The sequence below is a fragment of the Elephas maximus genome, chromosome 3, assembly GCF_024166365.1.
Source record: "Elephas maximus indicus isolate mEleMax1 chromosome 3, mEleMax1 primary haplotype, whole genome shotgun sequence".
Classification (NCBI taxonomy): Eukaryota; Metazoa; Chordata; class Mammalia; order Proboscidea; family Elephantidae; genus Elephas; species Elephas maximus.
The window spans coordinates 117,396,277-117,520,427 of NC_064821.1; the positions used below are offsets into that span (position 1 = coordinate 117,396,277).

General features: G+C 38.8%; 1 protein-coding gene across 1 annotated transcript; it reads right to left on the bottom strand.

Moving 5' to 3' along the window:
• Positions 1-3,243: 3,243 nt before the first annotated feature.
• PTGER3 (prostaglandin E receptor 3) lies at positions 3,244-119,999 on the bottom strand. Its single transcript, XM_049875551.1, has 7 exons — positions 119,861-119,999; positions 119,679-119,751; positions 97,324-97,561; positions 96,109-97,218; positions 63,384-63,563; positions 8,849-8,940; positions 3,244-4,059 (listed from the first exon to the last, which is right to left on the bottom strand). The coding sequence occupies exons 1-7, from the start codon at positions 119,997-119,999 to the stop codon at positions 3,942-3,944; spliced, it is 1,950 nt and encodes a 649-aa protein (XP_049731508.1). The 3' UTR covers positions 3,244-3,941.
• Between the last annotated feature and the right edge of the window lie 4,152 nt (positions 120,000-124,151).

Consider the following 124,151-nt stretch of genomic DNA (forward strand, 5'->3'; position numbering starts at 1 on the left):
AAAGATGGAGGGACAGATCCGAGTAATACTTGTAGAATTAACAGAACTTAAAAGATGGCTAGACGTACAGAAAGAACTCAGTCTTTTTTATTTTTTCTTTTTTGTCCAAATGCTTTGTAAGAATATATTTCCTACCTTTTCCGCATACCCTCTATATTCTCTTAGTGTCATACTTACTTAACATGGCGTGAATATCTATTTCTTATTCTTTAGCAATAGCAGCAGCAGCATCCCCTGTTCCCGCCCCAACCACCACAACAAAAATCTGCAAGTTATATACGGAGCACTATTTCTAAGTGATACTTTGTCTAGTCTAATACCAAATCTATTTCCCACTCCATTTTATTCTTACATTTTTATTAGTGGACTTCATTTGACTTTATCCAGTATTTTTAATGGTACTATGTCTTTTAGCACGTATATTCTACCACCTTCCTGTGCCGTATTAACTCAGTGCTTGTTATATAAGTCTTCATGTTTTCTATGTACACATGCAATTTTTATTTTTGATTATTTCCTCAAAGTAACACAGCACGAATACTTCTCGTCTAATTCCAAGGCATTTAAAGGGACTTAGCATTTTAGTTGTAAGTTATACTAATAAACAATTTGATTAAAAGCCGTTGCTACCAATCACCAACTTTCATTTTCATTAAGAAACCAAGGCTCTGGTGTGCTTATTTCCTAAGAGAAAGCACTCTACTTTGCTGAAAGAAGTAATAAATGCATATTTTCTACTGTCCTCACGTGTTCACTGTCCTCCAGCAGTTTATTCCACAGCCAAAATACCTGCAATATCTTCATTTGCCTCTAGGTGTAGAGTTAAAATCCAGCTTCTACGGCAAGGTAGGAAGTAACATAGCTAGCTAAAAGATAAATTGCTTTATATACCCAACCCAGTGCCATCGAGTCAACTCCGACTCATAGAGACCCTATAGGACAGAGTAGAATTGCTTTATATACAGGCTTATATTTATCACGTTGATTTTCTTTTCTAACAGCCGTCATTCCATATTCAACAAATATTTACAAAAGTTTTCTGTAAGAAGTCTGAAGACTCCCTTCTACTGCTGTTATTTAAAGACAGACAAAATGGCACAATATCAAAGTGGAAATGTAAATAGAAAATCAACATCAGTATCAACAAAATGCCACCCTTGCCCATAATACGTTACCACCAAGTTGTCTTCAGCATCAGTTACACATATTGCAGTCTGGCCACATAGACTGTCCATCACATTTTTAATGAGCAATCTCTCCATATGCCTGGCACTATGTTACGCTTTGTACATACAATAGATATATAAAACACAGGCCCCACCCAAAAGAACCTTACAATGCAGTTGAGTATTCAAACAAAAAAACTACAAAAACTCTTAAAAATATATATTGTACAAAATATTTTTATATAAAAAGGCATTTCAGGTCATAAAAACAAAGCCTTGGAACATGAATGAAACAGAGAATACTTATATCCATGGAATGAGCCTAGAGATATTTTGAACAAACTTCAGTAAAAGCCTGGATTAATGAAAAATGTGAACACAAATATTTTTGAAGAGAGGAATTAAACACTTAAGTATTCATAGTAACTAAGAGTACATCAAGCAAGAGATACTTTATATTGATCCTTAAGGTACCTGCATAATTTCAACTATCTTAACAACAGGTTTCTTTTAAATGTGCTGCCAACAACTAAGGATACTGGAGGACAAAAACTGTTCTTTTAAGTAGTTTATATGGTTCTCTTGTAATAACCCTTGAATTACTATTAATTTAATTTTTTATAGTTGTTTTTGTAGACCGCATAAAGTCAAACCAATTCAACTCTTTCTGAATGTTCATATATTTCATGAACCAAAGTAAACTATAAGACACATATACCAAAAAAAAAAAAAAAAAAACAAACCCACTGCCATCGAGTCAATTCCGAGTCATAGCGACCCTATAGGACAGAGTAGAACCGCACCATAGAGTTTCCAAGAAGCGCCTGGCAGATTTGAACTGCCAACCTCTTGGTTAGCAGCCATAGCACTTTACTACTATGCCACCAGGGTTTCCAAAGACACATATACATGTACACACAAAAGATATTGACTCTAATTTTCTCCTCCCTCCCTGGGAGAATTTGGATAAATATAGCTTCTGATAGAAGCCCAATCTTCTAAATCTAATATTCCCTGTTTCCTTACTTAGCCACAGTCTAAGATCTCAACATGTCTCTTCACATTACCCTTAAGGAAGACAGAAGAAGAATTCATGCCTTTGAGTTGTGGTGTTGACGAAGAATATTGAATATACCATGGACTGCCAGAAGAATGGCCAAATCTGTCTTGGAATAGTACAGCCAGAATGTTCCTTAGAAACAAGGATGACAAGACTTTGCCTCACATACTTTGAACATGTTATCAGGAGGGACCAGTTCCTGGAGTAGGACATTAAGTAAAGTAGAGGGTCAGCAACAAAAAGGAAGACCCTCAACAAGATGGATGGACCCAGTGGCTGCAACAATGGGCTCAAGCATAACAACGACAGTGAGGATGGTGCAGGACTGGGTGCTGCTTCATTCTGTTATGTATAGTGTCTCTATGAGTCAGAACTGACTTGATGGTACCTACTGACTTGACGGCACCTAACAACAATAACAACCGTCTCTTGGGAGAAGCACAGCTGTTCTTGTTCTGTTCTCTGTTGCTGTTGTTATTGTGTTTTGTTTAGTTTCACATTGGGTTGCAGGGGTGCTGAATGAAAGCACTGGCACTGCTACAGGGTGAAGGTGAGAGTACTCAAGAGCTCATTTCTCCCAGTGCAAAAATTATAGGTCTAAAAATTATGGATAATATGTATAATCAGGAGCCAGGTCTATACAGCCCATTTATGAAGAGTATTAATATCACATATTAGTATTGCATTGGTACGCTATGGAGCTGTACAGTAGTAACTATAATTATAATAAAGCTGTGGATCAAGCACTATTTCTCCATACACGTAACATTTTTTGACCGAGTTTCTAAAGAATTTATTTTGTTCTGAGGTTTAGTTCTATCCTTATCATAGCCTCGTTATCATCTCCTCATATAATGATAAGAAAATGTTTACTGAAGATAAAAAAGAAAATGAAGATTAAGGTACTTACTAACAACCAGTAAGTCTGTAACAGAATCATGATTCAGAATGTCTGAGTCCATATATAACTTTTTATTTGGTATGAAATGGATACATTTCTTTGGATTAAAAGCCCCTACAACAGATTTCAAACTAATTGAACAAAGACCATTCCTAACTGTATGACAAATACCTTTGCCAAATATTCATTATTTTTCAAACACTTTCTTTTACATTTTCACATGAAGAGGTTTAATCAACATGTCTACTAAACTATATATGATTATTCTGCCTGATGTGTTGTTGTTAGGTGCCATTGAGTCGGTTCCGACTCATAGTGACCCTACAAACAACAGAACAAAACACTGCCGGGACCTGCACCATCCTCACAATCATTGTTATGCTTGAGCCCATTGTTGCATGCACTGTATCAGTCCATCTCCTTGAGGGTTTTCCTTTCTTTCACTGACCCTCTACTTTACCAAGCATGATGTCCTTCTCCAGGGACTGGTCCCTCCTGATAACATGTCTAAAGTATATGAGAGGAAGACTCCCCATCCTTGCCTCTAAGGAGCATTCTGGCTGTACTTCTTTCAAGGCAGGTTTGTTCATTCTTTTGGCAGTCCATAGTATATTCAATAGTCTTCATCAACACCATAATCCAAAAATGTCAATTCTCCTTCTGTCTTCCCTGTTCGTTGTCCAGCTTTCACATGTGTATAAGGCGATTGAAAACACCATGGCTTGGGTCAGGCACACCTTAGTCTTTAAAGCACATCTTTGCTTTTTAACACTTTAAAGAGGTCTTTTGCAGCAGATTTTCCCAATGCAATATGTCATTTGATTTCTTGACTGCTGCTTCCATGGGCATTGATTGTAGATCCAAGTAAAATGAAATCCTTGACAACTTCAATCTTTTCTCCATTTATCACGATGTCGCTTACTGGTCCCTGCCTGGATGTAGACATTTTAAATTAGGAAAGTTTTAACATGAAATTTCCCAAGCTAAATAACAACATGGAATCAAAAGACTTTCTATCACATTTATTTAAGTTTAAAACTGCTAATCTTATATATAAATATTACCTATGATGAATATCTATTGAGTAACAAGTATTTTTCTAGGTGTGAAGCCCTGCATTAAGTGCTAAGGGACCTATGAAGAAAAAGATCCTGTCCACCCGGCTTAGAATTTTGTCAAGGGAAAAAGACATACAGAATACAAATGTTTAAGGGACAACACAATGTATTAGTTATCAAAATGAGCACTACATAACTTCAGTGTTGGGGAAAGGCGTGAGAAGAGATCAAAGATAAATTGTTCAGGGTCTGAGGACAAGGTGAGATTTGAACTACCACTTGTAGGAGATGGGTAGGTTTTGCGTGGCAAAGATACTTATAAGGTGTTATTAACAAGAAGAATAGCATCCGAAAGTTTGGAGTTGAATCTGTCAAGGCTGCACAAAAAATTAATCGCAGAATGCTTATTGAGTGTCTATTACTCTCGCTTTATATACGTTACCACAATAACCCTACAGGGTAAGCATCATTATCTCCAGTTTATAAGTTAGTTAATTAGAGACTCAATGAGATTGATTAAAGTTCTCAAGGTCAACAGAGCTGATGAGCAGCAGAGCTAGGATTTAAATCCAAGTTGTACTGATTCCAAAGGCCATGCTTCTCTTACAACATCGCTCTGTCTTATAAATGGAATCTCATTATAGCAAGTCTTACCTCCCACTATGATGTAGGAAGAACTATAAATCTGGAACTGAAACACTTGAATTAAATCTGAATTCTTACTTACACTGGCCAAGTAACATTGGACAAGTTTTCTGTAACCTTTACCTACTTTTATAAAAATAAAATAATAAATAATTGATAGCTAGACAACCAGATAGATGGATGATGGCTAGATAGAGGCAACAAGAGAATGGACATCCCTGGAACAGTGGCAAATACTGTGTGTTCAATAAAATATGTTGAATTGAAATCTGGATAAATAAGTTTTTTACAGCATCAGCTTTATGCTAGTTACTTTGAGGACCATTTTAAATACAGGCTCAGAAAGTAATAGTAACTAATTTGGAATGCACAACTAATTTACATCTGGTTCAACTATTTCAATAGACTTAACTACTGGTTTAATCTAGTCAGTGGAAATGATAACGAAGTCACAGTAATAGGCTCCTACGGCAAAACTACAGATACCCTGTTTTATCTCTTTCCAAAATGTACAAGTAGGATGACAACGTGATCCTTAGTACAGTGCCTAAGAGAATACACTCAATAAATACGGGTTAAATTGAGGGGAAAGGGGAATGGATGGAGAGAGGACAGGAGGGAAAGAAAGACAAGAGGGGGGAAGGTTGGTTGAAGGTATAAGGAGGTAAGGGCATAGTAGCTAGAGACATTAGATGACTCATTATTTTAAAGGCGTCCACAGAAGTTTTTATTTCAATACGGACAAAAATTCTTATTTTTCATAAAAACACAACAAAATCTAATATTCGATACCCACGTCACAGCCATTTTGCCTTTTTGAAAGCTGCCCGAGAAGGTATTTTAAGAAATTCTGAATTGATAGTAGTGAATCCAAGGGCTGTGCCTAGATTCTTTATTGCTCTAACTGGACAGTTAATCATGTAGCCTCATTATTGTTTTTATGACACTTCCAGGGTGTCCTTAGCTACATCTTCTTTCAGTCTTCAAAGGTAAAGAAATAACAATTATGCAGATTCCTACTAAATGACACACAGCCGGAATTAAGACTTAGGGACTTTTAGTTTTCAGCTTAGCCCAGTGGGACACAATATCTCCAAAGCATTAAAAAAAATTAGTCACATATATATTACAAATATCCTTTGTCTTGGTGCCTTCCTGCCTTAATTTCTGTCTCATTAAGTTCAGATTCTGTTAATTGATTTCTTGCTCTCAATTTGTTGACTTTTCATTGCCAAAAAGATACTGGTTGTTCAAACTCATATTGTAAAATTAAAAGTACCATAAAATGTAAAGATGTTTACATTGACTGTGATTCAGGCGAAGATGTGAAAGTGAGGGACAAACATCTGGGACACAAGGTTTTTGTTTTGTTTCACATTTTCCACCACAAGTCATTTATGAAATCCTGTCTAACTTCTTAAATACATATTCTAAGCCCACTAGAACAAGTCAATTTAATACTCAGAGGCGTGGATTATAATTGTAAGCCTGGTGTCAGTAGGTATTGCTGGCAAGAAAAAAAATAAGATGAAAATGAAAAAACAATCCAGATCAAAATATAAAAATCCTCCTTCTCTGGTGGGAAGAAATACACAAGCTCAGGGAGGCAGGAAATGCAATTAAAAGTCCAACTCCGTTCTTTCTTTATCTGTTAGAATAGAGAAATAAAGATGTAATAAGCATGGATAGTTTTTATTATTACTATTATTTCATGTATGGTGTGAAGAATAAATATATATGCCTCAGACATTCAAACCATTCTTGTTTGAAGTAATTACATGTGTGCTTTACAAATCAAAGCAATTTAAAAACTCTGGATTTTGGATCACTTAATTAAGCCCCTGGATCATTTAATTACACTAAGTATATACTTTTTTAAAAGTAATTTCTTTAGTTTCAGGGTTTGTAATCCAGGAGAATTATCAGATCAGAAAGCTATATCAGTTGTAGGCACATTGAGTGGTCAAATGTTCTCTCCATAAAAACAAGTCCTGATCAATATATAACTATAGCCTAAAAAGAAATATAGAAGAGTAAAAATTGAAATAGCAACAAAATACAATTTTTCTCTTATCAAATCAGGAACATTTTGTTTTGTTTTGTTTAAAGATAATATATAGTGTTGGTTAGGGTGAAACAAAGCAGACACCCTCACAAATTGCAGATAAAATTTTAAATTGGCAGAATTCTTTTAGAAAACAGTCTGATTATATTCATTTAAAGAACATTAAAAAAAAGTACATATGTTTTTAAACTCTATTTATAGTTTTAAAAAATTACAAATATGAAAAAAAGAAAACAGCTGTACATTTCAGTCCTTGGGTAGTGGTATAGCACTATTCACTATGGTGCCAAATTTAAATACAGATTATGGTTAAGTAAACTGTGGTGTATCTTTTTGATAGACTAATACATAAATATTCAAATCACATTTAATTTTGAGAAATGTTTATTTTATGTTAAGTAAAATAAAAAATAAGATTCAAAATGCCTATATAATATTATTAATACAAGTATGTAAAACAGAAATCAATAAAACATTGCAGGGGAAGAACAGAAAGAAATAGACCAAAATGGCGATGGGGTTTTCCTGAGTGTTGGAACTAAAGGTAAGCTGTTTGTTTTTTTCTAATTTTCTTTATTTTGAAAAATTTCTATAGCTATCATCTCTTATTTTTATAATGGGGAAAAGCATAACAAGCTTCACTTTCAAAAATAAAAGAAGGAATCATAGTGAGCCTACCAGTGACAAGTTGGGAACCAGGTATCTCCTTCCTTTCCCCATCATTTGTTTCCAGGAGAGTCTATTTATAGCCCAGCAATACCTGGAATGTATGTATTAAATGCAAATATTGGGGGGAAGGACATAGACTGTAAAGGTGAGCTGAGTATAAATCATCAGTCTTGTGATTTTTAAAGTGTTTTCAAGGTTGAATCTGCTTGTTCTTTTCTTTAGGCATAGCCACACACTACATCTATATTGAAAAACACTTTCAGATCTTCCCCTGAAAACAGAGATGGTTATCTTTACCTCAACCGTGGGAGAATGGGTGACCAAAGAAATCGAACTGCTTGAATGTCCACATTCATAATAACAACTTGTTATTGTCCCCTACATTACCCAAGGAATGAAATATAATAAGAATGCTGACTTTCCATTAAAATGAAAAGTTCATCTATTTGAAAAAAAAAAAAAGTATGCTGTCTTTGAGAAAATAAGCTTTTCACATTCTCTCTTAAAAAGAAATAGATGCACAGTGTAATGCCCAGGAGGCTTTTCATTCAATTAACTCTACAGTCATTTGCAGAAATACTGAGGTGTTCGAGGGAGGAAACTGAAGCTCCAAATTGAATATGATCAATTATGAATCACATTCGATGTTGTATGCTGCTTTCCAGAGTGTTCATTGAAATACACATAAAATAGATCTCCTCAAAACAGCAGCCGAGATCACACTAATCATATGGTGAATACACAGAATTCTGATATTTAGTGAATACAGAAGTAGTTTAGCCCTAAAATGATCCCAGAGAGTGTTCCTACGGTGAATAACCTGACATGCAGTTTCTTTCACAGCATGAGAATCAATCAATCCCAACAGCAGACTAGAGTCAGTTTCAGAAAGAAAATTTAACTGATGTTTAAAAAAACAACAGCTCCTGTAAAGAATCTCTTCATGTTGTTTGCCTTCTAGTCAATTCCCACTCATGGTGACCCTCTAGGACACAGTAGAACTGCCCCATAGGGTTTCCTAGGCTGTAATCTTTAGGGAAACTTCTCTTGCTCAGAGCAGCTGAGTGCCTTTGAAGGCCAACCTTTCTGTTAGCAGACTAGCGCTTTTCCTATTGCACCACCAGGGCGCCTTTTAAAGAATCTAGCCTTCCTTGATCAGATGTTTGTGTCTACTTTGCATTTTAATTCTTAGAGATATTTGCCTTGGTAGCATGAATAACAGATCCGAACAGAGAGGTGGGAAAAGGATGTGGTGGAAATCTAGGCAGCTTTTTTAAGTCTCACCTTTCCAAATGATCACTGCACATCAAAGTTGAGGAACACTGGTGGGGCAAGGAGGTGGAGCTGGATACATAGTTGTTTGTGTGGTACCTGATCTGTGAACAGACAGAAGGTTTCAGTGGAAAGTTATTGCTTATGACTCCTTATATCAGATGACACTTCCTTGAATGTTTTAAAAGAAAACCATAACCCAAATCCAAGCATCAACTCACATTTAATAGGATCAAGTAAATGAAAGATGTTTTAGATACTATCTTTCCAAGGCTATCTCGTTCCTGTCCCCATGCTTTGGTTCCCACCCTTCTTGCCTCTTAAAATTCTACACAAACATTACTTGAAAGCAGACACCATGTCTGATATAATTTCTAAATCCCTAGAGCAATTATCACAACACATAACCCACTGCCTTCGAGTTGATTCTGACTCATAGTGACCCCAGAGGACAGAGTAGAACTGCTACATAGGGTTTCCAAGGAGTGCCTGGTGGTTTTGAACTGCTGACCTTTTGGTTAGCACTCGTAGCTCTTAATCACTATGCTACCAGGGTTTCCTTCACAACACATAAGTGCTGAATAAAAATTCATTGATTTCAAATGATTGGTGTAGGCAAATCTAACTCTGTTGCTCTCCATTTTATCATTTTTCAATGACTTCCCATTGCTCTTATGGTGAAGGCCAGACTTCTTAACATGGTCTCAAAGACCCTGTTTGATCTATTCTCTGGCTACAACTCCATCTTCACTGCAAACCTTTTGCCCTTTTGATTTTTTGTGCTTGGGTCACACAGGCCATCTTTGAACATCCTGAACAATGCCATCTTCCTTCCTGCCTCAGGGCCCTTGCACTTGCAGTTTCCTCTTCCTAGAGTGCTTTTCAGTCCCCTCATCACCTAAGTCCTAAACATCTTTCAGGTCTCAACTTGGACGAACATTTCCTTAGACAATATCCTGCTACTGAGAACTGGCCCCACAGTATGGCACCTACTATTTCTCTTCTCAGGTATTCATTGTTGTTTGTAACTAATAATTATTTATGTTATTATTGGATTAATATTCATCATTATCTCTAGGATACAAATTTCATGAGAGCAGGAACCAGGCTTGGGCTTGTTTGCTCGAATCTCCAGCAGCTACCACAGTGCCTGGCAATGTGTGCATGCCATGAATGAATGACACTGTGTAATTAAACCTGAGGCCCACCTCTCAATAAAAACCAAAAACCAAACCCATTGCTGTCAAGTTGATTCCAAATCATAGTGATCCTACAGGATTTCCAAATCATAGCCTAAATCCATTGGATGCAACTGAAACACTTAAGAAAATATTTTGTCACAGCTGAAAAATATTTTTTAAACATTTCTCATTAACTCTTTACAAGAAAAACAGAATGAAATGAAGTCCTTATGAGAAATTGTTACAAGAAAAAGCAGAAATAAAACTCAGTGTTTCTTTGGTCAGTCTTTTTCATACTTGTTTTTCTTATACTTTTTTATACTGGTATAGTTTTATACTGGGGTCCTTTTTTCTCAAAAAATTTAGTTCAGATGATCTTAAACACCATGCCCATCTCAAGAGGAATGGTATTACATAAAATGTCTAGACAGAAGTTCTTGGCTCTGTTAAGCAAATGGATGATTTCAGTTTCAGGAAGGCAGTGTTATTTGAAGTACCTGAAATGACACGTCAGTGCAACAAAAATTGTACTTTGACCAATATCTATTCCAGAGCAAAAGGAAGAGTTTAGTTGTTGTCTTAGCTTTCTAGTGCTGCTACAACACAGTGAATGGCTTCCACAAGTGGATGGCTATAACAAACAGAAACATATTCTCTCACAGTTAAGGAGGTTAGAAGTCTGAATTCAGGGTGCCAGCTCCAAGAGAAGGAAAGCTTTCTGTCTGTGTTGGATTTGGGGGAAGGCCCTTGTCATCAATCCTCTCCTGGTCTAGGAGCTTGTCAGCACAGAGACCCCAGGTCCAAAGGACACACTCCACTCCCAGTGCTTCTTTCATGGTGGCGTGAGGTCCCTCTCCTCTCTGCTCTCCTCTCTATTTTTTATCTCAGAAAAGATTAACTCAAAATATAACATAATCCTGTAGATTATGTCCTGCTTTATTAACATAAGTGCCTCTAATCCTGTCTCATTACCATTATAGAGGTTAGGATTTACAACACATAGGATTATCTGATCGTGAAATGGAGGACAATTACACGATACTGGGAATCATGGCCTAGCCAAGATGGTACACATTTTGGGGGGACATAATTCAATCCGTAACAGTGGCACTTTTAATACAGATAGTATGACTCTGGAAGAGGAGTCGGGTTTGGAGAGGGAAAGAAAACAGGTTTTCCTATTTATTCTGTGAGACTTTTACAGATCTCTTTACAGTCCTGTATGAGAAGACACTTCTTATTTTCAAAGAACAACCTAATTCGGACTGATTCCTACTCAAGCTGACCACAGATTTCTTTTCTTTCTATTATATTCACTTAAATTCTTGTTTAGTGATTTGCTTTAGTAAGTAATAAATGCACTTGGGTTTTCTTTATTTGTTGGATTAACATTAGTAGTAGATATAACGGTAGGAATTTGGATATCATATCCCTGTTCAATGTCAAATAGCAGAAAAACCCAAACCCACTGCTGTCGAGTCGATTCCGACTCATAGCGACCCTATAGGACAGAGTAGAACTGTCCCATAGAGCTTCCAAGGAGCACCTGGTGGACTTGAACTCCTGACCTTTTGGTTAGCAGCCGTAGCACTTAACCACTTTGCCACCACGGTTTCCATAGCAGAAAAAGAAGGAACTAAAAAAAAAAAAAAAAAATGAGGCATTTCTTCAGTCAAGAGCTGGGAGTTCTGGAGCATGATATGCTTCCCTATTCACTGTCTAAACTTGCTCCTTTTCTGGCCCTTTTCATTTAAGGATACTCTTCATCATTCACTCCTTTCTCATCAGGAGCCCTTGCTTCACTCTCACACCTAATTTCTACAATTTACTCTGGCCCTGCAATCAGTGGATCATCAATTTTATGTTGTCAGTTTTCTTTCATATGTGACTTTTTTATTTGACACCTCCACTCCAATCTTTGTGCCGTTATTCAGAGCCTCACTCTCATTCTTCTTGGCTATTGTATCACCTTGAACTATATGAAATAGTTGTTCGTTTTTTAGGTCAACTGTCAACTGTCTTAGCCATCTAGCGCTGCTATAAGAGAAATACCACAAATGGATGGCTTTAACAAAGAGAAATTTATTCTCTCACAGTCTGGGAGGCTAGAAGTCCAAACTCATGGTGACAGCTCCAGGGGAAGATTTGTCTCTCTGTTGGCTCTGGGGGAAGGTCCTTGTCATCAATCTTCCTAGGTCAAGGAGCTTCTCAGTGCAGGTACTCCCAGTCCAAAGGGAGCGCTATTCTCCTGGCTCTTGTTTCTTGGTGGTATGAGGTCCCCACGTATCTCTGCTGGTTTCTTTCATATCTCAAAAGAGATTGATTTAAGACTCAACCTAATCTTGTAGATTGAGTCCTACCTCATTAACATAACTGCTGCTAATCCCACTTCATTAACATCACAGAGGTAAGATTTACAGCATATAGGAAAATCACATCAGAAGACAAAATGGTGGGCAATTACACAATACTTGACAGATATATTGGGGGGACACAGTTCAATCCATGATATCAACTATGGTTGGATAAAAGAAATTATTTATGGTTTAATCTAATACTAGCCTTGTGACTAATTAATGCTTCTGACCCAAGTCTTTCTTCTCTTTAACCCCTCCTCCATATGGTTTCTAAATCAAGCCTTAGCAAACCCTAAATATCTTTAAATGTTCTCCATTGCTTACAGGATGAATTCTAAAGCACCTAAGACTCGCCACTAAGTAGCTCCAGCCTAAAACTCCAGGTTTATTTCCCACCTGTCTTCTTTATGCAAACGTATTGCTCCAATTCACTAAACTGCTCGAGCACTTCCTGAAATATTCTGAGGTTCTTTTATCTAATTACTGTGGCATGTTTTATTTCCTCTCTCTAAAATGCCTCTCTCCAGAATTAATTCTACTACTCCTCCAAGACTCAGCCTTTCCATTTGTTTGGAAAAGTACCGTTCTTTCTTTTATATTTCCATAGCACTTTTTTTTTTTTTTTTATACATAACTCAAGATGTCTCCATCTCATTATATTGTGTTTATTAGTCTATGTGTCAGTTTCTCACACTCTGGTTCATACTTGCAGCTCCATAAATGTCTATTAAATAAAATAGAATTCTAGGCAAATGATTAGTTCTTCCTCAATTGCCAACATCATGAGGCCGAGGATTGATCAACTCTTTTACCATACATGAGAATCCACTAGATAAAACTCACTTTATCAGAAGTTGAAGGCAGGCTAAACATTTTTAAAATTTCCATTGGCTCCAGAAGTGTAAAGTCTCTATATGCCCCACATAACATCTTGAACATATTTACATTTCACCTAACTACTACATGTCTGTCTTTTCCACTAGCCTGGAAAAAAAGCACTTAGGCATTCAGTGAACTTCTGTTATATGAATTCATGAATAGTAAATAGCATCTGTCTTAGGTCAAACACTCCCAGAACCAGACTCTGAGTCAAGGATTTGTAAGTGATTTGTTAAAGAAGTATTCCCAGGAGAAACCAGGAAGGGAGTGGGAAACTAGGATGGGGAAAGAAAAGAAGCCACGCGGGGGTGAAATTTCAGGTAAAGTTCAGTTTCAGCCTGATCCTTTGGGGAACTCTGTAGTGTAAATTTTACCTCCGAGTTTGTCCCACCTCTAAACAAGGTAACTGGGATTTTCTACTCCCACACCCATTAGTCGTTGCTGCTTTTAGGGGGAGATAAAACCCCTAGGCCCTTCCAGCTCTACTCAAAGTTGGGCCTCTGATGGTCACAGGTATGAGAAGTTAGCAGCAAAACAAGCAGAAGCTGGGAAGAGGACAAAGAGCTGGCATATGGGATCTGCAGAGCTCCAATAATGGCGAATTAAGCTTAGCTGGTGGTGGAGGCTGCCCACCTATGTGGACTGGGGAGCTCTGGGAAGGAACTCTGCTGAAAAATATCTTCTCCACTCCTACCATTGAAATTCTTCTAGCTAGGGACAAAACCTCTTAAATCAATATTGAGAGGCAAAATTACAAAAGGGAATGGCCCTGAGTAGAAGGAAGAAAAGGCAGAAACATTTAACAGAACCTACCACGTGTCAGGTGATGCCAGTCTACTTTATATTGAATTCCATTTAGTATTTAACCCCTCCAATACCCTGATTTTCATTCACACCAAAATCTGGGACTTTGCTAAGAGTGCAGAATGGGCAGGCATTAAGGAGGCTGTTGAATAGGCCCATCTTAAATACCTTAGCTCTTGCTACCATGATGATCTTTCTTTATGCTGCCTAAGATCTTCCTGCCCCAAATAAGTCCTCTTCCTTTCGTTTCAACTAAGTTTGTAGTTCTGCTGCGTTCTTCCCAAAGTGCCAAATAATATATGATATCTAATCTGCTAGAAAGCTGCTCTGCTCTCTGGATATGAGAGCTGAAAGCTTTCAGTTGAAGCTGCTTTATTTACTAAGCCACATTCTTAGTAAAGCTCATATTACAGGGTATTTTTAAAGAATCCAGTTAACACAGCAAAGACCCTGTATGTGTGCACACGTGTGTGTACTGTTGTTTTATTGATCTTCCAATTTGAGTTTGACTTGTGGACAAAATCATTTTCCTATGACAATTCTGGTAAAAAGATTTACATGTGAGTGGGCACTCCACTGGCACCTGAACAAAGCCCACTTATTTGGCCTACTGCCAGGGTTTGTTTGTGGGCCCTGCCCTGTGGCAGTTGGTGGTTTGGCTGAGTATGCCTGACGCCTGTGTTCCCAGATCCATTCTGTCACTGTCTGCTGAGCACTGTGATAGTCTAACAGCCAAGGGGCTTTCTAGAATGACCCAGCCACACTGCAGAGCTATCCCTACTCTTTAGCTTGTCATTAGTGAGTCCTCTGCTCACCCCACATCAGCTCACTAATTTCTCCCCATCTACTGCCTGATTCTGAACAGCCAGAGTATAGCAGCCTATGCTGCTGTCTCCAGAATTTCAATGCCTGATTTGTAACATATTATAAAGGCTAGCCAGATTGCTCAAGGTCAGAGAGAAAATGTTCCTCAAATTTCTTTTCTGGCATTATCTCTAATTACCTAGGTCCTTGTACCAGGTCATCCTGCTCACACAGCTACACCCTCCTTCTTCTCTCTTTTCGTTGACTCCGTTTCGTTCACCTCCAAATATGCATACGTAGGCTTTCCTATCTTGGGAAATAAAATACACAAAAACACCTGTGCGTGACTGCTTGCCCCTTCCACTTCCTGTAAGTGTGGCTCAATTTTTCAATACCACCAGCTTCTCTAAGTGATATGCCTGTGACTCCTATTTCCTCCTTTCTTCAACTCCCTCCTAAACAGTAGTCTGAAATTATAAAGTGCTTTCCCTCTGTCACGCACTGTTCTAAACTCTTTACAAATTTTAATTCATGTAAACTGAGGCAGAGAGGTTAAATGAATTGCCCAGAATCACCCTCAGGGAAGTGGCAGAGCTTGAATTCAAATGCAGGTGGTCTGTTTCCAGAAATCGTGTGCTAACCCTCCTCTATACTGCCTCGTTGCCTCTTAAAAAAAAAACTTAGCATCCCTATAATTTGGATTTCATACCCATGCTAGTGAAATTAGCCTCTTACAAATTTTTGGTATTTACCATAATCTCTGGAAATCCTAAGGGGCAATTAGTTCAACTCTGTCTTATAGGGTCTCTATGAGTTGGAATCAACTCTATGACACCCAACAGCTGCAATCAATATTATAACACCTGGGCTAGGTGCACCTTTATTGCATATTAAGATCCAGTATTTACAAACATGTCCGTCTCTTTTTACACAAGTATAATAAAACCTCACTGATTTGGAATCAACAAATCATTGTAATGAGGGCTGAACTAAATTTTGTATTTTCATAATCGATAAAAAGGGAGTTAAAAGGTCAAATTAAAAAGTAGAACACGTAAAATTGCAAGGGCACAATACGACCTAATCAATACCACTTGTCACATTAAAAAAAAAAAAGGTGTGGATAACCAAACAGAGTGAAAAACTGTACCATGTGAACTGGTCAGTTGTACTACTCAATGAGATACACAGGGGCAGAGAGTTCCACATTTTCGTTCATTGGTGTACCCCCAGTGACTAGACAAGAGCCTGCCACAAGGCAGCTTAGTTACTGTCTGGTTTTTAAATGAACTTTTTCTTTCCAGGTGTTTTTAAATACAGTACCTATATGTGGATAGATATTTCCATTTCATAAGTGAAAAATACTAAATCTCAGTGAGCTTCAGTAACGTGCTCAAGTCTAGAACTAGGACTGGAAACCAGGCCTCTGGGCTCCTAACTTGTTAACTGTGAAAAATATTGCTTCCTGATTTAAAAAAAAAAAAAATGAATTAGTTAATTATTATACAAAATAAATATGAATTTGTTAATTACTCTGTACAAAAGATAAAAATAGATACGCAACCTTCGGCAAAATCCTAAACTAATACAGACACCTGCGGCGTTATCTACTGTCATTATTTACTTGCTGGGACTTTTGAAGTGAGGCGTCATTTCTACTCTCGGTCCTGCTGTTTCCCACCAACTACAACAAAAAGTGCTTTCCCCTTCTTGCTCTCCAAAGTTCTCTTTCCCCTTTTTGCTCTCCTCTCAGAGTTCAAGCTGCATAGAGAAACAAGAGAGAAAGACCAGTCCTGTACTTGCTCTACGCACTTCCCATGAACGCTCTTTCATTAGAGAAATAGAACCTTTTATTAAAGGCTGTAATATTTTACGAACTTCTCCTGAATATATGTTCATCTTTTGGGATTTTCAGAGTCTCGTTGTCCAAAAAGATTAAACTGTAACTAAGCTGTGTGATATAAAAGGAAGACCAAAGTAGAACTGATGCCTTTGAATTGTGGTGTTGGGGAAGAATATTGAATATACTATGGACTGCCAGAAGAATGAACAAATTTGTCTTGGAAAAAGTACAGTCCTAATGCTCCTTAGAGACAAGAATGGCGAAACTAAGTCTTACATACTTTGGACATGTTATCAGAAGGGATCAGTCCCTGGAGAAGGACATGATTCTTGGTAAAGTAGAGAGTCATCGAAAACGAGGAAGACCATCAACAAGATGGATTGACACAGTGGCTAGCTACGACGATAGGCTCAAGCATAACAAGAATTGTGAGCATGGCGCAGGACCGGGCAGTGTTTTGTTCTGTCATACAAGGGTTGCTTTGAGTCGAAACCAATTCAACTGTACCTAACAACAAGGTTGGGTGATATCCAATACTTCTGTTTGCCTCTTGGTCTTTTAAAGGGGGCCTGTCTTTTCCCTGTTTTAAAACATTAAAATATACTCTAAAGAGAAATAGAACTTAAAAACATTTACCCTGGTTTCCTCACAGAAGCCTTAAGAACTCAGAGAAAGAGGAAATAAAAGTGATTTAGCATGGTCTGAGGGTTCACAGGAATTATAGGATGTGGAAAGAACTAGTAAGGGGAGGGGGAACACTTGAACAAAGACAGGCTTGAATGACTAAGAGTCAAAGAGAGCAAATATATGCCCAGAACAGGGGTTGCACTTTAAAACCGTTGGGGAAATGGAACCACTACCACACTTAAATAAGCCTAAGCCTTTGACACGATTTTTTAGTATTACGAACCTATGATCAGTAGCCAAAAACTTAATGCAGGAAAACAGGTCAAATGTTAAAAGTTCTACTTATCCTTCAAAGTCCAGTCCTAAAAAAAAAAAGAGAATAGACCTTATCTGAGGAGCCTCCCAGATTCCCCAGGCAGAAATAGTTGCTATAGCCTCTGTCACCCATGAAATATTGTCTACATCTCTACTCTAGCACCTGTTGCATAGCTTGAATATCTGCTCTCACATCTGGACCCCCATAAACCTCTGAGCCACTTGCATATCACGTCTGTGCCTTAGTTATCCCCAATGCCTGGCACATAGTAGGTGTTAACCACTGGAAGGAAAGAAGAGATGGAGAAGGAAAAATAATAAGCTGTTTCAAAGAAATATATTTCTATAATCATTTATTATAGCTGGAAGTATACACATATACATATAATATGATCATAACTCAAGATGCAATGGAACACATCTTATCTGATAAAATGTCACCTCTTCAATGCCTAAAGCTGCCGATACATGTGAAATTCAATGTATGCCTTATCTGATCAAACACCCAAATAGAAAAAGGTTTGAACAGACGCAGAAAAATGGTATTGTTTAAAGAAGGCTTTAGGTACTTGATCCCTGACTCACCCTTAAAATCAAAAACCAAACCTATTGCCATCGAGCTGATTTGACTTATAGTGACCCCTTAGGACAGAGTAGAACTGCCCCATAGACTCACTCTTAGGAAAAATATTAACCACACCAGTCACAAGGAGAGTAGGTGGTGACTACCACGTAGTGTTTTAGAGACATCAAGAGAAGACTAGAGGCAGAAAAATCACTCAGGTGACTATAGGAGGTTGCGGCTACATGGTGACTAGATAATAAATGAGTGAACAAAAACAGATGCAGAGGGGATAGGGAAGAAAGGATATCCCAGGCACGTTAAAAACCAAGAATCATTTAGACTTGGTGATTAAATTGAAATAGGGATTCTGAAATAAATATTCAAACGAAACAAGTATTTATTCATGGCTCCTTACTAGAGATATCCAAAATTCATTCACCAGCTCCTCATGCTGTGCTTCACAGGAGTGTGGGTGTCTGAATCAGCTGAGACCTCCTGCTGGAGGAGCAGGCATAGTGTTGCCAGATAAAATACAGGATACCCAGTTATATTTGAATTCCAGATATACATTTGGGACATACTTATACTAAACAATATGAGGTCATGAAGATGCTGTCATCACAAGTGTTGGTAAACCTGAAGTTTTTGTTGCTCTGGTGAAAGAAATATTTCAGGGAAAGCCTGGAAAAACATTACTCATTCCTTATGTTCTTCAATTTAGGCTCTGGAAAAACAACTGTAATTCTCAAAACAGAACAGTGGATGTACAAAGACATGCTTTCTGGTTAAAATATATATATTGCCAATATATATATATATGGCATCTAAATTTTTTTTTAATCATTATTTTCACTGCCTAAAAATCTTGGAGTAAAAGAAACTCTTTGGCATCATTTTCAAAAACAGTCTAGTTCACTAGCCTTCCTTTCTATACACTGCTGTTTGCAATCTTTAACAGATAACACTGCCATTTGCTTATTAACTTTGGATGTTCACCTCATCCCAGAAATTTTATTTTCATGTTACAGAGTTAAGAGGGAAAAAAAGTTTTCCCTTCAAAATTTTGACACACATTAAGTAAATGAAAAGCCAGTGTTTCTCAATACTCTAAACATCCAGCCAGTCTTTTAGGTGGGTATTCAGAGGCAGGTGCATTTTGATTGTATAACGCTTCTCTGTGAAGAAGAATATAACAGTTTCTCCCACAACATCTGATAAAACATTTAGATACTATACTTTTGAAAAGCCAATTAGTCATTTCTTTACTGATAAGAAGTTTTTAGTTTCCTCTCCAACTAGTTGTTTTCCAACAGGAGGGTATGTATTACTTGGTGCATTTGAACATTTATTTCAAAATCCTATTCCAATGAATCAATCACCAAATCCAAGTGATTCTTGGTTTTTAATGTGCCTAAGGAATCCCTGCTTCCCTATGTCCTCAGCATCCCTCCTTTATGATCCATTCACCATGCTACCATAACCCCCTTTAGTCCCCTGAGTTCTCTATTGCTATAATCCAACCCTTAAAAAAAAAAAAAAAATCCCACATTCAGCCTTATGGTGTAGAAGACAGTGGCCTCTAAAAGAGACTAAATGATTAGAATCCTGGTTCCACTAGTTATTAGCTGAGTGACCTTGAGCAAGTTACTTGATCATTCTTTTCCTCTGTTTCCTCCTCGGGAAAATGGAGATAGTGTTAGTACCTGCCTCATAAGATTATCTGTAGGACTTAAGAGTACATTTGAAATGCTTAGGACAGAACCTGATACCATGACTCAAAGCAGGCTCTCAGGAAGTATTAGCTATTATTACTGCTGTTCAAAACACACTATTTCTGATGCTATCCCCACCTACAGGCCCTTCTAAGGGAAATTGTCCTGTCCACAACCCAACCACTGCTGAAGGGGCAGCCATAGTCCAGCACGTTTTGTACCAAGATTCTGTACATATCAAGCATAGTTGATGGGATACAGTGTGTAAACTCAAGCAGTAGACTAGTGTATGACCTTTTGGGGCAAGGAACAACAAGCTTGCCAGGCACATTTCCTCTCTTAAGAATCTGAAGATGGAAACGTTCAGAAAATGAGGAAGTTAGCAAAAGCACCGGAGCCATGAGGGACCTGATAGAGTACGTTAACAAAAATTATAATGTAAAAAAATTATATAGACTGTAGAGGGAAAGAATAGGCAGTTGGTAATGGAAACAGGTAGAAAGTAGCTAAATCCAATAATGGTGGAGGACTAGCGTGAAATTCCATGTATTCCTGTCGATGATTCTATGAATCCTGATCTACCCACCACCTTCAGCCGATGTAGTCCAGACCCACTATGGTTCCTGATCTCAAATTACCGTAAAATTCCATCTTCCTTAACATTCCACATATATCACTGCAATAAACCTCACGGGCTTGAGCTAACCTGAGGGCTGCTCTATTCCTTATACCCCAAACAACCCAAATAACTAAACAATGGTGGGTTGGGAATCTGATCTTTACTTTAGCAGTGATACCCAGCGTTCATTGATCAACTCACTGCCCTCCAAGGCATCCTATGCACTGTCCATGCAGTTTTCCTCAGCCTGAATGTGTTGCCATTTCTTTTGGCATATGCACAGCCTAATTTTCTTTCAAGGGCTAATTCAAATTCTGTTTTCTCCATGAATACTTGGGTACTATACCAGAAAGAGGTAGTTCCAGGTTTTGTGGGACCTCAAGCAAATGCAACTTTCTTTAATAAAATGAATGTACAATTTTGAATATAAAACTAGGCACAGAGCCTAGGAAAAGGCCTGTGCAAGCGAGGGGCTCTGAAGCTTGAACTTCAATAGCTTTACTGTAAATCTGCCTCTGATGCCAGCTAGGAGGAAGTTCTCTTCCTTGAAATTATGCTCCTGGTATACTTACAACAGGGTATACAATCATGCAGACCTGCTAGATAAGTTGTCACAGCCTGACACCTGCTGCCTCCCACTTAAGGAGCATCATTTGTGATTGGGCTGCCATGTTGCTTCCTTCTGGGGCCTTGGGCAGAAATCTTTGGTGATGAACAGATTTACATTTGGATAGAACTGTGGTATGTTTCAATGTTCCCACTCATTGAGTATCTAGCATATGCTGCCTAGTGCTGTTAGCTAAGCTATTCACCACACAGCTGTTTTTAAAGAAAATCTTGTCATTACACACAAACATATGCAAAAATATCCACATACCTGCTTTGTAAATTGTCTGTTATTGTCCTATTATCTTCAGAATAAAGACCAAAAATTCATTTTACAGCACACAAAGCTCCTGTCCACCTCTCCAACTTCATTCCTCTCTCCCCCTCTGTCTTAGTTATCTAGTGCTGCCGCGTATCACAGAAATACCACAAGTGGATGACTTTAACAAATAGATATTTATTCCCTCACAGTTTTGGAAGCTAGAAGTCCAAATTCAGAGTGCCAGCTCCAGTAAAGGCTTTCTCTCTCTGTCATCCCTGGGGAAAGGTCCTTGTCATCAATCTTTCCCGGTTGAGAAGTTTCTCAGCATAGGCACCCAGGATCCAAAGGACACACTATTCTTCTGGCTCTTGTTTCTTGGTGGTATGAGGTCCTCCTGTCTCTCTGCTCATTTCCCTCTTTTATTTGTCAAAAGAGATTAGTTTAAAACACAACCTAATCTTGTAGATTGAGTCCTGCCTCATTAACGTAACTGCCTCTAAATCTGCTTCATTAACATCATAGAGGTAGGATCCACAACACATCAGATGGCAAAATGGTGGACAATCACACAAAACCAGGAATCATGGCCTAACCATGTTGACACATATTTTGGGGGGACACAATTCAATCCATGACACCCTATGCTTCAGCAGGACCTGTTTTGCTGTTGTTCCTTAAATGCTGTGCCTCCTCACACCTCAGGGATTTTGCGCATGCTGTTCCCTATACCTGAAATGCTTTCCCTACCCCCTACCCCCACCCTCCAGCTACGTCTTCCTCCAGAGGCACTTGTTTTGGTACTGGCCCTCACAAGATGAGGTACCACTCTTATATGCTCCCACGTAATTCCAGGCCTCACCTTACTCATGAGCAGGACACAACAGACAGGAGTGTTGTAACTGAGGCTACTTCTACAGTACAAAGGTGGCACATAATTCATATTTGGGAAACTGTTCAGGAAAATACCTTAATGGGCATCTGGGTTTTGTAAAGGTGGAGCTCAGACCCAGGTGGGAAATAGTGAGGACAGAGGCACCGAGCTGCTCTGTGGGACACTGTGAAGAACTCCCTGCATGGTGGAAAGGGGGGTGATCATAGGAGGTAAAGGTTTAACTGATTTTCTGGCTTTTATTTTTGATGAGAGCTGGCTGCGAGCTAGAGCAGGCTCTGGGATTTAGGGTTCAGAGACTTAGAAAGAGAAGGTACCCTGATCTGAAGGTGACTATTCCAGGAACGCAGCAGCACAGCTAAGAACGGTGGCATCCATTTGTGGACACCTATGAAAGGGAACTGTGAATGGACATTGGGAATAGTTGCCCACAGTTTTAGATGCCACTCTGTTTTTTCACTTCCACATTTCCCACACACCCCTGTCTCAGGAAAAGCTCTCAGTAAAGACTGTTATAAAGAGGAGCTGTATGAGACCAGTGGAATTGCAAAACCACAATCCAGTGTGAGACCTGCCGAGGGTCACCCAGAACATGAAGGACTTCCGGTGGTCATCAGACAATTCAGGAGGGACTGCATCCCTTGAAGTTAACAAAATGTGTTTTAGTCCTTTTATTTCTTATAAAAGGGAAGGAACTCTTGTAGCTAGATTTGGGACATTTGCATACAGCCAGAGTCGCTTACTGAATATCTGTATCACCTGATAAGAAGCTCAATGGAGGCAGAGTCCCTATCTATCTTGTTTCTGCTCTAGGTCTGCATATTGCAGTACATGGCACAGACTACAAGCTCAATAAATATTTATTGAATGAATAAATGATCTCAACAAGACTCTAAGCTGTTTGAAATCAGGGACTATGTTGTAAATATTCTGCAACTCCAAAGAGCACATGATGCCTGATACAGAGCAGCCTTAGTTCTATTTTTTGGCTGATTTATGACGCATCTTATATGTGGAAGGGAGAGTTTTTTCCTTTAAGCTTGGAGATAACCATGCACAACTGGTGAAATTCACATCCTATCTCATCTTTTATGTACTCTCCAGCTCTGTAAAGGTAAACCATGGAAAAGGAAGAACAATTCATTGGTACTAATAATACGGTATTCCAGAGATGTAACCCTTTGCAGCACCATCCTTGCCACTTCCGGAGTCACTTAATATGCTTAGTTTGTTCCACAACTAGATGCCTGGAGTTTCCTGTGTTCAGAGCAGGAGAAAGCAGTCACACTCCTGGGGGTAGACTTTAACCTGAGGTGGGTTCCTGAAAGATTCAGAACCTAGGAATTTATTGTCATGGAGACCCTGAGCTGGCCAGAGCTGGCTAGTGTACGTTACTGTTGGGATGAGTACTGGAAACGGTTGTGACTACATACACAGAAGTGAGTGGCTTAGCTATTGCAGCTGTCTGTTATGTTGGTAACTGATTTCAATAATAGCATTAGGATTTAATTAACAAAAGTATTGAAATTATTCAAAATTACTCTGCCAATAAAAGGATAAAGGTTGGTTAGGAACTAACCTCCTAGTTTTCAATTTAAGGGGAAAAAATAAAAATGTATGAATAAAGTTGTACAGTTCAGAAATATAGGGAAGGTGTTCTGGTAGTACAATAACAGTAGCCTTTAAATCATTAAACACCTCCTAATGTATTTTCTTGGTAAGTTTTCTCTCCCCATTCCCACTCCCCACCTGCTTCCCCTCCCCTCCCCCATGGCTCCCTCCTTCCATTACCATGGCCCCAGGGAAACAGGAAGTGAATGCCAATTCCAGAAGGAGGAAGAAATGGTATGGAGGCGCTTTTGCGGACAAAAGCCCTTCTAGTGCTGGCAGGAGGGGGTGATATAAGAAAAGGAACAAGAAAGGACGTCCTCCTTACTTCTCCACCACAATTGCTTCAGTAAGAAACCTCGAGAAGGTAGCAAAATAATATTGTTGTTGTTAAGTGCCGTTGAGTCTGTTTCGACTCACAGTGACCCTATAGGACATAGTGGAACTGCCGCACAGGGTTTCCAAGGAGTGGCTAGTAGATTTGAACTGCTGACCTTTTGTTTAGCAGCCTAACTCTTAACTACTACCACCAGGGCTCCGAGCAAAATAATAGAAAGAAGGAATGGCCACAAGTCGTTGAGGACACAACCTCATATTGTGTCCACACACTCATGTGGAGAAGGGGAATAGTGGAGAGAGGGCCAGTGACGATTCCAGAGTCTACCTCAGCCTCCGTGTGGTAGAGAAGGCTCTGGAGTCCCCCTGAGGTTTATGGAAGAGGGTGCAAAACTGAACACCAGAGAGACATGGATCTATTGCATTTAGGGGCAGGGTGACCCCGGGCAGAGGCAGCAGTTCCTCTCAAGTATACAGCCCAAGGCAGTGTCTGAGGGAAGGAAGTGACTGAACCTGGAGTATCTACCAAGCCAGGGAGACCACAAATGGGGCCAAGTGAGCAAAGCAGGACCAAAAGGTCCAAAAAGTGCTAAGGAAACAGTTCACAGCTTTCACTAGCTCTAAAATCAGTGGCTTTCCAGCAACCGGGAAAGAAGAGTCAATTCTAGAGAAGCCAGGGAGGACTCAAAGGGCAGCGCCAGGATCCACATGTGGTCAAGCTGTCTTTCCCCACCTACCTCCATCATCATTGGAATACATAAGCTTTCTTCTTCATGTAGGTGCCATCTTGGTGAGGAAAAGCCGAGAGTGGAGAAAACAATGAAAGAAAGAACATTTGCCCCCAAGAGACTGAGTTAAACTGAGAAAACAAAACAAAAAAATAAAAACAAAAACAGGTGGACCTAATACTTTTAACTTCAAGTTTAAGTCTCTTCTACTCATTCACCTCCCAGCCCCTGCTCTGGCCAACAGAGAATAGGATTTGTAAGGAAGTGTAGTTCTGTATAGAAAAATTTTAAACATACATTTAATACCTAAGTTGCAGGCCATACAATTTTTACCCTGGCCATTAGCAAAAGTAGAGAGTCTAAGAGCCAAGCAGATGCCCAATGGCCCTAAATAAATGAGCTTTTTGTTTTCAAATTTGACACATTATAAAGGTGACCGGGAAGGAATCTGAAACAGCGCCCAAGATGACTAATAAAAGATTATTCTAATTACAAAGAAATGAGTAGTATATGTCTAAAGGAAAATTAAGTCTCATAATAGGTATAGGTTGTGTTCTGTTGTACAACTGATGATCAGAGAGAGTTAATCAAGGTTCTCATTGAAATTTAACTTCCAGCTTTTAAAAAGGAAATCACAGGAAACATAGTTTAGATAAAATGAAATAATCAAATGCTTTCTTATAGTATATTACCAAATAGATAGTTGAGAAGAACTAAAGACTATGCTAAATATAGTAACTGCCCTATGTAATGAATTTCACAATAAATCAATCCTTTTTCTCCAGGTCAGAGCTGACTTGGCTGCTCTCTATGCATCTCAGTGCTCTGGAGGATTTCTTAGTCTCTGAAGCTGCAGGTGTGGTCGCTGTCTGGGGCGAAACACCAACGTAGCTGTAAACTGACAGAATTCTCTGTTGGTCCCTTTCTGTGCATAACAATAACCCACAACTGTCCAATATAATTAAATTAAATCAGAGCCCATATAACACTGTCAGGAGACTGGTGACTGGATACTAGCAGAAGCTATCGAGGGTCTTTTATATACTGGGCGAACAAGTTTAGCTGAGTACCTGTACATGTCGGCTCATCTCCAACTCATAGTGACCCTACAGGACAGAGTAGGACTGCCCCATAGGGTTTCTGAGGAGCAGCTGGTGGATTCAAACTGCTGACTTTTTGATTAGCAGCTGATAGCAGCCAAGCTCTTAACCACTGCACCACCAGGGCTCCATTTAACAGTTGTGATAAGTCTCAATCCTCAATGCCTTCGCGTTTGTCTAAGTGATTAGAGCATCCGAAGAAAAATGACTAAAGCCCACTAGTTACATTTTGACCATTTGATGCACCTAGATCTTATATGAAAGTAGTTATAATGCAGGTTGTTTAAACTTTAATTACACAAAATAATATAGCAAAGCATTTATTATTTAGTTTCTCTTGTTCTTAGTAATATAAAAAAAACTACTGTAATCCTTGGGCAGAACCTTTATTGATTCTCTGATATAAAATAACTCATGCACAGGAAAGACATTTGAAAAAGTCATGCAATACAGGTACATTATTTAATGTAATAAAAAAGTAAAATAAAAAATTGCATGACTTTTAAAAAGACCATTCTTAGATGTGACAGAGATTGCCAGTTGCCTTTCAGTGTCCATTCTCCCCTTTTTTTAACAGAACCCTGATTATCAGCTGGGCACCACCTAAAATAATACATTTCCAGTCTCTTTCCCAGCTAGATGAAACTTGCCCAGAAACCAACTTAGTTTTGGCTGATGATACGTAAGCAGAAGTGATCTATGAGATTTTGGGGGCGTCTTCTTAAGAGGAAAAGGTACAGCTTTCTTTCCTCCTTCCTCCTTTTTCTTCCTGAAAGGCAAACTGATGGCTGGAGCTCAAGAAGCCACCTTAGACCACGAGGCAGTGCACTAAGAATGACAGCTAGAAATCACTTTACTCTCTGATAATCACAAAGCAGCAGACCAGCCCTGGACTACTTATCCAGAATTTATGTAAGTAGGAGAGAAATATCCTTCCATGTTCTGTTAGTCATTGTTTTCTTGGAATTTTCTGCAGTCTGTCAAAAGCTAGCACACTGATCAAGCCATCCCATCAGCCAAAAAAACACTGGGCCGTTGTCAAGAGAAAACCTGTAATAATGCCAAGAGAAGCCATTCTAATAAAAGGAAACAAATAATGTTTTCATCATTTCTAGCCAAAAATGAAGTCAATTACCTAAAGCATAACTACCAAGGCTCAGGAGTTGCATAATGAAACTGTTTTTTGGGCCCTAACATGTTTCATGCCCAGAAGTTCAACAATGGTTTCAAATTGTTTGCATGTAATTTTCCCAAAATTTGCACAATGTTTCTGCATTTTCAAAGAGGAGCGGTGGCATAGCGCCATACCACCGTGGTATTACAAATCTGTTCCCTATTCCCACTGGGTTTACAACACAGATGGTGGCACCGTAAAAGAACTTGGAATTTGAAAACAGAAAAAGCAGAGCTTGAATCCTAACTCACTATAATCCTAGACAAGCTTGCTTAAATTTCCTAAATCTCACTTTCCTTATCTATAGTATGGGGGTAATGATAATATCTGCCACATTTTCCTCATATGGAAGTTGGAATAATCAAATGAAGTGACTGTATGTCAGTGTCATCGTTGCTACTAAAATAATTTTGGTGTTCGCTTATATTTCACTGAGAGAGACACTTATATTTCATGAGGTTGCAACTTTCTGGGATAATTATCTTTGAAAAATGGCCCTCTTTTCCTGTGTTAGCCTACTTTCTCTACCTTTTCACTTTCGGGCGCTATAGGAAATTTTGTTTTTGTGATGTCTGAGCTCTTGTGAGCTACACGTATGCAAATATTTAGGCTAAAAAAGTATGTTTGGGTATGGGTATTTGGTTAACTTGCAGCTACTTCTTTTGAAACCACCAAATAAATAGCATTGAACAGACACTAAAAAATAAAAACTATATTTATTAGTTAATTATAGAAGACTGTAAGGTTAGGATATGTCCCTTATTAATTTCAATTGAAACCTGTATGCAACAAATTCCCTTTAACACAGAATCAAGCATCCAGACATTTCACATAAGAAGAATTTATTGTTGCAGCATTGAACAGTAATCAAAGCTCATAAAAATTACTCTGAACATGCAAGCGCATTGAAGTACCTTCTGAATTATCAAATAAATACTACCTGTCAATGGAACCAAAATATTTAACTAGCTGAAGTGAATTGTTCCACAATCACATTTATAACATGGAGGTTAATAGCAATAAAGCACTAGATTATCTAAGAGCTGTCTACTTCAGACAGAATGAAAATGTTGTAATCCCATTTCACTGATAGTCAAAGTGAGATTGAATTTCTTGCACAAAAGAAAACTGGCTGTTTGAACTTTATTTTTAGAAACTTCCTTCTGAATTGTGGCTCACTTCATTGGATCACTTCCAATTTGGATCTGGATGACGTGGAGCTGCCATTTCATTAATAGTGAAAGACATCTTAGCCCACATCTATCTGTTTATCTATAGGCAGTCCCCGGGTTACAAGCAGGTACATAAGGTTCTTATCTAGCATCAGTTAGTCATACGTTTTTCTTGGTATATAGTATATATCTTACATTTCTCAGCATATGAAACACTTAAGAAACACTTCCAAATATACTGAGACATCTTAAACATAATAATACAGTACATAATAATAATTATAGCTTTCATCAGGGCAGAGCCTTTCATATGCTCCATTATTCTCTTTATTCTTTAAAATTGTTCGGATCATTAAGCCTAACACTTTTCCAATGACTGATGGTGTTTCATCTCTTTCTAATCTCTTTATTACTTCTACTTTATTTTCAATTTTGATCATTTTCCTTTTCTTTACAAGGGTACATAAGTGGAAAATTTAAGCCGAATACAAAGTTATACACTCAACACAGTGTTAATGACAATGTGCTCTGACCTAAAATGGCGGACCACATTCTCCTTCTTTGAGTGCACAACCAAGGAAGTCACACAATATTTTTATGGGCATCGCAAAGTAGTGCATGTGTTCGTTATTACAAACCATTGTATTTAACTCAAATTTTTAATATAATAGGCTTTATGGCAGTCAGTTCTTAAGTACAAATTGTCCGTAAGTCGACATTCTTAATTCAGGGACTTTATCTATCTACCTCTCTCTCTCTCTCTCTCCCCGCACACGCATACACACACCATTAGAACACCCCCATCTCCAAAATGATCTAGAAAGCTGAGACACTGTCCAAGGACATGAGTTCAGGGCTTGGCCCAGGCTTCACAATTCAGAGGTGACTGCACAAGGAAACACGTAGGGGAGGGGGGAAGTAGCTGATCCTTCAGCCAATCTTAAAAAGAGATCTGTGTCTGGATATTACACTTTCATATCACTGCTCTCCTTCCAAAAACCCCACCCACCACCCACCCACCCACAGCTCACCATCTGCAAGGCTGACTGGGTGGGACACTCCTACCCCACCTCCAAACTCTCAGTCTCCCCTTATAAACTTACTTTTTTAATTTATTTTTACTGCTACTTTTGATATATGGGCCCAAAAGTTAAGGAGTAGAGAACATATATGGAATGAGAAGGGAGAAGAGAAAGTATACAGGAGTAAGCAAACAGAGACCCTGACTTTGGCACTTATGGAAACTGCATGGAAATTCATTCAAATCCTCAGTCTCTGATGTGGGCTCAGAAGAGAATTTGGAAGGGAGGCCACATTTCTTTCAGGCTTCTGTCTTGTCTCACAGGCACCCTCTCTCCAGACTTGCCTCCCTTTCAGCCCTCATGCCTTCCCCAGGTTTCCCTAAAGAATTCCTGCCTCTACTCAAAATTACTGGGTTTTGGACTCATCATTAAAGCTTAACTGCTCTATGTCCCATTTGTTCAAGGCCCTATTAATGCCTGGAGCTAATGGAGAAAAATTATTTCTGAGATATTAGAGTGTGACAATAGCTCACTGTGTTAGTTTACCTAGGTAACACATTTACTTTTTAAGAAGGGCCTTCCATGTCCTTACATAAAGGAATGGCAACTCTAGGTTTTTTACCGCTAACTGAGAGGTTGGTGGCTCAAACCCACCCAGCAGTACCGTGGAAGAAAGGCCTTGGTGACTTACTTCCTTAAAGATTACAGCCAAGAAAACCCTATGTAGCAGTTCTATTCTGTAACATATGGGTCATCACAAGTTGGAATTGACTTGAAGGCAACTAACAACAACATGGTAGGTCATATGGGGTCAAGAAAGCTTGCTAGAACCTCTTTAATAATAAAGTTTTTATATAGTTTTTACTAAATGTCAAGAACTTTTGTAAGTGATTTCCATGTTTTAATTCATTTGGTGCTCGTAACAATCCCAGAGGAAGGTACTACTAATTATCTTAACTTTACAGATGATGATACTGCGACACAGAGAGGCTAAGTACTTTACCCAAAGTCACACAGCTAATACATAAATGAACTCAAATTGGAACTCAAGTATGGCTCCAGAATCTCTGCTCTTAACCATCTTGATGGTTGTCAAAAACACCATGTAGATTGAAATTAGCCTGGGAGTCAGAAGACATGGGTATTCGTGCTGGCTTTTCCTTTATGGAGCTACAAACAAGCCACTTAACCTCTCTAGGTCTCAAACTAAATTTGTGGTTTACATCCTTGTTTTTTTTTTTTTGAAACAAAGCCAATTATTTTAATAGAATCCTAACAGAAGCCTGATATACACCACAAATAAAAGAGATCTTAGTCCCTGCTTGCTTATAATTATCCAAAATCCAACCCATCACCCTTGCCCCCATTTCTAGCCTACACTAGCATCTATCTATCTATCTATCTATCTATCTATCTATCTATCTATCTATCTATCTATCTATCTATCTATCTATCTATCTATCTATCTATCTATCTATCTATCTATCATCTATCTATCTATCTATCTATCTATCTATCTATCTATCTATCTATCTATCTATCTATCATCTATCATCTATCATCTATCTATCTATCTAATCTATCATCTGTCTATCTATCATCTATCTATCTATCATCTATCTATCTATCTATCATCTATCTATCATCTATCTGTCTATCCATCCACCCATCCATCCTATTGGTTCTGCTTCTCTGGAGAAAAAAAAAAAAAAGATGCCTGATAAATAAAGAAGCAGAACAATTTCTTTAGATGAAATCTTAAGTATAAGCCTGATATACACAACAGATGAAAAAGAGATCTTGAGCCTAGCTTGCTTATACTTGGCCATGAGCTGTTCAAAATCCAACCCATTATTCTTCCCCACATTTCCACCTTACATACATACACTCTAACACACACACACATACATACACGCACACTCAAAAACGTATACACTCACACACACCAGCACACACGCACTGTCATGTACATACACAAACACACATACACACACACACACACACACATACTCTCACACAGGGCGATTCCTACAGATAGCTCTCTCGAATCCAGTAGAAACTCACTTAGAGATCTCTACTGCCTCTTCTAGCTCTACAAGTCTATGTAACCAATTTTATGGACACCCAGTACCAAGACCTCAGAGTATGCTCTACTTCCTAAGATAGGTTCAAGTGGAAACTTGGCCCAGGATTAGATTCAGAAAAGAGACAGCACTTGAGTGAGCAAGGAAACTTACTTTGTTATTTCATTTGATTTCCTTTAGGGCTCAAGCAGATAAGGAAATACTAACTTAAAGTCTCATCCCCAGAGAAGGAAGGATGAGAAATGCAGTTTCTAAGTATTTACCAGGGTGACTGCATCTTGGAAGGGTTTGATGAATGATTATTAAGGATGAATTTAATACTCCAGCAAAAATATGTCTGAGACCCTTGACATAAATCACTCCCGTACTACCTTTTGAGATTAATTCCACCAGATACTTGAAAATAAATTACATTAACCTTATTTTCCCTCCTACTTCAATAAAAACATATAGAAGAGGTCTCTCAATGTTAAATTCCTGCCATTTATAACCCTGCACATGGATATTAGATCTGCATATGCTTACCTTCTTCCTACCCTCAGATATTCCTCAAAGAGCCTCAACCTACCTTCCCTACATAGTGGAACACATTCGTCTTTAATTTCTCTAAGTTCCAGTCTCATTTTCCTACATTCGTTATGTATTCATCCAAAAAGCAGAATGTATTTCAGATGATGGCCCTGTTGAAGGGAGAGTCCCTAGGGAAATCAAGATCCATGAGTCTTTGGTTTGCTTTTTAAAGGATACTAGTTATGTATTCACCCAAAAAGCAGAATGTATTTCAGATGATGTCCCTGTTGAAGGGAGAGTCCCTAGGGAAATCAAGATCCATGAGTCTTTGGTTTGCTTTTTAAAGGATACTAGTTTTGTTTTTTTTTTTTTTTAGTGCATACACAGTGGTGGGGACTCGTGATACCTAGAGAATTACAGAACTCCTGGTTCTATACTTACTTTCTTAGAAATTCACTAAGTACTTAAAAGTGGACAGAAATCTACATTTTGTACAGTTAGGACTAAACCCATTGACATATGTTCCATAAAATACTAAAATAGCTGCTGTTGAGTCAATTCCAACTTGTGGTGGCCCCTTTAACTGCACTCCATAGGGTTTTCAATGGTTGTGATTTTACAGAGGAGTCTCTGGGTGGCACAAATGGTTGAGAATGGGCTACTATCCAGAAGGTCGAAGGTTCTAATCGACCAAGCAGTGCCTCAGAAGAAAGACCTGGCAATCTACTTCTGAAAGGTCAAAATCACTGAAAATCCTCTATAGGTAGTCCCCACTTTTGACAGGATTCCATTCCAATGACTACTTTGTTGTAAGTCAGTTCTAACATAAGTCAAATATCTTTTTTTTTTTTTTAGTTTTCATTATTGTGTTTTATTATCAGTGCCTTTACAGATCCAATTCTTATTTCTTTGTGGATTGGAAACATTACATCAGAGAATGATAACATCAGCTAATTACATGCTGCAACATTGTTCGTAGTACCTATTACTAACAATAAAGTGTACAAAAAACACGGATGGTCGTAAGTGCAGTTCATCATAAATTGAATATATCGTAAGTCGGCAACTACCTGTACCTAGTTCTACTCTAAAACACATGGGGTCACCATAAGTTGGAATCGACTCTATGGCATCTGGTTGGGTTTTTTATATTTCAGAAGCAGATCACCAAGCCTTTCTTCCAAAGCTCTTCTGGATGGATTCAAACCACCAGCCACCCTTTTGGTTAGTAGCCAAGTGCTTAACCATTTGCACCACCCAGGGACTCCTTGACATGTGTTTGGGCTTTCCCTTTGCTGCAGCACATTAACAAACATGAGGTGTATTTTAACAGCATTAGTGGAAGTGAGGTATATGGTCTCTGTTTGAAGGGTTCGCCGTGTCAGGGAAACTTTCAAGAATGATTTATGGAGGCTGTACAAGTGTGTTTTATGGGGTGTTCAGTCTTTCAGATACATTGCATGCATGCTTTCTTCTGCCAGAGCAATTTGTATCCCTGTTGTGGCGCAGCATAGAAATAGATGAACAGGAGAAGCTGAATGCACACTGGCTGAGTGAGTGAATGAAGGAATGAGTGAGTGATAACTAGAATTGATGGGGAAACCACAGCCTAGTTCTATGAGCCCTTGACAGGAAGCAGAAAAGTGTTTCCAAGTGTTAACAGATTAAAGCCTTGGAGCAGTGCTGATACTTCTCAGTTCAACTTCCTTGCATGTAAAAAAGGAGGTGGTCAGAATTTCTTTCTCTAGAATGCCTCTCCCTTCTTGGAAGGGAAGTGTGTTTTTTTTTCCCCCCAGCCACTCTTTATCAGCCTGACTCCACAGTTGTGTTGGTGAGTGGAGATGGGAGCATGAAGCTCAGCCTATTTAGACCATGAAGCCAAAGGCTGCTGTGCTGCCCACGCCATCCTGCTAACCACGGCTGCCCTTCCCTCTTGCTGCCTAGACAACTACTTTCAGCCTGCCCATTCCCCTGCAACATAAACATTGTTTTCCCTTCACAATACTTCAGAAACTTAACAGCTCAGTGCTACACTCATTGAGATTAATAGTCAACTTAACAATCTGTCCAATGGTGGCACCAAGCGACCTTTACTGGGAAGGGATGAGAGACACTCTTGTTAACACGGATACCAAAAATTTAGACATCATTATGTCTAATTTCAGCCCTAATTGTAGTTAACAGAAATTAGTTGTATATCTAGCGTTGTGATCCATTACCTGTCTATCGGATTGTCATGCTGCTGTGGTGGCTTGAGTGTTTCTGTGATGCTGGAAGCTATATGTCTTAATTTCTTAGTGGTGCTATAACAGCAGGAAACCCTGGTGGTGTAGTGGTTAAGTGCTACAGCTGCCAACCAAAAGGGTGGCAGTTCAAATCCACCAGGCGCTTCTTGGAAACTCTATGGGGCAGTTCTACTCTGTCCTACAGGGTCGCTATGAGTCGGAATCAACTCGACAGCACTGGGTGGGTTCTGGGGCTACAACCGCAAGTTGTTAAAGCCATCCATCCACTGCCCTAGAGTTGATTCTGACTCATAGCAACCCTATAGGACAGAGTAGAGCTGCCTCCATAGAGTTTCCAAGGAGCACCTCATGGATTTGAACTGCTGACCTTTTGGTTAGTAACTGTGGCTCTTAACCACTACGCCACCAGGGTTTCCATTATAGCCACAAGTGAGTTTATTTTCTCACAGTTTAGGAGGCTAGAAGACTGAATTCAGGGCAGCAGCTCTAGGGGAAGGCTTTGTCTGCTCTGGAGGAAAATCCTTCTCAGCTTCTCTAGTACTCTTTTTGGCATTCCTTGGAGATCTCCACATACTATCTATCTTTCCCCCATTCATGCTTACTTACTTCTGTGCCTAAACTGCTCCTTTTCTATCTCAGGAGTGATTGGTTTAAGATGCATCCTACACTGGTATGACCTAATTAACATAACAAAGAAACCTATTCTCAAATGGAATTCTATCCACAAGTATAGGGATTAGGATTTACAACACATATTTTTAGGGAACACAATTTAATCCATAACACTATGCCACCACTATTTCAAATACCATCAAGTTTACCCATGGTGGACAGGTTTCAGCAAACTTTTCAGCATAAGACAAACTAGGAAGAAAGACTTGGTAATCTACTTCTGAAAATTAGCCAGTGAAAACCTATGGATCACAAGAGAACGTTGTCTGACTTGTTTGCTTTGGATACATCATCAGAAGGGAATAATTGCTGGAGGAGGACATAGAGTTTGGTAAAGTGGAGGGCCAGCGAGAGCAAGGGAGACCCTCGGCGAGATGGATTGGCACAGTAGCCTCAACAATGAATTCAAACATGCCAGCAATTGTGAGGATGACACAGAACTGGATAGCATTTCATTCTGTAATACACAGGATCACCATAAGTGGGAGTTGACTCGGCAGCAGCTATCTATTTATCTATTTCAGTGCCTACTATGTGCCTACACTTCAATGTCTTCAACAGCTTGCAGATTGGTGGCCTGGGAAAAAGAGGAAATGGAGGTGTCTGGGACACTAAGATTAAAAAGATATGGTCACTCATTCAAGAAGGAGAGATAGACATACACACAGCCCTGACTATAATACAAGTCAAGCGCTGAGGAGTAATCACAGAGGTATAAATAAGGTATTATGGAGGCAGAAAAGAGGGAATAGTTAATTCTACATCCAACCTTAGCAAGAAATTCTTAGAGTAAGTGTCATTTGAGCTAGGCCTTAATGAATTTGTAGAATTTATTCAATTAACATTCAAGCAAAAGGAACAGAATTATGAAAGTGTATAACGTGTTTAGGAAAAAGAATTCCCACAAAGCTGTAATCAGTGTTGCCAGATAAACCTGGAATGGCAGGTTGAGATCATCTTATTGAGAGCTTTGAAAAATTAAAGCATTTGGCTTTTATACTATGGGCACTGGAGAAACACCAAAGATTTTTGAGGTCACTGTTACTATCTTCACTCCCCAAATGAGAAAACCAAGGCTTAGAAGGAATAAGAAATTCACCCTAAGGCCAATATGTAGTTGTTGTTAGCTGCTGTTGAGTCAACTCGGTCTCATGGCAACCCCATGTACAACAGAATCAAACATTCGGATGGTCCTACGTCATCCTCACAATCACCAGCACGCTCAAGTCCATTGTTGCCATTATTGTGCCAATCCAACTCACTGAGCATCTCCCTCACCCTTGCTGGCCCTCTTCTTCACCAAACATGATGTCCTCCTCCAGTGATTGATCCCTCCTGCTGATGTATCTCAATGTTCTGTTGTGATCCATAAGGTTTTCACTGGCTAATTTTCAGAAGTAGATTACCACGCCTTTCTTTCTAGTCTGTCTTAATCTGAAAGGTCCACTGAAACCTGCCCACCATGGGTGACCCTGCTGGCATTTGAAATATCAGGGCCATAGTTCCCAGCATTACAGTAACATGCAAGCTACCACAGTAAAACGAACTGACAGATGGGTGGTGAAAGAACAGTATATAGGTGATATTTTAAACTGAAGTCTAGCTCTAGAGTCCAAACATTCTACGTGGTCTTAATCTTAGTTTTTTCATCTATAAAATGGGGATAATAACAATACATCCCTATCTAGATAGAATTTTGAACAATAAAATTACAGCTGCTAATCTGGAAACTATAAAAGAGTTGTCCAAGTGTTAATTATTAGTAGTAGTATTTTATTATTATCACAATACAATTAATATTACTCTTGGAGGAAACAAATGTATTTTTGTAAGGACAAGTAGCTTTATTTACTATTAATACTGGCTACAAATAACTGAGCTCTTATTACATTTTCTACACGTATTATTTCATTTCATTTCACCACTCTGTGAGATAGGTATTATTACCTCCAGTTTATGGATGAGTGAACAGAGGCTGGGAGAGCATAAAAAGTTGTCTACTCAAATAGGTGGTAAGTCAAGAACCAGGCTTCAAATCTACGTCTTTAACTTCCTGAACGTCATAATGCTACCTACTGCCTTCCTGTTGATGGTGTTATAAGTCTTTCAGGTTGTTGTGGCACCCTGAAATGATATCTTCAGGAAATAATTAATGATGCTAGAAAATTCAACAGTTCCAGCAAGGATGTCAGTACCTGATTCTGTGCTTTAAAAGAGAAAGAATCGTTTCTAACCCTGTTGAAGATTATGTTGAATAAATAAGTAGTATATTTCCTTTGAATATTGAATATACCCTGGATTGCCAAAAAAACAAACAAATCTGTCTTGGAAGACGTACAGCCAGAATGCTCCTTAGCCCTTCCAAGACTCATTTATGTTCTGCTTTGAAATTTCTGTTGATACCAGATGTTTTCACTGATGGAAGACATGTTGATTAAAGACCAATTCAGAATTTTTGTTAGGATTTATGAATTTTGAAACCTATTAGCTGGAATCACATATGTCCCACAAGACCCTAGGTATCATAACCTTGCTGATATGAGTCATTGATAAAATCTGTTTTTAATTTTATTTCTTGAAAATTTGCAAAACTTGAAGGCACCCGGCAATGACTGCATATACATGTTATTCTGGTCTCCTTTTTCTTAGCCTTTTTATTTTTCATGAAACTTTTCAAAACATGGTACAATGCATTCTTCCTTACTGTAAAAGCAGTACATACATCCCAAATAAATAAAGCCAAGGGATGTTTTATCTCAAGAAAATTACCACTACAGTGCATTCTTCATTACTGTAAAAGCAATACTGACAGACCAAATAAATAAAACCAAAGGAATTGTATCTTAGGAAAATCACCACATTATAAAAACAGCAGTGCTAATAGCTAAGAAGCAGAAACAGCTGTCCTGGAATACTGCCGAAAACAAGCAAAAGAAAAAAACTCTCTCTGCTATGTAATGGTTTTGGTTCCTTATCGTTACTTCAAACTTTCAAAACCTCCCTAAACATTTATTGGATCATTTGTTTTTCTATTTTAAAGATTATTGCTCTTTTTCCTTGGTCCTGAAACTGTTTTGAAAAACACCAAATAATGTGGGCAGCTCCTGTCTGGAGGAGAGATGAGAAGGCAGAGGGAGTCAGGAGCTGGCTGAACGGACACAGGAAATACAGGGCAGAGTGGAGGAGTGTGCTGTCTCATTAGGGGGAGAACAGCCAGCAGTACAGAGCGAGCTGTGTATAAGTTTTTGTATGAGAGATTGACTTGATTTGTAAACTTTTGCTTAAAGCACAATAAAAAAAATTAAAAAAAAAAAAAAACACCAAATAGGTTTGGTATCTTGTTAAAGAAAAAAAATACTGGTGAATATTATTCATGCTGAGTTTATTCAACTGTATGTTTTAAATATATTAAAAATGACCGAAGCAGACAATAAGCTGAGCCTGACCAAATTCATATTATTAGTAGCCCTTCATATTCAGTGAGCACAGTCAGATAATCTGGTTTGTAAAATCATTCATATTAATGCTCACCAGATACCGTCATTTAACCACAGGAAAATAATTACTGAGGTTCATTTTTTAATAAAATTTTAGCTGTTTTTATGAGTAGAGTTTTCAAAAAAAAATATGTATACTGATAAAAGACCTAGTAAAGCTCACAGTGAGATTAGGTCCAACAACAGTGCATTTAGTGTCACGTAAACAGAGATTTCTAAGCTCAACAGCTAAATTCAGACAAATATTTCTCTTTCACACAGTTTTGAATATTGTAGCCACTTTATGACTGGTTTGATGCATAAGATCATAGGCTTTCAGGGGTGGAAGAAGCCTTAAAAAATATTTGATATTTATACATTCTCCTTCTGTAGCAAACCCCCTTGTTGTTGTTACGTGCCATCTACTAAGTTTGGACTCATAGCAGCCCTATATACAACAGAAAGAAACACTGCCCAGTCCTGTGCCATTCTCACAACCACAAACCCTCTAAAACCACCAAACCAAACCCACTGCCATCTTATAGTGATCCCATAGGGATTCTAAGTATGCAAATCTTTACAGAAGCAGACTGCCACATCTTTCTCCCAAGAAGATGCTGGTGGTTTTGAACAGTTAGCAGTCGAACTCTTTAACCACTGGGCCTCCAAGACTCCACACAAACCCTCTAGTTGTTACCTAATATTTGCTTGAACACTTGCAGTGACAGAAAAACTCATTATTTCCTAAGACAGCTCCTTCCACCTTAGGACACCTTGGTTTGGCTCCTCTTTACATTGAGTCAAAATCTGTCCCTCTGTAGCATTCCCATAAGCCTTAGTCCAGCCTTCAGAGCATATGGAATGCATTTTTATTTCATGTGATACTTCTTCAAATGCTTGAGAGGTGTTGAAAGTCCCCTTACTTAAGTCTTTACTCTTTAGGCAAATACTTCAGCTTCTATAATTTCTCTTTAGATTACCTGATTCCAAATGCTCCCACCACACCAGTCACTCTGCTCTGAAAGACGTTGTATTTGCTTTCTATTTCTCTTCCAGATTATACATGTCCTCCCACGGAAAATTTGAAAGCACTTACTTGGCCAATCAACTTGAGCCTCAAGAGTCATCTAGGACTAAGTCAACCTTTTGAGTGAGTAGTTTGGTAATATGTATTAAAATGAAAAGAAATATGTATAACCAGCAATTGTACTTTTGAGTAATTTACACGAAGAAGTAATCAAAAGTTACACAGTTATATTTACAAGGATGTTCACTGCAGCTCCGTTTGCAAAGCACTAGAATCAACTGTACACAAATTATAATTGCTCTCAACACGTATCTCAACTTCAAAAAGTAGCATTTCCTACATCCTACCCAGGCGTACTAAATCAGAAATTCAGAAGTTGGGTCCAGGCATTTTTACTTTTAGAAAACCTCATTGTGGTTCTCAGATGCACTCAGCGGTGATGAAAGATTAGCAAAGATAGATATCTGAAAGGATATTAATCAAAACATTAACAGGGGTTAACTTTTGGTGGTAGAGAATAGGGATTTTTTCTTGGTCTTTGTACTCTTTTGCATGGCTTGAATGTTACATATGAATACACGCACTAATTGAAAAGAAAGAAGAAAGTAAAGCTTTTTACACTTTGGAAAAAAAATTTAAGTCCTAAATCTAATAAAGGATAACTGAAATTTTACATTGAGGAATCATAGAATTTTAAATCTGGAATCTGAGTGTTTATAAGCCTGTCTCGCGAGGATCTAGACCAACATGACAGCAGGTCAATAAAGACACATCATAACTAAACCAAATCAATCATACGATAATCAGTAATCAAATCTTTCAAAATTCAGCACTAACTAGTCACAAGAGCAAAAAGATGGAAACAAGCTAATGCCCAGCAACAAATGAATGGATAAAAAAATTATGGTACATATGCACAATGGATTACTATGCAAAAATAAAGAACAATGATGAACCCTCAAAACATCTCACAACATGGATGAATCTGCAGGGCATTATGTTGAGTGAAATAAGTCAGTCACAAAAGGACAAATATTGTATGTAGTTGTTGTTATTAGGTGCCCTCGAATCAGTTCCTATTCATAGTGACCCTGTATACAACAGAATGCAACACTGTCCAGGCCTGTGCCATCCTCGCAAATAGTGTTATGCTTAAGCCCATTGTTGCAGTCACTGTGTCAATTCATCTCATTGAGGGTCTTCTTCTTTTTTGCTGACCTTCTGCTTTACCAAGCATGATGTCTTCCTCAAGGGACTGGTGCCTCCTGATAAAAAAAAAAAAATTTTTTTTTTTTTTTTTTTTACTGATACTATGTCCAAAATATGTGAGATGTAGTCTTGCCAACCTTGCTTCTAAGGAGCATTCTAGTTGTACTTCTTCCAAGACAGATTTATTCATTCTTCTAGCAGCCCATGGAGTATTCAGTATTCTTCGTCAACACCACAATTCAACGGCATCATTTCTTTTTCAGTCTTCCTTGTTCATCGTACAGCTTTTGCATTCATAAGAGGCTATCGAAAACACCGTGTTTTGGGTCAGGCACACCTTAGTCTTCAAGGTGACATCTTTGCTTTTTAACACTTTAAAGAGGTCTTCTGCAGCAGATTTGCCCAATGCAATGTGTCTTTTGAATTCTTGACTATTGCTTCCATGGGTGTTCATTGTGGATCCAAGTAAAATGAAATCCTCAATAACTTCAGTCTTTTCTCTGTTTATCATGATGTTGTTCATTGGTCCAGTTGCAAAGATTTATGTTTTCTTTATGTTGAGGTGTAATCCATACTGAAGGCTGTGGTCTTTGATCTTCATCAGTAAGTGCTTTAAGTCCTCTTCACTTTCAGCAAGCAACGTTGTGTCATCTGCATATCACAGGATGTTAATGAGTCTTCCTCTAATCTTGATGCCCTGTTCTTTTTCATATAGTCCAGCTTCTCAGATTATTTGCTCAGCACACAGATTGAATAACTACGGTGAAAGGACAACCCTGCAACACACCTTTCCTGACTTTAAACCATGCAGTGTTCCCTTGTTCTATGTGAACGACTGCTTCTTGATCTATGTACAGTTTCCTCATGAGCACAATTAAGTATTCTGGAACTCCCATTATTGGCAATGTTAACCATAATTTGTTATCACGCACACAGTAGAATACTTTTGCACAGTCAATAAAACACATGTAAACATCTTTATTTTCAACTAGGATCTCTGCTTTCAACTAGGATCTGACAGCAGCAATGATATCCCTTGTTCCAAGTCCTCTTCTGGATCCAGCTTGAATTTCTGGCAGTTACCTACTGATATACTGCTACAGCCATGTTTTCATGCAAAATTTTACTTGCATGTGGTATTAATAGTATTGTTTAATAATTTCTGCATTCGGTTGGATCACCATTCTATGGAATAGGCATAAATATGGATCTCTTCGGTTGGCCAGATAGCTGTCTTCCAAATTTCTTGGCATAGATGAGTGGGCACTTCCAGCACTGCATCCTTTTGTTGAAACATCTTAATTGGTATTCTATCAATTCCTGGAGCCTTGTTTTTCACCAATGCCTTCAGTACAGCTTGGACTTCTTCCTTCAGTACCATCAGTTCCTGATCATATGTTACCTCCTGAAATGGTTGAATATTGACCAATTTTTTTTGGTATAGTGACTCTGTGTATTCCTTCCATCTTCTTTGGATGCTTCCTGCATAGTTTAATATTTTCTCCATAGAAACCTTCAATATTGCAACTCGAGGCTTGAATTTTTTCTTTAGTTCTTTCAGCTTGAGAAATGCCGAGCATGTTCTTCCCTTTTGGTTTTCTATCTCCAGGTCTTTGCACATGTCATTATAATATTTTACTTTGTCTTCTTGAGCCACCCTTTGTAAGCTTCTGTTCAGCTCAATATTGTATGAGACCACTATTATAAGAACTCAAGAAAAGGTTTAAACACAGAAAAAAGCCTTCTTTGATGGTTACAGGTCAGGGAGAGAAAATCACTAACTAGATAGTATACAAGGGTCAACTTCGGTGAAGGGAAGGACAACACGCAACACAGGGAAGTCAGTACAACTGGACCAATGAAAAAGGAAAGAAGTTTCCTAGACACATCCAATCACTTTGGCGGACACAGTAGCTGGGACTGAAGCTAGGGGATCATAGTTTCAGGGGACATCTAGGTCAACTGGCATAACATAGTTCATAAAAAACAGTTCTACATCCCGCTTTGGTGAGTAGCGTCTGGAGTCTTAAAAGTTCCGAGTGGCCATCTAAGATACATCTGTTGGTCCCATCTGACTTGGGGCAAAGGAGAATGAAGAAAACCAAAGACACAAGGAAAATACTTGCCCAAAAGACTAAAGGACCAAATAAACCAGAGACTCAACCAGCCTGAGACCAGAACTAGATGGCGCCCAGGTACTACCAATGGATACCTTGACAGGGAACAAAACAGAGAGTCCTGGACAGAGCAGGAGAAAAATGTAGAACAGAATTCAAATTCATGTAAAAGAAAAAAAGCAGACTTAATGGTCTGACAGGGACTGGAGGAACCCTGAAACTATGGCCGCCGGATGCTCTGTTAACTCAGAACTGAAACCATTCCCAAAGCCCACTCTTCAAACAAAGATTAGATAGGCCTATAAAACAAAAAAAAAAATACACGTAAGGAACATGCTTCTTAGTTCAATAAGATATAAAAGATCAAATAGGCAGCTCCTGTCCAGAAGCAGGATGAGAAGGCAGGAAGGGACAGGAACTGAATGAATGGACACAGGGAACCCAGAGTGGAAAGGGAGAGTGTGCTGTCACATTGTGAGGACTTCAACCAATGTCACAAAACAATGTGTATAAATTTTTGAATGAGAAATTAATGTGAGCTGTAAACTTTCACCTAAAACACAGTTAAAAAAAAAAAATCCGGCACAGGTAGTCTGATTCTCATTTCTTCCTTGGCTATATATTCATCAGCAGAGAAGTAACGTTTCCCTGAAAGATCAAGTTGTTTTGCAGTGAATCCAACTACATAAGAAAGATCATTTCTATCTTAATTGAAACTGATTTAATGCCTTTATTTGTTTTTCCCAAATGCATCACAGTGCAAATATTCTCTGATAGTTGTTTGCTAATGACTTTATCCCCCATGCATCTGTCAGCTTGTCGTACTGTGGGGGCTTGTGTGTTGCTGTGATTCTGGAAGTTATGCCACCGGTATTCAAATACCAGCAGGGTCACCCATGGCTGACAGGTTTTGAACTAAGCTTCCAGACTAAGACTAGGAAGAAGGACCCAGCAGTCTACTTCTAGAAAGAATTAGCCAGTGAAAACCTTATGAATAGCAGCAGAACATTGTCTGATATAGTGCCGGAAGATGAGCCCCTCAGGTGGGAAGGCACTCAAAATACCACTGCAGAAGAGCTGCTTCCTCAAAGTAGAGTCAAATTTAATGACATGGATGGAGGCAAACTTTAAGGAGCTTCATATGCTGATGTGGCATGACTCAAAATGGGAAGAAACAGCTGTAAACATCCATTAATAATAAGAGCTTGGAATGTATGACGTATGAATCTAGGACAATTGGAAATCATCAAGAATGAAATGGAATGCATAAACATCAATATTCCAGGCATTAGTGAGCTCAAAAGGACTGGTATTGGCCATTTTGAATCAGACAATCATATATTCTACTATGACGGGAATGATAACTTGAAGAGGAATGGTGTTGCATTCATTGCCAAAAAGAACATTTCAAGATCTATCCTGAAGTACAACACTGTCAGTGATAATATCCATACACCTACAAAGAAGACCAGTTTAATACAGTTATTCTTCAAACCAACCACTAAGGCCAAACATGAAGAAACTGAAGATTTTTATCAGCTTGTGCAGTCTGAAATTGATCGAACATGTGATCAGGATGCATTGATAATTACTGGTTATTGGGATGCAAAAGTTGGAAACAAAGAAGAAGGATCAATAGTTGGAAAATATGGCCTTAGTGATAGAAGCAATGCCAGAGATCAAATGATAGAATTTTGCAAGACTAACAACTTCTTCATTGCAAATACATTTTTTCACCAACATAAATGGCAGCTATACACATGAGCCTCACCAGATAGAACACACAGGAATCAAATCAACTACATCTGTGGAAAGAGACAATGGAAAAGCTCAATACCATCAGTCAGAACAAGGCCAGGGGCTAACTGTGGAATAGGCCATCAATTGTCCCTATGCAAGTTCAAGCTGAGGGCTGTGGGGACCATGGTCTTGGGGAACATCTAGCTCAATTGACATAACACAGTTTATAAAGGAAATGTTCTCCATTCTACTTTGGAGAGTAGTGTCTGGGGTCTTAAAAGCCTGTGAGCAGCCATTTATGATACTCCACTGGTCTCACCCTTCAGGAGCAAGGGAAAGTGAAGAAAACTAAAGATACAAGGGAAAGATTAGTCCACAGGACCAATAGACCACAGCCTCCACCAGACTGAGTCTGGTACAATGAGATGGTGCCCAGCTACTACCAATGACTGGCTCTGACAAGGATCACAATAGATGGTCCTGGACCAAATTGGAGAAAAATGTAGAACAAAAGTCTAACTCAACAAGAAAGACCAGACTTGTTGCCTGACAGAGACTGGAGAAACCCTGATATTATGGGCCCTGACAGCCTTTCAGCTGAGTAATGAAGTCACTCCTGAGGTTCACCCTTCAGCCAAAGATTGGACAGGTGCATAAAACAAGACTAAAGGGGCACACCAGCCCAGGAGCAAGGACTAGAAGGCAGTAGGGAACAAGAAAGCTGGTAATAGGGAACCCAAAGTTGAGAAGGGAGAGTGTTGACATGTTGTGGGGTTGTTAACTGATGTCATAAAACAATATGTGTACTAACTGTTTAATAAGAAACTAGTTCATTCTGTAAACCTTCATCTAAAGTAAAATTAAAAAAAAAATGTGGCTACGCTTTTGGTAACAAAAAAGAAGAAATCAAAAGATGAATTGCATTGGGCAAATCAGCTGAAAGAGATCTCTTTAAAGTGTTCAGAAAAAAACAAAGATGTCACCTTAAGGACCAAGGTGCACCTGACCCAAGCCATTGTGTTTTCAAACACCTCATATGCATGTAAAAGCTGGACAATGAATAAGGAAAACTAAAGAAGAGTTGATGCCTTTGAATTGTGGTGTTGGGGAAGAATATTGAATATACCACGGACTGCCAGAAGAACGAACAAATCTGTCTCGGAAGAAGTACAACCACAATGTTCCTTAGAAGCAAGGATGGCAAGACTATATCTCACATACTTTGGACACATTATCAGGAAGGATCAGTCCCTGCAGAAGTACATCATGCTTGGTAATGTAGAGGGTCAGCGAAAAAGAGGAAGACCCTCAATGAGATGGATTGACACAGTGGCTACAACAATGGGCTCAAGCATAGCGATAGTTGTGAGGATGGCGCAGGACTGCACAGTGTTTTGTTTTGTTGTGCACAGTGTCGCTATGAGTGGGAGCTAACTCGACAGCACCCAACAACAACAACAATGACTTTATAGCTAAAGAAAAAAAAAATGACCTTAGGATCCCAGAAATAATTATTGTCCCATATGGAGATTTTTAAATCTATGAGAATTTTGCACAGGAGGTGATGATGAGGATGGTAATGATGACAACAATGATGATGGAGAAGAACCATGTTAAGAGCCCGGCATGTATACCAAGTGCTTTGCATACATTATTTCTTCTAATATTTACAGCCATTTTTTTAGTAAGCTAGAAATTAGTTTCTCAATAGTCCTTTAAAGACTAGAAAATTGAAGAAGTAGGCGTATGTTAAACCCAAAGACAAAAACGTATCACCTCAAATCAATTCCTACTCATACTGACTCTTTAGGACAGAGTAGAACTGCTCTAAGGGGTTTCCAAGGCTGAAAATCTTTATGGGAGCAGACTGCCACATCTTTCTCCCATAGAGTGGCTACTGGGTTAGAATCAGTTAGCAACCAGGCGCTTAACCACTGCACCACCACAGCCCCTTGGGCATATGTTACACTGGTCTATATTAGATAGTGGTGAGAAAACATTAACCAATTTGATGAGATTTTATTTGTTGCTTTTCAGACAAGATCTGCTATCTTGAGATTCACCTCTCTGCCTATGTGCCTTATAATTTATTAATCCAGGTTCTGCTTGTGTAAGTTGTTACAGGGACTTTTCAGACTTCCTCTTCTATGTTAGGGGAAACATTTCCTTGTCTTAGACAAAGACATAGGCTTAATCCAGAAAGAAAACTTCATTAAATTTCATCATTTTACTGATTCCTATTTTTCTCCTTTCTGTGGAGTTGATCCACATACTTAGCTTCTTATTCTAAGTCTTCAGAAGTCTAGATAAAATTTGTATGCTTATGAAGATACTCAGCTCAGTTGGAAACGGCCAATTTAAGTCTTCTGAGCATGATATTAATATTAGTAATAATAATTTATAATAACATAATTATTATTATTGAGTGCTTATTATGTGCCAGGTAATAAGTAACCATTTTGCATGCATTATTTCACTGACTGCTCACAATAAATTTGTGAATTCAACATCATGACAAATGGAGAAAATATTGAAGTTGTACAGGATTTCATTTTACTTGGATCCACAATTGATGTTCATGGAAGCAGCAGCCAAGAAATCAAATGATGTTTTGCATTGGGCAAATCTGCTGCAAAAAAAACTCTTTAAAGTATTAGAAAGCAAAGATGTCACCTTGAGAACTAAAGTGTGCCTGACCCAAGCCATGGTATTTTCTGTAGTCTCCTATGCATGTGAATTCTGGACAACGAATAAGGAAGACAGAAGAATTGATGCACTTAAATTTGGGTGTTGGCAAAGAATATTGAATATACCATGAACTGCCAGAAGAACAAACAAATCTGTTTTGGACGAAGTACAGCCAGAACGCTCCTTAGAAGTGAGGATGGCAAGACTTTGTCTCATACACTTTGAACATGTTATCGGGAGGACAAGTCCCTGGAGAAGGACATCATGCTTGGTAAAGTAGAGGGTCAGTGAAAAAGAGGAAGAACCTCAATGAGATGGATTGACACAGTGGCTACAACAATATGCTCAACATAGCAACAATTGTGAGGATGGTGCAGGACCTAGCAGTGTTTCATTCTGTTGTACGTGGGTTGCTATGAGTCGGAACCAACTTGATGACATCTAACAACATTATTATCTTCATGTGTAGCTAAAAGTAGTGAGGCTTAGAAAGGTTAACTTTACTAAGATCGTCCAACTAATAAATTAACAGGTCTAGAATTTGACAAAATATAGTCTGATTTTGGATCCCATGTTCTCAAACACAATGCTGTATGATTGGGTCTCCCAAAATAATATTAAGGAATGAATACAGGGGTTGAGGTATCTTTCCTGCATTACCAATATGGCTTACAGATTCCTCAATTTCTACTGCTGTTGCTGCTACTATTTGCACCACTAATACAACAACAGTAAAAATGACCCCGTCCATATTCTTTGTACCCATCACTGTTCCAGAAGATTTCAATATGTTATCTTATTTAATCCTCATAGCTACCTTATAAATGCAAAAATCCCAATTCCTTATATAAGGGTAAAAAATATTAGAGAGTTTAAGGGGCCTCTTTCACATTCCACAGCTATTAGTCCAAAGTATGATCCTAGATCTGATTCCAAAACACATACTCTCATACCCACAAAGGGGAAATGGGTGATCTGACCATGACACTTCTCACTGGAAAGAATATCCTACTAATCTAGTTAGCCTCCTAGTTGTCTCTTCCTTCTCTCCAAAGATATCCCTTCCTTCTTTCCAAATGGTTGTGTTTGGCAAATGAGAAAGATCCCCAATGGTTGAGTGGGACCATTCTTCATTTAATAAAATGGAGAGCCATGCTTCCCATTAAGAAACTTCAAGCAATATAATCATTCATTGTTATTTTAACTTTTTTTCTGAACCCATTTTCTTATTAAAACCTGCTCTCATAAAAGAAGGCCTATAAATTATTACATTAGTTCTACAAATTATGTTATTATTATTAACAAATAATTATGAAGCTCTCCAGGCTTCATTTCTAACTCAAATTAAATAGATGTTGGCAGGCAGAAGGAAATTTATCCTTCAACTATTTGTCCTAAGCAGTAATTTATTTGATTTGGATTAACTGGATTAATAATGAAATAAAATAAAAAAGAGCTACATGTAATTGAATTAAACCCACTCTGAATAAATGCAGAGTAAGCCCTGAGATGCCTAAGAATTAGATTGTTACATTTACATACATTGAGATAGTCAAAAGATAATGTGCAAAACTAGACCAAAAAAAAAAAAAATCCCCCAAAACCGTTGCTGTCAAGTTAATTACAGCGCATTGACCCTGTAGGAGGGAGTAGAACTGCCCCCATAGGATTTTCAAGGAGCGGCTGGTGGATTCAAACTGCCAAGCTTTTGGTTAGCAGCCAGATGCTTAACCACTGTGGCACCAGGGCTCCAAAAAACACTAGACCAAGATTTACAAATATTTAAAATTTATATAACTAAGGAATTATACGTGAGTGGGTTGTCTTTTGAACACATTTAGGGATAACTATAGAATTCAAGCTTTAGAGATGCTGAGATTTTCTTCCCTTACACAAAATGTTCTAATCAGTTTGACCAGTTCTGTGTAAATCAGAGAGCAGCCTAGTGGAAGAGAAACGTGGCAAATGAATAAATGTCAGATATACCAAATAGATTTTGCCTTCTATCAACAAGGGGAGGAAGACTCAAAAACAAGGAGTTTTTTGTATATTTGACATTTTCTCTTTCTCAAAGATTAAATATGCTTTATTCAAAAATCACATTGTATTCTGCAGGAAGAAGCTAAAGCAAATTTCAAAAGTAACCAAGAGAGACAATCAACAGAATGATTTCACTGCTGACAAAGGGTCTGCTCCCCTCTCTGCTGTCCTGACTTTTATAAATTAGGAAGCAAGAGTATGTTTTGCTTTCAGGTTCCAGGTGAGCCTGCTCCCCAGTTACTTTATAAGCAGGAGAAGAACTAAAAAAGAAAAAACAAAACAACAACAAAAACCAAAGAGGGCTAAAAGCGATGTAATCCTTAGTAACCCAAATCATGATCAACTCAAGTTTTCAGCAAAACCCACAGGCCTGGGCAGGAAGTGGAGGCGCAGCCTTTCTGTACAACAGCTTGCTTCTAGGCAGTAGATAATTCTCTCCACCGCAAAAGTGGTCCTGAAAGGGCCTGAATGTCTGCAGTAATGTGCACGTGCCCACTTTGGACATGTGGACTTTTTTTTGTTGACAATCTTGTTTGCTGAACCTAATCAGTACTGTTTGAAAAGCTGACTCTACACTGTTGCCCAAGATTGTTTCAGGCGGCTTCAAAGTGCCCAGGTATCCTTCTTCCATGTGACTTTGGAGGAGTCCTCAAAGATAAACTTGAAGCTACAGAAAATAATCACAGTAGTAACTCGTTGCTCAGGGATTACATGATGAACCCTAGCTTTGCTTCCACTAATTCTGTGGACTTGGCCAAGCAATTTACCCTTCATGAGCCTTAGTCTCCGCATCTGGAAAATGGTGATGTTGGTGTGGGAAATTAATAACATATGTAAAGTACAGGTGCTCATAAAGTGATTTCTGCCAATATTGTTATTGTTCATGTTTAAAATCATTCTCTTTCCATTTCTAAAGATTTTGGTTCCTTACATTCTTTTCTATTAAGTAGCCTATTATAAAGCAGTTATGTTCAAAGTAAGGAGCCCTGGCGGCACGATGGGTAAGCACTCAGCTGATAACTACAATGTCGGCAGTTCAAACCCATCAGCTGCTCCATGGGAGAAAGATGTGGCTGTCTGTTCCCATAAAGAGTGCAGCCTTGGAAACCCTATGGGACTGTTTTACTCTGTTCTCTAAACAGATTGACTCGACAGCAATGGGTTTATGTTCAAAGTGAGTGAATAAATCAAGAAAAGAAAGACATGGGATCTAGAATACAGGGTTTGGAATAAAAGAAAGAGACAAAGGAATCCTAGGGATGAACAGCAAAGAGAAACTCAGGAACATGTTGGACTCCAAATGGGGGAAAGACTGTCAGACAGGTTTGGCATATGGTAAACTGTTAAGAGAAGACTACTGGAGAAATGTGGGAAGATGTAGCTTGTTACAAAGAGAGCTAAGCAAATTTAAAACTTTGTAAGTTCTTAACTCCAGAAAAAAGAGAAAGGTATCCAAGAAAGGAAATATAATCACAATACACGACTGATTCAACAATGAAAGACATTAGCATAGTCATAAAAGTACAACCACTGAATATTGATTTAATACAATTTTTGCTGTATCTATAATGAGAGAATGGGTGAGGAGAGAACTAAATTTAGCAAAAATAGGAAATCAATGTCTAAAGCTGACAAAGCAAGAGCTAATAGTATAACCATGTTACAAATATAGTGGTATGGGCTAAAGGAAATGTCAAAAAAAAAAAAAAAGAAGCTGGAAAGCAGGATATTGGGGGAGGATTAGAATGAGGACTGTGGGTTTCAGGGTAAGCCGTTTAGCACCATTTAACTTTTTAAAAGACATTCATATTATATTCTGATAAAACATACAACTTAAGAAAGAAACATTTAAGAAACAATGGACATCACACACATACACATCAAGAAGCTCAAGTATATGAAAATCTATATGACCTATGTTATATCTTTGTGACAGTATTTCCCGAGAGAAAAAAGAAAGGACCCATCATCTGACAACAAAAGCATAGAATTGGTAGTTGGGATGCGAATAAAGAAGGAGACAGAAATGCTATAAATGGAAGACATGGCTGGTGCATTCAAGGACCTTGTAGTTTGTTGAGAAAAGAGAATAATCTTATAAGGAAGGATGGGCACCAAAAATTCTTTTCAGAGAAAAAAAGAATAGAAACTTTTTTATGGGCCTTGCTATCTATGTCTCCTAGAGGTTTCCTATGAGCTATTTTCCAAGCCTCAGAAGGAAGAAAAAAAAAAAAAGTATCTATGTTTAGCTGACAAGAGGAGCTGCATGACATTCAAGAGAGAAAGGGCAGTCATGTTTTTTCAGTTAGAAGATATCACATAGACAGACCAAACCTGTTGCTGCCAAGTCAATTCTGACTCATAGTGACCCTATAGGACAGAGTAGAGCTGCCCCACAGGGTTTCCAAGGAGCAGCTGATGGATTTGAACTGCCATCCTTTTGGGCTTAGCAGTCAACCTCTTAGCCACTGCGTCACCAGGGCTCTGTAGATAGATCAGCACCATATTTTACAGATGAAACGACTAAACCTGAAAGAAGCTATGTGTCTTTCCCAAGTTCGCACATCCCCTCTGCGACCAGAACCAGTCTTCTAAAACCACTTGTCTGTTCTGGTGAGTGTGCAATTGCCCAATTCTAAATTAAGAAGGCTGTGCTAAACTTGTTTGAGATGAGAACAATGATAATTTTCTAATGTTCCGTCGGCGAAATGAGGATAATAAAATAATATTAACTACTACTATCATGTTTTCAAAGTGTTTTTAATCTTCATTATCTCATTTAATCCTAAATATCCTGGGCTGATGAGAAAATACAGATTCATAGCGATTTACTGAATTGTCAAGAGCAAATAATTGGATGCAGTAGGTGTTCTGACTCTTCTTCAATGCTGACATTTTTTTCCCATTCATTATGACCCACAAAACCTTAGAGAGCATTTTTGTGAAATGATTTTTTTTAATTCTTTAAAATAAATTAAATTTACGGTTCCTTGTTGTTGCTGTGTGCTGTCGCGTCAATACTGACTCATAGTGACAGGGTAGCCTTGTCCCCACAAGGTTTCATAGGTTGTAATCTTTATAGGAGCAGATCACCAGGTTTTTCTCCCAACCAGCAGCTGGCGGGTTTGAACCACCAACATTTCAGTTAGCAGCTGAGTGCTTAACCACTGTGCCACCAGGGCTCCTTACACTTCCTTAGTAGTGGTCAAAACATGTGAGTTCTTTCAGCTTTGAATTACATGAATCTTCTAAGTGGATAGTAACAAGAATAGCCAAAGCTGCCACGGTGGGAGAAAACCTGGGATAAGGAGAAGAGGCATGCATATCTAACCAGGGCTGCAGAGCAATTAAAGCAGTGGTTTCTTTTCAGCGCTTGGCAATATATCAATATTGTTCCTCCAAAACTTTTCAAGCAGAAACTAATTTTGTCATCACAATTTGTAGAATAAATATGCTAGGCAAAAGATGGAAATGGCCAAGGAATGTTGGAAATAAATAACCAATTGTGATTGCTTTTTCTCTTAAAACAGCGTTTTGTGGATCTTCTAAGGAGAAAATGCCAAACCACTGACTCATGAAAATTAGCTTGCAATTTCATGCACACGCATCCAGAATGTAGGATGCTTTGCTATCAAAGAGCTGCTTCAAACTGACAGATAACTTCACTGCTCTAAGATCTCATTTCCATCCTCCTCAAAAAGGCAAGAGACATGCAAAGATAAATGTGGTTAATTGTTCTCCCTCTGGAGAAATACAAACTATAAACATCAATACTGCATTCTACTAACAGCTTTAAAGCAGCATTAAATTTACACTTGTCTGTAAGGGTAAGCCTTGCATTCCCACCAGAAGGTTCAATCAATAAGGTTATTCCTGCTCCTTGCACTCTAAATAGCAGTGTGAAGTATATGTATTTGGGTAAATATATGTGTCTCCAAACACATACACCCACAAATATATATATATGCATATATATGTATGTATATGTATATACATGTATATACATAAATATGTCGATATATGTTAGTAACATGAAGTTACATTCTAACTATTTTGATAATTTGCATTTTTTCAAGTGGAGCCTTTTTGTTGTTGTTGGTGGTGGTGGTGACTTTTGAGTAACTACATTTTAAATCTCATTTGCTGGGCCAGCACAAGCCAAACTAAAACAGTTTCGTTGTTGTTATAAGGCAAATGTCTCATTGGATAACTTGTCATTTAAAAAAAAAAAAAAAGAAAGGTCCTTTCATTTGTCAGCCTCTTTTTGTGCAGGTAAATTACATTGTTCCTCTTCTGGTTTGGATTGTGTTCTTTCCCCCATGTGATGGCATTTTTTTTTTTTTTTTTTATGATTGCAGTTTCCTTTAATAATTCTATCCCCGATGATGCGGATTTACTATTATGGGCAAGTAGTGAGATGTCAAGGAATTTTGGCATTCACAGGGAAGTAATTACACTGACTTAATTCCTATTTTAGGTTTTAGCTTTCTAACCAAACATGGAAAATCATGAGGTTCCTTAGATCATAAAGAATCTCTCACAGCTGGAATTTTTAACCTATGTCCATAAATTTCAAAGGAGTCTTGAGATAGACTTCAGGAAGCCTGTATAATCTCTGACACTGTATAAAAATTCTTGGTGTATTTTTGGGGGAGGGGATCCTTTGTTTTCATCAGTTTCTCAGAGGGGTCTCTGAGCCCAAAATGATTAAGAACTAGTCTTCTACAGGGTACTTTCTAGTTGAATTTAACTTGAAAAAATCCTTAATCAGATGATTTCAGAATTGTTTTTTCCCAACGTTATTTTCAAAAATAAGATTCAAGCAAGCCCATATATGTTCAAAGCCTTCTTTCAAAACTTCGCATAAGAATATTAGGCATAAAGGCTGATTATCTACAGGCATTTCTTACCTGGTCTCAGTAATTTATGGTAGACTAATGAATACTCTTGTTCTAACTTTATTTTTTGGTCAGATTTGGGTTTTAAGTTTTTAAAAAGGCAAATCCAACTTCCCGTTTCATGCAAACAAGAGGCTTAAGTGTCAATTATAGAGATCATGACTTGAACTCTGTTATCCAAATGTATGGTAGGAGGCTGACATGAACATAATAAGGCACAGGCTAGTAGACATATGCCCAGTATTTAACTGCCCTTTGATAAAAATCATCTTCAGAATAAATATATCTGCTACAGCACTGATAAACAGACCAAATACGCAAAGGGTCCGTTAAAGAAACTTCAGTAAGTTACTTGTCTCCCACTAAGGCACCTGTCTGGAAATGAGAACTTAAGAGGAATTACAACACATTTCTTAAAGGTCCTGGGAGAAAAAGACTCACTCTCTTTAGATGTCCCTTTGAGAGACATACAACCCTAGGGCCTCTTATCAAAAACAAAATAGGGATTGGAGGCATCAATAGAAAGATGATACTTTCTAAGAAATTGTACCTCCTCATCTGAGAATAGGTTTATGTGATTATGGAAGTCGATCAGGGCCAGTGGTGTTTTAGGCATTGTTGTAGTGGTAGCACCACATTTTTGTGCAGTCAGACACAAACTGGAATTCTGGTGCCAACTGCCTTGTAGAATGCCAGAGTGGCGTGCCTGTTAAGACCAAGGTCCTGCAGATGGTATTGCCCTGCTGGCGTGCCTGTTAAGACCAAGGTCCCGCAGATGGTATTGCCCTGCAAACTCTCTGGCATGTAGCACTCTCTTAGTGTCCATGTTTCCTGCTCTAAGGCAGCAATTCCCAATTGGGGGCAATTACCCTCCCCCGTGGTATATTTTTCAATATCTGGTGACCTTTTTGGTTGTCACAATTAGGAAGGTGCTACTGGCACCAGTGAGTAGAGGCCAGGAATGCTGCTAAACATCCTATAATATACAGAACAGCTCCCCTGTCCTGCCCAATACGTCAATAGTGCCAAGGCTTAGAAGCCCTGTCCTAAGCCATGCCACTTTTATCCACCCTGGGATGTTTTAGAGATATGCTCCATCCAGGCCCACACTCCTCACAGGGCTGCTAGAAATTAGTTTTCAATCTACCTTGGAAATTGTAATGCTTTGGGCAGAGTGAAGTGAAAAAGATATTCTAAAATGCCTTCTTTTTCTCCAAAATGCAGACTGAATGTTACCTCCTACAGGGAGCTATTTCCCATCTGTCTTATTTATCTAGTGCTGCTATAACAGAAGTACCACAAGTGGGTGGCCTTAATAAACAGAAATGTATTTTTTCACAGTTTAGGAGGCTAGAAGTCTGAATTCAGGGTGCCAGCTCTAAGGGAAGGCTTTCTCTCTCTGTTGGCTCTGGAGGAAGGTTCTAGTCTCGTTGAGCTTCTGCTCTGGGGCCATCTTCATGTGGCTTGGCATCTCTCTTCCCCTCATCACTGCTTGCTTCTCTCTCCTTTTATCTCTTGTAAGAGATTCACTTCAAAGGTACCCTACACTAATCCTACCTCGTTAACATAACAGAAAACTCATTCTCAAAAGGGATTATAGCCACAGGCATAGAGGTTAGGATTTACAATACATATTTTGGGGGGAAGCAATTCAATTGACAATACCATTTTAGCCTCACACTCCCCCCATGTGCTTTCATAGTACCATATGATTAATTTAGCACTGATTTAAGAAAAAAAAAATTGCTTATTCTGCCGTTAAATTATAAACTCCTTGAAAGTTGGGAGTTTTTATTCACCCTTGTGTCTTAGTAGCTAGCAGAGTGCTTGGCACATAACAGACACAATAAATATTTGTTGAAGGAAAGAAGCCTGGGGACTGGCTTGGATCCTCAGTGCCTACACTCCGGACTGGCTTTATTCAAGACTGTTATAGGCAACCACACGGTCCCAAGAATATCTGACCCCATGCCCTCCAAGGACATGAAGCTGAGGAGTGTCTCACTCTATGGCCTGTACATTCACCAGCATTGTGGTGGAAACTTATGGTCTACCAGAAGGTCACCATAATGAATTTCATCTGAAATGCTACAGAACAAAGACTGTAGGAACCATAAGATCTGATCCAGGGACCCAGAACTCCCCAGGGGTGGAGAAAGAGTCAGAGACAGAGCTTATCCTAGATGTCTTTTCTTAGGAGGAAAGAGGGCGACCTTGATGTACTACTCTTAATGAACTTGGCTTTGAAGTCTACATTCTTCAGAATTTCTCCTTTCATTGAAGAAGAAAAAGGTAGTGGGACCTGAATAAATACCTGGTAACAAAGGGTCGACAGTTCGAATCCGCGAGGCACTCCTTGGAAACCCTATGGGGTGGTTCTACTCTGTCCTATAGGGTCACTATGAGTCGGAATCGACTTGACGGCACTGGGTTTGGACAGAGTAGTGGTGCAGCCCAGCATTTGTCTTTCCCAGGAATCAGTTCACACCAATACCCAAGTACAAGTTTACTAAAGGTTCTGACTATGAAACAAGGAAAATTCTTATTTTGGCTGCCGGAAGATTACACTAGAATCCAGAAGAAAGAGTTTAGAAAAAAGTCTAGAGAAGCAATTTAGAATAATTTATGTGTTTTTACATTAAAAACAAAGAACCTGTGATTACACAGTAACATCATAAAATATCAAGTTGAAGATGGAAAAGGAACATGCCTCAGATTTACAACAAATCAACGATAATTTGTACTATTGTGATTATGGAGTATAAACAATTGTTTCAGATAGCACGATGCTGTTGCATTACACTGTGTGGTTATTTGACAAAGCACGTCAAATAAGATCTCAATTAAATACTTAATACAATTAGAAGTAAAATATTCCTGCCACGAACTGGCATCAGGAAAAAAAGACAGGGACTTTTCAGAACATTCAACTTTATTTTCCATTGACAAACACAACATAAATAACATACATTTATTAAATACACAGACTAGTTATGATTTGTATGCCATCAAAATTCTAATGTACTTTTCATAGTCTCTTTTGTACTCTGTCTCCACAATATTGAACACCAGCCTTTAAGTGCATTGGAAGATACATTTAAATATAGTTCAGATAAAAAAAAAAACTTTATATAGTGGTGACAAAAGGATACTTTGCCATTTAAGCAAGTGTTGTAGGGATGGGAGGCTGAGGAGGGGAGGTGGAGAAATTTATACTTTCTACACTAGGTTTTTACATTATAGAGAAAGATGCCAATGATTTCAGTTCTTACTTGGACAAACCATGCAGATAGTAGTACATGCATTCATTTGTTGTAAATAGTTCAAGGGAATCAATGCCTATTTTTAATTCGTTTTCTTAAGGAAATGTTCAACCCTGTGCTATTTGTACAAAACATTTGGTAAAAGGAGAAGGTAAAATATTTATTTCTTCATAAGTGTATATATGAGAGAGAGAGGAAGAGAGAGAGCGGTACAAACTGTTAAGCAGTGGACTTACTAGCCAAAAAGTTAGTGGTTTCAACCTACCCACAGGTGCCTCAGGGGACAGGCCTGGCGATCTGCTTCCAAAAGTCACAGATTTGGAAACACTAAGGAGCAGTTCTACTCTGCTCCATGGGGTCGCCATGAGTCAGAATCAATTTTGGGATGGGGAAGAGAGTTTAGCAGCCAGTAATGAGCCTGGCTACTCCTTGTTTTGTCCCATCGAGGCTCAAGTGTGCAAATATAAATGTACTCCCTTCCTGTCTTTGTTATTATGTTACAGCCTAAAAAAGATGAATTTTAACAGGTTGGAAATGCACAGGTTTTCCTCCATATCTTTGTGTTCTCCACTCCACCCCATGCCTATCCCACGTAAGTACTCTTCCAAAAGTAGAAAGAAAATTGAAGTGTACCAGTAAGTCATATGCATATTTTTTCCTACTTAATATTACAGATTTGATTTCCACAGAAACAGAAAACAGAAAACTGCATAAAGAAACTATTTTCGAACCACTACTAAAGTTTGACAATTGGCTAGCTTTGGCTAAATATCTGATTCACTTTAAATAAAAGTAGCAAAGTATTCTAAATCCAAAGCAATCAACAATGGACTTTAGAAGCTGTGCATTTGAATATAACGTTGGAGGTGGGATTAGCTCCAACACGCTTAAGAAGCATGAAAAGGTTTATGTGTTGCTGATGGTGATCTCTGTCTTTCCTAACCTTACTCCTGTCATAAAATTACTTCATCAAAAATGCACTTATTAAAAAACAAGCTTAGATCTGTCTTACATATTTTAGGGCACCGACATATTGGAAATGTTGTTTTTCTCTCTCCTCTTAAAAACAATATCAGCTTCACCAAAAACAAATATTTCTGATACCGTCTCGCTATAAGAAACTGGAGAGCCAGGTTGGGGTAAGGGGATTTTGGTGGAACAGTTTCATTCCTAAGGAATAAATATGTAACCTAGTAGACATTTGGATTGTTCATTATATGAGATGAATTGGTGAAAATTTTCTGAAAATAAAACAATTTTCATCTAAATAAAGAAAACTTGTTCATTCCCAATAAAGTAAATGATATAAATGAGAATGATATATCTGATTATGTTGTATTTATACTTTCTTAATGTACTCTTCTTATGATATCAAAATTAATAAATAGACTAAACTTGCATAGGAGCCCTGGTGGTACAGTGGTTGAAAGCTACTAACCAAAAGGTTAGCAGTTCAAATCCACTAAACTGCTCCTTGGAAACCCTATTTAGCAGTTCTACTCTGTCCTATAGGGTCTCTAAACTTGTATAAATAATTTGCCTTTATATAGAATATTCTTCACATTAGAAATTATAAAGCAGTTAATACACAAAATGCCAGTTCTTTCATTACTCAAAAGAGTAGAGAATGGGGTCAAGTGAGAAATGAAATGCTGAATGGCATGTTTTGAAGATATCTTCCCATCAGACCTGAGTTCAAGTTTGAGGTCTGGTAGATTTTCCCTGAAAACTGACCACTAATCTTTTTTTGAAAATATGGTTTAGTTCTAGACTTGTCAAAGTCTGTCATAGATGTGTATAGTCCCAGTCTTTCCCTTCCTCATTTTGGGAATGAAATCACCCTGGGCTATATATATATATATATTTTACTTTTTTCAGTTCTACTCAAGATGAACTCAGTCAAAAACAGCATTCAGGAAAGACACCTAAAAGATTTTATTTGATAACTACAGAAATTAATTCATCACAAAATTAATGCTGCTTGGTGAGGCTAATTCAGGCAAATATAAACTTTCACACGAAGTATCTGCATAAACGATGAAATTTGAATTCAAATATTTTCCCTAATTCTTTGTTTCATGCTTTATATGTCATCTTAAACTGCCAGTTTCTTTAGAATACTTACTGATGTCAGCTTCTGAACAAATGTTCATGTGAGTTCGTTGATTTTCAAATGTCGTAAATTGGCTCCATTATAATCTATGTTATGAAACATCCCAGGCATGTCACCTCTTATTTGCATTTTATTGCAACTTAAAAAAAAAAAGTCCTATGGACTCAGCCACAGCATTAAATACTCATTTAAAAAGTATTCATTGTGCAGTTCTACACATTTGTTTTGACCTCAATTTTAGCAATCACAAAATAAGCAATAAAAAAGCAGCTGTGACAATCTGGCATGGCCGATGGCCTAAATTTTTTATACAGAAAAAAATCAAACCTTTAGTGTGTTATCAGTTTAAACACTCTGCAGTCTCTCTGTGTCACTGACCTTCTAGTACTCTGTGTGTTTCAAGAGAAATTTTTGAGATAATATGAAAAATAAGGAGGCAATATATGTGCCTAACATTTTCAAATAAAAAATTTTCCTATTTTTTGTCTCTGATTTAGTCTCAATCCAAAAAAACCAGCAAATGACTCAACGTGGAGAAAGACTGAAAGCTGATCTCTAGTTTAGGATAATAAATAAATAAATAAAAAGCATTGAATAAACAAAAGGCTTGAAAATCCAATACTAGAATACTGCCCCTGATTGATCACCTTATTGAAATATCATCTTGTCGGAGGTTTTAATTTGTCTATTATTTGACCTCAGTGTAGTCACAGGTCTTTCAAAGTTGACTTTGCATGGGCTTTCACAATTCTTCTTCTGTAATGTGGTTGAAAAATATTTTATATAATAAAGAAATGTTAAGTAGAAATATATGCATGCGTTTTTACTTCATATTTGTTTAAACATGGGGTGGTTAAACGCATTTGTTTAGCATATCTTGGTATACAGCATCAGGTAAATTTGGTAAATTTTGAGATAACATATTTTGTTTCAACTTAAACTATGTATTTCAGCCCTCTACCATACTTGTTTTACTGGAAAAGTAAACTGCTCTTGCGGGATAGCATGTCATCCTTCTCTCCTGTGACACAGCATAGCCATATAAATTCATTGTTTGGGAAATCAGGATGGCTTGGTAAAATCAATGCTGGCTTATTTTAAAGACATTTTTCATGTATTTTTACATTGTACTCACTCACTTACTTCTTTCACCAGGTTTCCTAGACCACTAATTTTTTTTTTAACCAATACTATAAATTATAGGAATTGTCATACTTTATGCATGCACTTTTCCCCTGTGCAGATATATGCACGGATAAACTATGTGAGAGTGAACTTAAAGGCCAATAAACTTAAACTGGGAAGCAGACATGCACTTCTGTAATGACTGTAGGTACCCACTTTCTGACCACGGCTAAGGCCTTTACACGACCTCTCTGAAGTTAAACCTCAACTATTATCCAAAGGCTGAAATCATTTGGGATTTTTATTTATCATGTTTTCCCTGGACTAGCAAATAGCTGCCTAGATTCTAAAACTCACACCCCATTTGCATAATTTCTTCCTTTTCCACCTCCTTTTTGGTTTGTTCAAAAACTGCCACGAATCTACTCCTACCGTGTATCCCCTGGGCAGGAATTTCTTTTGTAGCTAAGGATAAGTCTCAGGCTCTTTTGTCTTTCTGTATTTCTGTGGTTTGATGAAAAGTGATATTCCTATGACAGCAATTTCCATTATCATTTGGAAATATCAGTCTCCTAAATAATTAACACACATAAAGCACTTTGTTGTCTTGACACTACCCATTTGAAGAGAAACTGTAATTAAATAAGCATAGATCATTCACTTTTTCAGCTTTATGGACTAAACGGCATGAAGCACTTCAAATGTATGGCACGTGCATCGCCGAGGCACACTCGGTTTTGGCAAAGTTTTATTTATTCATACACTAAATAAATATCTATTGAATACTTTCTATATTCCAGTTACTGTATCAAACACTAGAAGAAATAACCCAATCACACTCATGTTACTCAAACACACACCACACCAAACTTAATGAGTGTGTTCATCTGATTATAACCTAGGGTCAAAGGACCACCCAAGAGGTAAAGTCACAAATTATAAAGTCATTTAGGTGCCTTTTTTTTTTTTTTCCGAAATGGACATAACTTACATGCCAAACTCTGTTATCTGGTAAATAGTGACACGGTGAAATTCTCAGGTATTTTTGTCTCATATCCCGTAAGTGTGATCTAAGGGATATCCCAATTCTATCAGATAGAGAGGCTCTATAATGAGGTTTCAGTACAGGTTATTTATCATCTTTCCAAAACCCAGACAAGTGGAATCACAATGACTTACATAAGCACTCTCAGCAGGCTTTGTCTTCTCATTCAATTTGATATGTCATTTAAATTGATTATTTCCAATTAGCCTAGGCTGGTGCATAATATGATAGATATATTGTAGCTGTTAAAATTAGTTCTTCCCTAAATACCCACTGAGCACAAGGAAAAATTGCAGTTGCTATAATGAAGTATAAATTACAACTTACAAAAAGAAAAGCAATAAAATAAATTGCAAATTAAAATCTTCACAAGAAAATATTAGTGGATTTTGCAAAATGAATGTACCAAAGAATATGAAGAGCATTTTGTATAGGTCTAACTTGAAGGAACTTTGTGTTTGTTAGGGAGACTTTTTTTTTTAAGCACAATTTCCAAAACTTAACGTGGTTATCTACTTGTGCTACAAACATGTCACGCTTAGCTATCAAGGTTTGTAAAACAGCGGACTATAGAAAAAACATTAATAATAAATATTTAGGTAGGGTTACATAGAGGAAGGATTGTGAGAGAGTTAATATTATTCATTTTCTTGTCCTATAAACAGGCTAACTGTGGAAAGTCTTTATTAAACCTTCCAAGATATTTATTGGCGTTAGCGTCAGAGTTGGTCTTTAAAGATACAGAAGACTGGGGAATATTTTAGGTGGAAAAGTCATGGGACATAATTAGCCGAAGTGCCTATTTAGTGTTCAAATCAGCCCTTAAAGAACACTGGGAAAAATCACCTCACTGCCTCTTATAGGTCAGCTTCACGAATCTGCTTCGGGCTTGTAGGAATATAAAACATATTCAAAAGGAAGAGCATTTAGCAATGTGGATAGTCACAAATCCCACCATACTTGAAACAAAGTGGAATTGGCTCATATTCAGATAACAAGTAAACGAAATCACCAACACAACCAAAACTTAAACTTTGTAAGTTTAGGGGCTAATTGGATATATTAAGCAATGTTTAAAATCTGTACCAGTGAATATTATGAATACGTTATAAATTTGTTTTCATCCAATTTAACCTTCTTAAAATATAAGGAAAAAAGTGACACACAGAAAGTGAGAGAGAGTGAAAGAGAACACACAAGACCAAGGTCCTTAAACAAAAACGAACCACTATCCCCTTGTCTTTGATGATATGTGCAGCTAAATCCCCATTTACTCAGTATCCTGGAATATTAATTATCTCCACCTCACTCCCAGACAGACCAAGGACGTTTATTAAATCACATAAATAATCACACATTCAACTACAAATGGCAGATACCCAAAACACTAGACTGTTATTAATAAACTCTCCTTTGTTTGTGTTTCAATATTTTTGGCACATAGGGGATTGTCTATGCTTCTGAGACCATTTAGCCTTATATCAAAAATTTCACCTTGATGCATAAACAGTGGCATGCCAGAGATGCCTAAATTCACAGTCAAGTTTAGGGCTATTTGTTACTAAAAACTGTGAACATGCAAGTAGGTTAAATATTCTCTTTCATGCTTCTGTATGTATTATTTCATTGGATAATGAGATAGGTTGCCCTTTCTGTCCATCATTAGAGCAGCTGGAGACAGCATTTGCTACCTGGCAAAACTTTCGAAGGAGGATCTTTCTTAGCAGCAGATAAACCCAGGGGTCCAAGATCTGGTTCAACGAAGCCAGGCGAACAGCTATTAAGAAGAAGTTGCATTCTTTCTGCTTTTCCATCTGACTCTTGCAGTGCTCAACTGATGTCTGATTGAAGATCATTTTCAACATCATTATCTAAGAAAGAGGGACAAATAATTACTCTAAAAATGTAATTACAAGGTCATATGCATCTCATCTATGTAGTATTTTACACACACTTGGCTTTCATCAAATTGGTTGTTAGATTGAAATGATTAATTCAAGCAACATTTAGACTCATAGAACACAGCCTTGTCTTATACAAGACATTCCTACAGATTTTCCCACATTTTTGGCTATTTGGCATGATGTAGCTAAAAAGCCTATGTTCTCAGGCTCTTGCTCTGTGGAATTTAAGTAGCTTGAAAATAACACATCTCAAAATTAGCCAAAGTCATCTGTCTTCTTTCAAGAAAAGCACCAGTGGGTTGACAGATCCAATGAGAGCCAGCATTTCCAATAAAAAAAAAAAAGTAATTGGCTATGTTAGTTTGATATTAGAAAATATTTATTCTTTTAATTCCCCTTGTTTTGTGTCTTTTTCTACCGAGCTTCCTTTTGATTGTGACTGGTCTCAGTGTTGGTAAGCCAACAGGAAAAGAGAGAACAGGTGATAGGATTTCTGGTATTGCCAATGCTGCTCATGCAATCCCAATTTTATTTTTAGAATACAGATATATAATAGATAAAAAGGCAGGAAAGTAAGTAGACAGACAGACAAGAGAGAGAGGAAAAAATTACATGAAAAAGCTTATAAGGCTATATGTAGACAATAGCCTCCAGATATCTCCCTTTTGTCTTACTGAACAGAGTTGGGTCAGGTTATTCTTATACCAATCACTGGCAAAGCAGACAGGAATTTCCAAGCTTGACTTATTAGACTAGTTCATCTCCTGGGGTTTGACCTTGGTCCTTGGCTACATTACCACCTAATGTCTGGACAAAATTACTGTTCCATATAAAAAGAAAAAAGAGGGTAATGGTTAGGAAACAAGTAGAGAGCCGTATATTCTGACCCTGTAATTTCTTTCATAGGAATTTATTCCAGAATTATTTTTAAAAATGTCCTACGAGTAAATGAATGTTCAGAGAAGTATTACCTATGATAGTAAGAAACTGTAAGTGCATAAATTTCTAACATTAGGAGTGAAGCTTAATAAAACGTGACCTATTCACACAACAGTATATCTGAGTCAAGTTAAAATATGAAATGGTGCTATGCACATAAAGTTATATTTTATTATAATTATATTATAAAATACATAGACTTGTGAAACAGTGGAATTATTATTAAACAAGAATCATAAATTTAATTTTTAAAGTTTATGTACATAAACACACATTTCAAATGATCTAAGAAAGTCTTTTATTTAAAGGTAGTAGATAATTATTTCCTTCATTAATAAATACGAATTATTATACAGCAAATTAACCTAAGATAAATAAACCTACATAAATATCTTCTGATTCCCACTCACAGCCCTGAGAACTGAATATTTTTGTCCTACTGTGGTAGGCCGAATAATAACTCCTCAAAGATCCCACATTCCAATCCTTGGTATCAATATGTTATTTTACATGGCATAAAGGACTTTGTAGATGTGAATAAATTAAGGACCTTGAGATGGAGAGATTATTCCATCTGGGTTGGCCCAATCTAAACACATGAGATCTTACAGTGTAATGTCTTTCCTGGCTAAGGTCAAAGGGCAGAGTGACCACAGAAGAATGATCAAAGAGATGCAACATTGATGCCTTTGAAGACAAAGGAATGGAGCCACAACCAAGGAGTGTAGGTGGCCTCTTGAAGCTGGAAAAGGCAAGGAAACAGATTCTTCCCTAGAGCCTCCAGAAAGGAACACAGCCCAGTTGACACCTTGGTTTTAGCTCATCTGAGACCCATGTAAGATTTCTAACATACAGAACTGTAATAGAATACATTTACATTGCTTTAAGCCATCGAGTTTGTAGTAGTTTGTTACAGCAACTGTGGAAAACTAATACACCCACAAGGTGAGCTACCAACAAATGTTGAGAGTGGAGGGAGGAGAAATGCACTTGAAAACAATTCATTCTCTCACAGATAAACATCCTAGCTAACTCGCTTATATTTGTTCACTTCTTTAGAACATATTTTTTGTAATATAAATAAAGCAACAGTAAACGTCACCCTAACTCCTGTCTAAATTATCTCATTTCTGAATTTACAACATATAAAAGCAAATACTTGTTACTCTAGTGGCATTAGTTAGATTTCAATGTGTTTGACTGAAAGGTATAAAATTAATATTTCCAATTAAGTTGCCTTGTAAGGAAAACTATGTCTGTTAATTCTTTTTTCCTCTCTTAGTAAACTATTTGAAAAGTTTTGTCTAGCTTTCTCAGCCACACGCCTCATCCGATAGTTCAATATACTTGGCCGCTTAGCAGGTTCCAGAAAGTGTTCTGGGCCTGGTCTAGAGGGATCTAAAAACTTACTTAAATCACATTTTTCTTTCTTTTTATAAAACTTTTTATGATTAGGAAAATTTACTAAGTAACTTATTAAAATAGAATTGCAATTATTTTATACAGCCTTCCTTAATTTTTTTTCTTAATTATTCTAAAATTAATTGTTTTTATGAGACTAAGATAAATTTCGTATGCCTTACATTGTTTTGTACACTGTAATTTCCCATAATTTACTACTGACAATGCAATCATTATGAAATTATGAAACCAAGCGTGTAAGCAATAGTTGGCACAAGACGAGATACACTCTAGCTTTTCCCAGAAATCACGAGATGTGCAAGATAATTGGAATTAGAAACTGTGAGCATCATTTTGCCATTTCCAAATGGCATCAGGATGGAAGTAGAGATCCAAATTCCTAGTCTAATTTTGAACATAAATGCAAGTTAGCATCCATTGGTTGATTTCCCTATATTTAAGGAGCAAAACAGTAATTACAATTTTTCAATATTTTGCCAATATTTTTCAGATAGCTCAGATTTGGAAGAAAGTCATTGGTATGCATATGTAGATATGTAGACTTCTTATAGAATTAATTATTTTTATTAGTCCAATCCTACTGCTTATACAGGAGACCCTGGGTGGCACAAGTGGTGAGATGCTTGACTACTAGCCAAAAGGTTGGCGGTTTGAACCCACCTAGAGGCACCTCAGAAGACAGTCCTGGCAATCTGCTTCCTAAAGTTCACAGCCGTGAAAACCCTATAAAGCAGTTCTGCTCTGCACATACGGAGTCATCATGAGTTGGAATTGACTCAACAATGACAACTTCTTATACAGAGGAGAATGGACAAATAAAAACAGGGTACGGAGCCAGCACAGCTTGCCAGGAGTGAGCCTGTTTTTTAGCAAATGCATGTATACCTTGCACTACTGCCTCTTCTGAACAGCCTCATATAATGATCTGGTCAAGCAAGAGAGTGATGAGTCCAATTCTGGCTGATCAGAGCTGCAGCTCTTGTGCCAGCACCTTCCCCAGGCTCCATGTGACTCTCCCAGTCCTTCTTATCTCTCCCCTGGTTTTCAAGAGAAAAAAGAGCTCTTTTTGTACCCGCTGATAGCCAGGAACGAAGCTTCATCAGTGACCCCCAAAATACTCCATCCTTTGCTAGTGTCAAGTTCAATTACCTTGTTCTATCCTAAATGGAAAAAGATGCTTTGTCCCTTACCTAGAGATAAATGCACAAAGAATCAGAGAGACTTTTTAATGTTCTCCATTTGAATTTTATTTTGTTTTATTGCAGCAGGGTTTACTACTACGCATTTAAAAATCTTCAGTATGTCACGTCTTAGTTCAAAAAAGCCTTGGCTTATAGGCTACAAATGTCTACCGAGGATGATAAATGAGTAAATTCAGGAAAATTAATTTGTGGGGGAGGGGATAAAGTTAGCCAGCTGCCATTAGATTTCACTATGTGGCTTTTATTGGACTGGGTATGTGGCTTTTATAACTTTCCAGGATATTCCTCTAATAAGTATTTAAAAGGATTTTCCTCACAAGCCAATTTTTATCTATGATGCTTTGTTTTTCATAAATCTCTGTAGTTAAGATATCGTAGAATAACCTGTCCTACTGGAAATTACCCCTTTAGTTTGATAAATGTATTACATTATAACAACTGAAACCAATTTGGGCCCCTTAAGCTGCTTAATTACATAATTTAAAGCATAATTATGGGGAGAGGCGTCACTGCAGATTTCTAAAGCAAAGTAGTCTTTCTAGTCCGGTTACAACTCTATTCTCAGGTGGATACATCGTCTCAGCACCCTAGCCTACCACTTCAGAAGCTTCAGGATCCTGCCTCAACAAATCTGAGGAGTCTGCAAATAAATAGCCCACAAACATTTTTTTTTTTAATTACTAGCCTGTAACTAATGTCATAAAACAATCTGTGTATAAAAGTTTTGAATGAAAAACTAATTTGCACTGTAAACTTTCACCTAAAACACAATAAAATTTTTTTTTAAATACTGGAAGTTGTGTCATTTGACCTTTACTATTATTAATTTGGAAATCCTGGTGGCATAGTGGTTAAGAGCTATAGCTGCTAACCAAAAGGCCGGCAGTTTGAATCCACCCGCCACTCACTCCTTGGAAACCCTACAGGGCAGCTCTGCTCTGTCTTACAGGGTCACTATGAGTTGGAATTCACCCGATGGCAATGGGTTTGGTTTTGGTTTTATTATTAATTTGAATTTAAAACAATAATAACGAGGGATTAAGAATCAGAAGATCTAAATTCAACTGCTGGCTGTGCCAGCATTTACGACCTTGAGCAAGTCATTTGCTCTCTGGGCTTTATTAAATTCAAAGTAAGCCATGCGGTTAGACTGAATGGCCTGCAAATATAATTCTATAGTTAAGATTTTTCTGATGAATTCTGGGACACAGCTAGAACATAAATAAGGATTTAATTAAGAAATTAAAAGAATCATAAAGGAGCCCTGGTTGCCCAGTGGTTAAGAGCTGGCCACCAACCAAAAGGTCAGCAGTTGGAATCCACCAGCCGCTCCTTGGAAACCTTATGGGTCAGTTCTACTCTGTCCCAGAGAGGTGCTAGGGGTCAGAATTGACTCAACGGCAATAGGTTTTTTTTTTTTTTAAAGGTAAAAAGTATGGACCAAAATGCAAAATCCCTCTTGAGGAAAACACTAAATGTGTCTTTTGGGTAGGGGTGAACAGAGGAGAGAAAGAAATTACAAAGGCAGGAAGTGGGCAGTGTAAGAGGACAAGGAGTAGATTCATGAGGCTTCGAAGTGAGAGTTTTTGTGGGCAGGAGCAGCAGTTTTAGGGAAACACACTGAACAAGAGTTAAAGATCTTCCATAAATCTGACTCAGCTCTGCTTCAAGTTTGGAAACCAGTGACCTAACTTTGGATCTTAATTTCTCCCTTCTCTAAAGCATGATTAATGCATGCAAGATCCGTATCTTCTCATCTAGTAGAGGAGTTGCAAATAATAATAATGAGATATGAATTAAAATAAGAGTAATTAAAACCTTCAATTTACAGAGCATAACTCCTCCCAAGCCACAGGCATTATCGCAGTATCCCAAAACATAATGTTTTGATGTTCAGAAGCAGAAGAATGTGGGTGCTTAGGGGAATACCACAAGGAAATGAGATTATTATGTGTATTTTTCTTTCCTTAAATTTTTACCTAATAATAAGAGTGGTTTAACAAAAATTCTTAAACTAGCACTATAAAAATGTTCAGTTATTGTAAATACAGAATCATTATTTAACCACCACACAGGGTAGCTCAAAACTTAAGGAAGCCGCACTGCAGCCTTCTACCACATTATTTGCTGCATAAGAATCTCCCCTTGAAGTCTCTGTGATTTGGCACTGCATAGCTCAGTACATCTATGATGTCGAGATAAATGTTTATATTTTTATTAGAAACACCATACAATGTCAATATTCAAATTCTTAATGAAAAGAGAGAAGACACAATCTACTATATAAAGTATTCATTCCTTGGATAATAGATGATGGATTAGCTTTGTTTGACATGTATCAGAAGAGGTATCTTCATTGTTTCTTTATTTCACAGATGTCAACAGAAAATCTAGAAAATATATCTTTGTCAAGGTGTAATGAACATTAATCCCTGAAATGTTTAGATTTAAGATAGCTTCTTTCCTCCCAAAAAAATCATTTAATTTAAGCCCCAAATGCTCAATCCCATTTATCATCCACCCCAGGAACTAGAGTATTATTGACAGCTCAGAGCAGCTAAATGGTTAAGGGAAGAATCAAGAGATGTGGTCTCTTTTGTGTGCAGGGATATTCACCTCAATATCAGAGGAGAAAATTAGAAACAACCTAAATGGCCAATAAGAGGATACTATTTAGGTTATTTAGGTTAGAGAACATCCATTAATATTTATATCTGCTTTCCAATGCTACCGTTTAAAATTATATTTCTGAGAGAGATTTAATAACATACTCAGGATGTGAAAACAAGTGCTGATTACATAGTATAACCCAACTTTTTAAAAATTCTGCATGGATGTATAAAAAAATTACTAGAAGCTGTTATCTCTAGGTAGGATTTAAGGCCATTTTAATTTTCTTCTCTGTATTTTTCTTTATTTACGAATTCTCCACAGTAAGCATTTTATTTTCACACTTAGAGGAAAAAAGCATTAAATTTAGAGTAGTTGGAAGCTTAGCCATAAACAACAACCTATTAAATAATTTATTGGGTAAAACGTTAATGTCAGGATCATCCTAGAACCAGGACGAGGTCATTTTATCTTGAATTCTTAGGTAGTTGATATGCATGTGATTAACAGCTGATAGGTAAATAGTCCAGCATTGTAAAAATCAATCCAAAAAATCAACTTGAGGAACAAGTTCATAATGGCTTCCTAAAGGGAATGTGGTATTTGGTGGTAAATTGCTGGCTTCTGTGACTGACTGCACAGACAGTACAACTGTGACACAAGAGAATCCCTTGCTGTGCCACAGATAACACAGAATACAACCCACTGAATATGGTTATAACCTGATATAATCAATTCTTAATTACCCTACTTTTCTCAAATAATGTTCCCATGTAAATAACATGCCCTGAGTGCATAGGAAAATCACCTGTGAGGGGGTTGTGAGGTTCAAAAACTGTATGATGTACATTATTTGGGTAAAAATATGGTCACTTTGTAGCATGTCAAAATGAAACTGTTTTGCTGTGTGAGAACTTTACCTCTTTAAGAGATATGAGATAATAAAAAAAAAATGAAATAGACCCATCTTATGCTGATGAACAATGGGTAAATATGGGTAGATTGGGGTCTGTTTGAATTCATGGTCTCCAAGCTTATCTTGTTCCCCGGTCTGCTCTCTTTCCCTCTCTCATTCTCCACAGTGGTTAGTTCATACATTCTCTATGGTCCTAATTCACTTCATAGGGGAAATAGGAGCTGATTAGGGCATCTCTCATTTTCTTACCACCAAGCTAAGCATCTGCAGTCATCCATCTTTCCTTCCTCTTATTTAAATGGAAGACGTCTGCTGTCTCCTATTTAAAGCCAACCCTCTATCTGTGCCCCGGATTCCTATCCTTCATGAATTTCAGAGACCTTAATTTCTTAATTATCTTCTCCCTCTTTTATCTTTAACATCTCTCTCTTTTGCCTGTTTCCCAATATCATGTGAAGATGTCCAAATTTCTCCCATCTTGAAAAAGTCAAATCTCCTATAGAATTCTCATTCCTACTTCCAGATAAAGACAAATATTTCTACCAATTTACAACCAAATATTTTCCAGAGAGTTGTCTACCTTCCTTCTTTTCACATTTATTCCTCAATCCTCTAAAGCCTGACCTCACTATTCATAAATTCTCAAAGACCACCAAATTTGCTAAATACATTGGCCACTTATCAGTCCTTATATAACTTGACTTCTCTGTAACATCAGTTCAAGTTGACTGCAGATCTTTCCTGGGAACACTTTCTTCCCTAATATTTGTGTTATCAATTGTTCTGATTTTCTTACTAATTTTCCTCCAGCATCTTGGGATGTTTCTTTGTAGCCTCCTTTGTAGGCTCCTGTTCTTCTATCCATTCCAAAAATGTTAGCATTTCTCAGAGTTCCACCCTACGGGCTCTCCTCTTTTGCTATGACTTCTTCTACTCCAATGGCCTAAAAAACTATCTGTGTGCTATAGGTTAAACCTCTTCTCACAGCTCCAAACTGATCAGTTTATCTTCCTATAACATTTCTCTGTTTAGATGTCTTACAACAAACCCTACCTGGTGAAAAATGAAATTATTATCTCCCTTCCTTAAAGCTGCTTCTCCACTAATCTTCCCTATCTCGGTGAATGGTTGCCCATTCTTCCAAAACAGAAACCTAAGAGTCATCCTTAATTTGTCTTGATTCATTTCTGTGTTTGTGTGTGGGTGTATCTATGTCTCTCTCTTTCTCTCTATCCATTCCACCACATCAATTGTATTCCTTATACTCAATCATGAACTCTCTACTTAACCTTGTAATATCTTTTTTTGTTGTTTCTATTGTGCTTTAAGTGAAAGTTTACAAATCAAGTCAGTCTCTGACACAAAATTTATATACACCTTGCTATACTCTCCTAGTTGCTCTCCCCCTAATAAGGCAGCACACTCCTTCTCTCCACTCTCTATTTTCATGTTCATTCGGCCAGCTTCTGACCCCCTCTGCCCTCTCATCTCCCCTCTAGACAGGAGCTGCCCACATAGTCTCATGTGTCTACTTGATCCAAGAAGTTCACTCCTTACAAGTATCATTTTCCATCCCATAGTCCAGTTCAATCCCTGTCTGAAGAATTGGCTTTGGGAATGGTTCCTGTCTTGGGCTAATAGAAGGTATGGGGCCCATGACCTCCTGGGTCCTTCTAGTCTCAGTCAGACCGTTAAGCCTGGTCTTTTTATGGGAATTTGAGGTCTGCATTCCACTGCTCTCCTGCTCCCTCAGGGGTTCTCGTAATATCTTTTTAATTCACCACTTCCCTCACTTCCACTCCTACTGATCCTGAACCCAGGCCACCATCATCTGTTCTGTGAACTACAACAATAATCTGTTACATGATTTGTGAGTCTCCATTACTTCAATAGCTTCTCATTGCTCTGAGTATAAAGTCTAAACCCTTTAAATGGACACCCAAAGCTCATCACCACTTGGCCCTGTTGAGCTCCCTAGACTAATCTGTCACCATTCCTTACACTCACATTACATTCGAATCATATTGAACTTCTTTCTGGTCTTTGAAAGTAAAAGTCCTTTCTTGTTTCTGGACCTTCACAAATGCGGACCTTTTTTACTTGATTAATTCCTACTTGGTTTTTGTGCAGACTTGAGGCATCATTAGTGTTCACTGAGTGAAATCTTTTAGGCTTTTAACAAGGGAAACACTGAACACTGATGATTAAGACTAGAAGATTGTGAGAAGGTATCAAGGACATCATACTTAAAATGAAAGATCATTAAAAATGCAGGAAAGAAGGAAAAGACCAAAATAGATGTCAGAAGAAATTCTGCAACTTGCTCTTAAGCACTACATAGCCAAAACATGGAAAAAATGATGAAATAAAAGAGCTGAATAGAATATTTCAAAGGGTGGTTCATGAAGACAAGGAGAAGTATTATGAAGAAATGTGAAAAGACCTGGAATTAGAAAACCAAAAGAGAAGAACATGATCCACATTTCTCAAGGTAGAAGAACTGAAGAGAAAATTCAAGTCTTCAGTTGCATTACGGGGAAAAATATTGAATGATGCAGGAAGCATCTAAAGAAGATGAAAGGAACACACAGAGTCACTGTACCAAAAAGAATTGGTTGATGTTCAACCCTTTAAGGAGCTATCATATAATTAAGAAGTACTGGTACCGAAGGGAGAAATTCAAGCTGCACTGAAGGCATTGGTGAAAAACAAGGCTCTAGGACTTGATGGAATACCAACTGAGATGCTTCAATAAATAGATACAATTCTGGAAGTGCTTACTCATTTCTGTCAAGAAATATGGAAGACAGCTACTTGGCCAACTGACTGCAAGAGATCCATATTTATGCTCATTCCAAAGAAAGGTGATCATATGGGTTATGGAAATTATTGAACAATATCATTAATATCAACATGCTAGTAAAATTTTGCTGAAGATAATTCAAAAATGACTTCAGCCATACATCAACAGGGAACTGCCAGGAGGTCAAGCCAGGTTCAGAAGAGGACATGGAACGTGGGACATGACTGCTGATGTCAGGTGGATTTTGGCTGAAAGCAGAGAATACTAAAAAGATTTTTACCTGTGTTTTATAAGACTATGCAGAGACATTTGACTGTGTGGATCATAACCAATTATAGATAGCATTACAAAGAATGGGAATTCCATAACACTTAATTGCACTCATATGGAACCTGAACACGAATCAAGAGGCAGTATGTCGTTCAAACATAACAAGGGGATACTGCATGCTTCAAAATTGGTAAAGGTGTGTGTCACGGTTGTATCCTTTCACTTTACTTATTCAAAATGCATACAATAAATAAATAATCCAAGAAACCAGACAATATGAAGAAGGACATGGCACCAGGATTGGAGGAAGATTCATTACTAGCCTGTCATATGAACATGATACAACCTTGCTTGCTAAAAATGAAAATGACTCGAAGCACTTACTGATGAAGGTAAAAGACTACAGCCTTCAGTGTGGGTTATACCCACAAGTGAAGAAAATGAAAATTCTCACAATTATACCAATAAACAACATCATGATTAATGAAGAAGAAATTAAAGTTGTCAACGATTCCATTCTACTTGGATCAACAATCAACATCCATGGAAGTAGCAGTCAAGAAATCCAACAATGTATTGCATTGGGCAAATCTACTGCAAAAGACCTTGATGTTACTTCGATGACTAAGGTACACCTGGCTGAAGCCAAGGTCTTTTCAGTCACTTCATATGCATGTGAAAGATGGACAATAAAAAAGGAAAACGGAAGAACTGATGCATTTGAACTGTGCTGTTGGTGAAGAATATTGAATATACCATGGACTGCCAGAAGAATAAACAAATCAGTCTTAGAAGACATACAGCCAGAATGCCCCTTAGAAGCAAGGATGGCAAGACTTCGCTCACTTACTCTGGACACATCATCAGGAAAGATCAACTATTAGAAAGAGCGTCATGTTTGGCAAAGTAGAGAGTCAGCGAGATGGACTGACACAATAGCAGAAACAATGGATTCAAACATACCAACAGTCATGAAAATTGCACAGGATGGGAAAATATTTCATTCTGTTACAATAAGGTACATGTGAGTTAGAGCCGAGTTGACGGCAACTAACAACAACAATATAGACTCCCATATTTCTCTACTGCCTTTATCAAGACTACAACACTTTATTTTTTTCTGCTTGTTTATAATGTCAGTCTCTTTCAACACTTAGAAATTTTTATAATGGCAGGGATCACTTCTATCTTTTTAGGTATATCACTATTAGGGCCTAACATAGAACATGACACATAGTAGTTTAATAAATATTTTTTTTGAATTAACAAATGAAAAATAATAAAAGTAGAGTGTACCCCACAATTCTGGGGTAAACAGATTCTAAAGTTTTCACCTAATGGATAAATCCACCAATATTCATCCTTATTCCTGACTTTGACCTTTATTTTATTCTATTATTTATAATTAGCCAAAATGACAGCTTAAGTCCAGATGTTAATAAACCTCATCTCTTTATCACATATGATTTAAAGTAAAATGTTCTGGTGTTCAGATCAAAGCTGTAGCAGTAACTCTAAAACCAATAAGTCGAGACTATAAACCAATAGGAGAAGCAAATACTTAAAGCATCCTGACTCTATGAAAAAGGGAGAATTCCTATTGCCTCTTTATTTAATAGAATTGGTTTATGTTCAACCATTTCAGGAGTAAGCATATGATGCAGAACTGATGGTCCTGAAGAAAGATGTCCAAGCTGCACTGAAGACACTGGTGAAAAACAAGGTTCCAGGAATTGACGGACTACCAACTGAGATGTTTCAACAAACAGATGCAGCACTAGAGATGCTCACTTATCTACGCCAAGAAAATTGGAAGACAGCTACCTGGCCAACCAAATGGAAAAGATCCGTATTTGTATTCATTCCAAAGAAAGGTAATTCAACAGAATGCAGAAATTATCGAACAACATCATAACAAGAAAAAAGTTTTTTTTTTTTTTTCTTGTTATGATACACAAGTAAAATTTTGCTGAAGATCATTCAAAAGCAGTTGCAGCAGTACACTGACAGGGAATTGCCAGAAATTCCACCCGAATTCAGAAGAGGACTGGGGAATACTACAAGTATATCATTGCTGATGTCAGATGGATCATGGCTGAAAGCAGAGACTACCAGAAAGATATTTACCTGTGTTTTATTGACTATGCTAAGGCATTCAACTATGTGGATCATAACAAACTATGGTTAACATTGCAAAGAATGGGAATTCCATAACACTTACTTGTGTTCATAAGGACATGTACATAGATCAAGAGGCAGTCGTTTGAACAGAACGAGGGTATAGTGCATGGTCAAAAGTCAAGAAAGGTGTGTGTCAGTGTTGTATCCTTTCATCATACTTATTCAATCTGTATGCTGAACAAACAATCCAAGAAGAACCAGGCATCAGGGTTGGAGGAAGACTCACTAACAACCTGGGATACGTAGATGACACAACATTGCTTACTGAAAGCGAAGAGGTTTTGAAGCACTTACTGATAAAGATCAAAGACCACAGCCTTCAGTATGGATTACATCTCAACATAAAAAACCCAAAAATCCTCACAACTGGACCAATAAGCAACATCATGATAAATGGGGAAAAAAATTGAGGTTGTCAAGGATTTCATTTTACTTGGTTCCACAATGAACACCCATGGAAGCAGCAGCCAAAAAATCAAAAGATGCGTTGCATTGGGCAAATCTGCTACAAAAGACCTCTTTAAATTGTTAGAAAGCAAAGATGTCACCTTAAAGCCTAAGGTGCACCTGACCCAAGCCATGGTGTTTTCCGTCACCTCATGCATGTGAAAGCTGGACAATGAATAAGGAAGACTGAAGAAGAATTGATGCCTTTGAATTACCACGTTGGGGAAGAATACTCACTATACTATGGACTGCCAGAAGAATGAACAAACCTATCTTGGAAGAAGTACAGCCAGAATGCTCATTAGCAAGAAGGACAGTGAGACTTCGTCTCACATACTTTGGCCATGTTATCAGGAGGAATCAGTCCCTGCAGAAGGACATCATGCTTGGTAAAGTAGAAAGTCAGTGAAAAAGAGGAAGACCATCAGCGAGATGGGTTGACACAGTAGCTGCAATATAAGGCTCCAGAGTAACAACAATTGTGAGGATGGCGCAGAACCAGGCAGTGTTTCATTCTGTTGTACAGAGTCGCTCTGAGTTGGAAACAACTTGATGGTGTCTAACAACAACAATAACATTTATTTAATGACTTTTTTCAAAGTTATGCCTCAAGACAAAGACAAGATATTATGCATATCGACAGTTATTTACTTTCAAATTTATAATATATAGTAAGTCAATAGTCCTTTTATTGCTATAAAAGTGTTACATATAATTCTAGCATTCCTTGCATGTAGTATTCTTGCCCACAAATATGAGACCATGTCTTATAATAAATATTTAAAATATCCCTCAGAGTCTAAAGGATAGCACATCAATAATAAAAAAATAAATAAAAAAAAACTTGAAAAATCACCTTTTAATGTTAGGCTTCTAGTCATTATTGACATCAGGAACTTCCTAATATCAAATTAATTCATTTTCTCTTTCCCAAAACAAAACACACCCTTCATGAAATTGCCAGCTTTCTTTATAGGTAACTCATGTTCTGTTAACTGTAAATAGAGGCTAAGTAATGGTGCAATGCTAGATCCACAACTGAAGGGAGCTAGAAGTGTCATACAATGGCATCACTTTTCTTTGGCATCAAGACAGACAATTTGTGATTTCCTGGTCATGGTAGGAAACACAATCTTCAATGCCTCAATATTTCTAAAGAGAGCTGTGTTCACTGGGTTTAACCTGACCCTTTACCACTTGGGTTTTGTGAAGGGGGAAAGTTGTAACCAAACATTTCTAGTGACTCTCCTTTTGGGTATACCAAATAACATTGAAGACAATGATTCCTTCAACTTACTCATCCCACTGGTTTACTGGGTTAACAGGTATGAAGATACACGGCAAACTGTACTCGTAGTCTCTGACTCATAATAAGTACTAGGCAAGTATTAAGTCTTTGTTTTTGTTCTATTATTTCAGATGTTAAGTATAATAAAAAAAACAAGCATAAAAGATCCCTCCACTGTTTCCTGGATATATGAATTCCAGCTAGGAAGAGTGTGGCTATGACATACCACAGAATGGTAAGTTCTCTGGTCCAGGAGGAGCACAGGTCCTGTTTTAACTCTATCATCCATTAAGGTTTATGTAACAGCATTGTAATACCTCTTGACAAACACTCTTTCCTGTCACTCATTACATAGGTGGCCTGTGAAGACCATCAAATGCCATGTGATATTTATATAACAAACTGTAAACTTTATTTTTGAAAACATTCTTCTGAAGAAAAGATCTTGCTTTTTCAAAAAATCAGACTTTAAGACATCACTTAAATTATGGTTAGCACTTACAATTTTTACCAGGTTTGAGGGAAGTTTAAATTCACATTATATGTGATACAGGAAAACTGAAAACTGTAACCGGTTCATCTTCAACATTTTGGTCCCTTAGACTGCTTTCATCTCAACTATCGATTTATTTGGATTACTACTTTTTGATCTGAGAAAGCAAAACAAATAACAGGAACCAGAGGAAGCATACATGAAAAAGAAACATATTTTTTCCACTCAAATGCTATGAAAATTACAGCCTTGTATGAAGAGATGAAAGGGGTCCTGGTGGCACAATGGTCAAGCACTCAGCTGCTAATTGAAAGGTCGGTAGTTAGAACCCACCAGCTGCCCTGTGGAAGAAAAGACCTGGAGTTCTGCCCAAAAAGATTAAAAATAAAAAAATAAAACAAACCCGTTGCTGTCGAGTCGATTCCAACTCATAGCGACCCTATAGGACAGAGTAGAACTGCCCCAAACAGAGTTTCCAAGGAGCGCCTGGTGGATTCGAAGTGCCGACCTTTTTAGTTAGCAGCCGTAGCACTTAACCACAGCCTAGGAAATCCTATGGGGCAGTTTTACTCTGTCCTATTGGGTTGCTTTAAATCGGAATCGACTCAATGGCACACAACAAGAAGAACATGAAGAGATGAACATACCACAGCACTTGAATCCATTAGCTCTCACTCTCTTTAACGCATAAGTTCAATGAAGACAATTTTTGCTGCGCTACTTAGGTTCCTAGGGAGGATCTTAGAAAATCACTTTAGGTGATTTGATTTTAAAACATATGTTTCTGTAGGTCTTCTCAAGAATGCTTCTTAACATAGGTGGCTCATCTTCCAGCACTATTCCAGACAATATTTTATTGTGATCCACAGGGTTATCATTGGCTAATTTTCAGAAGTAGCTCTCCAGGCCTTTCTTCCTAGTCTGACTTAGTCTGACACTCCACTGAAATCTGTCACCATAGGTGATCTGCTGGTATTTGAAATACAAGTGGTATAGCTTACAGTATCCTAGCAATATGCATGCCACCACAGCACAACAAACTGACGGATGGGTGGTTATTGCCTATCCTAAAGCTGTTTTTAATTTTTCTGAGAATTTTCATTACTAACAGCAATGTGGAAACTGGGTAAAAATAACAAAAGGGGAAGAGTATAATACTTTTTAAAATGCTTCCAAGTTTTACTGTATAAATAGTTCCAATTAATCATTAGATATGATATAGATTAGTAACTCTGGAATCAAAAAGACTATTAGTTCAATTTTCAAAGTAACATTTACCAGTTGTGGGCCCTAAAGCAAGTTGCTTATCCAGCTAAGACTCATTTCTTTCAAAAGAAAGAAAGAAAAAAAAAAAAACTGGGATAAATATCACCTATGAGTCGGAATTGACTCGACGGCAACAGGTTTGGTTTTGGTTTTTATATATACACACACATATATATATACACATATATACATGGGAGCCCTGGTGGCATAGTGGTTAAGTGCTACAGCTGCTAACCAAAGGGTCAGCAGTTCAAATCCACCAGGTGCTCCTTGGAAACTCTATGGAGCAGTTCTACTCTGTCCTATAGGGTCGCTATGAGTCAGAATTGACTCGACGGCACTAGGTTTATACATACATATATATATACACACACACATATATACATATATATACATATATATATACACACACATATAGATATATACATACACACATATATACATATATACACACACATACACATATATACACACACGCATATATATACATATATACGTACACATATATACACACACTTATGAATACACATACTTCTACCTTCTGATTCCAAATCTAGTATCTTTTTCACTTGATTACCATTTCCTTTCTCAATTCATTCTATAATCACTTATTGAGTGGCTGCTATGGGCCAGGAAGATTTATAGACAAATAAGACAAGGGTTCTGATATTAAGCAGTTTAGAGTTTATTGGTGAATCAGGCAAATGACTGGGTATTAACAAGAGGGAGGCCATATAGCTTAGTGGTTAATAGCATAAGCTGTGGGATCAGTCAAATCTGGATTTAAATGGCAGCTCTGCTTTTTATTAGCTTTGTCACCATGGGAAAGTTATCAACTGTCTCGAAAACAGTCTCCTCATCTGAAAATAGAGATAATGGCACCCTCTCAGAGTGTCGTTGGAACAAAGAAATGAGACTATGTCTGAAATACTTAGTGCAGTGCTTTGCAAAGTAAGCATTCACCTACTATGGGCAATGATCCTTATTGTCATTATTATAAATACAGCTGTGCAATGGGTTTGGTTTTTGGTTTATGGTGAAGGTATGCATGGGGTCTATGGAATAGAAAAGCAAAACAAAACAAACCAGTTGCCGTGGCAAACCCCACCTGTTTCAGAGTAGAATTTGTGATTCTTTGGAAGTAGATTGCAAGGCCTTTCTTCTGAGGCACCTCTGGGTGGATTCAAACCACCAACCTTCCATTGGTAACTGAGTGATTAACTGTTTGCACCACAGAGTAGAGAGGAGGAGCATATAAATGAGTCTCCAAGCTCAATAATGAGCCACCAAGACAGCTGATGCTTATGGAGAGTTTTGATAGAGAGCTCACACTTTTAAGAGTGAAACTGTGCGAGCCACTCAGGGAAACTGCAAGTCGATTTCTATGACTGAAGGAAGGAGTACCGAGGGAAGGATGGTAAGTGTGGCCAGATCCAAAAAGATCTTAAAAGTTAAACTAGGGAATCCAAATGCATTTAAGCTGGGGGAAAGGAAAGGGTACTAGATAGTAACATGTCTGAATTCCATGTTAGAAAGTCACTGCAGTCCCACAAAGGTTCTCTAAGGCTCTTTCTCTTCTCCACAATTATAAGAAAGAAAGATGGAAAGCAGGTTTGCAAGAATCCCAATTGCATTGTATCATGCTGGAAGTTTTAAAACTGTCAAAACAAATTTTCTAATTTTGACTGTTGTCAAACACTTTCCCACTAAGAAAAGAGAACTCAATAAACACATTTATTTGTTATATAAATAGTTGAGTGAAAAGAATAATATTTGTGAGTTTTACTAGCTGAAATATGTTTGCCTACTAAAACTTCATCACTACGTGAGTGTTCTAAGCCTGAGCAGACGCACAGAACGGCGTGAAATTGGTGCTGCACCTTTACAGAAAATATACCTCCTAAACTGCAGACATCCTGGTGACTAAATCCACTAACAAATGCAAATTCTCTTCACCTGCCATAGGGATTTCCGAAACATGCTCCCTAGAAACCCAAGCTCTTTGAGAAGGCCAATCAATTAATGAGACTCTGCAGGAAATCTTGAATCACAATAATTATTTGACCTGGCCAGATTCTTAGATTCTTGATTATTTTAATCAATCTGTTCTTTTCTGCAAAAACGGTTTCAGTGGTGTAGTTAGAATTATGAGAAACTAATAAGGAATTACAGAATTACAGCGTTAAGATGCCCAAGGTCCACCATTTACTAGGTGTATGACTGGGGAAAATGTCATAATCTTTTGAATGTTAGGAGCCACTGAAAATTGGAGTTGAAGATTACTGAGTTCATAAATTGTGGTGAAGATTAAATTAGAAAATATCTATACAGGGCTTAACATAGTAATCCTCAAGTGCCTGTACACAGTAGGCATTCAATAAATATAAGTCCTTTCGATCTTTCTCTTTTTTTTTTTTTTTGTGCGTCTGTCTCTTCAAGTTCCTGATCAGTCTTCCTACCATTTCATCTCCCTGATAGATAACATGCATGAACACACAGACAGATTGGCACACACACACACACACACACACACACACACACTTGAAAGATACTATCTGTCATAATATTTCTAAGAATGAACTAGGCAGTAACAAATAATCTCCTACTTCTTATAAGCAATACTCCAGTTTGGAAGAACTCTTTTCTCTTTGTACAATTGTGGGAGAGAAATACCAGCACTTACTTTCCACTATCACCTCCCATTCTAGAAACCAGAAGCCAGGGGTCCCTGATTCTTCCTCTAGTGACTGTTAGATACAGCCAGAGGGTAAATAACCCAGGCTAGAGCAGCCAGACATTTGCTCCCAAGACTTTGAATCTTGAGAGAGTGACGTGAAAGGAGGGAGTGTCAAGATGCCAGATTCATCTCAGCAGCATGCAGCAACTATTCTGCACCAGGACCTTGGCAGTGTGGCCTCAGCCGCAGCACCCAAAACATCCTGGATCCTGCCTGATTGTGAAACCTGGTCTACCAGCTTCCTATTGACTCTGTGAGACCCCACTACCCTTCTAACAGAAGCCTTTTGTGCTTGGCATCAGACTCTGTTGTTTGTGACCAAGATCCAACTTAGGGAGGAGACTAGAGTTCTGACGTCCGTGCTTCCTAAAATTCATCTTCAGCATAATTTAATTAGAAATAGATGCTAAGGAACAAATGTTCGAGATGTTCCCTAGTGTCTTGTATAGAACAAAGGCTAATATTAAGAAATTTACTTCTGGAGCCAGGCAAATCCTAAGTCTATAAATACAAAAAAAAGTCTATACTTGGAGGAAATTACTTCCATAAAATAAACCCAAAATTTTACCGCCCAGTATGTTCCCCATTGGCACAGCTACTGATTTATAAAAAGAAAGTTAGTTGCCAGATTAACTTCAAACCAAAAGACAACTCACTCTTTATGGAAGAATTAAGAACAAACTTATTTTTCCTTCTCCAGTCCCCTCACCATGGTGCTATGCAATATTTGTGAGCTCTCAGAGCCTTACAAAGCCACCTGTGTTCCATTGTAAGCCTCACGTTATACTCTTTAGACATTTTGGACAACTCCCTGAGTCTAAATCTTTAATCGTGGCTTTAGCAAAACTTACATTAGTCTTCGAAGATGAAGTAGGGTCCTGACATTCTACATCATATGTGGCTGTTTCTTGTATTCACAAAACAAAGCAAAAATTTAAAGAAGAAAGAAAGATCTATGATATATGATGTTGAAACAGTGCTTCAAGATGGCATATTCACTGAAATATTTCATTGCTATAAAAGCACTGTTAAAACCCCACATGTGGGTTGTAAATATAAACCTGTTAACTTGGAGCTTTGGAAAAGATCACAGGGCCTGGCCAAGGAGCTGCAAAGCTGTGTCTTAGGTTGGTTCCTAAGGAGCAGAGCCTGAATTGGGCATTCTGATACATGGTGAGAAACCAAAGTGAGAGACACAGAAAGAAAGTCCCGGCTTCAGTAATCCATAAGGCCACTTCCACTCTTGACACTCCTACAATTTATGTTAATCTTAGGTTTCTGTCACTTGCAACCAAAAAAATTCCCATTTTAAAAGCAGGCAATATTAATTTCAGAATTGCTCCCACAGTTTAGTAGAGGAAGAGGCAAACAAAAATAGGACCTAGCTTAATAAGAACAACCACAATAAACTAAAATCCCTTCTGAAACTTGGCATGAAAATTACGTTGGTCTGGATCTTCCTTGGAAACCCTAGTGGCATAGTGGTTAAGTGCTAAGGCTGCTAACCAAAAGGTCAGCAGTTTGAATCCATCAGGTGCTCCTTGGAAACTCTATGGGGTAGTTCTACTCTGTCCTATAGGGTCGCTATGAGTTGGAATAGACTTGACGGCAATGGGTTTGGTGTGTTTTTTTCTTTTTGGATCTTCCCTCGGGGGTCATGATTCTTATAACATTTCTTATTTCAGCAGTATACTTTTGTGTCTGCCTGAGTGTTCTGATTCATGTCTCAGAAAAAAGGAAAAAAAAATAGCATCTATTAGATAGAATTTACATCCTGACTCTCCATTACCAACCACGTAACTTGGAGCAGTCATTTTCTTCTTGGGGAGCCAAATGGAAAGACGTGTGCACAGTTCAATCAACCCCTGAAGCTCCTCTCTAACAGCTGAACTACCTTACTACCAGAATCCCACGAAGGGGAGGGAGGGTTCTACTTCTCTTCAGAGACACCGGACAGGGATTAGAGACATTTCGGAACATCTTGTAAACTGTCTCCAAAACACTTCGAAAACGTGTCCACTTCACCTCAATCCCAGCTGTCATCTTGCACCTAATTTACTGCAAAAGCCTCCTAACTGGTCTTCCTGCTTCCACACTTGCCTTTCTGCAATCCAGTCTCCACAGAGCTGCCAGAATAATCTTTTAAATGCATAATCCAGGAACATCATGTCCCTGCTTCAAAATTTCCAGTAGTTCTCTTAAAATACAGGCAGTCCCCAGGTAATGAAAGTCCGATTTACGTACAACTTGTACTTACATATGGACTGCCATAAAGCCTACTATATTGAAAATCTGAGTTAAATACAATGGTTCATTATAACGAGCACATGTACTAGTTTGTGATGCTCATGAAAACATTGCACAGTTTAGAAGTGTTTCTTAAGTGTTTTATACACATAGAAAGGTAAAATATATACTATATACTAAGACAAATGTTTGCCTAACTGCTGCTAAATAAGAACTTTATGTACATGGTCGGACTTAACTACAAACTTGATTTAAAGACAGACTTAGGAACAGATCTTGTTCGTATCTAGGGGACTGCCTGTAATACTGAAATCTTTAGTGTGGTCTTACATAATCTGTTCCCAACGTTCTCTCTGACCTCATTTTACAGCACTACCCTCCCCCGAGCCCAGAATTTTTATTTCACTCAGTCTTCTTTCTAACCTTTGAACACACCAAAAAAAAAAAAAAACCCAGTGCCAAGTGAGGACCTTTGCTGTTCCTTCTGCCTGGAATTCTCTTCCCAAGATTGTCCATGAATGGTTCTTTCCTTTCATTCAGCTCTAGCTTAAATCTTACCTCTTAGAGACATCTTCTCTGACAACCCAATCTACAAAAGCTCCCCAGGCTCTCTCAATCACACCACACTGCTTTATTTTCTTAACAGCATTTATCACAATCTAACTTCTAGTTCTTTAATTTGTTTATTGGGTTTATCCTTCCACTAGAACACAAGCTCCCTACAATTATGTCTCTGCACAGAATCCCCACTCCATTGCCCACCCCAATTCTATGACAAGCTATGTTCCTTCCCTCTTTTAAGACAACACTTAAAACAGGATTACAGGAAGTTTTTCCTCATCAACTTCTCTACATCTCCACCTATCCTCAGGACTAAAGGGCTCTGATGACCTGCCCTCTACAACCCATAAATCAACCCAGCGATCTTCTTAATACATAAAGCTGATCAAATAACTCCCTCACCTAAAGCTTTTGGTTTCTTTCCATTGTATTTGAGGTCCAAATCTAAACTCCCAAACCAAAACCACAAGGTTCTGCATTATCTGGCCCCTGCCTACCTCTCCAGCCTCACCTTGAAGGTGCGCTCCCTTTTACTCTAATCCATCTATCTGGCCTTCTCTCAGTCCCTCCAATGCTCCCAGCTTTCCTATATTGATGTATTCACACACTGCCCTTTCTTCCTCAAGATCTCATCTTCTAAGGCTCATTATAAAGGGAATTTTCCCATAGGCCCTCCCTAACTACCCCTGCTTCCCACTAATGCATCAAGAGTGAGTCTCTTTGACATTCTCACAAAACACCTTTTTTTCTTGCCTTCATAACATGCTCATTGTTTTAGTGATATACATAAGGGGAGGCCAGAAGCTGCTTCCATTTTTCTGCTCAAGTGAACAAATAAGTTACACCAGAGCAGACATCACAGAAGTAAGAATCACTTATTTTGGTAAATGTAGAGTAAGTAGGTATTCGCATAGTAGAAAGGTGTGTGATACAGCAAAGGAAAACACACAAGAAACTCCTTGTATATATACTGCTGGTCACTTGGGAAGAGGTAGACATCACACTTATGGGGCCTAGTGCCTTCTGGAAAATAAGAGGCCAAGAAACCTAAACTCTTCTCCCTAAGATGTGAAGGCAAGAAACTTGAAGACAAGAAACTTGAAGACAAGAGTAGCTTTGGCCACAATCACGGGAGCGAAAAGACCTGGAAAGTCTTAAGGGAAAATTCATTGAAACGGAAAGGCAAACTTGTCAGGAGGTGATCTAAGTATATAGCCCAGAGCCTAAGGACAGAAGAGTGAAGCCTGGTTTCAGAACAGTATGAGGTCTGAGGCTGGCATCCCTTCTGGCCCTTTGCACCCTAGCCCAGTGGTTGTGGCCCGTGCAATTATGGCTAGACTTATGGGTGTAAACTAATATGCTCACCAAAGTCGGAGCCCAAGCGCAGACACCCTACAGCCTGAGGAGGGGCATGTTCCAACAGAAGCATCACAGACAGCAGCAGTAGACCAGCAAGCAGTGCCCTACAGCCCAGACAGAGCCAGTCTGCAGCACCAGCACTGTGTGACAGTCAGGGCAACCACAGTAATAACCCATCAGGCTTGTTATATTCATTTATTGGAATGATTATTTGTTTATTGTCCATCTACCTTAGTAGATCAAAAGCTTCATGAAGAAATACGACATGTCTCTTTTGCTTACCATCATGGCTAACAAGTATAGCTGCATAAGTTGCACATTGCTCGACTCCCAGGAGTACTAGTCACATAAAACATAAAGTGATTAATGCCTCCTAGAGTTATGTTACTACACAACTGGCATGGCCACGTAAGTCAGTCCTGGCCACCACTATAACACCAAGGTGAGCCAAGGGGCAAGCACAAAACAAGCACTCAGCATTTATAGAATGATTAAATTAAAAAAATGAGTCACCTGCTTTGTCCATTTACATACGTTCTTACGCATCTAAGAAGTCTTTGGGTGTTTTCCCTACACATTTATTCCAATATGTTCAACAGGGACTGTTTTATCTATTTAGAACCACAGGAAGTCAGAACTGAAAGGGAGGTTAGAGCTGACAGTCATTTTATCTAATTGATGAGGAAAAGGAAGACCAGCAAGATAAAGGAACTTCCATGTTTGGTGGCAAGCCAAGACCAGAACCCAGGCCTCTTGTCATCTATGCCTTATCCTCTCTATGGCCCTCACCTGCCTTCTTCATTAACTTTTTTGTTGTTGTTATTGTTGTTCTCATGAAACAGAGTAGCATCCACAAACCAGGGGTCACTTAATCACTAATTGCCCCTTGCTGGTTTAGGAGCTTGCTGGTTGAGGCACACATCTCTCTGGGGAAATGCTGAATATGCATGATCTCCAGAAGGCCCAAACAAACAAGTTAGTTGGTAGCAGTAAGTTACCAGAAAGATGTCAAATATCAGGGCAGTATTTAAATATTCACCTTACTGCCTTGTGGATTTCCCAAAATGCATTTTATCTTTTATAACCTCTCTTCCATCACTTTCAACATTAAAAACATACTTATCTTTTTCAAATCTTCATGAATCACACTATCAAGAATCATATTTTCAACCATAACAAATGAGTTTATTAAGTAATTGAAAGAAAGACAAAAAGATATAGAGATCAAATCTACCTTCAGTAAACATCAAAGGATCAGTAAAAATTGTATTTTTAGAACTGTGCTTGATTTTTTTTTTTTTTTTTGGATCAATGATTGCTTAAAATAAACAGGTGTCTAGCTCCAAATTGATCCTTTTTTTTTTTACTACCAAGATTTTTTTTAATTTTTTTTTTTGCTAATTATACAGGACTTATCAGTTGCTATCAAGTCAGTTTGGACTCATGGTGACCTCATATGCTCCACAAGGTTTTTCAATGGCCAAATTTTAGAAAGTAGATTACCAAGATTTTCTTCCAAGGTACCAATGGGTGGCTAGCAGCCAAGCCTATTAACCATTTGCACCACCCAAGGACTCCTGTGCTCGTATTTCACGACTTTTACCTAAATTAGTAGCTAATTTCCTCCTTTCTAATAGAATTAAAGTGTGAATAATCAATTATTCTCTTCCATCTCAGCCATCATTTTTCATTTTTAGATCTATGGTTCTTTGAATACCTGTCATAAAACCAGTACTGGTGAAATAATATATAGATTTTGAACAAGCACCAGAATCAGCCACTGACATATCCTTCTTATGAATAATGGCCGAGATACTGTCTGGGAGGGCCACCAATTAGAAAAATAACAACTTGCACTATTCTTAAGCTGCGATAATATTAACGCCTTGTCAGGACCTGGTCAGACCACTGGTAGCACAAAGGTTAATCACTCAGCTGCTAATGGAAAGTTTGGCTGTTCAAACCCACTCAGTGGCTCTGCAGGAGAGGGACCTAGTGATCTGCTCCCATAAAGATTACAGCTTAGAAAATACTATGAGACACTTCTACTCTGTCACATGGTGTCACTATGAGTTGAAAATCAACTTGAAAGCGCCCAATAACAAAAACAGAACCTGGTCGCACTATGTGATATCAAACTACGATTCTCATGTTCCAGTCTGATTTAGGTTCGTGTAAATTCAATTTTTGCCTGTGAGTCAGTGGCAGAGATTCAGTTAAGCCCCAATATTTCTGATCACCTGTAAAGAGATGAGTACTACTGAGGTACAGGATCTACCTTTAAAGAGCTTGCAGAATGACCTGACCTAGGGCAATAACAAAATGCACAATTACTTCAATTCACATGTTTACTAGAGGATACTTCTGTGCACACAAAGAATAACAGGAAGGAAATAGTGACTGGAAAGACCTTGTACAAGAAGATGTGGGGGCAGGCTGGTCCATGTACAGCTCTAACACAGGAATGACTGTTCAGGTAGGGAGATGTATAGCTCGCTACAGAAGATGAGTCCTCCCTTTTCCACAGCCATGGAGGAGAAGACCATTCTAGACCACTGACAGAGGTCTTCAGAACACATAATACATTCAGAGAACACTGGCTATAAGACCAGTGAGTAGTATACAATCTTATAACCAGAGCAGTATGGATATAAGTTGGAGAAAAGAATGTAGTGAGAAAGCAGTCTGGGAGTAGATTATAAAAGAATTTACACTCCTTGCTAGAAGGTTGAGAGCTTATTCTAGAGACAGTGGGTTACTTCTCCAGATTTAAGAGAAGAAGAGATTGGATCCAACATGTTTCAGATTTAGAAAGCTAACTGCCAACTGTGAGGGACAATGAGTTCAAGGGCTGAGAGAATGCATTAGAGAGACAGGCAGGGGATGAATTACAAAACCTTGCAAAAATTTATACACATATGGTTATCATTTTCTTATTTTTGAAAAGTTGTGTTTTCCACCACATTACCAGTGAACTACAACTAATTGCTTGCCTCTTTTCTCCAGTTTTCTGGGTGGAATGGTCTAGGCAGTCAACATTATTACCCAGTAAAATTTTCAAACATTAGAGTAGTATTCCTAACACAGAAGAAATACTTTCAAATCACTAACGGACTCAGTAATAAAACATTTCATAGCGCTGTATATCTCACAATTACTTTCACATAAATGTATCCTGTTGGTTTTTATTATGATTCTGTGAAATGGGCTACATAAATGTCATTTTTGCTACAACAAAATAGTTCACAAAGCAAGTCAATTGTCTAAGGTCACACAACTAATAGCCTAGGTAACTGGGACGAGGTCTTGTCTTCTGATTCTGGTACAATAAGCATGTATTGAGCATACCGTGTGTGGTAGGCAACTATGATAGTTCCTAGCAAAAAAAGTAATGCACAAGACAGATACTGTACCTACCCTCAGGAGGTCTAAGAGAATAGAAAGACAATTAACCCATATGTCCAATGAAGTGTGACTCAGGCTATGACAGAGAAGTGCTGGCTCTGTAGAAGAAAAGGGCAGGGACACCCAACCAAACCTAGGGAGGATCAAGGAAGGATTCTCAAAGAATGACTTCTAACTGGAGACCTTAGACAATCCAAAAGAGGTGATTGCTCAGCACATGTTCAATGACTGAGGAGTGGATTGGCAAGTGGAAAAATTGAGAGAGAACAGTCTGCATAAAGTCACAGAAAACTTCCACTCCATAGTGTTACTTCCCTGTGTGTGAGTGAGTGTGTGTATCACTCTTATTAAGGAAGTCATAGAGGTCCAATTTTCATTTCTGTATAGGCAAGAATTACTGTGTTTACTAAAAAATGCTGACATAACTACTTGGAGGACAAGCTACAAGGGGGAGCCCAAGAAAAATAAGGCTCCTTTGATTACCTTCTTTAACCTATGAAAGTTGGAATTTTCTAGGGAAAAGACAGGCATGAGAGGCCTTCTAGAACCCCTCATAAAGTATGGCATGAGCTGAAATACAGATGTCCTACTTACCTCTACGATAAGAAATAGAGAGAAATGAGAGAGCTAGAACTTGACTTGTCACAGTTGTAGGTCTTAATCTGAGTGAGGCATGAATGAGATAAATGTGGAGCACTGTAGATTATCAAAATGCCACACCAAGGTAAGGAGTTTTAGAGAAGACTTCCCACCACTGCTTCCCTGCAGTGCTAGACTAGAACTGAGAACTAAAATATGGCACCCGTCATTCCTCACCTACCACCCCTCAACACCCCAAGACTAATAAAAATCTGTTACAGATGATTGTAGTACATATTCTTGAGTGTCATTCCCATAAAACTGAACCTATGGAAACTTTTATAATTGAGTTATTGACCTTTACAGCTTTTTCAAAAGAGAAAGGCCAGTGAATTACAACTATGCTACAACTCTAGACCATCTGAATTTCTTCAAGTATGATGGCTTAAGAAGTGTTTAATTCTTGGCTCTCTCTGATAAACTAAAAATAGAAATATTCTCCAATCTGCATTTTTTAGTCCTGATTTAACTCATTCATCTTCAAGTTATATAGGTTTCTGGGTATATAATTTAGCTAATCCCCCATGGAACTCTGATGGCACAATGATTAAGCATTCAGCTGCTAACTGAAAGATAGGGGGGTTGAACTCACCACAGTTCCTGCAAAGAAAAGACCTGATGATCTGCGCCCATAACGATTACACTCTAGTAAATCCTCTGGGGCAGCTCTACTCTCTCATTTAGGATCACTATGAGTTAGAATCAACTCGACTGCATACAACAGCAACAATTCACCATCATCCCAAATGTACCGTGTCTAAAAGCCACTCAAACAGTCCTCCTTTCAAATTGCACATTTTGGTTAATTGAACCCCAATTCTTCCAAATAAGAGAATCTGAGAAAAATATAAATGGGCAAAGGCCTTAAATATCTACTAATGTTAACGTCTGCACTTTACAGATAAGAGGATATATATGTTAGGACTTGAATTCCTGGCCTCTAGCTAAGCTAAACAAACAAGCAAACCCTTAAACTCAAAGATATTTTATACTCGAGTTCTTCATCTGAATGATGTAGATAATAGTGGCAATCTTACAGGATGCATTTTAATGTATGAGAAAATATTTTCCACAGTGTATAGGACATTGTAGATGCTCAATAAATGCTTGTTCAATCAATCCTTAAATCTCCCATTTCTAATAACATTAGTTTCCTACCTTTTCTCCTCTGACTCATCTCTTCCCCATGTCTCTACCCTAAAGCCCTAACCATCCTGCAAAAGCAAGTCATAACTGATCTCACTTTCTCGTCTTCCAGCCCAAATCTATTCACACACTATATCCATGCTAATCTTTTTAAAACTTTTTCCCCATTCAAAAATCTCAACAGAGGATCTGCCACCCACTGTCAAAAGTGTACAGTCCTCATACTGTCATTCAGGGCTACCTCAGTCTGGCCTCATTAATTTTTTCAAACCATTCTTCCCATCATTCCAGTGTGCACAATTTGCTCTCATTGGAGTGGGTTCTTGGGCACACAATCCTTCTCAGCCATAAGTGAGGACTAGCTCTACCATCCCACCTGTACTTGGGAGCCTTTTTGTTTGTTTGTTTGTTTGGTGTCGATTCTGACTCACAGTGACCCTATGTGTTTCAGAGTAGAACTGTGCTCCATAGGGTCATCAACGGCTGATTCTTCAGAAGTAGATCTCCAGGCCTTTCTCTGGAGGCACCTCTGGGTGGACTCAAACCTCTGACCTTTTGGTTAGCAGTCAAGTGTATTAACCATTTATACCATCCAGGGACTCCTCCTGGAAGTCTACTCTGGCAAATTAAGATAAACTCTTTTCTGAGAGCCAAGGCATTATCCTATCTTGTTTTGTTCTCTAATTTCACATAAATGTGAAAATGCTGCTTCTCTTCTTCCCTGAAGAGATTATAACTCCTTGACCAGTTTTTAACAAGCTTATTTAATATTCCTTCCACATCACCTAAAATATTATTTTAAAAAATATTATAGTAAACTCAAAAATGTAAAGAATTCTGAATAATCTCAATTCTTATAAAAGATAAATTATAGAAGACTTTCCCTATAGTGCTGATTCACATGTGTAATAATTTTCACTAAAGCAATATCCTGAATATGGCAGGGATTTATTAGCAGAGAAGATTAGCAAATGAATAAGACTTATTTCATATACTGTACAAGAGCATTACTTTTATAAAGCAATCTATCACAGATATCTATCACATACAGCATTTTGAAGGTCAATTTTAATGGTCAAAATATATGCAAGTCCTTAAGTTAAAATAAAAACATCACAACTATAATGTGCAAGATCTTCTTAAACTGAAGTATCCCTGATTGCATTTGTGGATAGTGAGCCAGTAATTTTCTGGCTCAAGATTACAGGCAATATTTTCTAAGGTTGCTTTCATCTTGTTTCAAGATTTTAGATGAGAAACACTCCTTGCTCCTTATACCTCCCTATTCACAATGTTGATAGCTAGGGTTGGATTTACTGATTTTAAGATGGTTATAGTACTAACCACATTCTACCTGTTTCGGGAGTGCCAGGTACAAAATGTGCTCATGGCTTCATCTGAACAACACCCTAGGGGTAATCCTGTTTCTAGAAACACGCATAACTGGAATATTTGGTGAGCATGTTTCATAAAAAAATAAAACAATAATAATATACTAATTTAAACAGATTGTATTGCCGAGTCAGTTGGCTGATTCCAACAGAATGGCTATTTGGTGCCTCACAGAAACAGTGACTGAGAACTGCGGAGCATCTCTCATGGTGACATGGTTTCCCATAGTATTCTCCCTTAATTTCTTATTTCATATTGTATTTTGCAAAGTTTTTGGGAAAAAAAGCTTTTGCTGCACCACACATCTCTGTTCTAAGTATTTATTTGGTGGCAACTCGTAACATTCAGGACTCTTTCTTATTATGGTATTTCAGCTCTACTAAATTTTCTGGCAGTAACAATTAAAAGTTATTACAGTAATGAGTGTCTTCAAAGGTAAGATATACTAAATGTCCTTTTAAATAAAAGATTTGGATAATTAGATTTGTATCCCATGCCCAATTCAACGAAAGCTAATAGAAAACATATACTTTATCTATAGTCAGTAAAAAAAAAAGTGTAAAAATGATTTTTCACTTTAACATTAATATATTGAAAATTCAATTCACTAAGTTCAATTGATTAAGTTTTGATCTTACAATTCCCTAATCTAGTAAGAAAGGAGTTTTTCCAGTCTCTTTCCTCTGAAATAATTCCAGCTTTGTGCTGTTGATGTTTCTGAAGATATCTGGAGATTTAATTTCAGTGGTGCACAAAACAGACAATAGAAACATTTCCTTTAGTTTAAAAAGTACATGTTTTGGAAACTGTGAATTTCTTCAATATTACATGTTGAATTTATTTCTATTTTAATTTTTTATGAGAATTGAACTAATAAAGTGGCTGAGGAGATGCTGCAAAACAATAAATATTATTTGAACGTTGATATTAATTGAAATTAAGTAAGACTAGTTCCAAATAAGCGAGTGTGGCCATTCTAAGTTACAATTCTCAGGATCTAAATTCTTCCTAAGGCTACCATGCCATGGTGTCAGAATCAAAATTTTCTGAACAAAATACACACTAGTTTCTTTTCTAGCTTTTTCTTTTTTTTTAAGTTGTAAGTCTGATTGACTGTGTGGGTATGCATTTTATTCATATGATTTAAGTGTATTTTTTACCCCTAGGGCATGGTAGAGAAACTCAAAGCATGGGACTCAAAAGACAGCTGTGGAAAATCCAGTTTGTCTCTGCAGGTTACATGGATGACTACACTTCTGTTGTTGTAATTATTTGTCGTCAGCCACCCCCACTCATGAGGGCTCCATGCACAACTGAAGGAAACACTGCCTGGCGCTGTGCCACCCCCAAGACTGGTCGCAGATCCGACCATTGCGATCCACAGGATTTTCATTGGCTGGTTTTTGGAAGCAGATCTTCTTCCTACTTCAGTCTCTTGTTTGGAAACTCCGCCGAAGCCTGTTCGGCATCCTGGCAACACGCAGGCCTCCACTGACAGACTGGTGGTGGCTGCGTGTGAGGTGCATTGGTTGGGGATCAAACTAGCGTCTCCTGCATGGCAGATGAGAATTCTACCACCGAACCACCACCAGTGCTACCACCCTTTAGTAAAATGTTTACTGTTTAGAACTCTTTTTCCTACTGTTTAGCCACCTACACACCCCATTCCTCAATAACTGAAGTAAACGTCTAAACTTGGTGCTGTTTTTGATAAGCCATGTGATGACATCAGCCTGAGTTCTAGCTCCTGGAACACAGGACTATGACTACAGAGCCACTTGCTGGGCTGTCTGGTCCCAATGTAACTCTTCTTGTCACCACACGTCACTGACTTGGAGCCAAAGCTTATGCTACAAATGTACCACACTGGTTAAACAGAGGTATTCTCCACTGTTTTGTCAAATGGGGCGTGGGGGGAGGGAGAAACTACATTTCTATTTCAAAATACAAGGGATTTAAAAACTATACGTGGGTTGGTTCTGAGAACTGTATCATGGGTTTCAGAGGTTTTCCACAAGTGTCTAATGTATTTCCAGGTCCAATTATAATCAGTTATAACTATGCGACAGTGACTAGTCACTCCTTCTGCAATGCCTCCTATTAAGGCAGGCTGGGACATAAATAGGCATTCATTCTTCAGGAATTAGTAAAGTAGCGAAGTGGCTAAGAGTTACAGCTGCTAACCAAAAGGTCAGCAGTTCGAATCCACCAGCCACTCCATGGAAACCCTATGGGTAGTTCTACTCCGTTCTATAGGGTCGCTATGAGTTGAAAGCGACTCAACGGCGCCTAACAACTTACCACAGAAATCTCTGCCTAAAAGCACCACAGAGGAAAAACTTTGAAAACACGTATAAAAGCAGGTGTTTGGGCAAGGACAAGATGCTCGTGGAAACACCACTTGCTCCCCAGAGGTGAGCTGGAGTGGGGAGCTGAGGAATGCATAGACCCCTACCTCCTATCCCAGGACTACCTGTGACCCAGCCCAGATCCTTGACTACAATAAGAGGAAGCAAGCGCTGACCACAAGGAGTTAGTTATCCGATCCCATTGACACTCAGGTTCAAGCACTTCACAGAGGGTAAAGCACGGACGGCGATGGGGGGACGGGAGGCTGAGGATGGCTGCAGGGGCGTCCTCCCTTCTGCTTCCCGTCAAGAATGAGTACAGAAAGCAGGTTAGCGCTGCCGGCGCAGGGGGAGCGCGCAATCGCTCAGAAGCTGCGCGAGGGCTGTGTCTGTCTGAGGTCGCAGGTAGGGTACTTTTACTTCTACAGTTGGAAAATCACTCCGATGTGCCAGAGGGGTTCGAAATAAGGAGAAAACCCATAGTATCAAGCATCAGTTGTCATCGCTATTCTGTTCTCAGACCACCCAAGGCACATCTTTATCTCTGCACTTGCCCTTAAATAACACCTGGGTATCCTCAGAATGTGAGCGCCCGGTGGACAACAGCCCTGTGGTTTCCATGTTTGCATAACACGTGCCTAATGCGATATCTAGCACATAGAAAGTACTCGGAAAGTGAGGAGTTCACCTTTGAAGCAACTGGGCTGTTAGGTCCCAACATAACTCTCCAACGCTCCACGGTTGTAAATACACCCCTGCAGGTGCCGCCACTTGGAAAAGTCTCCATTTCCTATCGGCGCGCTCGCCTACGCCAACCTCCCAGTCCCCTTGAAGTACCTACCAGCAGCGGTGACCAGCAGACTGACAACACGCACATGATCCCCATGAGCTGGATGGCCGTTTCGGTCGTGATCCGGCCCCACTGGGCGCTGGATTGCGACGCCATGGCCTTGGCGCGGCAGCGAGACACCAGGGCCTTAATAGTGGCCAGGTTGCAGGCGAAGGTGATGGCCAGCGCTGCGAGCCCCAGGAAGGCAAAGGTAGAGGCAAAGAAAAGGTTGCCCCAGTTGTCCCGGGAGCTAGTCCCGTTGCCCCCTCCCCCGGTGCTGATGAAGCACCACGTCCCGGGCCACTGGACGGTGTACTGGCCCACGCCCAGCACAGGCAGCAGGGCGAAGGTGAGCACCGCCAGCCACACACCGAGCAGCACCGCGCGGGTGGCGCGCGTCTTCATGTGGCTCGCGTACCAGTGCGGCGCCCGGATGGCCAGCGCCCTTTCGACGGCCATGGCGCTGGCGATGAAAAGCGAAGAGAGCCCGAAGACAGTCATGGTCAGACCGAAGAAAGTGCATAGCCGCCCCGACGGGTCGAGCTGCTCCCAGCGCTGCTTGGACAGGTACACGACGATCACCACTGGGGTGGTGAGCAGCTGTCCGACCAGGTCGGTGAGCGCCAACCAGCCGATGCACAGCAGGAAGGACTTTTTGCGCTTGCTCTCGCGGCGCGGGTAGCTCCGAGACACGAGCAGCATGGCCAGTGCGTTGCCCACGAAGCCAGTGATCAACATGGTGATCGGGAAGGCCACCGACACGGAGCCGCACCCTTCTCGGAGCCCCGTGGAACTCGTGAGGTTGCCCGGCGCCCACATGCTGGGATAGGAAGGATTGAGACCGGTGCAGACCCTTGTCTCCTTCATGTTGGCTTCGAGGTGAGGGGAAGACGACTCCCAGAGAGCAGCAGCGGGAGTTGGCAGAGGTCGGCGACGACTCGGCCTCGGGCTCGGGTTCGGGCTCGGGCTCGGGCTGGCCTGCCCTCCATGGTGCGGGGCGCAGCCGCCGCTTCGCTCCGCTACTTTGGCCGCGGCGGCGCCAGGGCTGTCAGGCAGCGCAAGCAGCGCCAGTTCACTCCTGGGAGCCTGTCGCGCGGAGCCGCGCCGAGGTGCCCCCGCCCTCTATATGGCCGAGGGGGGGCGGGGCGCCCGTGACTGTGGAAAGTGCCGTGGGAGGAGGGCGGAGAAGCAACGGAATGCGCCACTTGGCTGCTGCGTGCCCTCTACCCCGGCCACCTTGGCTGGAGAAACCCCCAGGAAGACTTCTCTCCTATCGCCCCTGTTCCTGGCCGACGGGACGCGAGCTCTCTCCATGCCCTGCTTGGCGCCTCCCAGGCCTTGGGATTCGCTCCTCTTCTCCCGCAGAGGAGCGTCCGTGGGCAGCGGGAGGCTGAGATGTCTCACTGGTCTTCTCACCCCAGGCGAGCTGCCAAGGAGGACTTGATTGCTCGCCTTCCTCCTCCATCTACAGACGCTTATGCAGGGATCGAATTATCCTCCTAAAGTCTTTGTTACTCTGGAAAGTGTAAATCACCTGTCCTTGCGCAGACTGCATGAACTTTTCTTCCTTACCACTTTGGGAGGAACTCTGGAAGAATCACCAGCAAGGTGCCCTGCCCCCGAAGGCGCACAGAAACTATAAGATATTCCTTTCCATATAGTTTCTATACCTGTAAGACAATGCCTCACAACGTAAGAAAATAGGCAGAGGAAAACAGGCACAAAGCAATAAAACCAGGATTGTCAAATTCAAAGACAAGGAAATCCTAACTACCACCCCCCACCTAATCTACCACGTCCCAAGGGGGGGGGGGAAGTCACCTAGAGCAAAATTGGCTCAAGGCAGGTGGCAGCCACTTGCAAATCTGAGGTAGTGAAGTCGACTCTTGCCAGCCCACCGGAACTAGAGGAAGAGGGAGGTATTCTCTTACAAAGCCTCCAACTGTCCTTCTCCCCCTTGGCTCATTCTCATAAGTTAGGACTAGCAACTATTTGCATTTTAGGTGTTCTGAATGCCTTAAACCATGTGGAAACTTTGTCCTTGAAATTGGATGGTACACAACAACAGTAAAAATGAGCATAACTGCCTATGACATCTTTATTAAGTCAATATTTTATAAGTGTTTTCACAAACATTTTCTTTTATCACAGAGACTCTGCAAGGTACTGCTGTTATTGCAAGGTACTGTTACTACATTAAAAGCTGCAAAAGCCAGAACCTGTGTCAGCCAGAAACCTGTCAGAGAAGGAAAACTCAAGTATTTTCCACTAATAGTGACAGAAAAGTGGTAAGATGCACCCTGTCAAAGGCAGAAAGCTTTTGAGACCTGGAAAATAAGGCAGTCCCTTCAAATTCATTCTCTTACAAGTTTCACTATACTATAATTGTTATTATTGCTTTAAACTGAGGTTCCATGAAGTTAAGGGATGTGCCCAGCAATTCTCCAGTCCCCATCCTCTTACCTGAAGTGCAGTGTTCATTCCGTGAATACCATAACTACTCTCAGCAGGTGAAAACTAATGATGAGGTCAGTTGTTCCCAAATCTACCCACTAAACCCAGTGCCGTCTAGGGAAGGCTTATTCATAGTCTCTTTGTTTTGCCCAGGAAATGAAAATACTTTTAAAATACAAACTTCATTTTTCCTCATATTTAAGAAATTAGACCTAATCACATAGCTCTATTACATTATCCAGACCTCAGATTGACTGTCAGAGCAAGCCCAGTCAGTTTGTTTTCCTTTCCTAGCTTAGTTGATACCCTACTTGTGTGTAAATGAGTGGTGGGGCATAACAGAATATGTCTCCCTGCATTCTTTGTTTCTATGCCATTGTTTTATGTTATCTGAGCTTCAAAAATATCATGATATTATAGGGCTATATAGTTTTTGATGTCTCTGGGTGGTGCAAATGATCAAGGCATTCAGCTGCTAAGTAAAAGGTTGGCAGTTGGAGTCCACCCAGAGGCACCTAGGAAGAAAGGCCTGGTGATATACTTCTGAAAAATCAACCATTAAAAATCCTATGGTCAGTTCTGCTCTGACCCACGAAATTGTCATGAGTCAGCATTGACCCTACAGCAAGGAGTGGTTATATAGTTTTTAAGGATAAAAAGCAAAAAATATAAACTCAATTTTAACAACATGCATAAATCGCAACACTAATTTCATTTTGTTTTTGTTGTCATTAGATAAAATCTTTGCACTTTTGAATTTTATGTCTTTATTAAAATGTTATGTTTATAATAAGAACAGCAGCTAGGAAGGAATAATGAAGTGGACTGCTTTTTAAATTTACTCCTAAACTTATGTCTTATTAGTTGGAATTAATTTCAATTCCATATTTGGGAAATTTCTTTTCTGTAATAGAGTGATTTGACAAGTAAAATAATATTTAGTGTTATTCTCAGATATAGCTTTATCCAAAGCATTTGGATTAAAGTACATACCAATTTAATTACTCAGCAACTGAATTCTAGTGCAATAATAGGAGTCCCTGGGTGGTGTAAAGGGTTAAGTCCATGACTACTAACGGTTGGTGGTTTGAAATCAGAGGCATCTTGAAAGAAAGGCCTGGCAATCTGTTCCCAAAAGTCCCCAGTCATGAAAACCCTATGAAGAGCCGTTCTAATCAGCAACATATGGGGTTGCCATGAGTCACAATCAGCTCAGTAGCAACTGGTTGTGTTTTGTTTTATTAGTGCAATGGTATCTTTTAGTTTAAAAATTTAAGACAGTTTCATGACTCACATAGCAAAAAAAGCAAAGCTGATCTCCCTCCAGTTACATCAAAAGTTATTTTTATTTACAAATATTTGACTTTTTTGAAACTTTTACTTCTCTGATTGCAGTTCATGCCATAGTCAATGTGACTTCATAAGGGCGACGAGCATCAGGACATGTATTAGCAAAGAATTAATGTTAGCCTCTTTTTTTCACCTCTATTTCAGATCTTTTGTGAAACACTTCTCTCCTTTCAGCATTTTGCTTCATTCTATCCTGTTTCATGGCTACTCGCCTTGCGAACAAGTGACTTTGGGGATCTAAGGAGTCACACACTGTGAAGGAAGCTGGCAGCTGAATTCTGGTAGGCACTTTTTAGTGAGGGAATTCCTACAAGTGTCTGAACTGTGTTAATCTGAAACAACAGCACCCTCCAGTGGCCTAAAGGCTAATAGCAGGCTGTATTCTTCATTAAAGAAAACAAAAACCCGAACCCACTGCCTTCGAGTCAGTCAATTCTGACTCACAGCGACCCTATAGGACAGAGTAGAACTGCCTCATAGAGTTTCCAAAGAGCGGACTGGTGAATTGGAACTGCCAACCTTTTGGTTAGCAGCCATAACTCTTAACCACCACACCACCATGGTTAATATGTACTTCTATATTTTAGAGAGTATATTTGAACAGGTTCATGTGCAATCTTTCAGTGATCTGACTCTAAAACTTTAACTCTCCACTGCGAGTTAAAGCAGAGATGACAGTTTGTGCACTCAATGGAAAACAAAATGACCATGTTATGTATTGATGAGCAGATATCTAAGAAAGAAATCAGAGGTTTCCTAATCAATGCATTTAGAAATGCTCTTTAATGTAGTTTTAGAGTCAGATCATTGAAAGACTACACATAAACATGTTCAAATACTCTCCAAAATATAAAAGTACATATTCACCCATTCTATATTTTAACTGAAATTTTGACTTAGAAATGACTTCACTCCACAAATTATTTAACTGCACTCCTCCTGTATCATATTTTAAAACTCACAACATGTATCAATAGTTAGTGCTGATGAATGTACTTTGTTATTTACTTCTATTGAATTTGTTGTTGTTGTTGTTAGTTCCCATGGACTCAATTCTGACTCATGGTGACTACATGTGTGCAGAGTAGAACTGCTCCATAGGGTTTTCAAGGCCATGACCTTTCAGAGGCAGAATGTCAGGCCTGTCTCCTGAAGCACCTCTGGGTGGGGTTTGAACAGCCAACCTTTCAACTAGTAGTTGAGTGCTTAGTCATTGTGCTGCCCGAGGACTTTGAATTTCTATTAAGAGATCTTAAAATAGACATGGATATAAAAATAAGATTAATAACTAGTTTCATATAATCAGGTTCTTGATTACCTCATTCTGGATGGAATATGTCAGCAGTTCTTTCTCCATGAAGCCAACTGCTACTTTCTGTATATTTTTTCATTCACTCAATATTTATTGAGCACCTACTCTATATCGGACACTTTTCCAGTCATTAGAGATATAAAACCAACACACACAAGCCTCTGCATTAATAGAGTTTATATTTCAGTGCAAAGCCCTTGATGTTTTACCTCAAGTAATAGAAGAAATAACACTGATCTCAATGGCGTAAGAAACAAAGAACAGTGTGTACCCATTCTTGTCTTCGAATGATTTGCAATGTAGGTAGAATCTTACATAGACACACATTTAAAAAAAATTATGTGCAGTTTTCATGAAAAACTGGAAAAAATTATAGTTTTTTCAGGATCAAATGGGGTTTATCTCAGGAATGCAAGATACATTTAACATTCAAACAATGTAATTACCAATCAAATAAGAGTTGTTTCTAAATCTTTGTTAAATGAAACATCTGGGTACATTTAAAGTTTCTTTCTATTTACTGCATTTTCTTCTCCCATTTCTACATGTTTCTTTACATGTCTAGAATTTTTAATTCAGAAATGCATATTGTAGTTAATACATCGTAGTGACTCTGAATTCCGTTGTATTCTTCTGCACATTATTAATTTTCTGTTGTTAGGCAGTTAACTTGCCTGAATTCAAACTGCCAACATTGCCTTTCCTGTGATACGCAGCTTCTAGTACTTAGTTCTCGTTTCAGTTTTCCACTGCTGCTTTGTTAGCCTGCTTCTCTGTGGATATATCCCCCTGTGTAGTTTGGTGGTCAGTCAGGCATGGGCCTCATCCTTTCTGTGGTTTCCTTGATTCTAGGAATTATCCTTTAATTTCCAACTGCTCTGTCAGCTCTGGGCCATGCACTGACATTTCAAGTTTGTAAAGTTTCAGCTTTCACCACCCTAGGTGCACAAGGTTGGAGAATGCACTCAGTGAAAAAAAGCGTTAAAGCCATGAATATACTATTACATAATTCTACCTTTCAAGACTAGATTCCTCTCTGGTCTCTACCTACTTTTTTGCCAGGCTTTGCAGGATTTCCCTCACTCATACATAGTTTGTCTGTCACTTGTGGATTTGGTCAGATGTTCTATCTCTTTACATCTGTCCTTCTCTCACTGCCAGGGTTTCCTTTTTAAATCTGTACTGGCTTTTCCACTCTTGAACTTCAATCTCTAGCACTTTTAGCCAGTAAGATTGCAATTTTTCCACCACTGTTCACAACAGCCACAGTCATGAAGCATTGGGCAGCACTTTCAATTCACAGACCACTAATTCTTAATTCTTACCCCTTTCAGTTGCAGTTTTTTTTTAGATTAATCTCTTCTCCAATATCTGTGTTTTTAGATGCTTTCCAGTGAATAATCACTGTTTTAAAATTTTTAATTAAGTATAAGGAGCCCTGGTGGCACAGTGGTTAAGAAATACAGTGAGCTATGGCTGCTAACCAAAGGTTCAGCAGATCAAATCCAGCAACCACTCCTTGAAAACCCTATGGGTCCATTCTACTCTGTCTTATAGGGTCACTGTGAGTTGGAATCCACAGGTTGCAAACCCTGGTGGCATAGTGGTTAAAAGCTACAGCTGCTAACAAAAAGATCAGCAGTTCAAATCCACCAGGCAATTCTACTCTGTCCTATAGGGTACCTATAAGCCAAAATGAACTCAATGGCAATGGGTTTCAGTTTTTTTTTTTTTTGGTTTATCTGTGAGGAAGAGGAGATGTGGTGTTGACACAGACATATAAATCAATGGAACAGAATATATACACACACACAGCACACATATATATACATTTGTTTTATTGATTTTCAACAAAGATAATAGTTATTCAATAGAAAGAAAAATCTTTTCAACAAATGGTGCTGGAACAACTGGATATCTGTATAAAAATGAACATATACCTTACCTCACACAATACACAAAAATCAACTCAATGGATCATAAACTTAAATATAAATGTTAAAACTACAAATCTTCTAGATAAAAACAGCAGACAAATCTATTCAATCTCTCCACCCCTTCACCATTACTGGAAGTACACTTGCAGCTTACTTTTTTTTAATATTTAATAACATGTGATTATCTTTCTTAGTAAGCACAGAAATTCTTCACTTCTTAAAAATATGAAAAATCCAACCAATCCTTTCTGAATGTTTGGGTTATTTCTAATTTTTTTTCTATAAGAAACTGTTGTGCAATAACACCCAGGTACCTATTGGTGAGTATATTTATGGAACTAATTTTACATTATAAATAATTAAAAGTGGACTACTATACACTGATGACTTGAAATCCAGCTTCATATATCCAACTATATGTCATCCGATTTGAATAGCTCATGTATACATCTGTATGTTCAAAATGGAGCTTCAAATTTTCCTCCCCAGTCTTGGTTCTATTTGAACTTTCTCTAACTCAGTCACTCAGTTATTCACCAATCTATATAGTCCACCTTCTTTGGGATTGAATATTTATGATTTCATTTTTCCCCTCCCTTGTAGGCGCTCCTTGGAAACTCTATAGGGCAGTTCTAGTCTGTCCTATAGGGTCACTATGAGTTGGGATGGACTCTACGGCAATGGGTTTGGTTTCTTTCTTTTTGGTTTGTAGGCTTATCGTGTATAACCCTTTATACATGATTGGTTATGTTTAGTTGTTGCTGTAGGATTTATAGTATATGTCTTAAATTATCTGTCTATATTCAGAAGATATCAGCGAAACTATATATAAGAATTGTACAACAGTATACTTCCATTTCTCCCCTCCTGGCCTGTATTCTATTGTTTCTGTCTGTTTTACTTCTACAGATGTTGCACAGTATTATATTTGCTTTAAACAGTTAATTTTAAAGAGATTTAAATAGTAATAAAGTATATTTATCTATGTGGTTATTAGCATTTCTTATGCGCTTCATTACTTGTATAGATCCAGATTTCCATCTGGTATTACTTTTATTCTGCCAGGTAATGGATTCTTTCAGATTTGGCATAGATGAAAAGGTCTATATTTCACCTATTTTTAGAAATATATTTTAACTGAGTGTAGAATTATAGGCTGATGGTTTTTTTTTTTTCCATTATGTTACACCAGTCATCTGGCTTACATTGTTTTTGACAAAAAGTCTGCTGTCATTCTTACACATCAGTTTTGATAAATCATATTTTCATTATCATTCATTCAAAATATACTCCTTAAATCTTATCGAGGAATAATTCACATAAAATACAATTAGCAATTTTAAGTGAATAGAGGGCATTGCAAGATGACAGTGTAAGTGGCCACTCCCATTTATCTCCCAGCAACTAACTCACAGAACAACAAATAAAAACAAGCACAGATTGAGATCTCAGAACTCCAGACAGCAGCTGGGGTGTTGGAGAGTCAACATGAGTCCAGAAACAGGGGAGATGAGAGGGGGAGCAGCACAGAAGCTATGAGATACCTGCCACCAGCACTTAGAAGACTCAGCTCGTCGCAGCCATTTTAGGATGGGGATGAGCAACTCCCTGAACAAAGAACATAGGATGGGAGTTAAACTAAGTAAGTTGTACCCAACTTTTAAGGCAATGCAGATAAGCTGTGGAAATTCACAGCCCATCCACTTGGATATGAACAAAGGGAGACAAAAACTGTGAGTAAGTGCTGTTGAATCTCACCAAGTCGTGAGGCAGACAGGTTCTAGAACCTAGAATACTGGAAGTATGCACAATTCAGCCTTCATCCAAGGTGAGATAAATACATCTGACAGACAACACAGAGGCAAACAACTAACTTCCTTCTGAGACAGCATGGGAGAGCTCGTACAGAGATGCTTGAGGGAAAGATACAAAATGCTCCCCACCTTCGTCTGGGGAAAGTTGAGCTCTACTGCTTATGTCAGCATTCGAAGCCAGCAGAACCCCCCCCCCCACATGTGCATTGAACTGTAGAGCCATAAACATCCAGACTCAGGTTGGAAAAGGGAACCAAATCCGTGGGTATGCTCAGGGCCACAGCCAAAACCTCAAAAGACATAAAACTATCACACTAGCAAAGTCAGCCTCCTCAATGAGAACCAGTTAGAATGAACACACAGAGACTTAATCACTGTCTGGGTTCTCTACAGAAGCAAAACCAGTAAAGCGCATAAATATATATAGAATATATAGAAAGAGATTTATATCAAGGCAATGGCTCATGCAGTTGTAGAGGCTTGAATATCCCAAGTCCATGGGTCACAATAGAGGCTTCTCCTGATTCATGTAGCTGCTGGGGCAGGCAAACCCAAGATCAGCAGGTCATAGAGCAGGGCTCTTGCTCACAGTGTGTGAAGATTGGTGAATCCCAAGATCAACAGACAAGACCACAGGTAAGCTGCTAGCAAACCAAGTTTGCAAATACAGGAAGCTACATGAACCTCAATTACAATAAACACAAAAAAAATGAACCCTGTGTCACATCCTAATAAAATTCCTCAAAACCAAAGACAAGGAGAGAATTTTGAAAGCAGCACGAGAAAAACACAGTATAACATACCAAGGGTCCTTCATAAGAACCAGTGCAGATTTCTTCTCAGAAACTCTAGAGGCCAGAAGACAACAGAGTGACATATATAAAATATTGAATGAAAACAATTGCCAACCAAGAACCCTTTACCCAACAACACTGACATTTGAAAACAAGGGGGAAATCAAGACATTCTCAAATAAACAGAAGCTCTGGGAATTTGCCACTACCAGACCAGCTCTGCAAGTATTACTCAAGGGAGTTCTCCAAATGGAAACACAAGAACATTTAACAAATACTCAATCCACACAGGGTGAAAATAAGAAGAAAGATCTCAAAAAAAAAAAAAGACAAAACAAAAACAAAAAAAAAATGCAACAACACAGGCAATCATAAGGACAAAGTATATCATTAAAAAAAACCACAAAATGTGTCAGGGAATAAACTCAATAATTTAATCCTGCAGGCAACACAACATCAAGTTAGCAAGAAATAAGTACAAAGTAAACCTATTGGATATAGGATATACAATGAAGTTAATGGAAACACATCAATAAAAATGGGGGAGGGAGAAGCAATTCAGGAACAGATTTAATATATTACTGTCATATATCATCTGTTGTTCTATGTTAAGTGTTGTCATAATTGCAAGTTGTGTAATGGAATATGTGTAGTAATCACTAAGAAAAAATACACAGAAGAAAAGGAAGAAATCAAAAAGGCTCATCACAAGAAAGCAGCCAAAACCAAATAATAACAGAATAATGAGAATAAAAAATGAAGAGGATATGAAATACCAAAAAACCAAATAGCAAAATGAGTAAAGCAGACACTTCATTTCCAGTAATAAACTTAAATGTAAATAGTCTGAACTCCCCATACAAAAGGTAGTTAATAACAGAACAGATTAAAAAAAAAAAAAAAATCCATCCTTTTGCTGTCTACAAGAAACATACCTTCATACCTTAGACATAAGGATACAAAAAGATTGAAAACAAAAGGATGAAAAAAAAAATACCATGCAACTAGTAAACAAAAAAGAGCAGGGGTAGCCATACTGGTATCAGATAAAATAGACTTTAAATTGAAATCTATTACAAGAGATAAAGGTCATTACATAATAACAAAAGGGTCAATCCAGCAAGAAGTCATAACAATAATACATATATATGCAACTAATAGCAACACACCCAAATACATGAAAAGAATACTGACTAATATGAAAGGAGAAATACATAACTCCACAATAATAGTTGAGAACTTCCAACACATCACTTTCAATTCTAGACAGAATAACTAAAAAGAAGATCACTAAAGACACTGATATCTTAAATAAAACTATAAGCCAATTTGGCCTAACAGACATATATATGGAACACTCCAACCATCATCAGGACAATACACACTTTTCTCCATCTCACCTGGATAATTTTCTAGAATAGACCATATGCTAGAATACAAAATAAGTCTCAATAAACTTAAAAAGGCTGAAATCATACAAAGCATCTTCTTGGACCATAACAGTATGAAGCTAGAAATCAACAATGGGAAAAATAAGGGGAAAAAAAAATACGTGGAGACTAAATAATACAATGCTAAAAATAAACTATTGGGCCATAGAAGAAACCAACAGTGAAATTTAAAAATTCTTAGAATCAAATTAAAATGAAAACACAACATATCAAAACCTTCGGGACACAGCAAAAGCAGTTCTCAGAGGGAAACTCTCAACAATATGGAAAAAGAACAGCAAAAGGAGCCTCAACAAGAAGCTATCAGAAGCAGGGCTGAGATGGCAGAGTAGTCAGACACTTCCAGTGATCCATCTTACAATAAAGACCCGAAAAAACAAGTGAAACGATTATATTTATGACAAGCTGGGAGCCCTGAACATCAAAGGCAAAGTAAGAAAATGGATTGAGCAGCAGGGGGAGGGAGAGACAGTTCAGAAGGGGAAAGGAGTTGCCAGGCCTGAATCACCAGGAACCTTCAGGCACCATTCCTGGGAGTGATGGGGTGGGCTGGTGGTAGCAGTAGGCCGCAGTTTCCTCAGGGAGAAATAGCCAGCCACACAGCCTACTCACACCTCTGGAACCACAGAATGGCTGTCTCGGCAAAAGCCAAGTACTTGCATGTATTTTACTGCACCCCCAGCCCCCAAGCCTGCTTCAGTGGCTGTTGATTTCCCCGGGACTGAGATAGGTCCTGCTGAGCACTCTTAGCCATTTTCCAAGCCTTGGAAAAGGAATAAATTCATAATTGGGGGAAACAATAATCTGCCAGATCCACTAACCTGAGGAGCTCAGGACAGAAGAGGCTCCTGTCCTAACATAAACGGTCCATGGACTTTGAATACTATTCCCCCCTGCATGGACCTGTGTGGGCTTATGTCAGGAGAATAGGCCCTTGTTGGAAGGCTGCAACTGTTTCAGCTGTGCGGTGGAGAGGTGAGTGTTTGATGTTTGACACCACTTTGCCTATTAAACAGGGTCCTCACCTACCCACATCAGGGGCCTAAGAACTGGTAGCTCCACTCAGGTCACCCAGCCACCAAGACAGGGGTCCAAGGATAACTGGTACCTCCCAGTCCTTACCACCAAAAGCATTAGGTACCCACGGTCCATCTGCAGAACCCACCCACGTGTGCACCCTAGGGAACAGGGATGCGCTTTCCTCACAGACGCATGGGGGATGGTTGTCAGCCCCCTGCCTTGTTCAGAGCATGACCTCCTGCTGCAACCAGATACGGGTACCTACACCAATCACCCCTGCCCCTTTAAGACTGTAGGACAGAGCCTGTACCACACACTTGATGACCAACTACCTGGATACCTGAGCTGAATCCATACAAGAAAAGTGAATGGACTCCTAGGCTCATATACCTGATAACAGCTCTAGCCACCTAATGATAGGACGTTAGAGCTTCAAAGACAAAAATAATCAAGCTTATGCACTCAAGCAACCCATTTGGGCCTATCAAAACAAAACAAAGCAAGAAGCTAGGATACAATAAGCAAACATAAAATAAACTAATACAATAACTTATAGATGGCTCAGAGACAACAGTCAGTATCAAGTCACATAAAGAAGCAGACCGTCATGGCTTCAACAAGCTCTCAAAATAAAGAACCAAGGGATCTTCTTGATGAAGGTGCCTTCCTGGAATTACCAAATGCAGAATACAAAACATTAATATACAGAACTTTTCAAGGTATCAGGAACAATATTAGGGAGGAGATCAGGCAATACGCAGAACAAGCCAAGGAACACACAAAGTACTTGAAGACATTAAAAAGTTATTCAAGAACATGATGAAAAATTCAATAAGCTGCAAGAATCCATAGAGAGACGGCAATCAGAAATTCAGAAGATTAACAATAAAATTACAGAATTAGACAACTCAATAGAAAGTCAGAGGATAAGAATTGAGCAAGTGGAAGGCAGAATTTGTGAACTTGAAGATAAAGCACTTGGCACCAATATCTTTGAAGAAAACAGATAAAAGAATTTGAAAAAATGAAGAAACCCAAAGAATCATGAGGGACTGTATCAAGAGAAATAACCTATGAGTGATTGGAGTACCAGAACAGGTAGGGATAACAGGAAATACAGAGAGAATTTTTGAAGATTTGTTGGCAGAAAACTTCCTTGACATCATGAAAGATGAGAAGATATCCATCCAAGATGCTCATCGAACTCCACATAAGGTAGATGTTAAAAGAAACTCACCAAGACATATTATAATCAAACTTGCCAAAACCAAAGATAGAGAATTTTAAGAGCAGCTAGGGATAAACGAAAAGTCACTTACAAAGGAGAGTCAATAAGAATAAGCTCGGAGTGCTCGGCAGAAACCATGCAAGTAAGAAGGCAATGGGATGATTTACATAAAGCATTGAAGGAAAAAAATTGCCAGCCAAGAATCATATATCCAGCAAAACTGTCTCTTAAATATGAAGGTGAAATGAGGACATTTCCAGATAAACAGAAGTTTAGGGAATTTGTAAAAACAATACCAAAACTACAAGAAATACTAAAGGGAGTTCTCTGTTTAGAAAATCAACAACATCAGATATCAACCCAAAATCAGAGCACTGGACAGAGCGATCAGATGTCAAGCCAGATAGGGAAATCACAAAAATAAATCAAGATTAAAAAAATGCTCAAGACAGGGAAACAGTGATGTAGTTATGTAAAAGAAGACAACATTAAAACAATCAAGAGGGACTAAGAAACGTAGTCATAGATCTTTCATATGGAGAGGAAGACAAGGCAATATAAAAAAATAAAAGTTATGTTTAAACTTAGAAAAATAGGGGTAAATATTAAGGTAACCACAAAGGAGATGAACGATCCTACTCATCAAAGAAAACTGCAAGACGCTACTGCAAGAAACCAAAAGAGAACTACATAAGTGGAAAAACATACCTTGCTCATGAATAGGAAGATTTAGCTTTGTAAAAGTGTCTATTCTATCAAACAATCTAAAGATACAATGCAATTCCGATCCAAATTCCAATGATATTTTTTAACGAGATGGAGAAAGAAATCACCAACTACATATGAAAGGGAAAGAGGCCCGGGATAAGTAAAGCATTACAGAAAAAGAAGAACAAAGTGGCAGGCCTCACTCTACCTGATTTTAGGATCTATTATACCACCACAGTAGTCAAAACAGCCTGGTACTGGTACAGCAACATATACACAGACCAATGGAACAGAATTGAGAATCCAGACGTAAATCCAGCCACATATGAGCAGCTGATATTTGACAAAGCCCAAACTCAGTTAAATGGGGAAAAGATAGTCTGTTTAACAAACGGTGCTGGCATAACTGGATATCCATCTGCAAAAAAATGAAAGAAGACCCATACCTCACACCATGCAAAAAACGAACTTAAAATGGATCAAAGACCTAAATATAAAATCTGAAATGATAAAGATCACGGAAGAAAAAATAGGAACAATGCTAGGAGCCCTAATACATGGCATAACCAATATACAAAATATTATTAACAATGCAGAAGAGAAACTAGATAACTGGGAGCTCCTAAAAATCAAACACCTATGCTCATCCAAAGAGTTCACCAAAAGAGTAAGAAGATTACCCACCAAACACAAACCCAGTGCCGTCAAGTAGATTCCAACACATAGTGACTCTATAGGACCGAGTAGAACTGCCCTGTAGAGTTTCCAAGGAGCACCTGGCGGATTCGAACTGCCGACCCTTTGGTTAGCAGCCATAGTACTTGACCACTAAGATTACCTACAGACTGGGAAAAAGTTTTTAGGTATGATATTTCTGATCAGCGTCTGATCTCTAAAATCTACATGATACTGCAAAAACTCAACAACAAAAAGACAACTAACCCAATTAAAAAATGGGCAAAGGATATGAACAGGCATTTCACTAAAGAAGAAATTCAGGTAGCTCTTTTTTTTTAACAGATACATGAGGAAATGCTCATGGTCATTAGCCATTAGAGAAATGCAAATCAAAATTACAATGAGATTCCACCTCACTCCAACAAGTCTCGCATTAATCTAAAAAACACAAAATAATAAATGTTGGAGAGGTTGTGGAGAGACTGGAACACTTATACACTGCTGGTGGGAATGCAAAATGGTACAACCACTTTGGAAATCGATTTGGTGCTTCCTTAAAAAGCTAGAAATAGAACTACCATATGATCCAGCAATCCCACTCCTTGGAATATATCTTAGAGAAATAAGAGCTTTTACACAAACAGATATATGCACACCCATGTTCACTGCAGCACTGTTTACAATAGCAAAAGGATGGAAGCAACCAAGGTGCCCATCAACGGATGAATGGATAAATAAATTACGGTATATTCACACAATGGAATACTACGCATCGATAAAGAACAATGATGAATCCGTGAAACATTTCATAACATGGAGGAATCTGGAAGGCATTATGCTGAGTGAAATTAGACAGTTACAAAAGGACAAATATTATATGAGACCACTATTATAGGAACTTAAAAACTGTTTAAACAGAGAAGAAAATATTCTTTGATGGTTACAAGAGTGGGGAGGGAGGGAGGGAGTGTGGTTTTCACTAATTAGATAGTAGATAAGAACTCTTTTAGGTTAAGGGAAAGACAACACACAATATAGGCGAGGTCAGCACAACTGGACTAAACCAAAAGCAAAGAAGTTGCCTGAATAAACTGAATGCTTCAAAAGGCCAGTGTAGCAGGGGCATGGGTTTGGGGACCATGGTTTCAGGGGGACATCTAAGTCTATTGGCATAATAAAATCTATTAAGAAAACATTCTGCATCCCACTTTGGAGAGTGGCGTCTGGGGTCTTAATCTCTAGCAAGTGACCATCTCATATGCATCAATTGGTCTCAACCCACCTGGAGCAAAAGAGAATGAAGAACACCAAAGACATAAGGTAATTATGAGCCCAAGAGATAGAAAGGGCCACATAAACCAGAGACTACATCAGCCTGAGACCAGAAGAACTAGATGGTGCCTGGCTACAACCGATGACTGCCCTGACAGGGAACACAACAGACAGCCCCTGAGGGAGCAGGAGAGCAGTGGTATGCATACCTCGAATTCTCGTAAAAAGACCAGACATAATGGTCTGACTGAGACTGGAAGGACCCCAGAGGTCACGGTCCCCAGAACTTCTGTTACCCCAAGACAAGAATCATTCCCAAAGCCAATTCTTCAGACAGGGATTGGACTGGACTATGGGATAGAAAGTGATACTAATGAAGAGTGAGCTTCTTGGATCAAGTGGACACATGAGACTATGTGGCCAGCTCCTGTCTCGAGGGAGGTGAGAGGGCAGAGGGGGTCAGAAGCTGGCCAAATGGACACAAAAATAAAGAGTGGAGAGAAGAGGGGGGGAGCAAGTAGGAGTATATAGCAAGGTGTGTATAAAATGTGTGAGAGACTGACTTGATTTGTAAACTTTCACTTAAAGCACAATAAAAATTAAAAAAAAGAAGCTATCAGAACAAAGGAAATAAGAATGATCAGGGCAGACATAAATGAAATAGAAAATAGAAAAACAATAGAAAGAATCAACAAATTCAGAAGCTGGTTCTTTGAAAAGATCCATAAAATAGACAAACCATTAGCTAGACTGACAAAAGAAAAAAATAAGATGAGACAAATAACCAAATTAAGAAATGAAACTGAAGACATTACAACAGATCCAGATGAGATAAAGAGGATCATAATAGAAAAACACTTACCTACCTGAATTTACACAAAGAGGTAGAAAATCTAAACAGGCCCATTACAAAAGAATAGATCGATGATATCATTAAAAAAAAAAAAAAAATCCCAGGACCAAATGGGTATACTGGGGAATTCTTCCACACATTCAGAGAAGAGCTGACACCAATACTACTCAAATTCTTCAAAAACAGAGAAGAGGAAGCAAGACTCCTTAACTCTTTCTATTATAACAGCCAACAGAACCGTGATACCTAAACCAGGCAAAGACAACAAAAATAAGGAAAATTACAGATCCAATATTCCTCATGAATACAGAAGCAAAAATTTCCAACAAAATTCTAGCCAACAGAATTCACCAGCATATCAAAAAAAAAAAAAAAAAATCATACACCAGGATCAAGTGGGATTCATACCATGATGACAAGGGTGGTTAAACATTAGAAAATCAGTCAAAAAAATCCACCACATAAATAAAACAAAGGAAAAGAGCCATATGAACATATCGATACAGCAAAGGCATTTGATAAAATTCAACACCTTTTCCTGATAAAAACCCTCAGTGAAATAGGTATAAAAGGAAAATTTCACAACATAATCAAAGGCATGTACACAAAACCAAGTCAACATATTCATTGGAAAAAGACTGACAGCCTTCCCCTAGAGAATGAGAATGCGACATGGATGCCCATTATCCGCTCTGTAATTCAACGTGGTACTGGGAGTACTTGCCAGAGCAACAAGGCAAGAAAGAAATAAAAGGTATCCAAATTGGAAAAGAAGAAATAACTATCTCTATTTGCAGATGACATGACCCTATATATAAAAAACCAAAACCAAACCTATTGCCATCAAGTTGATTCTGACTAATAGCGACCTTATAGGACAGAGTAGAACTGCCCCATGGAGTTTCCAAGGAGCGCCTGGTGGATTCAAACTTCCAACCATTTGGTTAGCAGCCATACCTTTTAACCACTACACTGTCAGGGTTTTCGATCCTATACATAGAAGACACTAAGGAATCTACAAGAAAACCACTAGAACTAATAGAAGAGTTCAGCAACGTTGCAGGATAAAATATCAACACACAAAAATCAATTCCTTTACACTAAAAAGGAGTATTCCAAAAAATAAATCAAGAAAACAATACCACTTACAATAGCCCCTAAAACAATAAACTACCTGGGAATTAACCCAACCAGGGACATAAAAAACTTATACAATGAAAATTTAAAAATTACCACAAGAGACTAAAAGAGACCTACATAAGTGGAAGGATATTCCACGCCCACAGATTAGAAGGCTTAATATGCTGAAAATGTCAATTCTACCTTAAGTGATCTACAGACCCAATGCAATCCTGACACAAATCCCAACAACATTCCTTACTGAAATGGAAAAACTAATGACCAACTTCATAGGAAAAGGAAAGAAACTCCAAATAGCCAAAGCAATATTGAATAATAAGAACAAAGCAGGAGGCCTCACGCTCCCTGTCTTACTTATCTAGTGCCGCTATAACAGAAATACCACAAATGGATGACTTTAACAAAGAGAAATTTATTCTCTCACAGTCTCTCACAGTCTAGGAGTCTATAAATCTGAATTCAGGGTGCCAGTCCCAGGGGAAGGCTTTTGCTCTCCGTAGGCTCTGGAAGAAGGTCCTTGTCATCCATCTTCCCCTGTTCTAGGAGCTTCTCAGCACAGGGATCCTGGGTCCAAAGGGCATGCTCTGCTCCTGGCACTACTTTCTTGGTAGTATGAGGCTCCCCTATCTTCCTGCTCACTTTTCTCTTCTATATCTCAAAAAGATTGACTCAAGACACAACCTAATCTTGTAGATTGAGCTCTGCCTCATTCACATAACTGCCTCCAGTCCTGCCTCATTAACATCATAGAGGTAGCATTTACAACACATAAGGAAAAATCACAGCAAATGACAAAATGGTGGACAATCACACAATACTAGGAATCATAGCCTAGCCAAGTTGACACACATTGTTGGAGGACACAATTCAATCCATAACATTCCCTAATATAAAAACATACTATAAAGCCACTTAATCAAAACAGCTTGGTATTTGTTTGATAGACATATAAACCAGTGGATTAGAGTTGAGAACTCAAAAATAAACCCAGCCATCTATGGGCAACTGGTTTTTGACAAGGGGTCAAAGTCCACTGAATGGGGCAGAAACAGTCTCTTTAATAAATGGTGCTGCAAAACTGCATATCTTCTTTCAGAAAAAATGAAACAAGACCCATATCTCATACTATATACAAAAACTAACTCAAAATGGATCAAAGACCTAAACGTTAACCTAAAACTATAAAAGTCCTAGAAGAAAACATAGGGGGAAAACTATGGGACCTAATCTTTTTTAAAAATAGGATAACCAGCATAAAAACAAATGCATGAATAAGAGACAAAATAGATAAAAGGGACCTCATAAAAACTGAAAAACTTATGCTCATCAGAAAACATTACCAAAAGAGTAAAAAGAAAACCTATAGACTGGGAAAAAATCTTCGGAAATGAAACATCCGTTAAAGGGCTAATCTCCAAAATTCATAGAAAACTTCAACAATTCAATAACAAAAAGATAAACAACCTAGTTACAAAATGGGCAAAGTACATGAACAGAACCTTCACCAAAGAAGAAATCCAAGCAGTCAACAAACACATGAAAAGATGCTCAAGATCATTAGTCATTAAAACAACCACACACAAAAAAAAACACATTGCCATCAAGTCGATTCTGACACATAGTGACCCCATAGGACAGAATAGAACTGCCCCCTAGGGTTTCCAAGGAGCGACTGGTGGGTTCGAACTGCCAACCTTTTGGTTAGCAGCTATAGCACTTAGCCACTATGCCACCAGGGTTTCCCCTGGCTAAAATAACACTGATTAAAAAAAAAAGAAAAAAGATAGCAAATGATGGCAAGGATGTGGAGAGACTGGAACCCCTACCCATTGCTGGTGGGACTGTTAAATGGTACAACCACTATGGAAAATGGTATGGTGCTTTCTCAAAAACCTAGAAATAGAACTATTCTACTCCTAAGTGTATACCCTAGAGACCTAAAAGTAGTAACACGAACAGATATATGCATATCTATGTTCACTGCAACTTTATTCACAATAGCAAAAAAAAATGGAAGCAACCTAAATGCCCATCAGCAGATGAATGGACAAGCAAAATGTGGTACAATACTGTGCAACCATAAAGAAAAATCATGAGTCCGTGAAACATAACATGGATGGACCTGGAGGGCATAATGCTAAGTAAAATAAGCCAAGTACATAAAGTCAAATATTGTATGATCACTCTTTTATAAGAAGACAAGAATATGTGTGTGTATATATACTTAGGAAGACACCAATGGTCTTTGGTGGTTACCAGGGGGAGGAGGGGAGGGAAAAACAGGCTCTAGATCATAGTTATTTTTGGTGATGGGAAAAGTGACACCAAATGTGGGTGTAGTGACCACAGTATGATCAAAGTAAATGTCACTGAGAAGTGCTCATGAGAAAAGGAAGCCTGTACCACAATGTGAAAAATGTAACCACTGTAACATCGTTGATCAATTTGTGTGGAAATTGTCAAACGGAAACCTGACTTGCTGTGTGAACGTTCATCAAAAACACAATATTACTTAAAATAAACAAACAAGTGGACACTATGATTTTTTCCCCCACTACCCCATCCCTTGGTAACCACCAATCTTCTTTGTCTCCATGGCTTTACCAATTCCAGATATTTCATATTAAGTGGGATAGTACAATATTTGTCCTTTTGTGTATGGCGTATTTCACTTAGCATTATGTTTAAGGTTCATCTATGTCGTGGAGGAAACCCTGGCCATGTAGTGGTTAAGAGTTCGACTGGCAACCAAAAACCTTTAGCAGTTTGAACCCGTCAGGTGCTTCTTGGAAACCCTATGGGTTGGAAACCACTCTGTCCTATATGGTCACTATGAGTTGGAATCAACTTGACGGCAACTTTTTTTTTTTTACATCATGGCATATATCATAACTTCTTTTGTCTTTATACCCAATTATTATTCCGTTGTGTGTATATACCACCTTCCGTTGACGGACACTTAGATCGTTTCCACCTTTGAGCTATTATGAATAATGCTGCATAGTACATGTGTCTTTTTGAGTCACTACTTGTAATTCTTTCAGGTGTGTACCTATGACTGGAATTGCTGGGTTAATGGTATTTTCACACCAAGCATTTTTAGAAACCACTAAACAGTTTTCCACAGTGACTGCACCATTTTACATTCCCAACGGCAATGTACAAGGATTCTGATTTTTCCACATCCTCACCATCATGCTTTTCTATTATTTTTTAAAATGATAGCCATCTTAGTGGGTGTTGATTCCTCATTTTGATTTCATTCTACATTTCCCTCATGACTAATGATGTTGAGTATCTTTTCATTTATTTGTTGGTCATTTGTGTATCTTCTTTGCAGAAAAGTCTATTCATGTATTTAGCCCATCTTTAAACTGGCTAAACTTTTGAGTTCCTTGTAAATTCTGGATACTGAGCTTTTATCTTTGTTTTTAAATATTTTCTCCCATTCTGTAGGTTGTCTCTTCACTTTCTTTAATGTTCCTTGATGCACAAAAATGTTTAATTTTGATTATGTCCTTTTTTTTCTCTTGTTCATGTTTTTGGTGTCATATCTAAAAATTGCCTAACAGGTCTTTAAGCTTTGCCTCTATTTTACATTTTAAAATTTTCATGTTTTAGCTTATATTTAGGTCATTGATCCATTTTGAGTTAATCTTTGTATATGGTATAAGGTATGGGCCTAGCTTCATTCTTTTGCATGCCCCAGCACTATTACTTGAAGAGACTATCTTTTCCACATTGATTAGATTTGACATCCTTATCAAAACTCAACTGACCATAGATGTACGTAGGGTTTATTTCTGGATTGTCAATTCTATTCCTTTGCTCAATGTCAATGCTTGTACCAGTACCACATTGTTTTCATTATTGCAGCTTTGTAGTACATTTTAAAATCAGGATGTGTAAGGCCTTCTGCTCTTTTTTCCCCCAAGATTGTTTTGGCTATTTGGGACTCCTTGCAATTCCATATGAAATTAAGGATTGGTTTCCCAAATCTACAAAAAAAGGCTCTGAATTTAATAAGCATTGCATTATCTGTAGATTACTTTAGGTAGAACTGACATCTTAAGTCTACCAATCCATGAACACAATTATTTTTCCATATATTTAGATCTCTTTAAAAATGCTTTACTTTTCCATTGTCATTTCTTCTTTGACACACCAGTATAATTCCAAACTTCAGTTACTTTCTAATTTTTTGCTATTTTTGGTTTAATTCAATTGTAATCAGAGAACATATTCTCCATAATATACGTCCTTTGGGATTTTAGAACTGCTTTATAACTCAATACTTGGTCTATTTTTAAGTGTTACATATGCAATTGTTCGGTGTAGTGTTTAATAATTATTAGACCAGGCTGGATGTGTTGTTCAAATACCCTACTAGCTGATTGATATTTGTCAGCTTTTTTTTTTCTTTTAGCTAAAAGGTACCAGTAGTCCCTGATTTACAACGTATTTGAGTTATCATAAGCCACACTTAAGATCATCTTGTTTTCTTGGCACATCTTATCATTAGTAATATTCACTACAGTGTTGCAGCATATAATTTGCTAATGCTATCATTCTCAAGATAACAAAAGGCAATAATGAAAACTAAAAAAAAAAGTATTCAGCTTCCATCACAACCAACTCGCAATGGAGTCATTGGAAAGGAACCCTGTCATAAGTTGGGGGCAACCTATATCATGATTTTCAATGACGTGATTTTTCTTTTTCTTTCAGATTTATCAAAATTTTGAAGTTAATGCTATGGTACACAGTTTTGAACTTGCTGTTAAATTCACCCTTTCATCATTGTGAACTGTCCATTTTTCTCTTTAAAACTTAGTTTGTCAGTATTTTTGCCACATCAGTTGGTGGGTCATATTGGCTAGTGTCTGCGTAGTATCTTTTTCCATCTTCTTATTCTCAACCCGTGTTCTTATTCCAAAAACATCTCAAAAAGAGAATATAAGTAGATTTCATGAATTTTTATCCAGTCTGATGTCTTCTGAGTGTTTAATCCATTTATATTTAAACTGCTGATATAGTTTGTTTACTGGAAACCCTGGTGGCAGAGTGGTTAAGTCCTATGGCTGCTAACCAAGAGACTGGCAGTTTGAATTCACCAGGGGCTCCTTGGAAACTCTATGGTGCAGTTTTACTCTGTCCTATAGGGTCGCTATGAGTCGGAATTGACTCGACAGCAGTGTGTTTGGTTTTTTTTTTTTTGGTTTTTAGTTTGCTTACTGGCCGGGTTTATCTCATCTATCCTATTTCTTGTTAGAAACAGAAACTCTATCATTTTTACTATCGTTTTCACTATTCTACTTTCAATTAACTTTTTGTTGTACCTTGTTATTCTTAGATGTTTCTGTTGAGATTAATATATGCTTCTTGATTTATTAAGTTTTCCTTATTACTTTTATCACTTTCTAAAGAACTCAACAATTGTTTGTCATTTACTTCCTCCCTCTTCTTGTTATTTACTTCTTCTCGAATCCCATAGACATTATTGGCTGTAGTCATATTGAAAACTCCTATCAACACTCCTTCCCCCCTTTCTTTGTCTTGATAACCACAAACTTGTTTTGAGCAGCGTTTTTCAGAAAGTCACAGCAGGTAGTGGCTCCATCCACTGAACTGGGCCAAGCTACACCTTGAAGCAGGCACAGATTGAAGATACCACAATCTTCAACCGACCCCCCTCCCATTTCTGGACCCGATTGTCACCGGGAGGAAAGATATTTCCCAGTCCATGATTTTACCCGATTCCATTTTAGAAGCAAGAGGTCCCACTACACGCACATCTGGCAGAAGATGATTTAGTATCCGGACCCCTAAATACGGGCATGGGAGGGCTAAGGGCGGAAAGTTCCGGGTACCGAACCCAACTCCCGACGCCATTGGAAAAAAAAGCTCTCCAGCCCCCTTAGAGAGCAAGCACGTGGCCTTATGTTTTCTAGACCCCACACGCTCCTTGTGTGTGCAGACAATAAACTCGCCATTTTCTGTCTCCCTTGCGATCAGTGTCCGTCTTAATTCAATCTGCTATTAAGACCGGACAAGAACCCGAGTAGCGTTCAGTCACAAATTCTGGCGACTCTGCCAGGACGGCTGACTGCAAAACCCTGGCACTGAGTTTCCAGACCCCTGATACCTCTTAAGGTGCACCCCGATCTCATTTGATCGGTAAGGTGTCTTGGGCAGCTACACGATTCCCAGTCGGGACAAAGTCCGCCGAGTCCCCACCTCAGCTTGGGAACAGAAATGGGCGGGAGAGGCCTCTAACTTCAGGTAAGCATGCTCGAACAGGTTGTTCCACTGGTCTCGGGGAATTAGGCAAGAAGAGGGTGGCCAAGCGCAGTCCTAAGACCAAACCCCATAACAACGAGGGAAATAGAAGTTGTGGCCCACTGGGACCCACTCTCCTCTAATTAAGGGGCCCTCACCTGTTTGGTGATCTGAGGGGCTCAAGTCCTTCTGCGGGGTTTTTCAGAACACTCTTCTCTCCTTTTCAGCTTAGGATCCATCTTTTATTTTCTCTCCATGTGGAAGAGGGCATGTTTTTCTTTTTTTTCTTCTCATCCCTGGGAAGACTGTAATCCCAAGAATTACCAACCCTGGCTGTGGGTTCAAGGCATAGGTCTCGGTTTGGGTATAGCCCAAGAAGACAAGCTTGAGAGTCTCTGCGTAACCTTAAAGTTTTTCTTTTTTTTTTTCTCCTCCATTTTCAATATCCACAGCCCACCTGGGCAGATTGCCAAGCTCTAATGGAGGTCCTCCTTACAGCAGAAGAAAAGAGAATGATGCTAGAAAAAACTAGGCAACAGGCAGAGCGAGAACATACTGAGAACCTACAGGACCCAGTTAAACAAGAGGCATCTTTAGCCATACCAGGCAGGACCCCAACTGGGATCCCAATCAGGAACTAGGACAGAACAGACTGGAGCACTACTGCACTGTCTACTAACCAGTTTAAAAGAGTGGGCTCAAAACAAAAGAAAAAAAAACCTCTCTAAAGTATATGCAGTACAAAAACTGAAAGAAAATCCTTCTGAGTTTCTTGAAGGAATCTTTCAGGCCTTCTGACAACACACAGACCTGAACTCCGAAGCACAAGAGAATCAGCAGATGATTAATGTGCTCTTCATCGGACAGAGCACTCCGGACATCAAGAAAAAGCTCCAAAAGGTAGAACAGGGGCCGGGTATGCCAGTATCTCAGTTGGTAGAAATTGCTTTTTCAAGTTTTAAACAACAGGGACCAGGACACTGAACAAAAAGATAGGAAAATGAGGTGACACGCCACCCTTCTGGCAGCAGCCCTGACCCAACCAGCACGTACAGGCCAGAACCAAGTTTCCCGACACCAAGAGAAAGAGCTGAGAGCTCACTCAGAGAAGCCCAGGGAGCTGAGAGGCCACCCCACTTTGGGCCCAAACCAGTGTGCATATTGCAAACAGGAGGGCCACTGGCAACGAGAATCCCGCCGGAGAAGGAGGTATGAAGAGAATGTGAAGGGAGAATGCCAGATGGTGAGTCAAGACCCAAGTTCACAGGGATGAGGCCCGGGGAATATAACTGACCCCCTTAAAGGGGTCAGTTAAAATCTCCCCCAAAGAACCCCAGATAACCCTGCAAGTGGGAGGAGAAAAAGTTGAGTCCTTACTGGACACTGGGGCCACCCACTCAGTCTTAAACCAAGCCCCCACCCCTCTAAAAAAACAACTCAAGTTGTAGGAGTCACAGGGCCACCAGGAAAATGGAATTTCTTAAAACCCTTCACCTGCAAAGCAGGGGCCCACCAATTGGTGCATAGCTTCCTGTATATCCCAGAATGCCCTGTCTCCCTGCTTAGGTGAGATATCCTAACCAAATTACAGTCCCAGGTCATGCTAGCCTCACCAGCAGTTGAGGTAAGTGTACCCCCAAAACAAGCCTGGGCCTTATAGGCATTCCTCACTAATACCCAAAGGCCCCATGGTGAGAACTTCTCCCTAGAAAAAGACTGGGAAGGGTTGGTAGACCCCCGTGTGTGGGCTGACAGACTCCCAGAATGGGTGGTCTCTGCCCAACCTGTTAGAATCTGGCTCAAAGAAGGGGCTCCCATCCCCTGCCTGCGACAGTATCCCATCAGGAAAGAAGCAAAAGATGGGCTCCAGAAGGTGGTAGGCAAGTTCCTGAAACATGAATTGATCCGGCCTTGCCAATCTCCCTACGACACCCTGATCCTCCTGGTGAAGAAACCAACTGGAGAGTATCAGTTTGTACAAGATCTCAGAGCCATTGACCAAATCGTAAGTGACATACATCCTGTGGTGTCCAAATCATATACCATATTATCTGCACTCCTGGAAGACAGCAGATGGTTCACTGTTTTAGACTTAAAAGATGCCTTCTACTGCGTCCCCCTTGAAAGAGACTCTCAAGAAATCTTTGCTTTCCAGTGGGAGGACAAAAGTGGGCAAAGATCTCAGTATTGTTGGACAGTGCTGCCCCAAGGGTTCATAAATAGCCCCACTATTTTTGGAGAAATCTTGGGGAGAGATCTCCAAAAGTTACAATTAGAGGAGGGGGTCCTCCTTCAATATGTTGACCTGCTGATCACCAGCACCAATAAAGAGGCCTCAGACAAAAACACAATTAAAACCCTGAATCACCTGGCAGCCTTAGGATATGAACTCTCAAAAGAAGAGGCCCAGTTTACTCGCCAAGAGGTTCAATACCTAGGCTTTTCCCTTACAGAGGGACAAAGAACTCTCCTCCCAGCCCGTAAAGAGGCTCTTTGCCAAACTTAGGTCCCTTCAACAAAGCGACAACTCCGTGCGTTTGGGGGGATGGCAGGGTTCTGCCGAATTTGGATCCCCAACTTTGGACTCATCGCAAAACCCCTATACGAGGCCACAAAGGGAGCAGATAGTGATCCTTTTATATGGACACCCCAGTGCCAACAGTGTTTTCGAGAACTAAAATCCGACCTCATGAGGGCCCCCACCCTCGGCCTCCCAAATCTAACCAAGCCTTTCAAGCTGTATGTACATGAGAGGTAAGGAGTTGCTCTTGGGTTCCTCACACAAATGCTGGGGCCCCTGAAGACAATGGTAGAGTATTTTTCAAAACAGATTCTGTAGCCCAGGGCTGGCCTGCCTGCCTTAGGGGAGTGGCAACCACTTGTGATCCTAAAACTGGATGCTGAAAAATTGACTATGCAACAGCTCATGGTAGTATACACCCCTCATGCAGTTTTGACCCTGCTAGAACAAAAGGGCAGACTCTGGTTAACTACAGGTCAGATGGGAAGGTACCAGGCTATTTTACTGGACAACCCCTTGATCACCCTGAAGGTATGCACCACCTTGAACCCAGCCACCCTCCTCCCCACTCCATCACTGGATAGGGACCAATGACATGATTGTGTCGAGACAATAGGAGAGGGCTTCTCAAGTCATCCAGACCTGTGAGACCAGCCCCTAGAGGCTCCAGACCTACAGCTGTTCACTGATGGCAGCAGCTTTGTAAAAGAGGGTATGCGACATGGTGGATATGCAGTTGTCACCATCAAACCCACTCCAGAGGTGATCAAAGCTGAACCCCTACCCATTGGGACATTGGCTCAAAAGGTAGAAACAATAGCCTTAACCATGCCCTCCACCTAGCCACAGGTAAAAGGGTCACGGTTTAGACTGACTCAGGTTATGCCTTCTCTGTGGGGCATGGTTAAGGCTATTGTGGCACACCCATGGCGCCATCTGGCGAGAGAGGGGAATGTTAACAGCTAACAATAAAAAAATTAAACATGGACAACAAATACAAGAACTCTTGGAAGCTGTACTCCTACCCACTGAAACAGCAGTTGTGTATTGTCCTGGACACCAGAAGGGGACATCTCCAGAGGCCCAGGGTAACAACTTTGCTGAGCAAGCCGCCAAAAAAGCAGCACGACAGATAAGCTCGCCCTCAACCGAGCCTGCCCAGGCATGTCCCCTTATTCCCACGGACCACCTAAGGGACCTTCAGCCCATGTATACCCTTGAAGACAAAAAAAGGAGAGAAGAGT

Bases quoted from the DNA above. Each gene is read 5' to 3' on its own strand.
- PTGER3 (XM_049875551.1), bottom strand. From the start codon at position 119,999: ATGGCGTCGGGAGTTGGGTTCGGTACCCGGAACTTTCCGCCCTTAGCC. The intron at 119,752-119,860 runs GTAAAATCATGG...GCCTGCTTCAAG, and splicing joins TGCTTCTAAAATGGAATCGG to GTGTAGCTTGGCCCAGTTCA. The intron at 4,060-8,848 runs GTGAGACTTAAA...GTCTACATCCAG, and splicing joins TGCAGTGATCATTTGGAAAG to GCAGGGACCAGTAAGCGACA.